We start from the raw sequence: 103,822 nt of genomic DNA on the forward strand, positions 1-103,822 counted from the left end.
AGGGTGTGATTGGTGTTCCTGGTATTCTGGTGTGAAAGACAGGGTGTGATTGGTGTTCCTGGTATTCTGGTGTGAAAGACAGGGTGTGATTGGTGTTCCTGGTATTCTGGTGTGAAAGACAGGATGTGATTGGTGTTCCTGGTATTATGGTGTGAAATACAGGGTGTGATTGGTGTTCCTTGTATTCTGGTGTGAAATACAGGGTGTGATTGGTGTTTCTGGTATTCTGGTGTGAAAGACAGGATGTGATTGGTGTTCCTGGTGTTCTGGTGTGGAATACAGGGTGTGATTGGTGTTCCTGGTGTTCTGGTGTGAAAGACAGAGTGTGATTGGAGTTCCTGGTATTCTAGTGTGAAAGACAGGGTGTGATTGGTGATCCTGGTATTCTGGTGTGAAAGACAGGGTGTGATTGGTGTTCCTGGTATTATGGTGTGAAAGACAGGGTGTGATTGGTGTTCCTGGTATTCTGGTGTGAAAGACAGGGTGTGATTGGTGTTCCTGGTATTCTGGTGTGAAAGACAGGGTGTGATTGGTGTTCCTGGTATTCTGGTGTGAAAGACAGGATGTGATTGGTGTTCCTGGTATTCTGGTGTGAAATACAGGGTGTGATTGGTGTTCCTGGTATTCTGGTGTGAAAGACAGGGTGTGATTGGTGTTCCTGGTATTCTAGTGTGAAAGACAGGGTGTGATTGGTGTTCCTGGTATTCTGGTGTGAAAGACAGGGTGTGATTGGTGTTCCTGGTATTCTGGTGTGAAAGACAGGGTGTGATTGGTGTTCCTGGTATTTTTTATTTTGCTTCCAGGTCAGATTTCCCTCTGCTCATTGCTAATTAACTAAACTCTAATGATCTATTTGTATCATGAATTTTAATAGAACATTTATTTTACATATTACAAACAAATCAGTGTCATAGCAATGAGAGTACACGTTTTTGGAACGTTAATGCACTACTGTATCATAAAAAACATAGACTTCTATTTATTAGGCTACTGTACATATTGTCGATGAGCTTGAATTGAGAAAGTCACTGCATGAGCGGCAGCAGTAAATATAGCAGGTCTCAGAATGTTAAGACAGGCTAATGTGCTCGGCCACTTGGGCATCAACAGGGTTAGAGAGCTGTGACAATGTCTGGGAGCTAGCCTCTCTTCTCCTCCTTAGGCAAACGGAAATGCAAATTAGAATAGTTATGGACACCATTATCAGTAGAGCTGACAGGATAGACAGATCTGTCTGCTCCAGACTCAGGTACCCAGCTGACATCCAGCTTGTTGTCCAGACTGAGGTGGGAGGCAGTGCAGGTGTAGTTGCTTCTCTCTCAGTTCCTCTGTACTGACCTCCAGACTCTTCCTCAGCTGGTACGTGCCGTCTCCATTGGGCACAGCTGCCCCCTATTCAAAGCCTGTTCTGCTATTGGCTGCCCGTCTCTCAGCAGGGTCAGGTTGATGTGGCGGGGATAGAAACCAAATGCCAGACTGCTGGACCCGTCCAGACATGGTTTCTGGATGAGTCTGACTCTGCATTATACATTTCTTCTATTTCTCCAAGAACGTTTTTAAAGTGTCCATGCAAATGTTCAGGTAAGTGGTCTGATAAAGCCCTTTTACATATGTTTGATGCACCTTACTCCATGGCGACAGGAGATTTCCAGAATTCTATGAATAATGTGTCATGTTGGAATATATTGCTAAATCTGCATCAATTCCATTGAAACTGTCCCTAGATATGATAAGTGCCGGTTCTCCATTGTCCGACATCTCACACCCAGCCAGCCTCTGTTGAACATGAATACCTTTGGTGGAATTGAAGCGCTTCAGCTCTGATGATCTCGCTTTCAGGCTCTGTGTGTAGTTAACCACCCCTCTATGCCCATTCATCACCATTTTACCTGTTGTTGTTGTTTTAGCTGATTAGCTGTTGTTGTCTTACCTGTTGTTGTCTTAGCTAGCTCTCCCAATCAACACCTGTGATTACTTTTGTCCGTGTCAAATCGGAGGGCATGTTGTTCGGACCTCTGGCAGTCTCTATGAGGGTACCACAGGGTTCAATTCTCGGGCCGACTCTTTTCTCTGTATATATCAATGATGTTGCTCTTGCTGCGGGCGATTCCCTGATCCACCTCTATGCAGACAACACCATTCTGTATACTTCTGGCCCTTCCTTGGACAATGTGCTAACTAACATCCAAACAAGCTTCAATGCCATACGACACAACTTCTGTGGCCTCCAACTGCTCTTAAACACTAATAAAACCAAATGCATGCTTTTCAACCATTCGCTGCCGGCACCCGCCTCACAACCCTGGACGGTTCCGACCTAGAATATGTGGACCACTATAAATACCTAGGTGTCTGGTTAGACTGTAAAACTCTCCTTCCAGACTCATATTAAGCATCTCCAATCCAAAATCAAATCTAGAATCGTCTTTCTATTTCGCAACAAAGCCTCCTTCACTCACGCCGCCAAACTTACCCTAGTAAAACTGACTATCCTACCGATCCTTGACTTTGGCGATGTCATCTACAAAATAGCTTCCAATACTCTACCAGCAAACTGGATGCAGTCGATCACAGTGCCATCCGTTTTGTTACCAACTCACCTTATACCACCCACCACTGCGACCTGTATGCTCGGCTGGCCCTCGCTACAACTTTAAACATCAGCTATCTGATCGCTGCAGCTGTACCTAGTCCATCTGTAAAGAGAGTCCATCTGTTTATTTACTTTTCTGCTCTTTTGCACACCAGTATCTCTACTTGCACATCATCATCTGCTCATTTATCACTCCAGCGTTAATCTGCTAAATTGTAATTATTCGCTCCTACGGCCTAATTATTGCCTACCTCCTCATGCCTTTTGCAAACGATGTATATAGACTTTGTTTTTTTCTACTGTTTCATTGAATTGTTTATTGTATTATTGGCTTGTTTATTGTTTACTCCATGTGTAACTCTGTGTTGTTGTCTGTGTCACTCTGCTTTGCTTTATCTTGGCCAGGTCGCAGTTGTAAATGAGAACTTGTTCTCAACTAGCCTACCTGGTTAAATAAATATATATATATTTTTTTTAAATTAAAACTGAAGGACATGGCCCCAAATATAAAATCTATGTGATAAGCTTCTTCAACCTCTGTTTCCTCAGAGGCATTATATCCCTTGTGGATATAGCGTTTAATGTTGGAGTCAAAGTAACCAACTTAAAAAAAAAAATGTTTACCTTTATATAACTAGGCAAGTCAGTTAAGAACAAATTCTTATTTTCAGCGGGTTAACTGCCTTGTTTAGGGGCAGAAGGACAGATTTGTACCTTGTCAGCTGGGGGATTTGAAATTGGAACTTTTGGTTAGTAGTCCAATGCTCTAACCACTAGGCTACGCTGCCATCACAATGTGAATGTCATCCAGCATCGACACAACAGTAAAAACCGGGAAAGTGTCTCCTGAGATATATGTTGCATACAGAGATCCTGAACCTGAGAGGGTGAAAACAAGATCAGGGAATATTTTCACAATGGTTATGTCTGTAAATCCCGTAGTATAGCCAATAGTCTACTGTATATAGGCTGTACTACAAGAACGTTGCTGATAGTTGCTGATAGTTTTGGCTGCACTTTTGACTAGTGACATTTGACCCTGTCGTTTCCCTTCCCTGCTGTTATTTATGTTGTGAATATTGATCCTAGCAGACGATTTATAATTACATTTGATATACACCAGGGTATAAAACATCCATTTTACCTGCGTTTACAATGGTGTAAATTGAAATAACTAACAAAAAGACACACAGTTTGCCCATGGTTTTGAAAGTGCTCACTACTTTTTCAGTACCCTCGCTTCAAGGCTCTCAAATAAGAGCTTTCACTTTCTTGGTGAACAGCCTCTGATGACCTTTGACCTATCTGCAATGTAAACAGTTTCTCAAACACAGCAAGGGATTTTAAAGATAGATACATTTTTTATTGAAGATAGAAAGGTTTTCTGTCTGCTGGTTACGCCACGTAGTGTAATCAGGATGCTGTCTCATTTAGCAAAAACTCTCCTGTCTCAGCCAAGATGGTGCCGACAGACACGGTCGCCCTGTGGCTTCTAGCCATCTTTGCATTATTTTATATCAAATCAAATCAAATTGTATTTGTCACATGCACTGAACACAACAGATGTAGCCCTTACAATGAAATGCTTACTTACCATATTAACCAACAATGGAGTTTTAAGAAAATAGATTTTAAGAAAATATTTACAAAATAAACTCGAGTAAAAACAAAGTACACAAGAAAATAACAATAACGAGGCTATACACTGAATAATCCTGAATTTAAAATAGATTCAATTGAGATTTTGTGAAAAGCTGAAATGTTTTGAGTCAATAAGTGTTCAGCCCCTTTGTTATGGCAAACATAAAGAACTTCAGGAGTAAGAATGTGCTTAACAAGTCACATAATATGTAGCATGGACTCACTCTGTGTGCAATAATAGTGTTTAACATGTTTTTTTTAATGACTACTTCATCTCTGTACCCCAATACATATAATTATATGTAAGGTCACTCAGTCGAGCAGTGAATGTCAAACACAGATTCAACCACAAAGACCAGGGAGGTTTTCCAAATCCTCGTAAAGAAGGGCACCTGTTGGTAGATGGGTAAAAAGGCAGACATTAAATATCCCTTTCATCATGGTGAAGTTATTAATTACAGTTTGGATGGTGTATCAATACACCCAGTCACTACAAAGATAAAGGCATCCTTTCTAATTCAGTTGCTGGAGAGAAAGGAAACCGCTCAGGGATTTCACCATGAGGCCAATGATGACTTTTAAACAGTTACAGAGTGTAATAGCTGTGATTTGAGAAAACTGAGGATGGATCAGCTACATTGTAGTTACTTCACAATGCTAGCTTAATTGACAGAGTGAAAAGAAGGAAGCCTGTACAGAATAAACATATTCCAAAACATGCATCTTGTTTGCAACAAGGAACTAAAGTAATACTGCAAAAAATGTGGCAAATAAGTATAATAATAATATAGTATATATAGTATAGTAATAACTTTATGTCCTGAATACTAAGCATTATGTTTGGGGCCAATCCAACACACACATCACTGAGTACCACTCTTCATATTTTCAAGCATGGTGGTGGCTTCGTCATACTATGGGTATGCTTGTCATCGACAATGACTAGGGAGATTTTTTTTAACTAAAATTAAACAGAATGGTTCTATTTATTTTAATTTTATTTAACCTTTATTTAACCAGGATGGGCTCATTGAGATTAAAATATATTTTTCAAGAGCGCCCTGACCAAGATAGGCAGCACCAAGTCATTACAAAAAAGTACAGACAGACAACATGAAAAACTACAAGTAATCTAGTAAAAACCATTGAATTCACAAGAGTATAAAACAGCAAATTAAAAATATTGACAGGTCAGGGAATCAGCCTCAAAATCCTTCATCAGTTATTTAAAAACACCAATCGGGACAAGTTCTTCCAGTTTAAAAGTATTTTGTAAGGTGTTCCAAGAGTTCAGACATTTGGAATAGTTAGCAGGATAAAGTCCAGCGAACGAAGAGAGTACCCACCACATTTCTGAACAATAAAAATGCACAAATAAAAAGGTAGTAAACCCAAAATGGCTTTGTAAATAAAATTATACCAGTGACTGAGCCTCCAAGTGACTAGAGAAGGCCAGCCAACCCTGGTATACAAAGTGCAGTGGTGAGTAAGGGTTTTGCAGTTTAAAATAAATCTCAAAGTGCCATGGTAAAGAGCTAAGCACAGGCAAAATCCTAGAGGAAATCCTGCTGTAGTTTGCTTTCCAACAGACACTTGGGAGAAAAATTCACCTTTCAGCAAGACAATACCTAAATCACAAGGCCAAATATACACTGTGGCCGAGTTACAATTTTGACTTAAATCAACTTGAAAATCTAATGCAAGACATAAAAAAAGCTGTATACAAATGATAAGAAATTATCTTGAAAAAGCTTGAAGATTCTTTAAAAGAATAATGTGCAAAGATTGTACAATCCAGGTGTCCTTGAGTTCTTTAGTACCGGATCGAATCCTCCTTTGCCTCCATAACAGCATGAATTATTCGGGGCATTCTACAAGGTGCCTGAAACGTTCCACGGCATCACGCAGTTGCTGCAGATTGGACGGTGGTATATTCATGCTGTGACCAGCCCGTTCCATGTCATCCCATCGTTGCTCTATTCGGTTGAGGTCGAGGGACTGACCAGGCCACTCAAGTAAACTGAACTCACTGTCATGTTCCAGGCAATGTTTTCCCACTCCTCAGTTGTCCCGTGTTGGTGATGCCCACTGGAGACGTTTATTCTTGTTTTTAGCTGATCGGAGTGGAACCCGGTGTGGTCGTCTGCTGCATCCGTGACAAGGATCGTCAAGATGTGCGTTTGGAGACGCCGTTCTGCACAACAAATCAAATCAAATCAAATGTATTTATATAGCCCTTCGTACATCAGCTGATATCTCAAAGTGCTGTACAGAAACCCAGCCTAAAACCCCAAACAGCAAGCAATGCAGGTGTAGAAGCACGGTGGTTAGGAAAAACTCCCTAGAAAGGCCAAAACCTAGGAAGAAACCTAGAGAGGAACCAGGCTATGTGGGGTGGCCAGTCCTCTTCTGGCTGTGCCGGGTAGAGATTATAACAGAACATGGCCAAGATGTTCAAATGTTCATAAATGACCAGCATGGTCGAATAATAATAAGGCAGAACAGTTGAAATTGGAGCAGCTGCACGGCCAGGTGGACTGTGGACAGCAAGGAGTCATCATGTCAGGTAGTCCTGGGGCATGGTCCTAGGGCTCAGGTCCTCCGAGAGAGAGAAAGAGAGAGAGAAGGAGAGAATTAGAGAACGCACACTTCGATTCACACAGGACACCGAATTGGACAGGAGAAGTACTCCAGATATAACAAACTGACCCCGGCCCCCCAACAAATAAACTACTGCAGCATAAATACTGGAGGCTGAGACAGGAGGGGTCAGGAGACACTGTGGCCCCATCCGAGGACACCCCCGGACAGGGCCAAACAGGAAGGATATAACCCCACCCACTTTGCCAAAGCACAGCCCCCACACCACTAGAGGGATATCTTCAACCACCAACTTACCATCCTGAGACAAATCTGAGTATAGCCCACAAAGATCTCTGTCATGGCACAACCCAAGGGGGGGCGCCAACCCAGACAGGATGACCACAGCAGTGAATCAACCCACTCAGGTGTCGCACCCCTTCCAGGGACGGCATGAGAGAGCCCCAGTAAGCCAGTGACTCAGCCACTGTAATAGGGTTAGAGGCAGAGAATCCCAGTGGAAAGAGGGGAACCGGCCAGGCAGAGACAGCAAGGGCGGTTCGTTGCTCCAGAGCCTTTCCGTTCACCTTCCCACTCCTGGGCCAGACTACACTCAATCATATGACCCACTGAAGAGATGAGTCTTCAGTAAAGACTTAAAGGTTGAGACCGAGTTTGCGTCTCTGACATGGGTAGGCAGACCGTTCCATAAAAATGGAACAACACTGTTGTACTGCACCGTTATTTGTCTGTTTGTGGCCCTCCTGTTAGCTTGCACGGTTCTTGCCATTCTCCTTCGACCTCGCTCATCAACAAGCTGTTTTAGCCCACAGGACTGCCGCTGACAGGATGTTTTTCACTTGTCGCACCATTCGCACCAAACCCTAGGCACCACCTTGCATGAAATACCCAGGAGGGTGGCCATTTCTGACATATTGGATCCGGTGCGTCTGGCACCGACGATCAAACCTGAAAGTCTCTTAGGTCACTCGTTTTTCCCATTGTAACGTTCAATCAAACAGTAACTGAATGCCTTGATTCCCGTCTGCCTGCTTTATATAGCAAGCCATGGCCACGTTACTCACTGTCTGCAGTGTGTGGGGGGGGGGGGGGAGATTATTAAACCGTCAGGGCTGTTTGCATTTCAAATTATGGAAATAATGGAGGTGTTAATTGATTTACCTGCACAAAATCAGAGAACAATTCACACAGACCTGATAGCTGGATTCTGGTTACAGAGTCTTGGAAAATGGAGCATGACTTGGTCTTTAGGTGAGTATTATTTGACCTTGTTTTTTTACCACCTTCCCCTGTCAGATACACAAACAAAGCAAGCAAAAAGAAGCAGGTACTGTAAATGAGTGGGATTTCAGTCTGTGTACGAAAGGCATATGACTGACAGCAAAATAACAGCAACATACTTTTTTATTTGGCACAGAATGTAAATTCTTTCCTCAAGGAACTACGTGCTGGATAATATAGGAACTAAGGGGCTGAGTCCTATAGGAACTAAGAGCTGAAAATTATAGGAATTAAGGCTGAATCCAAAAGTAACTAAAGGCTGAATCCAAAAGTAACTAAAGGCTGAATCCAAAAGTAACTAAAGGCTGAATCCAATGGGAACTAAAGGCTGAATCCAAAAGTAACTAAAGGCTGAATCCAAAAGTAACTAAAGGCTGAATCCAATGGGAACTAAAGGCTGAATCCAAAAGTAACTAAAGGCTGAATCCAATGGGAACTAAAGGCTGAATCCAAAAGTAACTAAAGGCTGAATCCAATGGGAACTAAAGGCTGAATCCAAAAGTAACTAAAGGCTGAATCCAAAAGTAACTAAAGGCTGAATCCAATGGGAACTAAGGTCTGAATGCTATAGGAATCCAATAGGAACTAAGAGCTGAATAACATAGGAACTAAGGGCTGAATAATATAGGAACTAAGGGCTGAATAATATAGGAACTAAGGGCTGGATCCAAAAGGAACTAAGGGCTGAATAATATAGGAACTAAGGGCTGAATAATATAGGAACTAAGGGCTGAATAATATAGGAACTAAGGGCTGGATCCAAAAGGAACTAAGGGCTGAATAATATAGGAACTAAGGGCTGAATAATATAGGAACTAAGGGCTGAATAATATAGGAACTAAGGGCTGAATAATATAGGAACTAAGGGCTGAATAATATAGGAACTAAGGGCTGAATAATATAGGAACTAAGGGCTGAATAATATAGGAACTAAGGGCTGAATAATATAGGAACTAAGGGCTGAATCCAATAGGAACTAAGGGCTGAATCCAATAGGAACTAAGGGCTGAATCCAATAGGAACAAAGGAATGAATCCAATAGGAACTAAGGGCTGAATCCAATAGGAACTAAGGGCTGAATCCAATAGGAACTAAGTATTGAATCCTAATCTGAGAAACATAATTCATACTTTAGCTCATATTTTCTATTGACATCAATGCATGATGTATGTGCTGGTTTGGTTTAAAGTGTATGTGCCTGATGCTTGGATGTGTGTGAAACTCATGAAGACCACATATTTGGTCAGTGCTTGTGTGTGTCCCTTTCCACTGTATTGGCGATCCTTCTAGGAAAGTGTCCATCACTTAAAGTCACAGCTGCAGGTGTGTGTATGCACGTGACTGAGGTGTGGGCACAAACTCTAATAGAGGATTGGGGAGCAGACAGAGAGGGCAGGGGGACTGACTTTGAAACAGACAACTAGAAACATGTAAAGACGTTGTTTTAGTTTAACCTGTGTGGTCCATTATACATATATATATGTAGTCCTAGTCCCAGGCACTGCAGCGATATAGTAGTATTTCTTCCTGTCTAAGGGCTTCTCTGCTTTGGAAGCAGGAGACGTTGAGCCCCTTTCCAAGGAATTAAGTCTCATGTCTGAGGTTGAAACTCCAGGTATGAGTGGTCCGTCTGTTCTAGATGGCAGGAAACGTAGATCTGACAAGAAGAGTCCCCTCTGTGCTTTATCACAGGACACAGACAGAAGACACACACACACACGCACGCACACACGCACACACGCACACACGCACGCACACATTGCATGCTCAAACAGAATATGGCACACAGACTTGCACGTACACACTCACACACACTCTCTTTCACACACACAAACACACACGCACAAAACAAGTACCAACCAGGGCATTGCTCCTGTTGTTCCCTTGTTAATTGAAACCACATGTTTACTGCTAGACACTCCCAGTGAAGTAATTCCCATCACACATGTTACAATGCACTGGAGATGGCCCTCTTGTTATGATATTTAATCAGAACTGTTCCTGACCTCAAACTCAAGAGAACATTTGATTCTTTACTGTGCACCATGGGTGTCCCACAGACGATTCTCCAGAACAATTCCAGATAAGCCTGGTCCTGTTCATTAATCCGCAGGGACTGACAGTTCAATAACCCATGCACAACAATGGTCAGGAAGACTCTGATCAGCTAGACAAAAATGAAGACTCTGATCAGCTAGACAAACAGGAAGACTGATCAGTTAGACAAACAGGAAGACTGATCAGTTAGACAAACAGGAAGACTGATCAGTTAGACAAACAGGAAGACTGATCAGCTAGACAAACAGGAAGACTGATCAGTTAGACAAACAGGAAGACTGATCAGTTAGACAAACAGGAAGACTGATCAGCTAGACAAACAGGAAGACTGATCAGCTAGACAAACAGGAAGACTGATCAGTTAGACAAACAGGAAGACTGATCAGCTAGACAAACAGGAAGACTGATCAGCTAGACAAACAGGAAGACTGATCAGTTAGACAAACAGGAAGACTGATCAGTTAGACAAACAGGAAGACTGATCAGCGAGACAAACAGGAAGACCCTGATCAGCTAGACAAACAGGAAGACTCTGATCAGCTAGACAAACAGGAAGACTGATCAGCTAGACAAACATGAAGACTGATCAGTTAGACAAACAGGAAGACTGATCAGTTAGACAAACAGGAAGACTGATCAGTTAGACAAACAGGAAGACTGATCAGTTAGACAAACAGGAAGACTGATCAGTTAGACAAACAGGAAGACCCTGATCAGCGAGACAAACAGGAAGACCCTGATCAGCGAGACAAACAGGAAGCCGCTGGTCAGCTAGACAAACAGGAAGCCTCAAAAGAGAGGTGCTAGCATTAGCTCCTGTCAGGACAACACTAGTTACTGTATATAGGTCATGGGACAAACATGAAGTGGTTACTTGATAGTAACCGGAAGGTTGCGAGACAAACAGCTGAAAGACTGATCAGTTAGACAAACAGGAAGTTACTGATCAGTTAGAAAATAAGGTTCTTAACTGACTTGAAATAAAGTTAAATAAATACCCTAGTGGTTAGAGCATTGGGCCAATAACCAAAAGGTTGCGAGATCAAATCACCAAGCTGATAAAGTAAAAATCTTGTATTCTGCACCTGAACAAGGCAATTAACCCAGTGTTCATAGGCCATCATTGTAAATAAGAATTTGTTCTTAACTGACTTATCTAGTTAAAAAAGGTTAAAACAATATCCTGTGGCTTAAGGGAGGAGAAGAATAGTTCAACCTTATCTGTGACTAAGATGTTGTTGATTGGGAGGTGGATGAGTTAAATGTGGCTACTGTTGAGGCCTAAATGTAAACGTCTGTGTCGTGAATAACATTGGTGAGAGAAAAAATAGTGGAATCTGCAGTTCACCTTCAAAATTAATGTCCCCCCATTAATGGATAAATATAGTGAAAACATGCCACAATTGGACAAGATAATGCTAAACAAGATTAGAATGGTGTTATATACAGCACCAGTCAAAGGTTTGGACACACCTACTCATTCAATGGTCTTTCTTTATTTTATTATGTTTTACATTGTAGAAACATTGTCAAGACCATGCAAAGCTGTCATCAAGACAAAGGGTGGCTACTTTGAAGAATCTAAGATCTAAAGTATATATATTTTGATTTGTTGAACACTTTTTTGGTTACTACATGGTTCCATATGTGTTATTTCATAGTTTTGATGTCTTCACTATTATTCCGCAATGTATAAAATAGTAAAATAAAGAAAAACGCTTGAATTAGTAGGTGTGTCCAAACGTTTGACTGGTACTGTGAGCCCGCAACATTACAATTTGAACCAAATACTTTCCCTCATTCAATTAACCAGGGATGAAATGGCTAAGGTGGCCGACTTCAAAGAAAGGTAGCTAACTAAGACATTTTTATCTATTTGTAAGGCTAAAATATTACATTTTCAGATCTTGACAGCATAGCAGTTACTTGTCAATTAGCCTATTCAAATATATATTTTTTACGTTGTCAGAAGTACGTTACATTGCCATTGAATGACCAAAAATGTGCTATAACTGGGCAAATAACTAACTAGCAACGAATATCAACAAATGTGCACACTTGCTTTGATCTCACAAACGTATCTAACAACTGCGTGATTGATAGACTGCGTCGTGACTGGCAATGCAAGCCTAGAATAAGTCTACTGTGATGAGCTCTGCAGAGATTGGGAAGACAGATGCATCTTATCCAAAGGACACACTAATGTAATTCTAATTGGAGTAGCCCAATTGTTTGATATTGTGATTTTTGCCTGATTTTGTCTCACTTTTGAATCTATAATCTGCTTGTAGGACAATTTGTTTTACTTGCCCCCGAACAAGTGTTAATGTTGAGTCCTGCTGTATCTGATAACCCAAAGAGGGAAAACACACCAGAGCAACGAACGGACGAGTGTACTTAAAAACAGCGGGTGGCCATCCTATTGCCTTTGACCACAGAACATTGGCCGTCAATTTCAGGTTCATTTCCTGTCGATTCTACATGTTACATTTTCGCCGTTCGTTGACTCCCAGGAGGTAACTGCTGACAAGCCGTGGCAACACACTGCTTTAAGACATTTGTGTTGCTGGTGTGTTTCCTCTCTGCGTCCCCTGTGTTTTGTGTTGTTTATGAGGAGGAGTTGGAGACCCTGACCAAGCCCAACACAGAGAGCGAATCAAAGGAGGAGGATCTCTAGCCACCCATTATGACATCATAATGGCTCAACCCTGTGATGTCATAAGAAATCCACTTTGCACTGTTGGCCGAACACTTATCTTCTGATGGTCAAACATAAACATGGTTCCAATGTGTTATTTCATAGTTTTCACACAGACCATGCAGTAACCTCACACAGACCATATTCCACAGACCATGTAACCTCAAAATACAGTAAAATAAAGTAAAACAGCAGACCATACAGAATAACCTCACACAGACCATACAGGTAAGTAACCTCAACAGACCATACAGTAACCTCACACAGACCATGCAGTAACCTCAGACCATACAGTAAGCTCACACAGACCATACAGTTTGAACCAAATACTTTCCCTCAGATTCAAAAAGCCCTTAGCATCCTGGGATGTATCACCGCCTGGCTAAGGTGCTCCGTCCGTAAGGCTCTCCAGAAGTGAGGTAGCACAACGCATCACCGACAAACTTTCCAGGACACCTACTACCCGATGTTACAGGAAGGCCATAAAGATCATCAAGGACAACAACCACCCGACCATTTTCACCCCGATCATCCAGAAGCGAGGTTACAGATGCATCAAAGCTGGGACCAAACTGAAAAACAGCTTCTTCTCAAGGCCATCAGACTGTTAAACAGCCACCACTAACATTGAGTGGCTGCTGCCAACACACTGACTCAACTCCAGCCACTTTAATAATGGGAATTGATGGGAAATTATGTAAAATATATCACTAGCCACTGTAAACAATGCTACCTAATATAATGTTTACATACCCTACATTATTCATCTCATATGTATACGTATATACTGTACTCTATATCATCTACTGCATCTTTATGTAATACATGTATCACTAGCCACTTTAACTATGCCACTTTGTTTATACTCATCTCATATGTATGTACTGTACTCGATAATCTACTGTATCTTGCCTATGCTGCTCTGTGACTCAATTCAAGCCTTTATGTAATAAGTCTTACACTTGTGTATAAGACAGTAGTTTTGGAAGAGTTAGATTACTTGGGTTATTACTGAATTGTCATCTTAAGCAAAGGATTTTGCTACACTATTAACATCTTTTAACCATGTGTATGTGACAAATACAATTTGATTTGATTTGATTTTATCCTCACACAGACCATGAGTAACCTCACACAGACCATACAGTAACCTCACACAGCAGACCATTTTGTAACCTCAACACAGACCATGCAGTAACCTCACACAGACCATACAGTAACCTCACACAGACCATACAGTAACCTCACACAGACCATACAGCAACCTCAGACAGACCATGCACGTAACCTCACACAGACCATACAGTAACCTCACACAGCAGACCATACAGTAACCTCACACAGACCATGCAGTAACCTCACACAGACCATGCAGTAACCTCACACAGACCATAGAGTAACCTCACACAGACCATAGCCTCACACAGACCAAACAGTAACCTCACACAGACCAAACAGTAACCTGGCACAGACCATACAGTAACCTCACGGTTCCATTTCCTCACACAGACCATATTCAGTAACATGTTAGACCATACAGTAACCTCACACAGACCATACAGTAACCTTCACACAGACCATACAGTAACCTCACACAGACCATACAGTAACTGCTGACCATACAGTAACCTCACACAGACCATACACACTGACCATTTAAGACCATACAGTAACCTCACACAGACCATACAGTAACCTCAAACAGACTGGTGTCACACAGACCATACAGTAACCTCACACAGACCATACAGTAACCCACACAGACCATGCAGTTCACACAGACCATACAGTAACCTCACACAGTTACAGTAACCTGAGGAGACCATACAGTAACCTGACCATACAGTAACCCACACAGAGATGCAATCAACAGACCATACAGTATCCTCTAGCACAGACCATTAACCTGACATCATAATGGCTCACACAGACCATACAGTAACCTGTCCATACAGTAACCTCCACAGACCATGCAGTAACCTGGCACAGACCATAAGTATGACCATTTAGTAACCTCTCACAGACCATACAGGTCAAACAGCAGACCATGCAGTAACCTCACACAGACCATACAGTAACCTCACACAGACCATACAGTAACCTCACACAGCAGACCATGCAGTAACCTCACACAGACCATGCCTCACACAGACCGTACAGCAACCTCACACAGACCATGCAGTAACCTCACACAGACCATACAGTAACCTCACACAGACCATGCAGTAACCTCACACAGACCATGCAGTAACCTCACACAGACCAGCAGTAACCTCACAGACCATACAGTAACCTCACACAGCAGACCATACAGTAACCTCACACAGACCATACAGTAACCTCACACAGCAGACCATACAGTAACCTCACACAGACCATGCAGTAACCTCACACAGCAGACCATACAGTAACCTCACACAGACCATACAGTAACCTCACACAGACCATGCAGTAACCTCACACAGACCATGCAGTAACCTCACACAGACCATACAGTAACCTCACACAGACCATACAGTAACCTCACACAGCAGACCATACTGTAACCTCACACAGACCATACAGTAACCTCACACAGACCATACAGTAACCTCACACAGACCATACAGTCACCAAAAGCCCTCACAAACTTCTAAAGATGCACAATCGAGAGCATCCTGCCGGGCTGTATCACCGCCTGGTAAGGCAACTGCTCCGTCCACAACCGTAAGGCTCTCCAGAGGGTAGTGAGGTCTACACAACGTATCACCGGGGTCAAACTACCTGCCCTCCAGGACACCTACTCCACCCGATGTTACAGGAAGGCCATAAAGATCATCAAGGACAACAACCACCCGAGCCACTGCCTGTTCACCCCGCTATCATCCAGAAGGCGAGGTCAGTACAGATGCATCAAAGCTGGGACCGAGAGACTGAAAAACAGCTTCTATCTCAAGGCCATCAGACTGTTAAACAGCCACCACTAACATTGAGTGGCTGCTGCCAACACACTGACTCAACTCCAGCCACTTTAATAATGGGAATTGATGGGAAATTATGTAAAATATATCACTAGCCACTGTAAACAATGCTACCTAATATAATGTTTACATACCCTACATTATTCATCTCATATGTATACGTATATACTGTACTCTATATCATCCACTGCATCTTTATGTAATACATGTAGCACTAGCCACTTTAACTATGCCACTTTGTTTACGTACTCATCTCATATGTATGTACTGTACTCGATACCATCTACTGTATCTTGCCTATGCTGCTCTGTACCATCACTCATTCATATATCTTTATGTACATATTCTTTATCCCCTTACACTTGTGTATAAGACAGTAGTTTTGGAATTGTTAGTTAGATTACTTGTTGGTTATTACTGAATTGTCGGAACTAGAAGCACAAGCATTTCGCTACACTCGCATTAACATCTGCTAACCATGTGTATGTGACAAATACAATTTGATTTGATTTGATTTTATCCTCAGCACCTCAGACCATGCAGTAACCTCACACAGACCATACAGTAACCTCACACAGACCATACAGTAACCTCACACAGACCATACAGTAACCTCAACCTCAACACAGAACATACAGCAACCTCACACAGACCATACAGTAACCTCACACAGACCATACAGTAACCTCACACAGACCATGCACGACCATACAGTAACCTCACACAGACCATGCAGTAACCTCACACAGACCATACAGTAACCTCACACAGACCATACAGTAACCTCACACAGACCATACAGTAACCTCACACAGAACATACAGCAACCTCACACAGACCATACAGTAACCTCACGCAGACCATACAGTAACCTCACGCAGACCATACAGCGACCTCGTTAGGCCCATGTGATTAACTCTGGTCACAGGGGTCCATGTTACATTCAGAAAACCGTATTCGATGACATGATGGTAGAACACATAAGGTTGTGGTTTACATTACACACAGGGACCAACTGCCTTCCCTACTGGTTACAGAAACCCACAGCGATAGAAATTACAAGTGTTCAACACTCTCTTTACTCTCCTATACATACTTATTGTCCCATAGAATTGACACTTCTGCCATGTATTCACAGATAGCTTCTTGTGGAGTGGATATGAAGTGGTTATCAGTAATATCATTTTATAAATCAAATCAAACTTTGTCACAACTTTACCGAGAAATGCTGACTTGCAAGCCTTTATTAACCAACAGTACAGTTCAAGAAGAGTTTAAATAATATTTACCAAATAAACTAAAGTAACACAATAAGAATAATGAGGCTATGACTTGGGTGACTGGGGTCTCTGGTGTGTTTTACTGCACATCTTTAAGGCAATGAACACCGGGTTAATAGCATGTATTTTGTTATGATACAATGCATCATTATTCAGTTCATAATTGCTCAGTTTCTCACACAAAATAGTCTATAGTTTACCAAAAGGACACATTTTGTTTTAGTTGCTGACTGTATTTTTCCGTTCTGTTGGTCTGTATTTTTCAATCTGTATTGTTCAATCTGTATTGTTCAATTTGAACCAACAGGGGGAGGTGTAACATGATACATTTTGTATTTCTGCGCCTAAAGAACGTTTGACAAATAATACAAAGTACTGAGAAACAGTTTGTATTAAAACTCAGAGAAAAGTGTTGTCAGGAAACAAAACTTTACTTGTCATAAATATACAGTACAACAGAGACTGTCTCTCATACCACAACAGAGTATATACAGTACAACAGAGACTGTCTCTCATACCACAACAGAGTATATACAGTACAGTCTGTCTCTCATACCACAACAGAGTATATACAGTACAGTCTGTCTCTCATACCACAACAGAGTATATACAGTACAGTACAGTCTGTCTCTCATACCACAACAGAGTATATACAGTCTGTCTCTCATACCACAACAGTCTGTCTCTCATACCACAACAGAGTATATACAGTACAGTCTGTCTCTCATACCACAACAGAGTATATACAGTACAGTACAGTCTGTCTCTCATACCACAACAGAGTATATACAGTACAGCACAGTCTGTCTCTCATGCACAACAGAGTATGAATAGGAACAATATGTAACAACAGGAAAATGACAAAACACAAATGAAGTTGAAAGTTCATTGCAGAAACAGACTGTTATATAGCCACAAGTTAAAAACAGACATCCAAAACAAAACGTTTGACTCATCCTTACACTTCTATCTACAATCAGGTTCAGACTGTGAAAGTGAACATGAAATGTACTCGACCGAACACGTAAAATGTAAAACAACTGTTGATTGTAATTCTTTATATCAAAAGAGCAAGACGGATATAGAGAAGGATTAGACAGAGATTGATGACATCACTATCCAATCCTTCTTTATTTCATTCTGGAACCAGGAAGCACAGAGCTAATAACACCTAGACCATTTAACCGTCCATAAACGTCCTGAAAACAAAAACCGCCGTTCAAGAGGCGAGACAAAGGTTATACTCATGCCCTTCTCCCATTGGAAATCAACCCCTATCCCTAGGAACTTCTTAATTAATGCCTACAGATCCGAAACCAGTGGCTAAGTACAAGGAGCATGGTGTACAGCCCATCTAGACTACAACGGGGCTAGGTAGAGCCATACCTTACTGCCTTACACCTATCTGATCCATTGCAATCTACAAAGGGCCATCAAGAAGCATACATGGGATAAAGGCAAAAGAGATTGGTTTGAGATTAAGTAACACACCCCTTAGTAACCATATCATTGCTTATAGACTATTGACACCCCCTCTAGTAACCGTATCCCTGGTGATAGCCGTCCTGGTAACCGTCGTAGCCGTGGTGATGGTACCCGTAGCCTCCGTACTCGTCTTCCGGGCAGCGCATGCCCAGTGACTGCTGGATGGCCATCTCCTGCCTGCGGAGCTGCATAGAGTCCACCAGGTCGTAGATAATGGCCATGGACCACATGGGGCTCGGGTACCACGACTTGACGTTGCCGTCCTTTCCCACCAGCAGCATGGAGAAGTACTCTGGGCTGATCTGGAAGTAGTTGCGGATGTCTTTGACCAGGGTGGCCGAGAGGCCCTCACGATCCACCGTGGCACTGCCTGGAAGGAGGAGAGAGAGATGGATAGGAGTCAGTCAATATCCTTTGGTACGATTGATGTCTTTGACTGAAGAGGCAGAGAGGCATATTCGCTCCACGGCCAAGCTGCCCGTCTCAAGAGAAAGAAGTAATTAGGCCAAGCGGCCCCAGCCCCAGCTCTCTGCCCCTCTCAGCTCCACCTCTCTGCCCCAGCTCTGCCCCAGCCTGCCCCAGCCCCAGCTCTCTGCCCCAGCTCTCTGCCCCACCTCTCTGCCCCAGCTCTGCCCCAGCCCCACCTCTCTGTCCCAGCTCTGCCCCAGCCCCACCTCTCTGTCCCAGCTCTCTGCCCCACCTCTCTGCCCCAGCTCTGCCCCAGCCCCACCTCTCTGCCCCAGCTCTTTGCCCCACCTCTCTGCCCCACCTCTCTGCCCCAGCCCCAGCTCTCTGCCCCACATCTCAGCCCCAGCCCCAGCTCTCTGCCCCACCTCTCTGCCCCAGCCCCAGCTCTCTGCCCCACCTCTCTGCCCCAGCCCCAGCTCTCTGCCCCAGCCTCACCTCTCTGCCCCAGCCCCACCTCTCTGCCCCAGCTCTCTGCCCCAGCCCCACCTCTCTGCCCGAGCCCCCCAGCTCTCTGCCCCAGGTCTCTGCCCCAGCCCCACCTCCAGCCCCAGCCCCACATCTCTGCCCACCCCAGCTCTCTGCCCCAGCTCTCTGCCCCAGCTCTCTGCCCCAGCCCCACCTCTCTGCCCCAGCCCCAGCTCTCTGCCCTAGCTCTCTGCCCCAGCTCTCTGCCCCAGCCCCACCTCTCTGCCACACCTCTCTGCCCCAGCCCCACCTCTCTGTACCAGCTCTCTGCCCCAGATCTCTACCCCAGCTCCCTGCCCAAGCCCCAGCTCTCTGCCCCAGCTCTCTGCCCCAGCCCCAACTCTCTGCCCCAGCCCCACCTCTCTGCCCCAGCTCTCTGCCCCAGCTCTCTGCCCCAGCTCCCTACCCCAGCCCCAGCTCTCTGCCCCACCCCAGCTCTCTGCCCCCCCAGCTCTGCCCCAGCCCCAGCTCTCTGTCCCAGCTCTGCCCCAGCCCCACCTCTCTGTCCCAGCCCCAGCCCCACCTCTCTGCCCCAGCTCTGCCCCAGCCCCACCTCTCTGCCCCAGCTCCCCACCTCTCTGCCCCTGCCCCACCTCTCTGCCCCAGCCCCAGCTCTCTGCCCCACATCTCAGCCCCAGCCCCAGCTCTCTGCCCCAGCCTCAGCTCTCTGCCCCACCTCTCTGTCCCAGCCCCAGCTCTCTGCCCCAGCCCCACCTCTCTGCCCCAGCTCTCTGCCCCAGCCCCACCTCTCTGCCCCAGCCCCAGCTCTCTGCACCAGGTCTCTGCCCCAGCCCCACCTCTCACCTCTCTGCCCCAGCCCCACCTTTGCACCAGCTCTCTGCCCCACCTCTCTGCCCCAGCTCTGCCCCAGCCCCACCTCTCTGCCCCAGCTCTTGCCCCAGCCCCAATCTCTTCCCCACAAAGCTACCACTTCCCCAGCCCCCAAAGCTCATATGAATGCTATTTGGATGGGCAGAGAAATTAAAGGGAGGGTTTACATCTCAGCCCCAGCCCCAGCTGTCTGCCCCATGCCTGTGAGCTGTCTGCCCCACCTCTCTGTCCCAGCCCCATGCTGTCTGCCCCAGCCCCACCAACATGCCCCAGCTTCTGCCCCAGCCCCACCTCAAAAAAGTGTATCCCCAGCCCCAGCTCTAAATAAACAAGGCTGGGCTATAGCCCCACCCGAGCCCCACAGCAGGAGTTAGGGCTGAGGCTGCCCTATCACTTGGACCAGACAGCTCTGAGGTGCCCTAGGGACTCTGCCCCAGACAGCTTGCCCCAGCCCCACCTCTAGGGACTGCCCCAGCCCCAGCTTAGGGCTGAGGTTGCCCCATAGGGACTCTCTGCCCCAGCAGGAGTTAGGGCTGAGGTTGCCCTATAGGGACTTGGACCAGGGGAGACAGCAGGAGTTAGGGCTGAGGCTGGGCTATAGGGACTCTGGACCCAGCAGGAGTTCTGCCCCAGCCCCACCTTGGACCGGGGGAGACAGCCCCAGTTAGGGCTGAGGCAGGGCTATAGGGACTTGGACCGGGGAGACAGCTTAGGGCTGAGGCTGCCCCAGGGACTCTGGACCCAGCCCCAGGAGTCTGAGGTGCCCCAGCTCTCTGCCCCAGCCCCAGGAGTTAGGGCTGAGGTTGGGCTACTGTGACTTGGACCAGACCCACCTTAGGGCTGAGGCTGCCCCAGCCCAAGGACTGGGGGAGACAGCCCCAGGGCTCTGGGCTATAGGGACCCCGGGGGAGACCCCAGGAGTTAGCCCCAGGCTCTCAAGGACCCCAGCCCCAGCTCTCTGCCCCACCTGGACTGGGGGAGCCTTAGGGCTGAGGCTGGGCTATAGGGACCCCCAGACAGCAGGAGTTAGGGCCCCAGGCTGGGCTCTGCCCCAGCCCCAGCTCTGAGGTTGGGCCACCTCTCCGGGGAAGCCCCAGGAGTTCAGGGCCCAGCCCCAGCTCTGTGACTTGGACCCAGCAGGAGTTAGGGCTGAGGTTGGGCTATAGGGACCTGGACCGGGGAGCTTAGGGCTGAGGTTGCCCCAGGGACTTGGACCAGCCAGCAGGAGTTAGGGCCCCAGGCTCTCTGGACCTGGACCGGGGGAGCTCCAGGAGTTAGGGCTGAGGTTGCCCCATAGGGACAAGGACCGGGGAAGCAGCAGGAGTTCTGGCTGAGGTTGGGCTATAGGGCCTGGACCGGGGGAAGCAGCAGGAGTTAGGGCTGAGGTTGGGCCCAGGGACTTGGACCAGCCCCAGGAGTTAGGGCTGAGCTCTCTGCCCCGGGGGAGACAGCAGGAGTTAGGGCTGAGGTTGGGCTATAGGGACAACTCTCCCCAGCCCCAGTTAGGGCTGAGCTGGGCTAGGAACCAGCCCCTGAGGCTGGGCTATAGGGACTCCGGGGGAAGCAGCAGGAGTTAGGCTACCCCAGGGGGAGACAGCAGGAGTTAGGGCTGAGGCTGGGCTATAGGGACCTGGACCGGGGGAGACAGCCCCAGTTAGCTGAGGTTGGGCTATAGGGACCCCAGACCCAGGAGTCTCTGCCCCATAGGGACAAGGACTGGGGGAGCCCCAGGAGTTAGGGCTGAGGTTGGGCTATAGGGACTGCCCAGCTTAGGGCTGAGGCCCATAGGGACTCCCTGGACCAGACCCAGGAGTTAGGGCTGCGGCTGGGCTATAGGGACTGGACCAGTCCCAGGAGTTAGCCCCAGGCTGGGCTGGGACCCAAGGACTCTGCCCCAGCCCCAGCTCTCTGGCCCACATCTGGGGGAGACAGCCCCAGCTCTGAGGCTGGGCTATAGGGACAAGGACTGGGGGAGACCCAGGAGTTAGGGCTGGGGCTGCCCCACCTCTTGGACCCAGCCTCAGCTCTCTGGGCCCAGGGACAAGGACTGGGGGAGACAGCCCAGCTAGGCCTGGGGCCCAGCTATAGTGACCTGCCCCAGACAGCCCACCTTAGGGCTGAGCCCCAGGGACTTGGACCCAGCAGCTCTGCCCCAGCCCCAGCCTCTCTGCCCCAGACAGCAGGAGTTAGCCCCAGCTGGGCTATAGGGACCACCTCTTGCCCCAGCCCCAGCTGAGGCCCCATAGGGACTTGGACCGGGGGAGACAGCAGGAGTTAGGGCCCCAGCCCCAGTCAGCCCCAGCCCCAGGCTGGGCTATAGGGACAAGGACTGGGGGAAGCCCAGGAGTTAGGGCTGCCCCACCTGGGCTATAGCCCCAGCCTGGGGGAGACCAGGAGTTAGGGCTGAGGCTGGACTGCCCCACACTCAGGGCTGGGGCTGGGCTATAGGGACAAGGACTGGGGGAAGCAGCAGGAGTTAGGGCTGAGGCTGGGCTCTGTCCCAGCCCCAGCTCTCTGGACTGGGGAGACAGCAGGAGTTAGGGCTGAGGCTGGACCCACCTCTCTGGGAGACAGCAGGAGTTCTGCCCCAGGCTGGACTCTGCCCCAGCCTCAGCTCCCTGCCCCACCTGGACTCTGTCCCAGCCCCAGCTATAGGGACAAGGACTGGGGGAGACAGCAGGAGTTCTGCCCCAGGCTGGACTATAGGGCCCCAGGACTCTTAGGGCTGAGGCATAGGGACTGGGGGAGACAGCAGGCCCCAGCCTGAGCTCTCTGCCCCACCTCTCTGTCCCAGCCCCTGCTCCGGGGCCCCAGCCCCAGGAGTTAGGGCTGAGGCTGGGCCCAGGGACCTGACCGGTGGAGCCCCACAGCAGGAGTTAGGGCTGAGGTTGGGCTCTGGGACCTGGACCAACCCCAGCCCCAGTTAGGGCTGAGGTGCCCCACAGCTCAGCCCCAGCCCCAGGGCTCTTGCCCCAGGGACCTGGACCGGGGGAGACCCAGCCCCAGCTTGGACCCAGCATCTGAGGCTGGGCTATAGGGACCCCAGCAGGAGTTAGGGCTGAGGCTGGGCTGCCCCAGACCTTAGGGCTCTGGCTTGGCTATAGGGACAGGACCCAGCTCTCTGCCCCACATCTCAGGGACCCAGCCTCAGGAGTTAGGGCTGAGGCTGGGCTATAGGGACAAGGACCAGGATCAGGAGTCTGGCCCAGGGCTGAGGCTCTCTGCCCCAGCACCTCTGCCAAGGACTGGGGGAGAAGCAGCAGGAGTTACAAGCCCCAGCTGGGCTATAGGGACAGGAGCTAGGGCTGAGGCTGGGCTATAGGGACAAGGACTGGGGGAGACAGCAGGAGTTAGGGCTGAGGCTGCCCCACATCTGGGGGGCCCCAGCCAGCACCTTAGGGCTGAGGCTGGGCCCACCTCTTAGGGCTGGGGCTGGGCTATAGGGACAAGGACTGGGGGAAGCCCCACCTCTCTGCCCCAGCCCCAGCTGGGCAGGGACAAGGACTCTGGGGCTGGGCTATAGGGACAAGGACTGGGGGAGACCCAGGAGTCAGGGCTGAGGCTGGACTATAGGGACAAGGACTGGGGGAGACTCAGGAGCAGGGCTGAGGCTGGGCTATAGCCCCAAGGACCAGCTCTCTGCCCCACCTCTTGGACCATCCCCACCTCTCTGCCCCATAGGGACAAGGACTGGGGGAGACAGCAGGAGTTAGGGCTCTGGGCTATCTCTTGGACCAGCCCCAGTTAGGGCTCTTGCCCCAGGGACTTGGACCAGCCCCACAGCTCTGGGCCAAGCTGGGCTCTAGGGACAGGACCAGACCCAGGAGTTAGGCTGGGGCTCTATAGGGACCCAGCCCCAGCTCTTAGCCCTGAGGTTGGGCTATAGGGACTGGACCAGACAGCAGGAGTTCTGCCCCAGGCTGGGCTATAGGGACTTGGACCAGACCCAGGAGTTAGGGCTGAGGCTGGGCCATAGGGACCTGGACCTGGGGAGACAGCAGGAGTTAGGGCTGCCCCTGGGCCATCTTGCCCCAGGGGAGTCAGCCCCAGCTCTCTGCCCCAGGGGAGTCAGCAGGAGTTAGGGCTGAGCTGGGCTCTGCCCCAGGGGAGTCAGCAGGAGTCCCTGGGCTATAGGGACAAGGACTGGGGAGACAGCAGCCCCAGGGACTTGGACCCAGGGAGCCCTCAGGAGTTAGGGCTGAGGCTGGGCTATGGGACCCAGGGGAGTCAGCAGGAGTTAGCCTAAGCTGGGCTATAGGGACAAGGACTGGGGGAGACAGCAGGAGTTAGGGCTGGGGCTGGGCTATGCCCCAGCCCCAGGAGTTAGGGCTGAGGCTGGGCTATAGGGACTTGGACCAGCCCCACAGCTTAGGGCTGAGGTTGGGCATAGGGACCTGGACCTGCCCCAGCAGGAGTTAGGGCCCCAGCTGGGCTATAGGGACAAGGACTGGGGGAGACAGCAGGAGTTAGGGCTCTGCCCCAGCCCCACCTGGACTGCCCCAGACAGCAGGAGTTAGGGCTGAGGTTGGGCTAGCCCCAGCAGCTCTCTGCCCCACATCTTGGACCAGCCCCAGGAGTCTAGCCCTGAGGCTGGGCTATAGGGACCTGCCCGAAGCAGCAGCCCCAGGGCTGAGCTGGGCCAGCTTGGACCCAGCAGGAGTTCTGGGCTGAGGCCTCTCTATAGGGACCTGGACTGCCCAGCAGGAGTTAGGGCTGAGGCTGGGCTGGGACCTGGACCGGGGGAGCAGCAGGAGTTAGGGCTGAGGTTGGGCTCTAGGGACCCAGACAGCAGGAGTTAGGGCTGAGGCTGGGCTATAGGGACAAGGACTGGGGGAGACAGCAGGAGTTCTGAGGTTGGGCTATAGGGACTTGGACCCAGCAGGAGTTAGGGCTGAGGCTGGGCATAGGGACTTGGACCCAGACCCAGGAGTTAGGGCTGCGGCTGCTATAGGGACCCAGTCAGCAGGAGTTAGGGCTGAGGCTGGGCTATAGGGACAAGGACCAGACAGCAGGAGTTAGGGCTATGACTATAGGGACCAGGGCTGAGGCTGGGCTATGGCTGGGGAGACCCAGGAGTTAGGGCTGGGGCTGGGCTATAGGGACTTGGACCAGGGAGTCAGCAGGAAGCTAAAGCTGGGCTATAGGGACAAGGAGGGGAGACCCCAGGAGTTAGGCCTGGGGCTGGGCTATAGCTGACCTGCACCGGGGGAGACAGCAGGAGTTAGGGCTGAGGTTGGGCTAAACTTGGACCGGGGGAAGCAGCAGGAGTTATGGCTGAGGTTGGGCTATAGGGACCCCTAGACAGCAGGAGTTAGGGCTGAGGCTGGGCTATAGGGACCTGGACCGGGGGAGCAGCAGGAGTTAGGGCTGAGGCTGGGCTATAGGGACTTGGACCGGGGGAGACAGCAGGAGTTAGGGCTGAGGCTGGGCTATAGGGACAGGGGAGTCAGCAGGAGTTAGGGCTGAGGGGGCTATAGGGACAAGGACTGGGGGAGACAGCAGGAGTTAGGGCTGAGGCTGGGCTATAGGGACCTGGACTGGGGGAGACAGCAGGAGTTAGGGCTGAGGCTGGACTATAGGGACAAGGACTGGGGGAGACAGCAGGAGCTAGGGCTGGGGCTGGGCTATAGGGACAAGGACTGGGGGAGACAGCAGGAGTTAGGGCTGAGGCTGGGCTATAGGGACGTGGACTGGGGGAGACAGCAGGAGTTAGGGCTGAGGCTGGGCTACTGGGGACAAGGACTGGGGGAGACAGGACTGGGGAGGCAGGAGCTAGGGCTGAGGCTGGGCTATAGGGACTTGGACCGGGGGAGACAGCAGGGGTTAGGGCTGAGGCTGGGCTATAGGGACAAGGACTGGGGGAGACAGCAGGAGTTAGGGCTGAGGTTGGGCTATAGGGACAAGGACTGGGGGAGACAGCAGGAGTTAGGGCTGAGGCTGGGCTATAGGGACAAGGACTGGGGGAGACAGCAGGAGTTAGGGCTGAGGCTGGGCTATAGGGACCTGGACCGGGGAGACAGCAGGAGTTAGGGCTGAGGTTGGGCTATAGGGACCGGGACCGGGGGAGACAGCAGGAGTTAGGGCTGAGGTGGGCCTGACCCGGTGGAGACAGCAGGAGTTAGGGCTATAGGGACAAGGACTGGGGGAGACAGCAGGAGTTAGGGCTGAGGCTGGGCTATAGGGACCTGGACAGGGGGAGACAGCAGGAGTTAGGGCTGAGGTTGGGCTATAGGGACCTGGACCGGGGGAGACAGCAGGAGTTAGGGCTGAGGTTGGGCTATAGGGACTTGGACCGGGGGAGACAGCAGGAGTTAGGGCTGAGGCTGGGCTATAGGGACAAGGACTGGGGGAGACAGCAGGAGTTAGGGCTGAGGCTGGGCTATAGGGACTTGGACCGGGGAGACAGCAGGAGTTAGGGCTGAGGTTGGGCTATAGGGACAAGGACTGGGGGAGACAGCAGGAGTTAGGGCTGAGGCTGGGCTATAGGGACAAGGACTGGGGGAGACAGCAGGAGTTAGGGCTGAGGCTGGGCTATAGGGACAAGGACTGGGGGAGACAGCAGGAGTTAGGGCTGAGGCTGGGCTATAGGGACCTGGACCGGGGGAGACAGCAGGAGTTAGGGCTGAGGCTTGGGACAAGGACTGGGGGAGCAGCAGGAGTTAGGGCTGAGGCTGGGCTATAGGGACAAGGACTGGGGGAGACAGCAGGAGTTAGGGCTGAGGCTGGGCTATAGGGACAAGGACTGGGGGAGACAGCAGGAGGGCTGAGGCTGGGCTATAGGGACAAGGACTGAGGCAGGAGTTAGGGCTATAGGGACTTGGACCGGGGGAGACAGCAGGAGTTAGGGCTGAGGCTGGGCTATAGGGACAAGGACTGGGGGAGACAGCAGGAGTTAGGGCTGAGGCTGGGCTATAGGGACAAGGGACTGGGGGAGACAGCAGGAGTTAGGGCTGAGGCTGGGCTATAGGGACAAGGACTGGGGGAGACAGCAGGAGTTAGGGCTGAGGCTGGACTATAGGGACAAGGACTGGGGAGACAGCAGGAGTTAGGGCTGAGGCTGGGCTATAGGGACAAGGACTGGGGGAAGCAGCAGGAGTTAGGGCTGAGGCTGGGCTATAGGGACAAGGACTGGGGGAGACAGCAGGAGTTAGGGCTGAGGTTGGGCTATAGGGACAAGGACTGGGGGAGACAGCAGGAGTTAGGGCTGAGGCTGGACTATAGGGACAAGGACTGGGGGAGACAGCAGGAGTTAGGGCTGAGGCTGGGCTATAGGGACAAGGACTGGGGGAGACAGCAGGGCTGGGGCTGGGCTATAGGGACTTGGACCAGGGGAGTCAGCTGGAGTTAGGGCTAAAGCTGGGCTATAGGGACAAGGACTGGGGGAGACAGCAGGAGTTAGGGCTGAGGCTGGGCTATAGGGACTTGGACCGGGGGACAGCAGGAGTTAGGGCTGAGGCTGGGCTATAGGGACTTGGACCAGTGGGGAGTTAGGGCTAAAGCTGGGCTAGACAGGACAGGAGTTAGGGCTGAGGGCTGGGCTATAGGGACTTGGACCGGGGGAGACAGCAGGAGTTAGGGCTGAGGTTGGGCTATAGGGACTTGGACCGGGGGAGACAGCAGGAGCTAGGGCTGAGGTTGGGCTATAGGGACTTGGACCGGGGGAGACAGCAGGAGTTAGGGCTGAGGTTGGGCTATAGGGATCTGGACCGGGGGAGACAGCAGGAGTTAGGGCTGAGGCTGGGCTATAGGGACTTGGACCGGGGGAGACAGCAGGAGTTAGGGCTGAGGCTGGGCTATAGGGACAAGGACTGGGGGAGACAGCAGGAGTTAGGGCTGAGGCTGGGCTATAGGGACAAGGACTGGGGGAGACAGCAGGAGTTAGGGCTGAGGTTGGGCTATAGGGACTTGGACCGGGGGAGACAGCAGGAGTTAGGGCTGAGGCTGGGCTATAGGGACTTGGACCAGGGGAGACAGCAGGAGTTAGGGCTGAGCTGGGCTATAGGGACAAGGACTGGGGGAGACAGCAGGAGTTAGGGCTGGGGCTGGGCTATAGGGACTTGGACCAGGGGAGACAGCAGGAGTTAGGGCTGAGGCTGGGCTATAGGGACCTGGACCAGGGGACAGCAGGAGTTAGGGCTGAGGTTGGGCTATAGGGACCTGGACCGGGGGAGACAGCAGGAGTTAGGGGGACTGGGGCTGGGCTATAGTGGGCTTGGGACCTGGACTGGGGGAGACAGCAGGAGTAGGGCTGAGGTTGGGCTATAGGGACAAGGACTGGGGGAGACAGCAGGAGTTAGGGCTGAGGTTGGGCTATAGGGACTTGGACCGGGGGAGACAGCAGGAGTTAGGGCTGAGGCTGGGCTATAGGGACTTGGACTGGGGAGACAGCAGGAGTTAGGGCTGAGGCTGGGCTATAGGGACCTGGACTTGGACCGGGGGAGACAGCAGGAGTTAGGGCTGAGGTTGGGCTATAGGGACTTGGACCGGGGGAGACAGCAGGAGTTAGGGCTGAGGTTGGGCTATAGGGACCTGGACCGGGGGAGACAGCAGGAGTTAGGGCTGAGGTGGGCTATAGGGACAAGGACTGGGGAGACAGCAGGAGTTAGGGCTGAGGTTGGGCTATAGGGACTTGGACCGGGGGAGACAGCAGGAGCTGGGCTAGGGCTGAGGCTGGGCTATAGGGACCTGGACTGGGGGAGACAGCAGGAGTTAGGGCTGAGGTTGGGCTATAGGGACCTGGACCGGGGGAGACAGCAGGAGTTAGGGCTGAGGTTGGACCGGCTATAGGACTTGGACTGGGGGAGACAGCAGGAGTTAGGGCTGAGGCTGGGCTATAGGGACTTGGACCGGGGGAGACAGCAGGAGTTAGGGCTGAGGACAAGGACTGGGGAAGGCAGGAGTTGGGCTATAGGGACAAGGACTGGGGGAGACAGCAGGAGTTAGGGCTGAGGCTGGGCTATAGGGACCTGGACCGGGGGAGACAGCAGGAGTTAGGGCTGAGGCTGGGCTATAGGGACAAGGACTGGACAGGGAGACAGGGCAGGAGTTAGGGACTGGAGGAGGGCTGGGGCTATAGGGACTTGGACCAGGGAGACAGCAGGAGTTAGGGCTGAGGCTGGGCTATAGGGACAAGGACTGGACCAGGGGGAGACAGCAGGAGTTAGGGCTGAGGGCTTGGGCTATAGGGACCTGGACCGGGGGAGACAGCAGGAGTTAGGGCTGAGGTTGGGCTATAGGGACCTGGACCGGGGGAGACAGCAGGAGTTAGGGCTGAGGTTGGGCTATGGGCTAGGGACTTGGACCGGGGAGACAGCAGGAGTTAGGGCTGAGGCTGGGCTATAGGGACAAGGACTGGGGGAGACAGCAGGAGTTAGGGCTGAGGCTGGGCTATAGGGACAAGGACTGGGGGAGACAGCAGGAGTTAGGGCTGAGGTTGGGCTATAGGGACCTGGACTATAGGGGGGGAGACAGCAGGAGTTAGGGCTGAGGCTGGGCTATAGGGACAAGGACTGGGGGAGACTAGGAGTTAGGGCTGGGGCTGGGCTACTTGGACCGGGGAGACAGCAGGAGTTAGGGCTGAGGCTGGGCTATAGGGACTTGGACCGGGGGGAGACAGCAGGAGTTAGGGCTGAGGTTGGGCTATAGGGACAAGGACTGGGGGAGACAGCAGGAGTTAGGGCTGAGGTTGGGCTATAGGGACTTGGACCGGGGAGACAGCAGGAGTTAGGGCTGAGGCTGGGCTATAGGGACAAGGACTGGGGGAGACAGCAGGAGTTAGGGCTGAGGCTGGGCTATAGGGACTTGGACCGGGGGAGACAGCAGGAGTTAGGGCTGAGGCTGGGCTATAGGGACCTGGACCGGGGGAGACAGCAGGAGTTAGGGCTGAGGCTGGGCTATAGGGACCTGGACCGGGGGAGACAGCAGGGAGTTAGGGCTGAGGTTGGGCTATAGGGACCTGGACCGGGGGAGACAGCAGGAGTTAGGGCTGAGGTTGGGCTATAGGGACTTGGGGACTGGGGGAGACAGCAGGAGTTAGGGCTGAGGTTGGGCTATAGGGACCTGGACAGGTTGGGCTATAGGGACAGGACAGACAGCAGGAGTTAGGGCTGAGGTTGGGCTATAGGGACCTGGACTGGGGGAGACAGCAGGAGTTAGGGCTGAGGTTGGGCTATAGGGACCTGGACTGGGGGAGACAGCAGGAGTTAGGGCTGAGGTTGGGCTATAGGGACAAGGACTGGGGGAGACAGCAGGAGTTAGGGCTGAGGTTGGGCTATAGGGACTTGGACCGGGGGAGACAGCAGGAGTTAGGGCTGAGGCTGGGCTATAGGGACCTGGACCGGGGGAGACAGCAGGAGTTAGGGCTGAGGTTGGGCTATAGGGACCTGGACCGGGGGAAGCAGCAGGAGTTAGGGCTGAGGTTGGGCTATAGGGACTTGGATCCGGGGGAGACAGCAGGAGTTAGGGCTGAGGTTGGGCTATAGGACCTGGACCGGGGGAGCAGCAGGAGTTAGGGCTGAGGTTGGGCTATAGGGACTTGGACCGGGGGAGACAGCAGGAGTTAGGGCTGAGGCTGGGCTATAGGGACCTGGACCGGGGGAGAGCAGCAGGAGTTAGGGCTGAGGCTGGGCTATAGGGACCTGGACTGGGGGACAAGGACAGACAGCAGGAGTTAGGGCTGAGGCTGGGCTATAGGGACTTGGACCGGGGAGACAGCAGGAGTTAGGGCTGAGGTTGGGCTATAGGGACAAGGACCGGGGGAGACAGCAGGAGTTAGGGCTGAGGCTGGGCTATAGGGACTTGGACCGGGGGAGACAGCAGGAGTTAGGGCTGAGGCTGGGCTATAGGGACTTGGACTGGGGGAGACAGCAGGAGTTAGGGCTGAGGTTGGGCTATAGGGACTTGGACAGGGGGAGACAGCAGGAGTTAGGGCTGAGGTTGGGCTATAGGGACCTGGACAGGGGGAGACAGCAGGAGTTAGGGCTGAGGTTGGGCTATAGGGACCTGGACAGGGGGAGACAGCAGGAGTTAGGGCTGAGGCTGGGCTATAGGGACCTGGACCGGGGGAGACAGCAGGGAGTTAGGGCTGAGGTTGGGCTATAGGGACAAGGACTGGGGGAGACAGCAGGAGTTAGGGCTGAGGCTGGGCTATAGGGACTTGGACCGGGGGAGACAGCAGGAGTTAGGGCTGAGGGTGGGCTATAGGGACAAGGACTGGGGGAGACAGCAGGAGTTAGGGCTGAGGTTGGGCTATAGGGACCGGGGAGTCAGCAGGAGTAGGACTGGGGGAGACAGCAGGAGTTAGGGCTGAGGTTGGGCTATAGGGACAAGGACTGGGGGAGACAGCAGGAGTTAGGGCTGAGGCTGGGCTATAGGGACTTGGACCGGGGGAGACAGCAGGAGTTAGGGCTGAGGTTGGGCTATAGGGACCTGGACCGGGGGAGACAGCAGGAGTTAGGGCTGAGGTTGGGCTATAGGGACAAGGACCGAGGGAGACAGCAGGAGTTAGGGCTGAGGCTGGGCTATAGGGACCTGGACCGAGGGAGACAGCAGGAGTTAGGGCTGAGGTTGGGCTATAGGGACCTGGACTGGGGGAGACAGCAGGAGTTAGGGCTGAGGTTGGGCTATAGGGACTTGGACTGGGGGAGACAGCAGGAGCTAGGGCTGAGGCTGGGCTATAGGGACAAGGACTGGGGGAGACAGCAGGAGTTAGGGCTGAGGCTGGGCTATAGGGACAAGGACTGGGGGAGACAGCAGGAGTTAGGGCTGAGGCTGGGCTATAGGGACAAGGACTGGGGGAGACAGCAGGAGTTAGGGCTGAGGTTGGGCTATAGGGACTTGGACCGGGGAGACAGCAGGAGTTAGGGCTGAGGTTGGGCTATAGGGACCTGGACCGGGGGAGACAGCAGGAGTTAGGGCTGAGGTTGGGCTATAGGGACAAGGACTGGGGGAGACAGCAGGAGTTAGGGCTGAGGTTGGGCTATAGGGACTTGGACCGGGGGAGGCAGCAGGAGTTAGGGCTGAGGTTGGGCTATAGGGACCTGAACCGGGGGAAGCAGCAGGAGTTAGGGCTGAGGTTGGGCTATAGGGACTTGGACCGGGGGAGACAGCAGGAGTTAGGGCTGAGGCTGGGCTATAGGGACTTGGACCGGGGGAGACAGCAGGAGTTAGGGCTGAGGTTGGGCTATAGGGACTTGGACAGGGGGAGACAGCAGGAGTTAGGGCTGAGGTTGGGCTATAGGGACCTGGACAGGGGGAGACAGCAGGAGTTAGGGCTGAGGTTGGGCTATAGGGACCTGGACAGGGGGAGACAGCAGGAGTTAGGGCTGAGGCTGGGCTATAGGGACCTGGACCGGGGGGAGACAGCAGGAGTTAGGGCTGAGGTTGGGCTATAGGGACAAGGACTGGGGGAGACAGCAGGAGTTAGGGCTGAGGCTGGGCTATAGGGACTTGGACCGGGGGAGACAGCAGGAGTTAGGGCTGAGGCTGGGCTATAGGGACAAGGACTGGGGGAGACAGCAGGAGTTAGGGCTGAGGTTGGGCTATAGGGACAAGGACTGGGGGAGACAGCAGGAGTTAGGGCTGAGGTTGGGCTATAGGGACTTGGACCGGGGGAGACAGCAGGAGTTAGGGCTGAGGTTGGGCTATAGGGACCTGGACCGGGGAAGCAGCAGGAGTTAGGGCTGAGGTTGGGCTATAGGGACTTGGACCGGGGGAGACAGCAGGAGTTAGGGCTGAGGCTGGGCTATAGGGACTTGGACCGGGGAGACAGCAGGAGTTAGGGCTGAGGTTGGGCTATAGGGACTTGGACAGGGGGAGACAGCAGGAGTTAGGGCTGAGGTTGGGCTATAGGGACCTGGACAGGGGAGACAGCAGGAGTTAGGGCTGAGGTTGGGCTATAGGGACCTGGACAGGGGGAGACAGCAGGAGTTAGGGCTGAGGCTGGGCTATAGGGACCTGGACCGGGGAGACAGCAGGGGTTAGGGCTGAGGTTGGGCTATAGGGACTTGGACCGGGGGAGACAGCAGGAGTTAGGGCTGAGGTTGGGCTATAGGGACAAGGACTTGGGGAGACAGCAGGAGTTAGGGCTGAGGTTGGGCTATAGGGACAAGGACTGGGGGAGACAGCAGGAGTTAGGGCTGAGGCTGGGCTATAGGGACCTGGACCGGGGGAGACAGCAGGAGTTAGGGCTGAGGTTGGGCTATAGGGACTTGGACCGGGGGAGACAGCAGGAGTTAGGGCTGAGGCTGGGCTATAGGGACAAGGACCGGGGGAGACAGCAGGAGTTAGGGCTGAGGCTGGGCTATAGGGACCTGGACCGAGGGAGACAGCAGGAGTTAGGGCTGAGGTTGGGCTATAGGGACCTGGACCGGGGGAGACAGCAGGAGTTAGGGCTGAGGTTGGGCTATAGGGACTTGGACTGGGGAGACAGCAGGAGTTAGGGCTGAGGCTGGGCTATAGGGACTTGGACCGGGGGAGACAGCAGGAGCTAGGGCTGAGGTTGGGCTATAGGGACTTGGACCGGGGAGACAGCAGGAGTTAGGGCTGAGGTTGGGCTATAGGGACTTGGACCGGGGGAGACAGCAGGAGTTAGGGCTGAGGTTGGGCTATAGGGACTTGGACCGGGGGAGACAGCAGGAGCTAGGGCTGAGGCTGGGCTATAGGGACAAGGACTGGGGAGACAGCAGGAGTTAGGGCTGAGGCTGGGCTTTAGGGACCTGGACCGGGGGAGACAGCAGGAGTTAGGGCTGAGGTTGGGCTATAGGGACCTGGACTGGGGGGAGACAGCAGGAGTTAGGGCTGAGGTTGGGCTATAGGGACTTGGACTGGGGGAGACAGCAGGAGTTAGGGCTGAGGCTGGGCTATAGGGACAAGGACTGGGGGAGACAGCAGGAGTTAGGGCTGAGGCTGGGCTATAGGGACAAGGACTGGGGGAGACAGCAGGAGTTAGGGCTGAGGCTGGGCTATAGGGACAAGGACTGGGGAGACAGCAGGAGTTAGGGCTGAGGTTGGGCTATAGGGACTTGGACCGGGGGAGACAGCAGGAGTTAGGGCTGAGGTTGGGCTATAGGGACCTGGACCGGGGGAGACAGCAGGAGTTAGGGCTGAGGCTGGGCTATAGGGACAAGGACTGGGGGAGACAGCAGGAGTTAGGGCTGAGGTTGGGCTATAGGGACCTGGACCGGGGGAGACAGCAGGAGCTAGGGCTGAGGTTGGGCTATAGGGACAAGGACTGGGGGAGACAGCAGGAGTTAGGGCTGAGGTTGGGCTATAGGGACTTGGACCGGGGGAGACAGCAGGAGTTAGGGCTGAGGTTGGGCTATAGGGACCTGAACCGGGGAGACAGCAGGAGTTAGGGCTGAGGTTGGGCTATAGGGACTTGGACTGGGGGAGACAGCAGGAGTTAGGGCTGAGGCTGGGCTATAGGGACTTGGACCGGGGAGACAGCAGGAGTTAGGGCTGAGGTTGGGCTATAGGGACTTGGACAGGGGGAGACAGCAGGAGTTAGGGCTGAGGTTGGGCTATAGGGACCTGGACAGGGGGAGACAGCAGGAGTTAGGGCTGAGGTTGGGCTATAGGGACCTGGACTGGGGAGACAGCAGGAGTTAGGGCTGAGGCTGGGCTATAGGGACCTGGACCGGGGGAGACAGCAGGGGTTAGGGCTGAGGTTGGGCTATAGGGACAAGGACTGGGGGAGACAGCAGGAGTTAGGGCTGAGGCTGGGCTATAGGGACTTGGACCGGGGGAGACAGCAGGAGTTAGGGCTGAGGCTGGGCTATAGGGACAAGGACTGGGGGAGACAGCAGGAGTTAGGGCTGAGGTTGGGCTATAGGGACAAGGACTGGGGGAGACAGCAGGAGTTAGGGCTGAGGTTGGGCTATAGGGACAAGGACTGGGGGAGACAGCAGGAGTTAGGGCTGAGGCTGGGCTATAGGGACCTGGACCGGGGGAGACAGCAGGAGTTAGGGCTGAGGTTGGGCTATAGGGACTTGGACCGGGGGAGACAGCAGGAGTTAGGGCTGAGGCTGGACTATAGGGACAAGGACCGGGGGAGACAGCAGGGGTTAGGGCTGAGGCTGGGCTATAGGGACCTGGACCGGGGGAGACAGCAGGGGTTAGGGCTGAGGCTGGGCTATAGGGACTTGGACCGGGGGAGACAGCAGGAGTTAGGGCTGAGGCTGGGCTATAGGGACTTGGACCGGGGGAGACAGCAGGAGTTAGGGCTGAGGCTGGGCTATAGGGACCTGGACCGGGGGAGACAGCAGGAGTTAGGGCTGAGGTTGGGCTATAGGGACCTGGACTGGGGGAGACAGCAGGAGTTAGGGCTGAGGCTGGGCTATAGGGACTTGAACCGGGGGAGACAGCAGGAGTTAGGGCTGAGGTTGGACTATAGGGACTTGGACCGGGGGAGACAGCAGGAGTTAGGGCTGAGGTTGGGCTATAGGGACAAGGACTGGGGGAGACAGCAGGAGTTAGGGCTGAGGTTGGGCTATAGGGACAAGGACTGGGGGAGACAGCAGGAGTTAGGGCTGAGGTTGGGCTATAGGGACAAGGACTGGGGGAGACAGCAGGAGTTAGGGCTGAGGTTGTGCTATAGGGACTTGGACCGGGGGAGACAGCAGGAGCTAGGGCTGAGGTTGGGCTATAGGGACTTGGACCGGGGGAGACAGCAGGAGTTAGGGCTGAGGTTGGGCTATAGGGATCTGGACCGGGGGAGACAGCAGGAGTTAGGGCTGAGGCTGGGCTATAGGGACTTGGACCGGGGAGACAGCAGGAGCTAGGGCTGAGGCTGGGCTATAGGGACTTGGACCGGGGGAGACAGCAGGAGTTAGGGCTGAGGTTGGACTATAGGGACTTGGACCGGGGGAGACAGCAGGAGTTAGGGCTGAGGCTGGGCTATAGGGACTTGGACCGGGGGAGACAGCAGGAGCTAGGGCTGAGGCTGGGCTATAGGGACTTGGACCGGGGGAGACAGCAGGAGCTAGGGCTGAGGCTGGGCTATAGGGACTTGGACCGGGGGAGACAGCAGGAGTTAGGGCTGAGGTTGGGCTATAGGGACTTGGACCGGGGGAGACAGCAGGAGCTAGGGCTGAGGCTGGGCTATAGGGACTTGGACCGGGGGAGACAGCAGGAGTTAGGGCTGAGGTTGGACTATAGGGACAAGGACTGGGGGAGACAGCAGGAGTTAGGGCTGAGGCTTGGCTATAGGGACTTGGACCGGGGGAGACAGCAGGAGTTAGGGCTGAGGTTGGACTATAGGGACAAGGACTGGGGGAGACAGCAGGAGTTAGGGCTGAGGCTGGGCTATAGGGACCTGGACTGGGGGAGACAGCAGGAGTTAGGGCTGAGGTTGGGCTATAGGGACTTGGACCGGGGAAGACAGCAGGAGCTAGGGCTGAGGTTGGACTATAGGGACAAGGACTGGGGGAGACAGCAGGAGGTAGGGCTGAGGCTTGGCTATTGGGACTTGGACCGGGGGAGGCAGCAGGAGTTAGGGCTGGGGCTGGGCTATAGGGACTTGGACCGGGGGAGACAGCAGGAGTTAGGACTGGGGCTGGGCTATAGGGACTTGGACCGGGGGAGACAGCAGGAGTTAGGGCTGAGGTTGGGCTATAGCGACTTGGACCGGGGGAGACAGCAGGAGTTAGGGCTGGGGCTGGGCTATAGGGACTTGGACCGGGGGAGACAGCAGGAGTTAGGGCTGAGGTTGGGCTATAGGGACTTGGACCGGTGGAGACAGCAGGAGTTAGGGCTGGGGCTGGGCTATAGGGACTTGGACCGGGGGAGACAGCAGGAATTTGTGCTAAATTTGAGCTACCTGCCTGCTGTGACAATTAAACAACATCAGACATTCAACAGCATGGGTGTATTAACTGAAGAACAAAACTCAACACAGCCCATTTACCCTCCATGTGTTTCCTGTTTTGTTTCATCTTCACAGCCATTTCCTGTATGAAGTATGATACGCTGTGGAGACAACAGGGTTCTCACCGTTGATTGGATAGAGCTCTAGTACTCCTCCCTGATCCACTGCCTCCATGCCGACCAGCTTCAGGATGGAGATGTGTCTCAGGCCTGGGTCACCATGGAAACCACCACCATACAGACAAACCCACAACAGAGAGGCCGTAGAAGCACATTAGAACAACAAAAACAACAACTTACAACATAAAGTCAAACGTCTCCTACTGAGCATCTAAGTCAGGGTTCTCCAACCTGTAAACAATAAGGAAGGGAGGCGTTGATTGGTTAGGGAAATCTTTGTAGATTGAAGGTGTTCCTTAGTAAGAGTGAAACCTGTAGCGCCACTGAGTGTGCAGGGTTTTGATCCAACCCCCTGCAATAACACACACCTGATTCAGCTAAGTAACGGCCCAGAGAGAAGACCTTGATCTCCAGGATCAGAGTCGGAGCCTCCCCCAAAAACGGATATAATTCAACCACTTGTTTCATATTCATCTCTCAGCGTATTTATTCAATATGTGGACGCGACTGTTCCTGATTAGAACCATCTGTGAGTTAGTCGTGATTATAGCGAGGGAATGTGAAGGACTTGTGTCCTGCTGAGCCAGACAGATGGTTGTTCTGAAGACAGAAAAACCACAGTAACCACATGAAAACACTGCTCTCTAAGGTGAGAGCCAAGAGCTGAATACCGCGGTACGAACCCAAAGCAGAGTCAGCAGCTAGGAGAAGCCTTGTTTATCAGAGAAGCCAGGTTTGAACACACACCCACACACACCTAGCCAAGAGAAACAGAGGAGGGGATCACAGTCTTTGATCTGAGACTACAGAACTGGTAGATGAGTAGGGAGTTACACTTCCATGAACCTTTTCTGAGGGGTATATGTTGTGTGTGTGTGTGTGTGTGTGTGTGTGTGTGTGTGTGTGTGTGTGTGTGTGTGTGTGTGTGTGTGTGTGTGTGTGTGTGTGTGTGTGTGTGTGTGTGTGTGTGTGTGTGTGTGTGTGTGTGTGTGTGTGTGGTTTCGTGTGGTTGTGTGTGTGTGTGTGTGGTTGTGTGTGTGTGTGTGTGTGTGTGGTTGTGTGTGTGCCTGTGTGTGTGTGTGTGTGTGTGTGTGACTGGTTGTGTGTGTGTGACTGGTTGTGTGTGTGTGTGGTTGTGTGTGTGTCTGTGTGTGTGTGCGTGTGTGGTTGTGTGTGTGTGTGGTTGTGTGTGTGTCTGTGTGTGTGTGTGGTTGTGTGTGTGTCTGTGTGTGTGTGCGTGTGTGGTTGTGTGTGTGTGGTTGTGTGTGTGTGCGTGTGTGGTTGTGTGTGTGTGTGTGTGTGTATGTGTGTGTGAGTGAGTGAGTGAGTGAGAAGCAGTTATCATGGTCCTCCTCAGTTTCAGCAACACATGCACCATGACTACCTCAGCGTGTTTACCTACCAAGCTAAAATGTAACAGATGAATTGAGAGCCCGAGTGTTGTTGCCGTGTTGCTCCAGATGAAGTCAGGTTTGAGTGGAGGCTGTTGTAAATCTAATATGATTTACACCTGCTGTGAACCACAGGGTTCTGTGTGTGTGTGTGTGTGTGTGTGTGTGTGTGTGTGTGTGTGTGTGTGTGTGTGTGTGTGTGTGTGTGTGTGTGTGTGTGTGTGTGTGTGTGTCCTCGCTACAAGTTTTCCAGAGGCCATGGTGAGACCACGGGATGATCCACACAGAGCCCAGATGATACTGCTGGCAGCACGCTGCTAGTGGATGGCTCTGATTTGACAACTGCCCAGTTTGTGTGTGTGCCTGTGTCCCTGTGTCCCTGTGTGTGTGTGAGCAGTTTATGGCCTGCTTCAGAAACAACGTGTCTTCCTGTTGATCTGAAAGTGTAGGATAAATATGGTAATAACTCAATGATTCCCTCTAATAGTCACCCAGGTTGCAGGCTTGGCTGGTCAGGGCGTGAAGCTGCTGCTGATAGGCCCATTCCTCATCGTTGGGGGCGGAGATTACAAACAGGCGACGCCTCCAACGGAACCTGAGAACCCAAAGACGGAACGACGATGAGATGCAGTAGGATTAAACTATACGGTGATGTCATCAATCTCACGTATTTAAAGATCCTACAAGGCACTTCCTCAAGACTTGAACCAAGTCACTTCCTGTTTAAACACTGTGAGGCACTGTCATTAGAACCAACAACCAACCCACTGGGTACTGACATCATTTCAACGTCTAGTTTAGATTTACAACAGGTTGAGTTGTCAACTAACGTGAATTCAACGTGAAATCAACAAAACCAGTTCACCATGTCATTGGATTTCGGTAACAAGTTATGTGAGAAAATTACATTTCTTTACGTTGATGTCTCTACAATCAGTTTTCCACGTTGATTCAACGTCATCACATATAACTTTTTTTTATTTTGAAATGATGTGGAACACAGTTGACTCAACCAGTTTTCGCCCAGTGGGAAGTCATTTCCTGTCTGAACAATGTGGGTCACGGTCATTAGACTGGAATTTAGTCTCCATGGCAACAAACCACAGTCAATCTGGTTAAAACATTTCAGTTAAATACAATATGCAGCACCAGTCAAAAGTTTGGACTCACCTACTCATTCAAGGGATTTTCTTCATTTTTACTATTTTCTACATTGTAGAATAATAGTGATGACATCAAAACTATGAAATAACACATATGGAATCAAATAGTAAATAAAAAAAGTGTTAATTAAACAAATCAAAATATATTTGACATTTGAAATTCTTCAAAGTAGCCACCCTTTGCCTTGATAACAGCTTTGTATACCCTTGGCATTCTCTCAACCAGCTTCATGAGGTAGCCACCTGGAAGACATTTCAATGAACAGGTGTGCCTTGTTAACGTTAATTTGTGGAATTTCTTTCCTTCTTAACAGTGTGTGAGCCAATCAGTTGTGTTGGGACAATGTAGGGTGTTATAGGTGTGTCCAAACGTTTGACTGGTACTGTACATTATTAAAAGTGTGTGGACCACTTTGAAATTAGTGGATTCGGCTACTCCAGCCACACCTGTTTGTGACAGGTGTATAAAATCGATCACACATCTATGCAATCTACATAGACAAACATTGGCAGTAGAATGACCTTACTAGAGAGCTCAGTGACTTTCAACCTGGCACGGTCATAGGGTGCCACTTTTACAACAAGTCAGTTTGTCAAATTCCTGCCCTGCTAGGGCTGCCCCGGTCTACTGTATGTTCCGTTATTTTAAAGTGGAAATGTCTAGGAGCTACAAAGAGTCAGCCCGCAAAGTGGTATGCCACACAGGTTGACAGAACGGCACCGAGTGCTGAAGTCCGTAGCGCTGTCCTAAGGTTAAAACACTCAATACCGAGTTCCAAACGGCCTCTGGAAGCAACGTCAGCACAAGAACTGTTCGTCGGGAGCTTCATGAAATAGGTTTCCATGGCCGAGCAGCCCACAAGCCTTAGATCACACCATACGCAATGCCAAGTGCCGGCTGGAGTTGTGTAAAGCTCGCCGCCACTGGCCTCTGCAATGGAAACACCTTATCCAGAGTGATGAATCACGCTTCACCATCTGGCAGTCTGACGCACCAATCTGGGTTTGGTGGACGCCTGGAGAACGCTACCTGCCTGAAAGTGCCAACTGTAAAGTTTGGTTTATGAGGAATAATGGCTTGGGGCTGCTGGAAATCTTAACGCTACAGCATACAAGAACATGCTAGACGATTCTGTGCTTCCAACTTTGTGGTAACAGTTTGGGGAAGGCCCTTTTCGGTTTCAGCATTACAATGCCCCCGTGTAATAATTGAGGTCCATACAGAAATGTTTTTTTTTCTTTTCAAGATCGGTGTGGAAGAACTTGACTGGCCTGCACAGAGCCCTGACCTCAACCCCATTGAACATCTTTGGGAAAAATTGGAATGCCGACTGCGAGCCAGGCCTAATCGCCCAAAATCAGTGCCCGACCTCACTAATGCTCTTGTAGCTGAATGGAAGCAAGTCCCTGGAGCAATGTTCCAACATCTAGTGGAAATCCTTCCCAGAAGAGTGGAGGTTGTTAAAGCAGCAAAGGGGAGACCAACTTCATATTAAAATTTCAGATTCCAGCCATTCCCAACCACAACCATAGGCGTGACCTCTGGTACACACACACACACACAACAGATGTAAATCAGCACACACACACACACACACACACACACACACACACACACACACACACACACACACACACACACACACACACACACACACACACACACACACACACACACACACACACACACACACACACACACACACACACACACTACCTGGAGAGGAAGTTCTCAAGTGATCTTGGTTTGTCCTCCTTCTTGCAGGCCACACCATCTCTCTTCTGCTGTTCCATCTCTCTGATACGAGAGGTGAAGGTGTCAATGTAATCGAACACAGCCTTCATGGCAATGGGAACCTCATAGGATTGCTGTTGGAGGAACACACGTCATTAAGTCAGTGGACCAAAAAGGTAACCAACCAATGAAGGATTTGAGTGTACATATTATTCTAGTGGTCAGGACAGAAATGTAAGAAATGCTATAATGATTCCAGTATTCATAGAAAAACCTTGAAAACCCTGTATCCTGTATTCCAAGAGACTGAGCAATGTGTTCCAGTTTGCTGTGACTTCACAGGCATTCTCTGCATGTTTCTGAGAAGCACAACCAGAGCAGCGGGCCATGGGGTTCAACAGAGCGGGCCATGGGGTTCAACACAGCGGGCCATGGGGTTCAACACATCGGGCCATGGGGTTTAACACAGCGGGCCATGGGGTTCAACACAGCGGGCCATGGGGATCAACACAGCGGGCCATGAGGTTCAACACATCGGGCCATGGGGTTCAACACAGCGGGCCATGGGGTTCAACACAGCGGGCCATGGGGTTCAACACAGCGGGCCATGGGGTTCAACACAGCGGGCCATGGGGTTCAACACAGCGGGCCATGGGGTTCAACACAGCGGGCCATGGGGTTCAACACAGCGGGCCATGGGGTTCAACACAGCGGGCCATGGGGTTCAACACAGCGGGCCATGTGGTTCAACACAGCGGGCCATGGGGTTCAACACAGCGGGCCATGGGGTTCAACACAGCGGGCCATGGGGATCAACACAGCGGGCCATGAGGTTCAACACATCGGGCCATGGGGTTCAACACAGCGGGCCATGGGGTTCAACACAGCGGGCCATGTGGTTCAACACAGCGGGCCATGGGGTTCAACACAGCGGGCCATGGGGTTCAACACAGCGGGCCATGGGGTTCAACACAGCGGGCCATGGGGTTCAACACAGCGGGCCATGGGGTTCAACACAGCGGGCCATGGGGTTCAACACAGCGGGCCATGGGGTTCAACACAGCGGGCCATGGGGTTCAACACAGCGGGCCATGGGGTTCAACACAGCGGGCCACAGGGTTCAACACAGCGGGCCACAGGGTTCAACACAACAGTTCAGAACGTGATAAATTCCACCATGCAGCTTATTTTTTAGGAACAGCAGGGATCCCAGCATAAAATATGATATTTTATAGGGCACACGCCCCCATCTCTCTCATACCCACACCCTGTAATAGACTGCCCTGTCTGTAATAGACTGCCCTGTCTGTAATAGACTGCCCTGTCTGTAATAGACTGCCCTGTCTGTAATAGACTGCCCTGTCTGTAATAGACTGCCCTGTCTGTACTGACAGCAGTAGAGGGTTGGTTAAACACTGGAGTCTTTGTTTAATATGTCTAAAAACAGCCTGCCGATTTACACACTGCTGTTATGAGAAGGTCACGTTGTGTGAATTGAACCCGTGTTTGATCACTGCAGGATGTTTACAGTATGGTGAAGGCTGGTCAACCAACATGAGTATTGGTCTGATGGGCTCAACAGAGAAGTTAGGTGTGTGTGCTCTATTCAGTTCACTTGGCAAGATGGTTGGGTTGAGTACAGGCTTTAGGTCTAAATGGAATGGTCACAAAAGTATCGATAATCAGGTGGACCAGATGAGCTAAATTAAGCATATCTATTAGGAAAGAGAGAGATACAGAGAAAGAGAGAGATACACAGAGAGAGAGATATAGAGAAAGAGAGAGATACAGAGAGAGAGGGAGATACAGAGAGAGAGAGAGATACAGAGAGAGAGAAATAGAGAAAGAGAGTGATATGAAGAGAGAGAGAAACAGAGAAACAGAGAGATATAGAGAGAGAGAAACGGAGAAAGAGAGAGATAGAGAAACGGAGAAAGAGAGAGATACAGAAAGAGAGAGATACAGAGAGAGATAAATAGAGAAAGAGAGAGATATAGAGAAAGAGAGATAAACAGAGAGAGAGAGGGAGAGAGAGAGAGAGAGGGGGGGATACAGGGAATGAGAAAGAGGTACAGATGATATACAGAGAGAGAGAGAGAGATACAGAGAAAGAGGGCGATACGGAGATACAGAGAGAGAGGGAGAGATACAGGGAGGGAGAGAGACTGATAGAGAATGAGAGAGAGATACAGAGAGAGAGATACAGAGAGAGAGAGATACAGAGAGAGAGAAATAGAGAAAGAGAAATATAGAGAGAGAGAGAAACAGAAAGAGAAATAGAGAAAGAGAGAGATATAGAGAGAGAAACAGAAAGAGAAAGAGAAAGAGAGAGATACAGAGAGAGAGAGAGAAACAGAGAAAGAGAGAGAGAGAAACGGAGAAAGAGAGAGATAGAGAAAGAGAGAGATACAGAGAGAGATAAATAGAGAAAGAGAGAGATATAGAGAAAGAGAGATAAACAGAGAGAGAGAGGGAGAGAGAGAGAGAGAGGGGGGGATACAGGGAATGAGAAAGAGGTACAGATGATATACAGAGAGAGAGAGAGATACAGAGAAAGAGGGCGATACGGAGATACAGAGAGAGAGGGAGAGATACAGGGAGGGAGAGAGACTGATAGAGAATGAGAGAGAGATACAGAGAGAGAGATACAGAGAGAGAGAGATACAGAGAGAGAGAGAGAGATACAGACAGAAAGAGATACAGATAGAAAGAGAGAGAGTGAGATACAGAGAGAAATACAGAGAGAGAGATAGAGACAGAAAGAGAGAGATACCAAGAGAGAATGAAAGAGATACTGATAGACAGAGAGTTAACCCCATAGAAATCCTATGAAATGATTGTTCTAATTCATAATTGAATTGGTAACCCCACCTTGAATCCCATGTCAGTGTCAGTGACGACCATGTAGAAGTGGTTGAAAGTCATACTGAACTCCTTCCTCAGCTCTGTAATCACATCCTGGTTCACCAGGTCCTCCTGACGAAGACCCTTCATAGGCTTATCATTCTCTGAGAGAGAGAGAGAGAGAGAGAGAGAGACAGAGAGAGAGAGAGAGAGAGAGAGAGAGAGAGAGAACGAGAGAAAATGAAGAAAGAGTCAACATTTATTAAATTGTGCATAAAAGTGCATTTTCAGGTAAGGAAGCTGAAACAACAACAAAAACAAAGCATAGTACAACTACAGCCATTTGGGAAACACGGATTGGACATCCCCCTTCTAATCTGGCGACCGGATTGGTTGACATATGACCGACCAGAAGGCGTGTGCAGCCTCAATAGTAAACATAGGTCCATATCAGTCCTCAGCATGTTCAGGATATATCATTAGTGCTCCACCTATGCCTGTCTCTTCAGCTCTGCAAACATCAGAGTGGTAAGGCGGAGACGAGTGGAAGGGACTAAGAGTTGTTTTTTGATGAGCGTCTCTGAGGTAAAATAATTTCGAGGGCAGAGATTTACCACCCAAAAGGAGGGCAATCGTGTGTTTACTCTAGGTTTACTGCTTCCTCTACGGAGAAGAGACACACACGCACACACACCTCAGTCACTCACTCACACTGACACCCTCTCTATTACAAAACCCTGGCACTTCCCTCTCTCAAAAAGAGTTAAAGGAAGATGGCTGAAGCGGGAGAAGTCCACAGAGATTGATTCTTATTTTTATTTCCTTCTAATCTGAGGAATTTCTCACTCTGTTTTAACATGGATATTCCTTCTCAAACAAATGTATTCACAATTGTTTTCCTCCTCATTCTTGAAAACCATGTACCAGGTCTTCCTCTGTTTTCCTCCTCACTCTTGAAAAACAATGTACCAGGTCTTCCTCTGTTTTCCTTTGTTTTCGACTTGAATCCAGAACACCCAGAAGACCACAGCTGTCTTTAATATGAGGTGATGATAGAAGACCACAGCTGTCTTCATTATGAGGTGATGATAGAAGACCACAGCTGTCTTCAATATGAGGTGATGGTAGAAGACCACAGCTGTCTTTAATATGAGGTGATGATAGAAGACCACAGCTGTCTTCATTATGAGGTGATGATAGAAGACCACAGCTGTCTTCAATATGAGGTGATGGTAGAAGACCACAGCTGTCTTTAATATGAGGTGATGATAGAAGACCACAGCTGTCTTCATTATGAGGTGATGATAGAAGACCACAGCTGTCTTCAATATGAGGTGATGGTAGAAGACCACAGCTGTCTTTAATATGAGGTGATGATAGAAGACCACAGCTGTCTTCATTATGAGGTGATGATAGAAGACCACAGCTGTCTTCAATATGAGGTGATGGTAGAAGACCACAGCTGTCTTTAATATGAGGTGATGATAGAAGACCACAGCTGTCTTCAATATGAGGTGATGACAGAAGACCACAGCTGTCTTTAATATGAGGTGATGATAGAAGACCACAGCTGTCTTCATTATGAGGTGATGATAGAAGACCACAGCTGTCTTCAATATGAGGTGATGGTAGAAGACCACAGCTGTCTTTATTATGAGGTGGTGACAAAAATCCACAGCTCTCTTTAATATCAGGTGATGACAGAAGATCACAGCTCTCTTTAATATCAGGTGATGATAGAAGACCACAGCTGTCTTTAATATCAGGTGATGACAGAAGACCACAGCTCTCTTTAATATCAGGTGATGACAGAAGACCACAGCTCTCTTTAATATGAGGTGATGATCGAAGACCAGGGCTGTCTTCAGTAGTGACTATATGTTAAGTTACTGTATGTTTTGACTGTAAACCGATCATTCTCCACACCTAGGATGATGTTGACACAATATGTTAATTAGGGACCAAAACGTCTGAAATGCATCATGTTAGTGCCGTATCAACAAAGGTTTCACACCGATATAACTAATATGAAGATGAAGATTTTTTCAACCCAAAATCAAACCCTTTCTACAGAAAACATTTTCATCTTCACTTGGATTACATACAGTATACTGTATCTGTAGGTATATGGTTTCTAAGGAAAAGCAGTGTTTGAGTCCTATCTGGTTTGGGTAGGTTTTAATATTCACAGTGGGAACAACATCCCTTATACACTTTCTAATGAACTCAGTCACCGTGTTCGTGTATACATCAATGTTATTCTCCGAGGCTACCCAGAACATATCTCAGTTCACGTGATCAAAACAATATTTAAGCATGGATTCTGATTGGTCAGACCAGCGCTGAATAAACCTTAGCATGAGTACTTCCTGTTTGAGTTTCTGCCTGCATGAAGGGAGGAACAAAATGGAATCGTGATCTGATTTGCCGAATCGAGGGCGGGGGAGGGCCTTGTCGGCTTCCTGCAAGAGAGAATATCAGTGGTTGAGTGTTTTCCCAGCGCGAGTACTACAGTCAATATATTGATAGAACTTTGTTAGCGTTTTCCTCAAATTTGTTTTAATAAAATCCCCAGTGACAATAAATGTGGCCTCAGGATATGTGGTGTCCAATTTGCATAAAGTCCGGTGTAGATCCTTGAGGACCGTTGTGGTATCGGCTTGAGGGGGAATATACACGGCTGTGACTGTAACCCGAAGATAATTCTCTCGGGAGGTAATACGGTCAGCATGCGTTTTTTGGACACATATTTTGATATGAATATATGAATGAGATGCATGCATAAAACAGATATCTCTAGCTTAAACTGACAGATTTTGATGGGGATTTTTTACTTATGTCTCTTAGATTGACCAATGGGTGCTTCAATAGACTCTGAAGGATTACCTCAGAAAGCTTAGTTAAGATACGTTCTCACTGCTTCAGCCTGTCTTTCCTCTCAGTACCCTATCACTTTCACTTGCTCTGTCCTATCACCAGGCTTACTTAAAGATGAATCCAGATCTGCTTCTTTCCACTTTAATGTTCAGCCCAATGAGACATGGGTTCCAACCTGAATGTGTGTTTTGCTCATTTCCTGTCAATGATCCCACAGTTAGTTTCCTGTAACTGCCTATTATAGTCTACGGTGACATACAGAGGCCAATCAACTAAGCACACATCTGGTATGAGAGAGTAAACGCCATTACGTCTCATCTCTGGGAGCCAGAGGTATTTGCCGCTGTCACATTGTCATCATAACCAGTATGTTCAGTGTCATCGTTTGAGCCTCTGTGCTGCAGACACTGTAAAAACACCTGGAATCCTTCAGTTTAAGACAGAAGGGGTGAAATAAGGATACAACAGTCACAAGGTCCTTATTCAGTTTCCATCTGGAACTCGGTATGTAAGTTAGGGGACATGAAGGACTAGAGGAAATGTGTACAAGTGGAGAGGATATTTAAGACATGAATTACAGTAGGATTGAATATTTTACAAATACATTTACTTGAAGAACAGTGCAGATGAAGAGTTTGGTAACATAATGAGAGTTTGTGCTGTTTGTGTTGTCATTCAGTTATCAAACATTGCATCTGCACTGTTCTTCAAGTAAATTCATTTTTTTGTCAAATATTCAGTGGACATTTTAAAAGTAGTCCCTGTGCGGTTTGTTTAACTTTGCAATCATTGGTTTATGTTTGGCACATATTTTAAAGTAAAACAATCTGAGTCTCAGCATCAGTCTGTTAAAGTGGAAATGCTCAGTATCACCTGGAAGACACTAAACACTAAGAATGATCTAACCAGTACAACCAGAACGTTTATCTTCTCCTCCTGACACAGACCCCGTCTTCTCCTTCAGACCCGGACCCCGTCTTCTCCTCCTGACCCGGACCCCGTCTTCACCTCCTGACCCGGACCCCGTCTTCTCCTCCCTCCTGACCCGACCCCGTCTTCTCCTCCTGACCTGGATCCCGTCTTCTCCTCCTGACCCGGACCCACCCGGACCCCGTCTTCTTCCCGGACCCCGTCCTCCTGTCTTCTCCTCTCCTCCAGTCTTCTCCTCCTGACCCGGACCCCGTTCTTCTTCCCTCCTGACCCGGACCCCGTCTCTCTCCTCCTGACCCGGACCCCGTCTTCCTCCTGACCCGGACCCAGTGACCCGGACCCCGTCTTCTCCTCCTGACCCGGACCCCGTCTTCTCCTCCTGACCCGGACCCCGTCTTCTCCTCCTGACCCGGACCCCGTCTTCTCCTCCTGTCTTCTCCTCCTGACACCCCGGACCCGGACCCCCTTCTCCTCCTGACCCGACCCAGTCGGACCCCGTCTTCTCCTCCTGACCCGGACCCCGTCTTCCTCCTCCTGACCCGGACCCCCTCCTGTCTCCTCCTCCTGACCCGGACCCAGTGACCCGGACCCCGTCTTCTCCTCCCCGGACCCCGTGACCCGGACCCGGACCCGGACCCAGTCTTCTCCTCCTGACCCGGACCCCGTCTTCTCTCCTGGCCCACCCGGACCCCGTCTTCTCCTCCTGTCTTCTCCTCCAGTCTTCCCTCCTGACCCGGACCCCGTCTTCTCCTCCTGACCCGACCCTTCTCCTCCTGACCCGGACCCAGTCTTCTCCTCCTGACCCGGATCCAGTCTTCTCATCCTGACCCAGATCTTCTCCTCCTGACCCGCCCAGTCTTCTCCTCCTGACCCCCCGTCTTCTCCTCCTGACACGGACCCCGTCTTCTTCTCCTCCTGGACCCCGTCTTCTCCTCCTGACCTGGACCCTCTTCTCCTCCTGACCTGGACCCCGTCTTCTCCTCCTGACCTGACCCCGGGCCCAGACCCTGTCTTCTCCTCCTGGCCCAGACCCTGTCTTCTCCTCCTGGCCCAGACCCTGTCTTCTCCTCCTGGCCCAGACCCTGTCTTCTCCTGGCCCGGACCCTGAACTGGACCCTGTCTTCTCCTCCTCCTGAACTGGACCCTGTCTTCTCCCTCCTGACCCGGACCCTGTCTTCTCCTCCTGAACTGGACCCTGTCTTCTTCCTCCTGACCCTGTCCTGTTCTCCTCCTGACCCGGACCCTTCTCATCCTGAACTCTTCTCCTCCTGACCCGGACCATGTCTTCTCATCCTGAACTGGACCCTGTCTTCTCCTCCTGAACTGGACCCTGTCTTCTCCTCCTGACCCTGTCTTCTCCTCCTGACCCGGACCATGTCTTCTCATCCTGAACTGGACCATGTCTTCTCCTCCTGACCCGGACCATGTCTTCTCCTCCTGACCCGGACCCTGTCTTCTCCTCCTGACCCGGACCCTGTCTTTGTGAAACCCTTCCATATCTTACATCCTCTCTGTATACTGTTTACCATTCAATGTTTATAGTTCCCCATTCACCTCCATTCACCGAACCATTTGACACCACATTAAGATGGTGGTGTCGACCCTGTCTGTAGTGGTATGATGGTTTAAGGTATTTACCCAGCTGGTAGTGGTCTATCTTCATGGTGGAGTTGGTGAGTGAGCCAAAGATAGTGATGATGGAGACTTTCCTGATGGCCATCTCACACACCGTCTCCAGGTACTCATCCCTCTGTTGCAGGTACATAGTGCTCTCCTCACTGGGGGCTGTTATGATCTGGAGACACACACAGAGAAAGAAAGACTGGGTTAGACCGGGTTACACACACACACACACCGCTGTTGAGATTATGTTAACATTAGACAGTGGGGAGGGAGAGGATGAGGACTGTATTTCCCACCCTGCCCTTGGCTGCACACCTATGATCAAATTCTTGAAAGGCTATACTCCAATCTATAACAACACAACTATACATTCTGCTAGTAATCTAAAGCTGTTAAGTCAGTGAGAGGCAGTTTACTACAGCACTTATGTCAGTGCTATGACGTTTCTGGCAGTGTGCTACTGCTGCTATTGTATTGTGGCTTTGATATGTTCTTGGGATGTGGAACAAATTGTATTTAAATCAAATGTATTTTTGTTATTAGTTACAATATCCCATATATTGCTTCATTAGTTCTCTAAAGTCTTCTATTAGTTTCAGTGGTGCGTTTGTAGTCGTGACGGTTTCTCTGGGGATCCTGGCGCCACACCCAGAAACAAGGGGAAACACTTTTCTTACCACGAGTCATCGCTTGTTCTCAAAGCAGTCCAGGAAGGAAGCCACTTACCACGAGTCGTCTCCTGTTCTCAAAGTAGTCCAGGAAGGAAGCCAGGGATCCCCTAGAAGGCGGAGGCTTCTTGGTGGGCTTGTAGTACTCCTCTTTCTCAGGATTCTTCGACACCTTCTTACCGTTCTTCTTTCCGTTGTTTTTGCTCTCCTTCCCTGCCTTCGCTCCTCTCCTCTCGGCCTTGTCCCTCTTGGCGGCCTTGTCTGGTTTGCCCTTCTTCTTTTTCTTCTTCTTCTCAGTATTGTCGTGTTTTCCATTGCCCCTCTTGGCTGGGCTGACCTTTGTGTTGACCTCTGTCTGTGTCTCTGGGTTGCTGACGGTGGGCCGGCCAGATTCATACTTCTCCTCATACTCATTATTTAACACCTGGATGAGAGGAGAGGAGGATATTTAATTGATCACCAAAATCAAGGCTGATGCAACATTCTCAACAGCAATGTAATAAGTGAAATGTAATAAGTCCCCTGCATACCATCTCATTCTTCCTCTTGGTAGGTTTGCCCTTGGCGGGTTTGTGCTGGGTGGGCACCACTTCTGGCTGCTGACGGCCATTGTGGTCCTTCCCCTCCTTGTCTGTTCGGTTGTCCCCAGACGGGGTTGTCGTGGCTGCGTACCTGTCCCTCTCCCTGTCTCTGCCGTTATTGTAATTTGGCTCAGCCGTGGTCCTGGGGACAGCCAGCCAGTCAGGGGTGGTCTGGGCTTTTGTGGGTCTCTGGGTTGTGGTGGTAGTAGCAGTGGTGGTCTGTCGTGTGGTTGTAGTCTGTTTAGTTGTGGTCGTTGTAGTCTGTTTAGTTGTGGTTGTTGTGGGTTTTGGTGTGGTTGTCGTGGTGGCTTTTGTCGTGGTGGCTTTTGTCGTCTTTTGTCGGGTGGCTTTTGTCGTGGTGGCTTTTGTCGTGGTCCTTGTGGGTCGCATAGTTGTGGTAGTTGTCGCTGTGGTAGTTGTCGTTGGCCTCGTTGTCATTGTGGCAACAGTGGTGGTTGTCGTGGGTCTCCTCATTGGCTTCCTCACAGGCTTCCTCTCTGGGGCGGGTCTACCTGTCCACCTGTTTCCACTACCGTCCCTGAGTCTCCGCCCCCTCCTCCACCTGACCTTCTACTCCCGCCCCTTTACACTTCTGGACGAATCCTTTCTGTCGGATCTTCTCAAACTTCCTCACTGGTGCCTTGTCGATGACCTCGTACATGGCCTCCAGCCTGACTGGATAGGGATACCTCTCCTCCACCTGGAGGGTTTTCCTCAGGAGTACCATTCCAAACTTACCTGGACAGGGTGACAGATAAGAGAATACATTTACTTCATAAAATAGTCTGGATTTCATGGCTTTGGCCACAATCAACATGCAGAAAGGAGACAAGAAAGCATCCCAAACTTACCTGGAAAGACTCAGGTTGATGTTTTTTCCCTCACAATTTAATTTTAATGTTCACTGCTTTTCAGCATATCATATGCAGCAAAACATGCAAATTGCCAACACCACACACCCCTGTAACCCCCACATCAAACAGCTGACACGTTTGAATGGACTAGGACAGGTGTGACCAGTATGGTGATGGTTCATTGCTGGGTTGTTGGCGTTGTGTCACTAAGTTGGTTTGTTTTGTTAAAAACTGCTGAGGTATTGATGCTGGGTGCTGGGTTATTGGTGCTGGGTTATTGGTGCTGGGTTATTGGTGCTGGGTTATTGGTGCTGGGTTATTGAGATCACAGGAGGCTGCTGAGGGGAGGACGGATCACAATAATGGCTGGAACGGAGTAAATGGAATCAAGCACATGGAAACTAAAGGTTGACCGATTATGATTTTTCAACACCGATACCGATACTGATTATTGAAGGACCAAAAAAGTCGATACCGATTAATCGGATGATTTTTATTCTTATTTATTTGTAATAGTGACAATTACAACTATACTGAATGAACACTTATTTTAACTTAAAATAATACATCAATAATATCAATTTAGCCTCAAATAAATAATGAAACATGTTAATTTGGTTTAAATAATGCAAAAACAAAGTGTTGGAGAAGAAATTAAAAGTGCAATATGTGTCATGTAAAAGCTAACATGTTAAGTTCCTTGCTCAGAACATGAGAACATATGAAAGCTGGTGGTTCCTTTTAAAATGAGTCTTCAATATTCCCAGGTAAGAAGTTTTAGGTTGTAGTTATTATAGGAATTATAGGACTATTTCTCTCAATACGATTTCTCTCTATACGATTTGTATTTCATATACTTTTGACTATTGGATGTTCTTATAGGCACTTTAGTATTGCCAGTGTAACAGTATAGCTTCCGTCCCTCTCCTCGCTCCTACCTCCTACCTCGAAGCATCGTTACCCATCGCTCCACAAAATATGCAGCCCTTGCAGAGCAAGGGGAACAACTACTCCAAGTCTCAGAGCGAGTGACATTTGAAACGGTATTAGCGTGCACCCCGCTAACTCGCTAGCCATTTCACATCGGTTACTCCAGCCTAATCTCGGGAGTTGATAGGCTTGAAGTCATAAACAGCGCACGAAAGTGCTGTTTGAATGAATGCTTACGAGCCTGCTGCTGCCTACCATCACTCAGTCAGACTGCTCTATCAAATATCAAATCATAGACTTAATTATCGAACAACAAATCCAAGATGGCGTAGCAGTCAGACGTCTTTGTCTTTGTCTTGTCTCGTCCCATGTGTATATATATTTTTCCTTGCGTTCTTTTTAATATTCTTCCTAAACCTCAACTTCAAAATACTCTCCTGCAACCCGCCTCACCCAATGTGGTGTGGATGTTTTTTTTTTCCTGAAGTATTTCTATTTACCTCCGAACTGGAATACCTCAACTGAAGCCAGCTAGCTACCAGCTATCAGTCAGCTAACCACTGCTAGTGGTCATCAGCTAATCTTTAGCTCGGAAAGCTCTCGCCAGTTCGTACAACACATTTCAAACCAGAGCATACCGGACCTATTTTTCTCTACATATCCACAAATTCCTACCACAAACTCTGAACCTTTTCATCTGGATCATCACAGCTAGCTAACCGAAACCGGGGTTGACTACTCCTGGCTAACGTTTCTGTCCCGCAGCTAGCACCAACTAGCCTGTGGCTAGCCCATGCTAGACCCATCTCCTGGCTTACTCCTGGGCAACAATACCCGGACCCCTTCTACTGCCGGTACGGGCACGGAACCCCACCTATTCTCTACGACTGGAATACCAACATAATCTGCCCAAGGATTCCAACATGCCCCTCATTACATTTTTTACATTTAAGTCATTTAGCAGAGGCTCTTATCCAGAGCGACTTACAAATTGGTGAATTCACCTTCTGACATCCAGTGGAACAGCCACTTTACAATAGTGCATCTAAATCATTTAAGGGGGGAGAAGGATTACTTTATCCTATCCTAGGTATTCCTTGAAGAGGTGGGGTTTCAGGTGTCTCCGGAAAGTGGTGATTGACTCCGCTGTCCTGGCGTCGTGAGGGAGTTTGTTCCACCATTGGGGGGCCAGACCAGCAAACAGTTTTGACTGGGCTGAGCGGGAACTGTACTTCCTCAGTGGTAGGGAGGCGAGCAGGCCAGAGGTGGATGAACGCAGTGCCCTTGTTTGGGTGTAGGGCCTGATCAGAGCCTGGAGGTACTGCGGTGCCGTTCCCCTCACAGCTCCGTAGGCAAGCACCATGGTCTTGTAGCGGATGCGAGCTTCAACTGGAAGCCAGTGGAGAGAGCGGAGGAGCGGGGTGACGTGAGAGAACTTGGGAAGGTTGAACACCAGACGGGCTGCGGCGTTCTGGATGAGTTGAGTTAGCAGAACGGGGCAGCCGCGACGTCCGCTGCTCGGCCTGCTAGCTACCTAGAGCTACTTGGATTCCAACTAATTCCACAACTGGTGTATTGACGTCACCACACGAAGAGGCAAAAACAGACTTACCCCCATCGCAACGTCCACCACAGGTTAACTTGCTAAACCCAGTCTGTTAACTGCTAGTTTGCCTTCCCCATTCTGCTAACTGTTAGCTTGCCTGCCCCGTTCTGCTAACTGCTAGCTTGCCTGCCCCATTCTGCTAACTGCTAGCTCGCCTGCCCCGTTCTGCTAACTGCTAGCTTGCCTGCCCCGTTCTGCTAACTGCTAGCTTGCCTGCCCCGTTCTGCTAACTGCTAGCTTGCCTGCCCCGTTCTGCTAACTGCTAGCTTGCCTACCCCGTTCTGCTAACTGCTAGCTTGCCTGCCCCGTTCTGCTAACTGCTAGCTTGTCTTCTAACTGTTAGCGTGTTAGCGTTGGCCTGCTAACTGTCTGAATCGCCGTGTCCCCCAGTCAGCCCAACCACTCACTGGACCCATATGTTCACTAGGCTACGCATGCCTCTCTAATATCAATATGCCTTTTCCATTACTGTCCTGGTTAGTGACTACTGTCTTATTTCACTGTAGAGCCTCTAGCCCTGCTCAATATGCCTTAACCAACCATGTTGTCCCACCTCCTACATATGCGATGACATCACCTGCTTTAAACGTCTCTAGAGACTATATCTCTCTCATCATTACTGAATGCCTAGGTTTACCTCCAATGTACTCACATCCTACCTTACCTTTGTCTGTACACTATGCCTTGAAACTATGCTATCGTGCCCAGAAACCTGCTCCTTTTACTCTCTGTTCTGAACGCGCTAGACGGCCAGTTCGTATAGTCTTTAGCCGTGCCCTTATCCTACTTATCCTCTGTTCTTCTGGTGATGTAGAGGTTAATCCAGGTCCTGCAGAGCCTAGCTCCACTCCCACTCCCCGGGAGCTCTCATTTGTTGACTTCTGTAACCGTAAAAGCCTTGGTTTCATGCATGTTAACATTGGAGGCCTACTCCCTAAGTGTGTTTTACTCACTGCTTTAGCACGCTCTGCCAACCCGGATGTCTTAGCCATGTCTGAATCCTGGCTTAGGAAAACCACCAAAAACCCTGAAAACTCCATTGCTAACTGTAACATTTTCCTCCAAGATAGAACTGCCAAATGGGGCGGTGTTGCAATCTACTGCAGAGATAGCCTACAGAGTTCTGTATTACTATCCAAGTCTGTACCCAAACAATTTGAGCTTCTACTTTTAAAAATCCAACTTTCCAGAAACAAGTCTCTCACTGTTGCCGCTTGCTACAGACCTCCCTCTGCCCCCAGCTGTGCACTGGATACCATATGTGAATTGATTGCCCCCATCTATCTTCTGAGCTTGTGCTACTAGGTGACCTAAACTGGGACATGCTTAACACCCCGGCCATTCTACAATCCAAGCTTGATGCCCTCAATCTCACACAAATTATCAATGAACCTACCAGGTACAACTCCAAATCCGTAAGCATGGGCACCCTCATAGATGTCATCCTAACTAACTCGCCCTCCAAATACACCTCTGCTGTTTTCAATCAAATCTCAGCGATCACTGCCTCATTGCCTGCATCCGTAATGGGTCTGCGACGAAACAACCACCCCTCATCACTGTCAAACACTCCCTAAAACACTTCTGCGAGTAGGCCTTTCTAATCTACCTGGCCGGGATATCCTGCAATGACATTGACCTCATCTCGTCAGTAGATGATGCCTGGCTATTCTTTAACCTCTTGAACCTCTGTGGGCAGTATTTCATTTTTGGATGAAAAACGTTCCCGTTTTAAACAAGATATTTTGTCACGAAAAAGATGCTTGACTATGCATATAATTGACAGCTTTGGAAAGAAAACACTCTGACGTTTCCAAAACTGCAAAGATATTATCTGTGAGTGCCACAGAACTGATGCTACAGGCGAAACCAAGATGAAATTTCAAACAGACAATGCCCCAAGATTTTGAATTTGCTGTGTTCCAATGTCTCTTTATATGGCTGTGAATGCGCAAGGAATGAGCCTACACTTTCTGTCGTTTCCCCAAGGTGTCTGCAGCATTGTGACGTATTTGTAGGCATAACATTGGAAGATTGACCATAAGAGACTACATTTACCAGGTGTCCGCCTGGTGTCCTCCGTCGAAATTATTGCGTAATCTCCAGCTGCATGCACGTTTCTATTTGGTTCAGAAGAGAAAGGCAACTGCCACGAATGATTTACCTTCGAATAGATATGTGAAAAACACCTTGAGGATTGATTCTAAACAACGTTTTCCATGTTTCTGTCGATATTATGGAGTTAATTTGGAAAAAAGTTTGGCGTTGTAATGACTGAATTTTCTGGTTTTTTTTTAGCCAAACGTGATGAACAAAACGGAGCGATTTCTCCTACACAAATAATCTTTTTGGAAAAACTGAACATTTGCTATCTAACTGAGAGTCTCCTCATTGAAAACATCCAAAGTTCTTCAAAGGTAAATTATTTTATTTGAATGCTTTTCTTGTTTTTGAGAAAATGTTGCCTGCTGAATGCTAGGCTTAATACTATGCTAGGCTATCAATACTCAAATGCTTGTGTAGCTTTGGTTGAAAAGCATATTTTGAAAATCTGAGATGACAGTGTTGTTAACAAAAGGCTAAGCATGTGAGCTAATATATTTATTTCATTTCATTTACGATTTTCAAAAGTAGTTAACGTTGCATTATGCTAATGAGCTTGAGGCTATAAATAGGATCCCGGATACGGGATTGCTCGTCGCATGAAGTTAACAAACAGATTACCAATCATTTCGAATCCCACCGTATCTTCTCCGCTATGCAATCTGGTTTCAGAGCTGGTCATGGGTGCACCTCAGCCACGCTCAAGGTTCTAAACAACATCATAACCGCCATCGATAAGAGACATTAATGTGCAGCCGTATTCATCGACCTGGCCAAGGCTTTTGAATCTGTCAATCACCACATTCTTATTGGCAGACTCGGCTGCCTTGGTTTCTCAAATGACTGCCTCGCCTGGTTTACCAACTACTTCTCAGACAGAGTTCAGTGTGTCAAATCGGAGGGCCTGTTGTCCAGACCTCTGAGGATTAAACCACAGGGCTGACTCTCTTCTCTGTATACATCAATGATGTTGCTCTTGCTGTTGGTGATTCGCTGATACACCTCTATGCAGACGACACCATTCTGAATGCCTCTGGCCCCTCTTTGGACACTGTGTTAACTAACCTCCAGATGAGCTTCAATGCCATACAACTCTCCTTCAGTGGCCTCCAACTGCTCTTAAACACAAGTAAAACTAAATGCATGCTATTCAATCGATCACTGCCCGCACCTGCTCGCCCGTCCAGCATCACTACTCTGGACGGCTCTGACTTAGAATATGTGGACAACTACAAATTCCAGTCTGGTTACAATGTAAACTCTCCTTCCAGACTCACATTTAGCATCTCCAATCAAAATTAAATCGGCTTTCTATATTGCAACAACGCATTCTTCACTTATGCTGCCAAACATACCCTCGTAAAACGAACCATCCTACCAATCCTTGACTTCGGTGATGTCATCTATAAAATAGCCTCCAACACTCTACTCAACAAACTGGATTCAGTCTATCACATTGCCATCCGTTTTGTCACCAAAGCCCCATACACGACCCACCATTGCGACCTGTATGCTCTTGTTGGTTGGCCCTAAAACTTCATACTCGTCGCCAAACCCACTGGCTACAGGTTATCTACAAGTCCCTATGCTTTATCTTGGCCAGGTCACAGTTGCAAATGAAAACTTGTTCTCAACTTGCCTACCTGGTTAAATAAAGGTGAAATAAGAAAATACAAATGAATGTATAACATAATAACACACAGAAATACGAGCCTTTGGTCATTAATATGGTGATTTCGAAGAAAAAAAAGGTCTATTCTTTCAGTGAAATATGGAACCGTTCAGTATTTTATCTTACGGGTGGCATCCCTATGTCTAAATATTGCTGTTACATTGCACAACCTTCAATGTTATGTCATAATTATGTACAATTCTGCAAAATTAGTTACAGTCTTAGTTAGGAATAGGAGTTCGCAATGAGCCAGGCGGCTCAAACTGCTAAATATACCCTGACTCTGCTTGCACAGAACGCAAGAGAAGTGACACAATTTCCCTTGTTAATTTTAAAAGATATTCATGCTAACAGGCAATATTAACTAAATATGCAGGTTTAAAAACATATACTTGTGTGTTGATTTTAAAGGAAGGCATTGATGTTTATGGTTAGGTACATTGGTGCACCGGCTTTTTTCGCAAATGCGCTTGTTAAATCCTCACCCGTTTGTCGAAGTAGGCTGTGATTCGATGAGAAATTAACTGGCACCGCATCGATTTAATGCACGCTAGGACACGCTAGATAAACTAGTAATATCGTCAACCACGTATAGTTAACTAGTGATTCTGTTAAGATTGATTGTTTATTATAAGATATGTTTAATGTTAGCTAGCAGCTTACCTTGGTTTCTTGCTGCCCTCTCATAACAGGTAGTCAGCCTGCTCAACGCAGGCTCCTCGTGGAGTGCAATGTTATGCAGGTGGTTAGAGCGATGTGCCAGTAACAGGAAGTTTGCAAAACGAATCCCGAGCTGACAAAGTAAAACATCTGTCATTCTGCCCCTGAACTGTCATGTCTTGTTATGTCTGTTCCTGTCCTTTCTCTTCACTCTGTCTCTCTCTGCTGGTCTTTTTAGGTTACCTTCTCTGTCTCTCATTCTTCAGCTGTTCTACATCTCCCCTAACTAGCTCATTCAATCTTTCCCACCTGTTCTCTCTTCCCCCTCTGATTAGGTCTCTATTTCTCTCTCTGTTCCTGCTACTTTCAGTGTCTGATTCTTGTTTGTGTTTTTGATGCCAGAAGCAAGCTGTCGTCTCGTTTGCTTCCACCTTGTCCTATCCTGTCGGAGTCTGCCTGGCAGGTGCATCCTGCATTATACTACGTTCTTTTGTTCCATTGACTACGTTGGAAGAGGATTTATGCCATTCCTGTTTTTCATTAAAGAACTCTGTTTTCTGTTAAAACCGCTTTTGGGTCTTCACTCAAGTACATAACAGAAGAATCAGACCAAGAATGGACCCAGCGGCTCCGGACCCTTTTCACTCCGCCGTCGAGATCCAGGGAGCGATGCTAGGCAGACACGAGGAGGAATTGTCTGCTGCTCGACATGCCGTTGAGACCCTGGCTGTCCAAGTCTCCGACCTCACAAGACAGGTTCACCAACTCCACCTCGATTCACCGCCCACTTCCAGGGTTTCCGAGTCTCCGGAGCCCAGGATCAACAACCCGCCGTGTTACTCTGGGAGCCCACTGAGTGCCGCTCATTCCTCACTCAGTGTGATGTGGTGTTCTCTCTCCAGCCCAACACTTACTCCAGGAGCGCAGCCCGCATCGCCTACGTCATTTCTCTCCTTACCGGACGGGCGCGTGAGTGGGGCACGGCAATCTGGGAGGCGAGGGCTGAGTGTATTAACCAGTATCAGGACTTTAAGGAGGAGATGATACGGGTTTTTGACCGTTCTGTTTTTGGCGAGGAGGCTTCCAGGGCCCTGTCTTCCCTATGTCAGGGGAATCGATCCATAACGGATTATTCTATTGAGTTTCGCACTCTCGCTGCCTCTAGTGACTGGAACGAGCCGGCTTTGCTCGCTCGTTTTCTGGAGGGTCTCCTCGTCGGGGTTAAGGATGAGATCCTCTCCCGGGAGGTTCCTTCCAGTCTGGACTCCTTAATAGCTCTCGCTATTCGCATAGAGCGACGGTTTGATCTTCGTCGCCGAGCTCGTGGAAAGGAGCTCGCGTTCTCCGTGCTCCCCTCTCCACATCACTGCCACCTGCCGCATCACTGCCACCCTCCTCCGCCGGCTCGGATGCTGAGCCTATGCAGCTGGGGGGTATCCGCATATCGGCCAAGGAGAAGGAACGGAGAATCACCAATCGCCTCTGTCTCTACTGCGGCTCCGCTGGTCATTTTGTCACCTCATGTCCAGTAAAAGCCAGAGCTCATCAGTAAGAGGAGGGCTACTGGTGAGCGCAACTACTCAGGCCTCTCCTTCTGGATCACGCACTACCTTTCCGGTCCATCTCCGCTGGCCCGGTTCATCTGCTTCCTGCAGTGCCTTGATAGACTCTGGGGCGGAGGGCTGTTTTATGGACGAGACCTGGGCTCAGGAACATGACATTCCTCTCAGACAGTTAGGGGAGCCCACAGCCTTGTTCGCTTTAGATGGTAGTTCTCTCCCCAAGATTCAGCGTGAGACGCTGCCTTTAACCCTCACTGTCTCTGGTAATCATAGCGAAACCATTTCTTTTTTAATTTTTTCGTTCACCTTTTACACCTGTTGTTTTGGGTCATCCCTGGTTAGTGCGCCATAACCCTTCTATTAATTGGTCTAGTAATACTATCCTATCCTGGAATGTTTCTTGTCATGTGACCTGTTTAATGTCTGCTATCCCTCCTGTTTCCTCTGTCTCTTCTTCACAGGAGGAGCCTGGCGATTTGACAGGGGTGCCGGAGGAGTATCACGATCTGCGCACGGTGTTCAGTCGTTCCAAGGCCACTTCTCTCCCTCCACACCGGTCGTATGACTGTAGTATTGATCTCCTTCCGGGAACTACTCCCCCCGGGTAGATTATACTCTCTGTCGGCTCCCGAACGTAAGGCTCTCGAGGATTATTTGTCGGTTTCGCTCGACGCCGGTACCATAGTCTCCTCCTCCTCTCCCGCCGGGAGCGGGGTTTTTTTTTCAGAAGAAGGACGGGTCCCTGCGCCCATGCGTGGATTATCGAGGCTGAATGACATAACAGTTAAGAATTGTTATCCGCTTCCTCTTATGTCTTCAGCCTTCGAGATCCTGCAGGGAGCCAGGTTTTTCACCAAATTGGACCTTCGTAACGCCTACCATCTCGTGCGCATCAGGGAGGGGGACGAGTGGAAGACGGCGTTTAACACTCCGTTAGGGCACTTTGAATACCGGGTTCTTCCTTTCGGCCTCGTTAACGCTCCAGCTGTCTTTCAGGCACTAGTTAACGACGTCCTGAGAGACATGCTGAACATTTTTGTTTTCGTTTACATGGACGATATCCTGATTTTTTCACCGTCTCTCTCGATTCATGTTCAGCACGTGCGACGCGTCCTCCAGCGCCTTTTGGAGAACTGTCTTTATGTGAAGGCTGAGAAGTGCATTTTTCATGCCGCCTCTGTCCCTTTTCTCGGTTCCGTTATTTCCGCTGAGGGCATTAAGATGGATCCCGCTAAGGTCCAGGCTGTCATTGATTGGCCCGTTCCTAAGTCACGCGTCGAGCTGCAGCGCTTTCTGGGCTTCGCTAATTTCTATCGTCGTTTCATCCGTAATTTCGGTCAGGTGGCAGCTCCCCTCACAGCCCTTACTTCTGTTAAGACGTGCTTTAAGTGGTCCGTTTCCGCCCAGGAGCTTTTGATCTTCTTAAGAATCGTTTTACATCCGCTCCTATTCTTGTTACACCTGACATCTCTAGACAGTTTGTTGTTGAGGTTGACGCGTCAGAGGTGGGCGTGGGAGCCATTCTTTCTCAGCGCTCTCTCTCTGACGGCAAGGTCCATCCTTGCGCGTTTTTCTCTCATCGCTTATCGCCGTCAGAACTTAACTATGATGTTGGTAATCGCGAACTGCTCGCCATCCGCTTAGCCCTAGGCGAATGGCGACAGTGGTTGGAGGGCGACCGTTCCTTTTGTCGTTTGGACTGACCATAGGAACCTTGAGTACATCCGTTCAGCCAAACGACTTAATGCGCGTCAGGCTCGTTGGGCTCTGTTTTTCGCTCGTTTCGAGTTTGTTATTTCTTATCGTCCGGGCTCAAAAACACCAAGCCTGATGCTTTATCTCGTCTCTTCAGTTCTTCTGAGGTCTCCTCCGACCCCGAGGGGATTCTCCCTGAGGGCGTGTTGTCGGGTTGACTGTTTGGGGAATTGAGAGGCAGGTAAAGCAAGCACTCGCTCACACTCCGTCGCCGCGAGCTTGTCCTAGGAACCTTCTGTTCGTTCCCGTTCCTACTCGTCCGGCCGTTCTTCAGTGGGCCCACTCTGCCAAGTTAGCCGGCCACCCCCGCGTTCGGGGTACGCTTTCCATTCGCCAGCGTTTCTGGTGGCCCACTCGGGAACGTGACGCGCGTCGATTTGTCGCCGCTTGTTCGGTCTGCGCGCAGACTAAATCTGGGAACTCTCCTCCTGCCGGCCGTCTCAGACCGCTTCCCATTCCCTCTCGACCGTGGTCTCACATCGCTTTAGATTTTATCACCGGACTGCCTTCATCAGCGGGAAGACAGTTATTCTTACGGTTGTCGATAGATTCTCTAAGGCGGCTCATTTCATTCCTCTCGCTAAGCTCCCTTCTGCTAAGGAGACGGCTCAGATCATTATCGAGAATGTTTTTCGAATTCATGGCCTTCCGTCTGACGTCGTTTCCGACAGAGGCCCGCAGTTCACGTCTCAATTTTGGAGGGAGTTTTGCCGTTTGATTGGGGCTTCCGTCAGTCTCTCGTCCGGCTTTCATCCCCAGTCTAACGGTCCAAGCCGAACGGGCCAATCAGACTGTTGGTCGCATTTTACGCAGTCTTTCTTTTCGTAACCCTGCGTCTTGGTCAGAACAGCTCCCCTGGGCAGAGTACGCCCACAACTCGCTTCCTTCGTCTGCTACCGGTCTATCTCCTTTTCAGAGTAGCCTCGGGTACCAGCCTCCGCTGTTCTCATCTCAGCTCGCCGAGTCCTGCGTCCCCTCCGCTCAGGCTTTTGTCCAGCGTTGCGGCGCACCTGGAAGGGGGTCAGGTCGGCACTTTGCCGTAATAGGGCGCAGACTGTGAGGGCCGCTAATAAGCGTAGGACCAAGAGTCCTAGATATTGTTGCGGTCAGAGAGTATGGCTCTCCACTCAGAACCTTCCCCTTAAGACAGCTTCTCGCAAGTTGGCCCCGCGGTTCATTGGTCCGTTCCGTATTTCTCAGGTCATTAATCCTGTCGCAGTGCGACTTCTTCTCCTGCGCTATCTTCGTCGCGTTCACCCGGTCTTCCATGTCTCCTGTGTTAAGCCCGTTCTTCGCGCCCCCGCTCGTCCCTCCCCCCATCCTTGTCGAGGGCGCGCCCATCTACAGGGTTCGTAGGATTTTGGACATGCGCCCTCGGGGCCGTGGTCATCAGTACCTAGTGGATTGGGAGGGGTACGGTCCTGAAGAGAGGAGTTGGGTTCCCTCTCGGGACGTGCTGGACCGTTCGCTGATCGATGATTTCCTCCGTTGCCGCCAGGTTTCATCCTCGAGTGCGCCAGGAGGCGCTCGGTGAGTGGGGGGTACTGTCATGTCTTGTTATGTCTGTTCCTGTCCTTTCTCTTCACTCTGTCTCTCTCTGCTGGTCTTTTTAGGTTACCTTCTCTGTCTCTCATTCTTCAGCTGTTCTACATCTCCCCTAACTAGCTCATTCAATCTTTCCCACCTGTTCTCTCTTCCCCCTCTGATTAGGTCTCTATTTCTCTCTCTGTTCCTGCTACTTTCAGTGTCTGATTCTTGTTTGTGTTTTTGATGCCAGAAGCAAGCTGTCGTCTCGTTTGCTTCCACCTTGTCCTATCCTGTCGGAGTCTGCCTGGCAGGTGCATCCTGCATTATACTACGTTCTTTTGTTCCATTGACTACGTTGGAAGAGGATTTATGCCATTCCTGTTTTTCATTAAAGAACTCTGTTTTCTGTTAAAACCGCTTTTGGGTCTTCACTCAAGTACATAACATGAACAAGGCAGTTAACCCACTGTTCTTAGGCCGTCATTGAAAATATGAATGTGTTCTTAATAACTGACTTGCCTAGTATAATAAAGGTTAAATAAAAGTGTAAAAAACAAAATACAGATTACCGATTGTTATGAAAACTTGAAATCGGCCATTCCGATTAATCGGTCGACCTCTAATGGAAACCAACTGTTTGATGTATTTGATACCATTCAACCTATTCCCGCTCCATCCATTACTATGAGCCCGCCCTCCCCAATTAAGGTGCCACCAACCTCCTGTGATTGAGATATGACCAAGTGGCTCAGATCAGAAGAGATGTTGCTTAGTAGGGGCTTGGCTTTGATATAGTTCATTTTGGGCACCTGTGACAGTAAATGCCATTCCGGTTCATCTGTTCTGTTGTATTGTTATCACATATTAATACTGAACACTTTTGTAGTTTTAAAGAAGCTTGAAAGTATCAGTGTTCCTCAAGATCCTATGCATACCCCAATGCTGGTATATGCAAACAATAATGTTATTGGAATATGTAATGTGCAAAAGGAAGGACATTTTTCATATACAAACTTATCGTGATGAACAGGAGTGACAGATCTGCCAACACTAAAGGAGTAGGGGATAGTTATCAGATAGGACCATGTCTTTACCTTTCTCCAGTTTGAGGAAGGTCATGAGGCGGGGGATGAGCGCTGTGTCCAAAGGTTCCTCCATCACCTTCCCCTCTCTGGTGATCCGCCTCACCTTCCCACCCATCTCCCCCTCCTGGTGGAATATCACGATCTGCTGCACATGCCGCTCCGCCAGCTCACAGTACACGTCTGGCTTCAGCAGAGTCATCATTAGCCGGTAGTAACCGTCTGAATCGTGGGGGGCAGAAATCACCAGAATTCGGTTTTTCCCTGCAAAGCTCGCCAGGAGGTTAGGTGAGCCTGCACTGCTTGGTATGCGGGTCTGTCTGGTCCTCACCCCGAGAGCGCCTTCATCCTGAAGCATGACAGGCTGGAGAGGAACACGCTGCCCGGCTGCCCTTCTCCCTACTGCCCCTGCCAGCGCTCCACCTCGTCTGCCTTGTCCAGCCCCTGTCCTGGCCCGAGGAACAGAGGCCTGGTCTGCCTGCATGTCCTCCCCGCGCCTAGCGCTGATACCGGTGGGCACCGAGGCTGAGCTGAGTCCAGGGCGGGAGGTCCCTCTCCCTCCGACAATGCGCTTTCTTTCGGCTGTGCCCGGCTGCAGACGCCCGTTGTTGAGTATGCGCATCTGTTTGAGATGGGTCTGTTTGTCTGCGTGTCCTGCCCACGCTAACAGACAGAGCAGGAACAGACCCAGAACAAACGCTCCCCGCATTATGGGAAGCTGTCAATTACAATGAACAATCTGACAGAGTGAAAAATATCCAATAGTACACATGGGACCTGTATCCCTATTTAGAACATTTATTTTCAGCAAATAAAAAATACAGTACAGCGCAGTAAAAAATAGAGTGCAAGAGAGAGGCAAACACTTTAGTGTTGTGTTTCAAAGCATGCCTTTAGTTTTCGCAGTTAACCCAACACACTACTTCACCAGCCTGCTATCAACATGACAGCTGCACAACAACGCAGACAGGAAAACTCAACAAATTAGCCACTCATTGACGGAGTCAGCAATTCCCAAAAATAATTCCGGGTATTAGAAACCGTTATTCCAAACCTCCAAGTTCAGCTCTCCAAATCACCACACTATTTAGGAAAATACACTGACTTTGCGCTACCGGAATTTCTTTGCATATCAGTTATACACTCCAAGTGTACACAGCATTTTAACATCCACAAGTTAACAAGTTAACTGATAGAGCACTCTCGAAAATGAATGCGTTTTACTTCATTCTCTGACCGTTATTTGAAAAGACTGTCCAACTTTCCAAATAAGCCATCTAAAAAGCTGGAAGTTTTAGGCATGGAAGGCTTTTCCGGATTCAAGATGAAAATCTGTAGAGAGTGGCTCTTCTGTATGGGAAACGCATCTCTATCTCCAGTCTCCTGATTTCCCAACCTAAAACTCTGGCGCTATCCGAGTAATGTCCACACAAACCATCTGCCCTGCCAAGACTCTTCTCGCTGGCGCGGCAGCGCTACACAGCACCAGCCCCTGCACAGCGGGTTGCCAGTTGAAAACTAAATCTCTTTATCTGGAAATGTTGTAGTCTATCAGTCTTTTAGGAAACCCTTCTGAATAAAACTACTATTGTAAAACACCAAATGATTCACAAAATACAATATCTAATGTATTGATTTATTTTACTTTTACTGCTCATTTTAATTCAATTTAAATTTTATTCACAACTGGCAACCTAGCTGGAGGGAACACTCTGGGAAGAGAACTGACCATAGCTAATCTCAATGTCAAGTTCCTCCCATAAACTGTAATGAGGAACGGCTTCTATTGCCCACATCCATTCCCTTTGAAATGTTCCAAAATAGCCGGGGCTTTCCCCATGCAAGACTTGTTCAATGGCAACAATAATAAATACGCGGCGCATTAAAGATCAATGGACTTTTGGGTCATTTAAGAACTGAAAGCTGTGTTAAATTTAGACTGAGACTTTGGCAGTGCATCTATTCTCCTCTAAACTGTAGGCTACATATTATTACTGTAAGCCTCCACAGAGTCAAGTTGTGTAACTATGATATGTATCCCTCTGTATACTTCATAAAATATAATTACAATGCATTATAACCTCTTTATACGATTCTCATTTAGCCCACAGGAGTTTTTTCAACCGCTCAGCTCAGCTCATTGCCAACATGGGTTGAACAGCCTGGTTTGTAGCCAAGTTTACTGCCTCATCTCTCATGGGTTCTCTGCCATGCTTATATTTCCAGAAGTGTTTCAAGATGAAAGTTGCAAAGGTGCGTGCATGTGTGCGTGCGTGCGTGCGTGCGAGTGAGAGAGCGAGTGAGAGAGTGAGTGAGCTAGTGAGCGAGTGAGTGAGCTAGTGAGCGAGTGAGCGAGTGAGCGAGCGAGCGAGTGAGTGCACCGCTGCAATAGTTCTTCATCAGACAGGGACACCTGATGAGATATAATCTATCAGTTCTGTATGGAACTATACAAAGTAGCAGGAAAAGTGCAAACTATCAGTCCATGTGCAACTGTAACACTTCAATTACAGTGTATATATATATATGTACACACACATACACGCAGTACCAGTCAAAAGTTTGGACAAACCTGCTCATTCCAGAGTTTTTCTTTATTTTTACTATTTCTACATTGTCGAATAGTGAAAACATCAAAACTATGAAATAACACATATAGAATCATGTAGTAACCAATAAAAAAGTGTTAAACAAATCCACATCTATTTTATATATGAGATTCTTCAAAGTACAGTGGCTTGCAAAAGTATTCACCCCCTTTGTCATTTTTCCTATTTTCTTGCCTTACAACCTGGAATTGAAATGGATTTTTTGGGGGTTGTATAATTTTATTACCCAACACGACTACCACTTTGAAGATGCAAAATATGTTTTATTGTGAAACAAACAAGAAATAACACACAAAAACGGAAAACTTGAACGTGCATAACTCTTCACCCCCCAAAGTCAATACTTTGTAGAGGCACCTTTTGCAGCAATTACAGCTGCAAGTCTCTTGGGGTATGTCTCTATAAGCTTGGCATGTCCAGCCACTGGGATTTCACCCCATACTTCAATGCAAAACTGCTCCAGCTCCTTCAAGTTGGATGGGTTCCTCTGATGTACAGCAATTTTAAGTCATTGCACAGATTCTCAATTGGATTGAGGTCTGGGCTATGACCAGGCCATTCCAAGACATTTAAATGTTTCCCCTTAAACCACTCGAGTGTTTCTTTAGCAGTATGCTTGGGGCCATTGTCCTGCTGAACAGTGAACATGCGTCCCAGTCTCAAATCTCTGGAAAACTAAAACAGGTTTCCCTAAAGAATTCCCTGTATTTAGCGCCATCCATCAATTTCTGTTAGAGATCGTGCTACTTTTTTCAAAATTCTGTTAAATATCGCTCAACATTTCAACGTCCTGCTACTCATGCCAGGAATATAGTATATGCATATGATTAGCATGTGTGCATAGAAAACACTCTGAAGTTTCTAGAACTGGTTCAATGGTGTCTGTGACTATAACAGAACGAGTTCCGTTGTCAAAATCGCAAGAAAACCTCATCACAAAATCTACAAAGAATAAATCCATCCGCCAGTGTTTGTATTGTCTAAGGCTTGTCATAAATGATGGAACTGTGTTTGCAATTCCTACAGATTCCACACGATGTCTCCAGTGTTGTGATTACCAGGGCCCTTTTTCCTTGGTTCGATTGGTCAATAGCACATCCCGTCTTCAGGTGCGCAACTGAAAAAAATGTCAGTGAGGAACTGGACTTCGTTTTGTAAACGTCTAGTTATTGAATACAGATCGCTCCGTGATCAATTTGATCGCTTAGTAACGTTTACTAATACCTAAACTTGGATTACAGAAGTAGGTTGAAGTGTTTTGTCAAAGTTTATAGGCAACTTTATGAATTTAAAAAAATTACGTTGTGTTGGGAAAGGTGCCTTTTTACATGGATTTCACGGTGTTCATAAATGGACATTTTGGGTATATATGGACCGATTTAATCGAAAAAAGACCCAATTGTGATGTTTATGGGACATATAGGAGTGCCAACAAAGAATCTCGTCAAAGGTAATGAATGTTTTATATTTTATTTCTGCGTTTTGGGTAGCGCCGGCTACGCTCATTTCTTTGTTTACGTCCCCTTTGTGTGTTTCTGGGGGCTGCATGCTATCAGATAATAGCTTCTCATGCTTTTTTTTTACAAATCTGACATGTTGGCTATATTCACAACGAGTGTGGCTTGAATTGAGTACCCTGCATGTGAATTTTTATGAAAGTTTGAGTTTTAACAAGTACAATTAGTTAACCACTCTTCCGTAAAGCCCATCTCTGTGGAGTATACGGCTTAATAATAATAAGAGGCTTGCTTGGGCCAGGAAACACGAGCAGTGGACATTAAACTGGTGTAAATATGTCCTTTGTTCTGGAGTCCAAATTGAAGATTTTTGTTTCCAACTGCCTTGTCTCGGTGAGACGCGATGTGGGTGAACAGATGATCTCCGCATGTGTATTTCCCACCGTTAAGCATGGAGGAGGTGGTATGGTGTGGGGTTGCTTTGCTTTGCTTTGCTGGTGACGCTCTGTGATTTATTTAGAATTCAAGGCACACCTAACCAGCATGTCTACCACAGCATTTTGCAGCAATACGCCATCCCATCTGGTTTGTGCTTAGTGGGACTATCAGTTTGTTTTTCAACAGGACAATGACCCAACACACCTCCAGGCTGTGTAAGGGCTATTTGACCAAGAAGGAGAGTGATGGAATGCTGCATCGGATGACATGGCCTCCACAATCACCGACCCCAACCAAACTGAGATGGTTTGGGATGAGTCAGACCGCAGAGTGAAGGAACAGCTGACAACAAGTGCTTAGCATATGTGGGAACTCTTTCAAGACTGTTTGAAAAGCATTACATTTGAAGCTGGTTGAGAGAATGCTAAGAGTGTGCAAAGCTGTCATCAAGGAAAAGGGTGGCGACTTTGAAGAATCTCAAATATAAAATATATTATGATTTGTTTAACACTCTTTTGGTTACTACATGATTCCATATATATTATTTCATAGGTTTGATGTCTTTACTATTATTTTACAATGAATAATGTAGTACAAAAAAATAAAAACCCTGGAATGAGTAGGTCTTCTAAAACATTTGACTGGTAGTGTATAAATATCTAAAAATATGAATACCATTTTAGTTCCAGTAGTATGATTACCCTGTAGCTGCAAGATCGTTGGTTCTAGCCCTGTTTCAGATATCCTCCGAATATTCACTACATAGTGTGTGTGTGTGTGTGTGTGTGTGTGTGTGTGTGTGTGTGTGTGTGTGTGTGTGTGTGTGTGTGTGTGTGTGTGTGTGTGTGTGCCTTGGCGATGTGCATGTGTGTATGTGTGTTAGACAGTATCACAGAGCAATACAGCTTTTACAGCCATGCAAGAATACAATCATTGACCTCTGTACAAAGACATAGAAAGCCATTCTCTATCTTTATTCACCCTGGTAAGAGAACTTTATCTCAAAGCCCTGATGCTGACTGTTGTGAAGAAGGGGAGAGCAGCTGGGAATGATGAACATTCCTCTACTGTGTCTTTGAGCAAGGCAGTTAACCCCCAACCCTTTCCCTTTTTCTTTCCACTGATGCTGAACCAATTAAAACTCCCAGGGCCAGCTATGGGCCAGCCCTGTGTACCCCAATATGATCACTCCGAACTTCAATAGACACACACACACACGCACACACAGCTGGCCAGCGTAAATGTTTTATAGAGGATAGGAAAGGAAACTATCAGTATCTTGACTCAGAGTATTCTGAGGAAGAACTGGGGATGTTAGTGCAGAAACTCACCAAACAAAACACAAGATAAAACTAAACGTGACATTCTGTGCTATTTACAGGCAGCTACACAAAACCAGATCCCACAGTACACAAAGGGAATATGGCTGCCTAAATATAACGATAAACAGCTGCCTCTGATTGCGAACCATACCAGGCCAATATACCCCCCCCGCAAAACCTGACTGATTAGGGGAGGGTCCGGGTGGACATATACTGCCGGGGGCGACTCCGGTGCGTGGGAAAGTACCCACTCCGCTAGCAGATACGTCACCATCTTCAATGAAGGCTCTGGTGCGGGGATCATCGCTGGATGTTCCGGACCGTGGATCATCGCCTGGAGGCTCCAGACCATGGATTGTCGCCGGAGGAACCGGACCGTGGGTCGTCGTGTCGCCGGGAACTCCGGACCGTGGTTCGTCGCCGGGGACTTCGGACCGTAGATCGTCGCCGGAGGCTCTGGACTGCAGCTTCTCAGGAGGCTCTGGACCGTGGGAACCGTCTCAGAAGGTTCCGAGGCAGTCCACGGACCGTGGAGACTGGGGACTCTGGACCGTGGCTCTGGGACACCGCAGACCTTCTCAGGAGGTTCCGGACTGGGACCCCTCGTGGTCTCCGGACCGGTGTCTCAGGAGGCCCCGGACAGTCCGCCTCACGAGGTTCCGGACTGTGGACCGTCTCAGGGGACTCTGGACCGTGGTTCGTCGCTGTGGACACCGGACAGTAGATCGTCGCCGGAGGCTCTGGACTGGGACCCCTCGTGGAGGCTCCGGACCGCCGACTGTCTCTGGAAGTTCCGGACTGTGGACCGTCTCAGGAAGTTCAGGACTGTGGACCATCGTTGGAGGTTCCGGACTGTGAAGCGCCGTTGGAGGATGCCAACCCTCGCACGGCAAGTGGGGGAGCTAGCACAGGATGCACTGATACAGCACAACCCATCCTGGACAGATACCCATTTTAGCTCGACAAGTGTGAGGACCTGACACAGGACGTACTGGGCTGTGAAGGCGCACTGGAGACCTGGTGCGTATAGCAGGCATCAAGCATCAGCATTTGTCCATTAACTTCTCGGCAGTCTCTGACTCACCCCTCAACTTCGCCGACCAAATGTGGGCTGTCTTTTGGGCTTGTGTCGTGGCCGCGAACCCTGGCGTCATCGCTGTTGTTTCCTCGCTGCCTCCGCCTGCTTCCATGGCAGGCTTCTGTCTCCTGCCATAATCTCTTTCCACGCCCAGGATGTCCTCCACTCCTGGCTTTCCTCCTGGGCACGCTGCTTGGTACATTGTTGGTGGGATCTTCTGTCACGCTCGTCGAAATGATTGGACCAAGGTGCATATTGTGTCGAATTCCACATGTTTAATAATTAATAAACTCACCAAACAAAACAGAAGAAAAACTAAACGTGACGTTCTGGGCTGTTCACAGGCAGCTATACAAAAACAAGATCCCACAAAACACAAAGGGGAAATGGCTGCCTAAATATGATCCCCAATCAGAGACAACGATAAACAGCTGCCTCTGATTGGGAACCAAACCAGGCCAACATAGAAATATAAATCACCTAGATGAACCACCCTAGTCACACCCCGACATAACTAGCATAGAGAATGAAAATCTTTCTATGGTCAGGGCGTAACACACACACAGATCGTTGAGTAGAACATGAGATGTCCGGATGACTGTATGTATGTGTCAGTAGTAGAGTAGTCTGATTCTAACATAGGATTCATAGTAGAGAGAAGCCAACCAGAATACTGTCTTCGTCTGCCTCCATTATCTCAACCAATCATGATTTTTTATCATACAAATCACATTAAAGCGTCCGTGGTATTTTACCGGCTCGCCATGCCGGCATTACATTTCATATAATACTTTCTATTACAGCATAATCTCACTTTTATTTAGTTCCATCTCTTTTACATCTAATTCATTGTTTTTAAACTTTAGATCCAATTTTTGCTTCGCTGTGCCACTCCTCTCTGGCAAGTAATGTATATTATTTTGATAAAAAGGGCTAGTTGCCGTCACATCTTAGATTGCATTCCATCTTTGTTGTTTACTCAGTGAAGCCTGTACTCGAGTGAACTGTGTGTGTGGGCGTGTAACATCTGTATTAAAAACCGGATGGGAATTAAAGTACATGGTTCAGTCGGGGTTCATATAGGCTGATTCAAAGTGTGTAGTCTCTGTAGTGGGCTGAAACCCAGTGATTCTCCACTGAATGTTGGTTGTAATTACAGAGTAAGGCATGGAGAGTTCTCATATGTTTCATTCTACAGAAGAGGAAGGAAACGTTTTTGTTTTTCAACAGCACCATGAAAGCTTTAATATGGGTGGTATCTAACAGACGGCCCTCTGGCGTGTGTCTCATAGTTGACTTACTATCCACAATATAGAGAAGCAGCCAATGACATGTTGCACCTGTTAGTGTACAATCACCTTGAGTCAAGCAACAGTGAGCCCCACTAACACATCTACAGCAGTAAGGTTTTGTCACCCAGTATGTCCTGTCTACTCTCCCATGCCATAGAGATAATGTTGTATCTCCATTTTAAAGTAGTCAATTTTCTTCTTTTGATGTTTGAAAAGTGTAAAGCTAATATTGGTGACTTACGAACCAAATATTTTGTTGTTCATGTATGGTGGACAGTAGATATAGACTACATATACAAAAGAACGTGGACAGCGCTTCAAATTAGTGGAGTTAGCTATTTCAGTCACACCCGTCGCTGACAGGTGTATAAAAATCGAGCACACCGCCATGCAATCTCCATAGACAAACATTGGCCTTACTGAAGAACTCAGTGGCTTAATGAATTGTGTGGTAACATCATAAAGCCATTTACAAACTAATAAAGGTAATACTCAGATTTGCTGATTGCTCCCAACCCATTGGAATCCTCACCCAGTTGACTACTTTAAAATGCTGGAAGCCCTCAATAGCAATGTGCATGCGAAAAAACAAGTTATTTCCAAGTAATGACCTCCATGTCCCATTTGTAGACATTATTGACCCCTGGCAGGTCAGTGAGAGAGGACTACCAGCACGTGCACACACAGATGGGTATTTACCCTGTTTAATTATTGAAAATTATCAGTTTAAAAATCACCCGTTTATAGTGTCAGTTGAAGTGGATTTTTCCAGTCGTAGGTGGTAAATATCACCTTCCCACTTTGTTATGAACTCAGCATCAGTCCCGGAGATAATGTCTGAACTGCTGGAGGATTGTTCAAGTCGGTTGCTCATCTGTTGGTTGAATTGTTTGTTTGGCAGCCACTCGTCGTCTTCCGTTGTAGTCAAGTGTCTGTGGCACCCAGCCAGTCCGGTATGCTATAGAGAGGAAAACACGCATGAGCAAGGAGCCATTCTGAACAGAAGTATTCCACCACACATGTATGGTCCACCTGGCAAGGACATCGGCGGCTGGTTGTTGTTGTTGTAGCAGCATCAGTTTAGCGGTAGTCTTCCTCCTCTAGCAGACAACCCCAGAAAGAAATGGAAATTCCATTTTAAGAGGTTCAGATTGCTCGTTAGTCAATGAGGCCCAAGTGTGGCAGACCTCAATTCTCTTCTCCAAGGTGAACAGCCAAGGGGGTGGAGTCTACAATAAATACATTCAGACAACAAGGAAGAGAACACAGCAAACCAAGTTAAATTATGCCAAGTAAAAAGATACACAATTTCTAAATGAAAAATGCACTGCAAAACTCTGAATACATAATAAATACACAAAAAAAGGACTGGTCTCCAATTTGGGGAAGAACAAGGAAGGGCAATATGTGACATGTGCTTGTGTGTGTGTGTGTGTGTGTGTGTGTGTGTGTGTGTGTGTGTGTGTGTGTGTGTGTGTGTGTGTGTGTGTGTGTGTGTGTGTGTGTGTGTGTGTGTGTGTGTGTGTGTGTGTGTGTATTACACAGTCCCATTATAGTAAAGTCCATTTCAGCTGAATGCATTCAGTTGTACAGCTGACTAGGTCTCCCCCTTTCTCTTCCCAGACTGAGGGAACCAGCCAGGTCACCCAGTGATACAAGTCAGTTTGACGTCCATCCATGTCTGAGGACGTCGTCGGGAGATGATGTAGGGGCCACTAGGGGCAACAGTGAGCGTTGTTACCTTCTAGAAGGTTTGGGTTTGCTAGGGCGTTGTGGCCGGGCATGCCAGATGGGAGTAAGCATCTGCCTCTTGTGCCAAAGGTCACATGTTCAAAGAGATCAAAAGTTATTTTTGAGATTTTGTTTTTCAGCCTATCCCAAACCTTAATCCTTCTGAGTTAATTCCTAACCTCCTGATTTCAGAGTTAATACCTAACCTTCAGATTTCAGAGTTAATGCATACATTTAACTTTGAAGTTTGACATAACCTCCTGATTTCAAAATGTCCTAACCTCCTGATTTCAGAGTTAATACCTAACCTTCAGATTTCAGAGTTAATGCATACATTTAACTTTGAAGTTTGACAAGCATGGACAAATGTCTCTCTCTCTCTCTCTCTCTGTTATTGGTTATTCTCTCTCTCTCTTGGTTCTTCTCTCTCACTCCTCTTGGTTCTTTTCTCACTCTGACTCTCTTGGTTCTTTTCTCACTCTCTGACCCTCTCTCTATTTCTCTACCACTCTCCCTACTCCCTTCTCTCTGTTTTGTGGTTCTAAGCTGTAAAAAGAGTTTGGGTTAAAATGTCCGTTCCTGATTTTAGGTCTGTGCTCTCAGTCCTGGAAGAAGCAAAGGTTCTCTGAGAAAGATATCATTAGACTAACAGATTCACACATCAGCGGTGTTATAGTACTGACTATCTTGCAAGACACAGCTAATAATGATAGGATTTATGAACAGTCCCAAACATGACAGTATTTAAAACTTGCATAAGTGTTGTGTGTGTGAGTTTGTATGGGTACATATTACAGTGGTTGAACAGGGCTTTCAGGTAAAACAAAAAAATAAGTAAAAAGATTTCTTAATTGAAAATGGCTGAAGTAAAAGTAAAATTCACCCAGTAAAATACTACTTGAGTAAAAGTCTAAAAGTATTTGGTTTTAAATATACGTAAGTATCAAAAGTAAAGTATTAATCATTTCAAATTCTTCATGTTAAGCAAACCAGACGGCATCAGTTTCTTTTTTTCCATTTACAGATAGCCAGGGGCACACTCCAACACTTAGACATCATTTACAGATAGCCAGGGGCACACTCCAACACTCAGACATCATTTACAGATAGCCAGGGGCACACTCCAACACTTAGACATAATTTACAGATAGCCAGGGGCACACTCCAACACTTAGACATAATTTACAGATAGCCAGGGACACACTCCAACACTCAGACATCATTTACAGATAGCCAGGGGCACACTCCAAAACTCAGACATCATTTACAGATAGCCAGGGGCACACTCCAACACTCAGACATCATTTTGCAAATGAAGCATGTGTGCTTAGTGAGTCCGTCAGATCAGAGGCAGTAGGGATGACCAGAAATGTTCTCTTGATAAGTGTGTGAATTGGACCATTTTCCTGTCCTGCTATGCATTCAAAATGTTATGAGTATTTTGGGGGTCAGGGAAAATGTATGGAGTAAAAAGTACAGCATTTTCTTAAGGAATGTAGTAAAGTAAAAGTAAAAGTTGTCAAAAAAATATATATAGTAAAGTACATGACTTAATGACTTAATGACTTAAGCAGTACTTTCAAGTATTTTTACTTAATTACTTTACACCACTGGCCCCAATGTCCACCAACCAACCTACAGTAACAACCTACAGGCCAATTGTCACACACACACGCACACACACACACACACACACACACACAAGTATTTGCAGTGAGAGGTTGTCTATGTTCTATAGGAATGGGCACGGTTATTCGAATATCCAAACGGACGTTACTATTTAAATACTTGCGAGAGTATTTGTTGTTTTAGGAAACAAATCATAGGCTTAATTTAACAATGAAAAGGTTTTGTCTCAAATAAATAAAATGATCTATGTGACATTCCTACACACAAGGATATATACCATGAATTGAATAAAACAACAAACTTTTGAACATAGTTTTTTATAACGTGCACCCCATAAAAAAGAGATACCGGTAGCCTACACAGGTTTCACGCATGTAGCTCGTTGTTGTTGGCACCAGTCAGATGCTCCATGTGCAGCAAGGTGAAGAGGGAGATCTCTAATCACTAGAATTGAAAATTATGGAATTAAGTTAGCTAAATGAGAAGGGTTAGGCTACAACGAGCGTGTAGGCTGCTGTTTATTCTGAATGGAGTTGTTGTAGACAAACAGAATTTGGCTACGTGTTGAAATGCTCATATGTTTCATTGTAGCTTCATGTGTTTTCTTATCACCATGACCACAACTTTCTAAAACAATGTCAAATATATAGAAGAGATATAGACCATCCACTGAGCACACAATGGTTGAATCAACGTTGTTTCCACGTCATTTTAAATGAAACTGCGTTGAACTTGCGTTGCCTGTGCCCAGTGGGTAATGATATCAGGAGGCCCAAAGAAGATGGTGAGAAGGACCACTTAAACTATTTTAGAAGAAGGGGACTGCTGTTGAGTGAGAAACCCTCTCTTCCTGTCTGGTGTGAACTGAGGACACATTGGACAGTGACAGGTTTACTTTGAAGAGGATCAAATATAGACACACACACGCACATGCGCACACACACACACACACACACACTCTTCCAAGAGCCTTGCCAGTGCCTGCGGAGGATGACAGGTTGACTTTGAGTGGGATTAAGGATGTTTGCCCAGGCCAGCTCAGAGCCCCAGCCTTGCAGTGTCTCCCCAGTGTCTCCCCAGTGTCTCCTAGTGCCAAGTCCCCCTCCGGCTGGCTGCTTTGTCTAACCTCCGGCAGGCACAGAGACAGTACTGATCTCTGACTGGGACATGGTGAATATACCACTCCACTCGAGCAGACTAATGTCTGGGGCTTGGTGAATGGGGCCCTAATACCAGCTCAATGAAGGGAGAGAACAAGGAGAAAACACACACATATGCACATCGCCAAGGCACGCACACACACCCACACACACGCACACACACACACAGGAGGTGTAGAAACTTGATGTTCAGCCAAGTGCTACAGAGGGAAAAGTGCTCTTTCCATCCCCTTAGGTCTTGTCAGGACATGTCCTGAGCTCTCACATTACACTATCTACTGCATAGATGTAAGAGACAAGCATGTGTTTTTGCCTGGGCAACATATTTAGTATTATGAATGCTCTGTATTCAGTGGCTTTTAGAGACTGTGGGTTTGTAAATGACAAACAGACTACAGTCACCAATACAGCTTTACATGTTCTGTACAGTTCAAACATCACACAGCCTGGATCATTCATGCATTGATACTCAACAATATACTATTATTCTCCTAGCTAGCACACCACATAGGTTCAGTCCGTTCACCCCTCCAGTGCCTGCCCTCAGTGCAGGTGTCTGGGGTTTTCTTCTGTGTTCAGATCTGTGCCCCGTGTAGCACAGTTGGATTGCTTCTCCAGGGTTGTTGGGTTTGATTCCCACAGTGGATCAGTATGAAAAAAGTATGAAAATGTATGTACTCATTACTGTCAGTCGGTCTGGATAAGAGCATCTGTTAAATGACTTAAATGTAATTGTAGAGAAAATGAAAACATCAGCAGCAGCTCCTGAGGCAGTCTAAGGCCTGGATAGGGGTTTGATCAATCAACATCTTTGATAAAATCAGAGCCTTTTTTAAGTTGATCAACCTGTCCCAACTTACCTGTCCCCAACCCTAAATACATGATCCATACTGTATGTCAACTAGATTCAGCTGTGTGCCGATTTCTTTCTTGAGCAGATGGTCAACGGTACAGAACATAATTACAAATAATTTGTAGACTACAAATTGATAGCAAGAAGCCCAAAGCTTCAGCACATTTCCCCTCCCTCTATACAGTTGCTACTGTATATGAAAGATGATGTTAAAATAAAGACATGTTCCATGGAGAAAGAGATTAACTCGCCGAACATTAAGTCGTACTTCCAAGTACACAAAGAAAAGCATTTGAAAAGTGTTAATAAGATAACGCTATTTGGGAACGTTTGGGCTAACATAACATTCAACCTGCCCCTTGAATCACAACTTCGCACCAAAGGCATTTTAAACAAGGAAACTCCAACGCACATGCAACTGGTTCTCTTGTTTAATCACAAACATTCTATAACCCCTCACATCAAGCCTAGTCTCATATACCAGATGTTTGGTATGAGGACAGCAAACAACATTGGTTGGGGTGGAGGGGTCGATGTACAATGCAAATGTCTAGCAACCCAAATCTCATCACGGACAACTTAAATATTTTTAGCTAATTAGCAATTTACAACTATTTAATAGTTTTTAGATACCATACAACTAAACTCAGCAAAAAAAGAAACGTCCCTTTTTAAGGGCCCTGTCTTTCAAAGATAGTTCGTAACAATCCAAATAACTTCACAGATCTTCATTGTAAAGGGTTTAAACACTGTTTCCCATGCTGGTTCAATGAACCATAAACAATTAATGAACATGCATCAGTGAAACGGCCATTAAGACACTAATAGCTTACAGACGGTAGGCAATTAAGGTCACAGTTATGAAAACTTAGGACACTAAAGAGGCCTTTCTACTGACTCTGAAAATCACCAAAAGAAAGATGCCCAGGGTCCCTACTCATCTGCGTGAACATGCCTTAGGCATGCTGCAAGGAGGCATGAGGACTGCAGAGGTTGCCAGGGAAATAAACTGCAATGTCCGTACTGTGAGACGCCTAAGACAGCACTACAGGGAGACAGAACGGACAGCTGATCGTCCTCACAGTGGCAGACCACATGTACAACACCTGCACAGGATCAGTACATCTGAACATCACACCTGCGGGACAGGTACAGGAAGGCAACAACAACTGCCCGAGTTACACCAGGAATGCACAATCCCTCCATCAGTGTTCAGACTGTCTGCAGTAGGCTGAGAGAGGCTGGAATCAGGGCTTGTAGGCCTGTTGTAAGGAAGGTCCTTACCAGACCTCACCGGCAACAACGTTGCCTATAGGTGTCTCACCAGGGGTGATGGTCGGATTCACGTTTATCGCCGAAGGAATGAGCGTTACACCGAGGCCTGTACTCTGGAGCGGGATCAATTTGGAGGTGGGTCCGTCATGGTCTGGAGCGGTGTGTCACAGCATCATCAGACTGAGCTTGTTGTCATTGCAGGCAATCTCAATGCTATGCGTTACAGGGAAGACATCCTTCTCCCTCATGTGGTACACATCCTGCTTCATGACCCTCCAGCATGAAAATGCCACCAGCCATACTGCTCGTTCTGTGCATGATTTCCTGCAAGACAGGAATGTCAGTGTCTTACCATGGCCAGCAAAGAGCCCAGATCTCAATCCCATTGAGCACACCTGGCACCTGTTTTATCGGAGGGTGAGGGCTAGGGCCATTCCCCCCAGAAATGTCTGGGAACTTGCAGGTGCCTTGGTGGAAGAGTGGGGTAACATCTCAATGCAAGAACTGACAAATCTGGTGTCAGTCAATGAGGAGGAGATGCACTGCAGTACTTAATGCAGCTGGTGGCCACACCAGAATACGGACTGTTGATTTTGACCCCCCCCCCCTTTGTTCAAGGACACATTTTTCTATTTCTGTTAGTCACATGTCTGTGGAACTTGTTCAGTTTATGTCTCAGTTGTTGAATCTTGTTAGAAATACAAATATTTACACATGTTAAGTTTGCTGAAAATAAATGCAGTTGACAGTGAGAGGATGTTTCTTTTTTTGCCGAGTTAACTTAGCATGTTAGCTAAACCTTCCTCTAACCCTAACCCTAACCTTAGTTAGGGTTAGAGTAGTGATGTTGGACAGGCGGGCAGGTGCGGGTAGCGATCGGTTGAAGAGCATGCATTTAGTTTTACTTGTATTTAAGAGCAATTGGAGGCCACTGAAGGAGAGTTGTATGGCATTGAAGCTTGAACATGACTTCAAAATTCTAAATCCAATAACAAAATGGCGCCACATGCAGAAGTATATCTTGTGCTCAATTCATTTTTTTCTATTTGATAAATGAATGGCCTTAGGTTTGCGCATGACTCTCATTCACACAATGATTGGATGAAAGGCAAACATACGGCACATTGCTTTATGAGCGTCTACAAATCACTTATCTCACATGTCTTCATATCTTCTGGCCTGCAGTCTTTCATGACTGAATGTTCAGTGACATCAGCTGTGTAAAGAAGGCAAGCACATGAGGTCAAGGGCACCACTCTGCCCTAATTTCACCACTCCGTCTCTCATTTCATCTGTCCGACTATCAAATCAAAGCTATGAGGTTACCATCTGGTCATTGAGACTCTGCTTTACACCCTACACCCAAACAAGGGCACTGCGTTCATCCACCTCTGGCCTGCTCGCCTCCCTACCACTGAGGAAGTACAGTTCCCGCTCAGCCCAGTCAAAACTGTTCGCTGCTCTGGCCCCCCAATGGTGGAACAAACTCCCTCATGACGCCAGGACAGCGGAGTCAATCACCACCTTCCGGAGACACCTGAAACCCCACCTCTTTAAGGAATACCTAGGATAGGATAAAGTAATCCTTCTCACCCCCCCCTTAAATGATTTAGATGCACTATTGTAAGTGGCTGTTCCACTGGATGTCATAAGGTGAATTCACCAATTTGTAAGTCGCTCTGGATAAGAGCGTCTGCCAAATGACTTAAATGTAAATGTAAATGTAAATGTCTTTAGTTTAAAACACAGTTATATGGGAGGAGTTGTTCAGGGAGATGGGTGGTACTTCACACTCCCATTAGTCACTGCCAACAGAACATGCTTTGGCCTAGAGTCAGGCATTTACATGATATTGAGACTTAGATTTGGCCTCTTACAGTTTATACAGATAATTTCCATTGCCATACTCAGTCAGAAAATGAAGAGAAGTGCATTTCAGAAGTTGTCAATGAGGAAATAGTCGCTAAAGCTTTATAAGTGATTTAAATCCAGTTGAACAACTCCCAACACTCCAGTCCCTAACTTTACTGTAGCGGTCTTGATCGGAACGCCAAGATTCCTGAGGGAGCAGTGAGTGGGTTATTCCTTTACTGAGTCATTTTCTTGACTCTTATCCCTAGTTCCCAGGCAGCTAGCAGGCTCCAGCTCTACAGTCTGCAGCCGGTGGATGTGAAAGACCAAAGTTCTCGAAAAGGATCATTTCACTTTTCAGAGAGGAGAAAGGAAATCTGTTTCTCAATCTATTTAACATAGTCAGTACCTGTCAGGGTTCTTCTCATCTAGTCAGGGTTCTTCTCATCTAGTCAGGGTTCTTCTCATCTAGTCAGGGTTCTTCTCATCTAATCAGGGTTCTTCTCATCTAGTCAGGGTTCTTCTCATCTAGTCAGGGTTCTTCTCATCTAGCCAGGGTTCTTCTCATCTAATCAGGGTTCTTCTCATCTAGTCAGGGTTCTTCTCATCTAGTCACTGTTCTTCTCAAGGGTTCTTCTCATCTAGTCAGGGTCTTCTCATCTAGTCAGGGTTCTTCTCATCTAGTCTAAATCACCCTACTGTGAGGGTTAGTCTAAATCACACTACTGTGAAGGACTAAATCACCCTACTGTGAAGTGCCATAGTCTATCTAGTGAAGAGTTATAGACACCCTACTGTGAAGTGCCATAGTCTAAATCACCCTAAAGTCTACTGTGAAGTGCCATAGTCTAAATCACCCTACTGTGAAGTGCTATAGACTAAATCACCCTACTGTGAAGTGCCATAGTCTAAATCACCCTACTGTGAAGTGCCATAGACTAAATCACCCTACTGTGAAGGTAGACTAAATCACCCTACTGTGAAGTGCCAAAGTCTAAATCACCCTACAGTGAAGTGCTATAGACTAAATCACCCTACTGTGAAGTGCCATAGACTAAATCACCCTACTGTGAAGTGCCATAGACTAAATCACCCTACTGTGAAGTGCTATAATATAAATCACCCTACTGTGAAGTGCCATAGACTAAATCACCCTACTGTGAAGTGCCATAGACTAAATCACCCTACTGTGAAGTGCTATAGTCTAAATCACCCTACTGTGAAGTGCTATAGACTAAATCACCCTACACTGTGAAGTGCCATACACTAAATCACACTACTGTGAAGTGCCATAGACTAAATCACCCTACTGTGAAGTGCTAAAATCACCCTACTGTGAAGTGCCATAGTCTAAATCACCCTACTGTGAAGTGCCATAGACTAAATCACTGTGAAGTGCCATATAAGTCTAAATCACCCTACTGTGAAGTGCCATAGACTAAATCACCCTACTGTGAAGTGCCATAGTCTAAATCACACCCTACTGTGAAGTGCCATAGACTAAATCACCCTACTGTGAAGTGCCATAGTCTAAATCACCCTACTGTGCCATAGACTAAATCACCCTACTGTGAAGTGCCATATAAATCTAAATCACCACTACTGTGAAGTGCCATAGACTAAATCACCCTACTGTGAAGTGCCATGAAGTGCCATAGACTAAATCACCCTACTGTGAAGTGCCATAGTCACCCTAAATCACACCTACTGTGAAGTGCCATAGAATCACCCTATGTGAAGTGCCATAGACTAAATCACCCTACTGTGAATTTGAAATCACCCTACTGTGAAGTGCCATAGACTAAATCACCCTACTGTGAAGTGCTATAGTCTAAATCACCCTACTATGAAGTGCTATAGAATAAATCACCCTAATGTGAAGTGCCATAGTCTAAATCACCCTACTGTGAAGTGCTATAGTCCTCAATTTGAGTTTTGGAATATACCTGCACTGCTGAACTCTGATGACCGCACTTTAACTGGGAGAACACTTGAAACCCCTCAAACTAACATGCAGTGGTGTAAAGTACTTATGCAAAATACTTTAAAGTACTGCTTAAGTCATTTTTTGGGGTATCTGTACTTAACTATTTATATTTTGTACAAATTTTACTTTTATTACACTAAATTCCTAAAGAAAATATTGTACTTCTTACTCCACACATTTTCCCTAACACCCAAAAGTGATTGAGTCACTTTTGAGCTGCCAATGTCCATGAGTCCAGAGATTTCTGCTGCTGCCCGCTACCACGCTGCTTGGTCCTTGGTTAGTGGGTGATTCTGTGACGCTCGTCGTTGGAATAAAGCGAGGACCAAAGCGCAGCGTGGTAAGTGTTCATTATTATATTTATTAAACAGAGAACACTAAACAAAATAAAAAAGGAGAACGAAACAAAACAGTTCTGTAAGGTGACAGACACATAACAGAAAACAATCACCCACACCACACAGGTGAGAAAAGGCTACCTAAGTATGATTCTCAATCAGAGACAACGAACGACACCTGCCTCTGATTGAGAACCATACCAGGCCAAACACAAAACCACAACATAGAAAAAGGAACATAGACTACCCACCTAACTCACGCCCTGACCATACTAAAACAAAGACATAACAAAAGAACTAAGGTCAGAACGTGACAATGTTGAATGTTTTGTTCTACGACTCACACAAGATTCAGGGGAGTCTTTCAGGGGAATCGTCTGAAGATAACCCATTACGTGACTGTAAAAATTACACAACGTGCATAGGGGGTAAAATGTGCCACGAATAATGTGACCGAACATGGGTCTACATTATTATGTTTTTTCCTGAGTTTTCTTGTATCTCTCAGATGTAGGACCGACAATTTAAAATCCTTGTTCCTTATGATTTATTCTTTGATTGTCTATTTTGCCATTTATGAATGTGTTATTCAATGCATTTCTATGGGCTATAGCAGTAAAGGCCAAATTCAATATTTCATCAAATACATTTTGTATATATATTTTTTTTACCAACAGGTGTCCTATAATTGACAATCAAATGTCTAAATGATCAATTTGATGACCGTCTTTAAACAATTCCATATTTTAACTTAGTAGATTGGGCTTAGACCTACAGGGGTTAAGAAGAATAAGAAATTAGAAATCTGCAGAAACAGAGGCTGTAGGAGAGGACCTGTGTGTTGTTGGTTTCTATCCAATAGCATCTCAGTCAGGGTCGGGCATCCGTCCAATCACATCTCTCTGGTCTGTGACCCAAGACACAGTGTAACTGGAAAGCCAGTTTAGCAAAAACCTTACAACAGCAATGCCACAGAGCACGCCTGACCTGGACAGACAGATTGAAGAGTGGCGGAGGAGAGGAGAGGAAGAAGGAGAATGTCTCTGGCAGAGTCAAACACTTTCTACGCCATGTTTCTCCCACTGTCACCAGTCACAAACCCAGATGGATGGTTGTGTTAATTACCTGAGACACAGAGGCAGACGGGTGATTCACTGGTTTGTTTTTCAAAATGAATATCACTGAGCCACTAGCTGATTATACATCCATTCTTTTGAAGGCCATGCTTTTTGAAATGTTAGTTGGCAACACTTTTAGTATTTCACTCTAAAATTAGCCCTGTATTCACAAAGTGCCTCAGCGAAGGAGTGCTAATCCCTGTCCATGTAATCACATGCATTATAACATAAAAGGAAAAACTGATTTTTGATTTAGTTGTCAACAAAATGTTCCTTCAGTACATTTTCCTTTGATCAGCAGTTTCCTGCTTTTGCCTCTATTTGAGTGTGGACCAAGCCAACACCCAGGTCTTCAAAAACTATTGAGCTTAATAGGATTGTGGACTGGGCCAAAGTCAACATAGCCTCTGATATATGGGTAAGACAGACACACACACACACAAACACTAATAGCTGTCACAGTGTCAATTAAACATTCGATGTTCATCCATGTTTCTCAAATTTTGAAGTTGTTCCAATAATCACATTTTGAAGTTGTTCCAATAATCACATTTAGAAGTTGTTCCAATAATCAAATTTAGAAGTTGTTCCAATAATCACATTTTGAAGTTGTTCCAATAATCACATTTAGAAGTTGTTCCAATAATCACATTTAGAAGTTGTTCCAATAATCACATTTTGAAGTTGTTCCAATAATCACATTTTGAAGTGTTTAAGGTTAAGTTTAGGCATTAACTCCACATTTTCAAGGTTAGGGTTGAGTTCCAAATTGTTGAGTCACTGGCTTACTAGGGCTCTTTCATACCGTCCCTAGGAGGGGTGCATCACTTGAGTGGGTTGAGTCACTGATGTGATCTTCCTGTCTGTGTTGGCTCCCCCCTTGGGTTGTGCCGTGGGGGGAGATCTTTGTGGGCTATACTCGGCCTTGTCTCAGGATGGTAAGTTGGGGGTTGAAGATATCTCTCTAGTGGTGTGGGGACTCTGCTTTGGCAAAGTGGGTGGGGTTATATCCTTCCTGTTTGGCCCTGTCCGGGGGTGTCCTCGGATGGGGCCACAGTGTCTCCTGACCCCTCCTGTCTCAGCCTCCAGTATTTATGCTGCAGTAGTTTATGTGTCGGGGGCTAGGGTCAGTTTGTTATATCTGGAGTACTTCTCCTGTCCTATCCGGTGTCCTGTGTGAATTTAAGTATGTTCTCTCTAATTCTCCCTTTCTCTCTTTCTTTCTCTCTCTCTCTCGGAGGACCTGAGCCCTAGGACCATGCCTCAGGACTACTTGACATGATGACTCCTTGCTGTCCCCAGTCCACCTGGCCGTGCTGCTGCTCCAGTTTCAACTGTTCTGTCTGTGATTATTATTATTTGACCATGCTGGTCATTTATGAACATTTGAACATCTTGGCCATGTTCTGTTATAATCTCCACCCGGCACAGCCAGAAGAGGACTGGCCACCCCACATAGCCTGGTTCCTCTCTCGGTTTCTTCCTAGGTTTTGGCCTTTCTAGGGAGTTTTCCTAGCCACCGTGCTTCTACACCTGCATTGCTTGCTATTTGGGGTTTTAGGCTGGGTTTCTGTACAGCACTTTGAGATATCAGCTGATGTACAAAGGGCTATATAAATAAATTTGATTTGATTTGATTTAAGGTTAGGGTTAAGTTCCGAATTGTTAAGGTTAGGGTTAAGGTCAGGCATTAACTCTAAATTCTTAATTAAGGTTAGGCATTTTCTCAGAATGGTTAAGGTAAGGATTAAGGTTTGGGATAGGCTTAAAACAAAAATTACTTTCTATCACTGGATTCAAACTTGCAATCTTTGGAATCAGATGCTTATGCCTGTCCGCCATCCCTAACCACAAAAAAACCAAAACGCCCTGGCACAACTAAAACCTACTTGGAGGTGACACAGCTCACTGTCGCCCCCAGTGGACAGTTTCCACCTCATCTCCCGACGTCCTCAGACATGAATGGACATCGAATTCTAACTTGTATCACAGGTGACCTGGCTGCACAAACATGCATGCAGGAGCACACACACACCATGTGTAAAACAAACACACAGCTAAACATGGGAGAGACATGTTCCTCTCTATTGTGAGTTTAGACAGGCCGGTGTCCAAGAAGCACTCAGTCCTTCTTTGTGTGGAGGGGGCTGTGGAATTTGGGTGTTGTGTTTATACTTCATAGAGGGAGGCCCTACTAAGGTGGCATTGGGTGCTACAGTGTCAGACATGAGGGGTGGTTCAACTAGGCTTTCTATGGAATGTTTAAACTTCACTGTAATCATGTATAGTTTTATTGTCTTGAAACTATCCAACGTTAGTCAAAGTCATAATGCCTACATGCTTTAGTTAAATCTGTCTGTGTTTCGTTTCTCCCTCTCTTTGTAAATAATTTAATTCTCCCCCCAAAATAATGCATTTTCTGATAGTATTGCTTCTTAGTATAGTAGGATAAAGTCATGCTGCGTAGGTAGCCTCTAAAGCTCTCACCAGCCACCATTCAGCCTGGGAGGTTAGTAGAGTCATGACATCATCAGAAATGGCCAGGGCTAACATGAGTAACAGACTCCATCAGTGGTCTCTAAGGTCTCACCAGCCATATAAAGCCAGAGGGAGACAAATGACACAGAGCTGATTCAGTCAGTACACTCATTCTGGACATTCTTTCCAGTGACATCATCATTCCCAGACAGAGAGAGAGAGAGTATCAGCTAACATCTGTCTGGAGACACAAACTCTTAGGACCTAAATACATTCAGCAGTAGGCATGTTATTGGGCGTGGGTGGAGCACAGTCAGTGGCCTGTTATACTCCTCTTATACTCAAGATAAGGGGGAGAGAAATGTTGCACAGTGTTCATAGGCTTATTGTCTAGAGTTCCGACTCAATATTTTCTACCAGAAATTAACTCCATTTTGAATCAAGTTTCAATCAGGGTTGTTTAATTATGGCTGGTTCCAATATGCAATTTCCTTATCTGCTACTGCGTGTGTGTGTGTGTGCGTGTGTGTGTGTGTGTGGGTGTGTGTGCGCGGCATCATTACAGTAAGAATGGCAAACACCTAAAAAGATATAATCTAAAACACCTGTTGAACTTATTTTTACTTTAAATATTTGTCAAATGCCAGAATAAACTTCAACCTAAATAAATCGAGTTGAATGGAAGGTTAGACTTTTAGCACCAGGTAAAAGTTTTGCCCCATCTGGGACAAATGTAACTTCTGGAGAAGGTTGTTTTCTTTTTAGAGTCACCATTATCCCAGGAATTCATTGCTTGTGAAAAAATAAACCAGTGAAGAGCCATAGAGTCAAACAAACCTGGACAGAACACACACACACACACACACACAGAAGTATCAGAAAATATTCTACCTATGGTAATTACCTTGGCTCTTCCATGTGACCTGAGTCAGTGAGATATATACAGACCCTCGACAGTGGATTATGTGTACAGCATTGCCAACTCTTGGTCACTTAATTACATTGGAGGCTGCTGAGGGGAGGACGACTCATAATAATGGCCGGAACGGAGCAAATGGAATGGTATCAAACAGCTAGAAACCATGGAAACTATGTGTTTAATGTATTTCCTACCATTCCACTGATTCCGCTCCAGTCGTAACCTGTTCTCCCCCATTAAGGTCCCACCAGCCTTTTGTGCTTAATTCACATTCCTTTTAAGGCCCAATTCTTATTTTCCTTCTTTATTTTATTTCACCTTTATTTAACCAGGTAGGCAGGTTGAGAACAATTTACAACTGCGATCTGACCAAGATAAAGCAAAGCAGTGCAACACAAACAACACAGAGTTACATATGGAATAAACAAACATGCAGTCAATAATACAATAGAAAAGGTCTATATACAGTGTGTGTAAATGAGGTAAGATAAGGGAGGTAAGGCAATAAATATGCCATAGTGGTGAAATAATTACAATATAGCAATTAAACACTGGAGTGGTAGATGTGCAGAAGATGAGTGTGCAAGTGGATACAGGGGTGCAAAGGAGCAAAAATAAATACAATAAATAACAGTATGTGGGGATGAGGTAGTTGGATGGGCTATTTACAGATGGGTTATGTACAGATGTAGTGATCTGTGAGCTGCTCTGACTGCTGTTGCTTAAAGTTAGTTAGGGAGATATGAGTCTCCAGCTTCAGTGATTTTTGCAGTTCGATCCAGTCATTGGCAGCAAAGAACTGGAAGGAAAGGCGGCCAAAGGAGGAATTGGCTTTGGGGGTGACCAGTGACATATACCTGCTGGATGGCGTGCTATGGGTGGGTGCTGCTATGGTGACCAGTGAGTTGAGATAAGGCAGGGCTTTACCTAGCAAAGACTTATAGATGACTTGGAGCCAGTGGGTTTGGCGACGAATATGAAGCGAGGGCCAGCCAACGAGAGCATACAGGTCGCAGTGGTGGGTAGTATATGGGGCTTTGGTGACAAAATGGATGGCACTGTGATGGACTTCCAAAACTGTAAAAATATTGTCTGTGAGTATAACAGAACTGATATTGCATGCGAAAGCCTGAGAAAAATCCAATCCGGATGTGACTCATCTTTGAAAGCTCTGCGTTCCAATGCGCCCCTATTGAGCAGTGAATGGGCTATCAACCAGATTACCTTTTCTACGTATTCCCAAGGTGTCTACAGCATTGTGACATAGTTTTACGCATTTATGTTGAAGAATACCTGGCTACAATTGCGCAAGTGGTCACCTGATGGCTCTCAGAGTGATTCTCGCGTAAAATACAGAGGTAGCCATTATTCCAATCGGTCCTACTGAAAAACCAATTGTCCCGGTGGATATATTATCGAATAGATATTTGAAAAACACCTTGAAGATTGATTATAAACAACGTTTTCCATGTTTCTGTTGATATTTTGGAATTTGGAATATTTTTTCGGAGTTTCCGTTCGATTTCTCAGCCAAACGTGAAGAACAAATGGAGCTATTTCTCCTACAAAAATAATATTTTTTGAAAAAAGGAACATTGGCTATCTAACTGGGAGTCTCGTGAGTGAAAACATCCGAAGCTCTTCAAAGGTAAACTATTTCATTTGATTGCTTTTCTGATTTCCGTGACCAAGTTACCTGCTGCTAGCTGGACAAAATGCTATGCTAGGCTATCAATAAACTTACACAAATGCTTGTCTAGCTTTGGCTGTAAAGCATATTTTGAAAATATGAGAAGACAGGGTGATTAACAAAAGGCTAAGCTGTGTCTCAATATATTTCACTTGTGATTTTCATGAATAGGAATATTTTCTAGGAATTTTCATGTCCGTTGCGTTATGCTAATTAGTGTCAGTCGATGATTACGCTCCCGGACCTGGGATGCGGAGTCACTAGAGGTTGCTTGTCTGGAGGTTTGTTAACACAGTGTCCAAAGAAGGGCCAGAAGTATACAAAATGGTGTCATCTCTACAGTGAAATAAGGCAATAATAACTAACCAAAACAGCAGGGGACAAGGCATATTGACATTAGGGAGAGGCATGCATAGCCGAGTGATCATTGGGTCCAGTGAGCTGGAGACACGTCGATTCAGACAGCTAGCGGGCCGGGGCTAGCAGAAGGGCCTTAAAGGGAGGTCGCGACGGAAGAAGTCAGTTATAGCCCCTTCGTGCGGTTACGTCGGCAGATCAGTCTCGATGGATCAGCAGGGCTCCGTGTAGTAAAAGGGTCTAGGCCAATTGGCAAAATAGGTATAGAAGCCCAAAACAATTGGCTGATGGACCTCTTCAGCTAACAGTCCGGTATGCTCTAGACAGCTAGCGGGCCACGGCTAGAACGCTAGCAGATGGGCAATCAGGGGACGTTGCGGCGGAGCCAGTTGAATAACCCCCTTGGGCGAATAACCCCCTTAGTCCAGTTGTGAGGGATCGGCGGGGCTCCGAATTGGCAATAAAAGGGGTCCAGGCCAATTGGCAAAATAGGTATTGTAGCCCAAGGAGTGGCTGATGGACCTCTTCAGCTAGCCGGGAGATGGGCCTAGCATAGGGTAGCTCCAGGCTAGCTTGCTTCGGTGCTTACTTCGGGACTGAGTTGTTAGCCAGGAGAAGCCAATTGGATAACAGCTAACTAGCAGCGATGAACCAGGTGAGGAGATTCGGAGCTTGCGGTAGGAATCCGGGGATATGGAGAGTAAGAAGTCCGATACGCTCTGGGTTGAATCGCTTTGTGCAGACTGGCAGGAGTTGTCCGGGCTAAAGGTTAGCTGATGACTACTAGCAGTGTGTCAGGATTTGGCCAGGGTTGTTCCGGGTTTTGGTCACTAGATGCCCCCATTGTGCTTTTTGACCTCATGTTTTTCCCTTGTTCCCATTATTATTTGCACCTGTGCCTCGTTTCCCTGATTGTATTTAAACCCTTAGTTTCCCTCAGTTCTGTGCTCTGTGTTTGTATGTTAGCACCCAGCCCTAGTGTTCTGTGTATTCTTGTCGTTTCCGGTGGATGCTCTTGTGGAATTCTGTTTTTGTTTTGAGTATCTCTTGAGGCTTTTTGTGCTATACCTACCACCTTTTGGATTTGCCATTTTGTATTGAAGGACTTCTCCTTTTTTTTTTACTTTAAATACACCGTCTTAAGTACTGCTGTGTCTGCCTCATCTTCTGGGTTCTGCTGACTATTCGTGGCTCAGTTGGTTAAGTGACTGTTTCTCACTCCGGAGACCCAGGTTCGTAACCGGGTCCTGACAGAAACACAGAGCCAACAATGAACCCAGAGGCAGCCAGTTCCCAGGACCTTTTTGCCATGCTGTCCCACCACCAGGAGACTGTCCAACGCCACGAAGCCGCCCTGGTTCAGCAAGAGGCCTTAATGGCTAGACATTCTCATCTTCTGTCGGAGATGCTGACTTCCATTAAGCAAATATCTGATCGTCTTACCCCGGCAACAGTTCCCGTCCCAGTACCTCAGATTCACGTACCCATGGCAGTTAACCCCCTGGCTGAACCTCGTCTTCCACCTCCCCAACGGTTCTCAGGTGATCCAAGTGCTTGTAAAGGGTTTCTCACCCAATGTTCTCTCTCCTTTGAGCTACAACCCTCGTCATTTCCCACCGACCGGTCTAAGATCGCTTATATCATCACCCTGCTGTCGGAAAAAGCCCTGGCCTGGGCTACTGCTGTGTGGGATGCCCATAGTTCCTGCTGTGCCAGCTACTCTGCCTTTGCTGAGGAATTCAAACGAGTGTTTCAAGGCCCAAGCAGTGGTTCTGACTCAGCCAAACAGCTCCTGACTCTCCACCAAGGTTGGCGCAGCGTGACGGACTATGCCATCCAGTTCCGCACGGTGGCAGCAGCAAGTGGCTGGAACAACGAGGCGCTCACGGTGTGCTTTCTGAAAGGCCTTTCCGACACTATCCAAGATGAACTGGCCACTCGGGAACCACCGGACAATCTCGAGTCCCTGATCAAGTTGGCCTCACGCATTGACCAGCGTCTGAGAGAGAGAGAACTCAACCGTAGACCTCTAGCCCCTATCAGTCCCAGCTCCGAGTCCCCACCTTTATCCTCGCTGGCTCCATCGGAACCCATGCAGATTGGACGCATCTCCCAGGCTGAGAGAGACCGCCGGATGAGGGAGCGACGCTGTCTATATTGCGGCAAACCGGGCCATTTCCGTTCCACGTGTCCCGGGCTCCAGGGAAACGCTCTGTCCCGTACAGACCGGGGGAACTGTAACGGGAAACATAACCTCCTCCCATCCGTCCAACTCCCGTCTGCTCATTCCAGTCACCCTCTCCTGGGACAACCACAAGCTTCACCTTCAAGCCTTGGTAGACTCTGGAGCCGCAGGTAACTTTATGGATGGTGTCTGGGCGAAGGAGAATGGCGTTCCCTCTGAACCTCTAAGTGAACCCATGAGGGTCACTACATTGGATGGAAGCCCTTTGGGATCTGGACTTGTCACTCATGTCACTACCTCCTTGCGACTTTCAGTTTCACAACACCAGGAATTGATGAACTTTCATTTGATCTCCTGTTCCGAGTTCCCTCTCGTCCTTGGATACCCCTGGCTTCACAGCCATAACCCTCACATCGACTGGTCTGTGGGCACTATCAAGCAGTGGGGTCCTACGTGCCAAGCTACTTGTATTTTCCAGAATTCCCCGAGTTCTACTCCTGAGTCTTTAGAATCCATCGACCTGACCCGAGTTCCCGAGTGTTACCATGACCTCAAACTGGTGTTTAGCAAACAGAGGGCCACCATGCTACCACCCCATAGACCTTACGATTGCCCCATCGACCTGTTTCCGGGGGACTTGCCCCCCCCGGTGGTCGGATCTTTCCCTATCTCCACCCGAACGAGCTGCTATGGATACCTACATCAAGGACGCTCTGGAAGCAGGCCTCATGCGTCCATCCACCTCCCGGCGGGAGCAGGGTTTTTTTCTTTGTGGCCAAGAAAGACGGTGGATTACGTCCTTGCATCGACTACCGGGGACTCAATGCCATAACCGTCCGTAACCGTTACCCGCTACCCCTTATGGCCACAGCCTTCGAGCTGCTCCAGGAAGCAGTTGTTTTCACTAAGCTTGACTTGCGGAACGCATACCATCTTGTGCGGATCAGACCTGGTGACGAGTGGAAGACCGCTTTCAACACGCCTACTGGTCACTATGAATACTTGGTGATGCCCTTCGGCCTGACCAACGCCCCAGCGGTGTTCCAAGCGCTCATAAACGATGTGCTTAGGGATATGCTTAACATATTTGTGTTCGTTTACTTGGATGACATCCTCATCTTTTGAGCTCCCTTCAAGAACACACTAAGCATGTCAGACAAGTACTCAAACGCCTCCTGGACAGCCATCTGTACGTTAAGCCGGAAAAATGTGAATTCCATTCATCCCGAGTACAATTCCTGGGATTTGTAGTGGAACCCGGTCGAGTCCAAATGGACCCCAGGAAGGTAGGGGCAGTAGCGGATTGGCCACCCCCAAATCCGTTAAGGAAGTTCAGCGTTTCCTGGGCTTCACAAACTTTTACCGCAAGTTCATCAAGAACTTCAGCTTGGTGGCAGCCCCTCTCTCAGCTTTAACCAAGGGTGGCAATGCAAGGTTTTTGTGGGGAAGAGAAGCTGAGACGGCCTTCCAAGGACTCAAGCAGCGCGTTCTCTCTGCTCCCATCCTGATACTACCGACTACGGATGAACCATTTGTGGTGGAGGTAGACGCATCAGAGGTTGGTGTTGGAGCTGTCCTGTCTCAGAGGGGTGAAGACAAGAAGCTTCATCCGTGCGCTTTCTTCTCACACCGGCTTACCCCGACTGAGAGGAACTACGATGTGGGGATCGTGAACTCCTAGCGGTTAAGATGGCATTGAAGGAATGGAGACACTGGCTCGAGGGGGCTTCTCACCCGTTTCAAGTGCTTACGGACCACAAAAATCTGGAGTATATCCAGCAGGCGAAGCGGTTGAACTCTAGACAAGCTAGATGGTCTCTTTTCGTCAATCGATTCCAGTTTATCCTCACCTATCGGCCCGGGTCGAAGAATCTCAAACCGGATGCCCTGTCCCGAGTCTACGCTCCTGCCATTCGAGATGACACGGACATGCCTGTCCTTCCTGCTACTAAGATTGTGGCTCCAATCTCGTGGCAAGTTGAGGATACCGTGAGACGTGCTCAAGCTAGCGAACCGGACCCGAAAGGAGGTCCTGCCAATCGGTTGTTTGTCCCCAAGGCAGTGAGGACTCAGGTCCTTCTGTGGGGGCACTCCTCTCGCCTCACCTGTCATCCGGGCGTAGGTCGCACCTTGGAGTTCATCCAGCGTAAGTTCTGGTGGCCTACCATAAGAGAAGACGTTGCCACTTTCGTCAATGCCTGTCCCGTGTGCTGCCAGGGAAAATCTTCTCACCTCCGCCCTCAAGGACTCCTTCACCCTTTACCTGTTCCCCACAGACCCTGGACCCATATCTCATTGGACTTTATTACTGGACTTCCTCCATCCCATGGCAATACTACTATCATAGTCATAATCGACAGGTTTTCAAAGGCGGCCAGGTTCGTCCCTCTGACTTAGTTACGTTCTGACAAGGAAAGTGCTGAGTTGTTATTTATTCATGTGTTCCGAGTCTTCGGCATTCCTCAAGATATGGTTTCTGACAGAGGTCCCAGTTCGCCTCAAGGTTTTGGAAGGCCTTCTGCCAACTCATGGGGTCTTCTGCCAGTCTATCTTCAGGGTACCATCCGGAGTCCAACGGCCAAACAGAGAGGATGAATCAAGAGCTGGAAACCACCCTCCGATGTATGACTCGTGACAACCCGTCCACATGGTCATCCTTTATTGTTTGGGCCGAATACGCGCACAACACCTTGCGCTCCTCCTCCACTGGTATGTCCCCGCATGAGTGTCAGTTTGGCTATGCTCCTCCATTGTTCCCGGACCAGGAGGCAGAAGTCAGAGTGCCTTCAGCCTTGAAGTTCGTCAGACGCTGTCGCTGAAGACCCGTCTTAATCTTATGCGTTCCTCACAGAGGTACCAACAACAAGCCAACAGACGTCGCCGTCCGGGCCTACTCTGCGCCCCGGCCAGAGTCTGGCTCTCCACAAGAGACTTACCTCTACGGGTGGAGTCTCGCAAGCTGTCCCAAAAATACATCGGTCCCTTCAAGGTTGCCAGGAGAGTTAACCCAGTTTCTTATCGCCTACACTTACCCAGATCCCTTAAGATTAATCCCACATTTCACATTTCATTGTTAAAACCTGTTGTTTTTTCTCCCCTTGTCCCGGCAGACAGACCTCCGCCTCGTGTCATTGGAGGCCAGCCGGCTTATACCGTCCATCGGATACTGGATTCCCGCCGGGTGCAGCGGTCCTGGCAGTATCTGGTGGACTGGGAAGGCTACGGTCCCGAGGAGCGCTCCTGGGTTCCTGCCAAAGACATCCTGGATCCTGACCTCATTCGTCAGTTCAGGGCCCTCCACCCTGAGAGCTGGTAGGAACGTCAGGAGCCGTTCCTAGGGGGGGATTCTGTCAGGATTTGGCCAGGGTTGTTCCGGGTTTTGGTCACTAGATGCCCCCATTGTGCTTTTTGACCTTATGTTTTTTCCCTTGTTCCCCATTATTATTTGCACCTGTGCCTCGTTTGCCCTGATTGTATTTAAACCCTTAGTTTCCCTCAGTTCTGTGCTCTGTGTTTGTATGTTAGCACCCAGCCCTAGTGTTCTGTGTATTCTTGTCGTTTCCGGTGGATGCTCTTGTGGAATTCTGTTTTTGTTTTGAGTATCTCTTGAGGCTTTTTGTGCTATACCTACCACCTTTTGGATTTGCCATTTTGTATTGAAGGACTTCTCCTTTTTTTTTACTTTATTAAATACACCGTCTTAAGTACTGCTGTGTCTGCCTCATCTTCTGGGTTCTTCTGACTATTCGTGGCTCAGTTGGTTAAGTGACTGTTTCTCACTCCGGAGACCCAGGTTCGTAACCGGGCTAGTAGCAAGTTAGCTGGCTAGCTTCTGTTGGGGGTTCCGGTTCTGAAGTAAAGAAAATAGCAGATCCATACCAGATTGGGTGAGGCGGGTTGCAGGAGAGTATGTTGTAGTTGGGATTAAGAAAAATATAAAAAATACATGCAAAGAAAAAATATATAAACAGGTACATACACGGGACACGACAAGAAGAAGACAAAAGACACCTGACTGCTACATCATCTTGGAAAGAAGACGGAGCCTCTTTAGCCACTTCCTCTGACTCCTACCCCCTCAGATCACTAAGGGAGACAGGGAAAGGCAGTTTGGTCATCATGACTCCACTTACAAGTACTAGAGCTATTTGAGCCAGGTCTGATTGAGATGAACTTAGAAAGAGCACAGATAAGGTACTTTAGATTAGTCTTCCATCTAGTGGCTCAAAAATGCCAGTGGTCTGAATCCTGTCACTGCAATGTTTTTTCCCTGTGGACCAGACAAAGGTGCCGCTTCTGAATTCCTTAAGGGTAGGCATTTTACGTTCCAGACTACAGAGCAGTCAGCAGAGGTTACATTATTGTTTTTGTTTTTTTAAATACAAATACAAGCAAACACATATGAAAAACATCTTTGTCTCCTCTGACCAGACCCACATGATCACACCTCCATCTCCTCTAGAGGAAGACATTAACTGAAATCAACCCTTAGCCCTTAGCGCCCAGGAACTCTTATCTCAGAGCATCAGATAGGGTTTAAGAGAAACAGTAATTGCTTCATCTTGACTTCTAATAAACTGGGTGGAATGTTCACCATTACTTACACTTCTCCTATGGTTTCAGATCTACAGGAGTGGCTAGGGGCCTGTCTCTATGGGGTCGATCTGGGATTCAGCATGAATGTTTTGGTTCTGATCAAAAGTTGCTGTGATCAAAAATGAAGGAGAGCTTGTAAGGGATGTAATTCCAAGATGGACCTGCTGGGGGCGATGCTGTTCACCAAATGGCTTTATATGCCCCCCTGTGAACACCCCACACACAGCATTACAAAATGCAGATATATCTCAGTCACTTACCTTAATGTTTAAATTCATATGATAAGTAAGTAAGATTATACTGTTGGATAATTGATATTTCTCTGTCAGTGGAGGCTGCTGATGGGAGGACGACTCATAGTGATGTCCAGAACGGAGCAAATGGAATGGTATCAAACAGCTAGAAACCATGGAAACCATGTGTTTGATGTATTTCATACCATTCCACTGATTCCGCTCCAGTCGTAACCTGTTCTCCCCCATTAAGGTCCCACCAGCCTTTTGTGCTTAATTCACGTTCCTTTTAAGGTCCGATTCCTGTGCTTTCTGTATGAAATAGACATAAATATCCCAACAATCTCTCACAGTCTCACTGCAGAATTATACGTTCATACACGTTCTCCAAACGTCACATTTCGAAGTGTTTTTGTTACTCCTGCTGCTCTGTATCGCTCCGTTTCTCCAAACTTGAAATGCTGATGTTAATTATTGGTGAAGTTTAGGCACTCATTCTGAATGGTTAAGGTAAAGGTAAAGGTTAAGGTTTGGGATGGGTTTAAAACGTTACGTTTATTCACTCATTCTAAAGGGTTAACGTAAGTGTTAAGGTTGGGATAGGGCTAAAACATTAAGTTTGGGCATTCCAGTAGCCATGACTGGGATTGAACACAGAACCTTCTGATCCTGTCCACAACACCCTAGCAAAACAAAAGCCTACTTTACTATAATAGTGGTCACTGTTGCCCCTAGTGGCTGGTTTTGAAGGCAGTTCTTGACGTCCTGGCTGCATATGGGAGATATGAGTTATCCCCTTACAAGGACTTTGAGAAGTGAAAAAAATCTAGAAACAATGAATCACCATCATCATCAGCATTATTACCATCATTATTATTATTATCAGCAGCAGCAGCAGCATTATTACCATTATCATTGTCGTTATCATCATCATCATCATTATTATCATCATCAGCAGCAGCAGCAGCAGCAACATTATTACCATCATCACTATCATCATCATCATCATCAATATCACTATTACCATCATCAGCAGCAGCAGCAGCAGCATTATTACCATCATCATTACCATCATCATCATCATCACCATTATTACATCTTCACCATCAGCAGCAGCAGCATGATTACCATCATCATCATTATCATCATCATCATCGTCATAATCATCATCATTATTTCCACCATCATCATCAGCAATACTATCAGCAGCAGCAGCAGCATTATTATCATCATCATTATCATCATAATCATCATCATTAATATCATTATCATCATCATTATTTCCATCATCATCATAATCATCATTATTACCATAATCATTATCACCATCATAATTTCCATCATCATCATTATTACCATTATCATGACCCACAGCATTATTATCATTATTATCATTGACAGCATTATTACCATTGTCATCATCGGCAGCATTATGGCCAACATCATTATCATCGTTGGCATTATTACTATTATCAGCAGCAGAAGCAGCATCATTACCATAATCATTATCACCATAGTCATCATTATTACCATCATCATTATTACCATAATCATCATCCACATCATTATTACCATCATTATTATCATCGTCATTATTACCATCATCACCATTATCATCATCATCATCCTCTTCAAGGAACCATATGGAGTTGCCATCATAGCCTACCTCTGCTGGACTGACCATGACTAATGTTTGTATTAGGCTTTCTAGTGGAATTTGTTAGGTATTGGGTTTTGTTGTGGCATTGTTAGATATTACCTGTTAGATACTGCTGCACGGTCGGATCTAGAAGCATAAACATTTCGTTACACTCGCAATAACATCTGCTAACCATGTGTATGTGACCAATACAATTTGATTTGAAGCCATGTAAAATTAATGTGGATTTCTCTTATGCCCTCCACCCACATAAAGAAACATGATTTCTCTATTGTTTCCCACATCTTTCTCCAACCACCAATCCACACACACACACTCAACACACACTCAACACACACAGAACACACACACAGAACACTGTCGACACGCCGAGGAGTTCAAACACTCACACACTCGCACACACGGTGGATGGAGAGATAAACAGGACGTGTTGAATCACATCCCGGGTTATCAGTGTTGAACCCAGGGGTGCATTCTTTAATATACCACCCAAAGGTGAACCCCAGGGTTGAGTGGTGCTACAAAACAAATTGCATGCCAGTGATTGACCAGTGATATCGCTCTTCTCATGGTTATAGTGCATTTGTCTAAAAACTGTGAAATATGCCCTACAAAGAAGCTATAGTGTGGAAAGATGCATTACTTACAAAAAGGAAAGAAGCTTCAGTTAGCACACTTATGTTCATGCCAATTTCAGTTTCCCATGCTTTGGATCCCAATAGAACACCAGAGTGTGCGTCTGTCTGCTCTATAAAGGTTATATGTTCAGCTCTGCTCAGATCACTGCTAGTGTAATGAAGGTGTCCCAGTGTACCACTCTTGTGTGATGAGTAACCATGCCTGGGGAAAGGACTGGTGTTACCATTACAAGATAACATACACTTTAACTCAGACCACTAACAACATCTTGCGGTGTGTAGATGACCCGGGAATTAGACTTTGGTCAACGACTCATGTCACAGAGTGGAAAAGCTCTAGGTGATCAGTCAGAGTGATCTGATAGGCTGAGACAAGATGTATCCCAAGGTGTCGACATGGGAACCCACACACACACACGCACACACACACACACACACACACACACACACACACACACACACACACACACACACACACACACACACACACACACACACACACACACACACACACACACACACACACACACACACACACACACACTGACACACACACACACACACACAGGGATTAAACAGGCATTTAACAAGCTCTTTCAGGAGGGTCAGAGTTCAGTCCTAGTCCTTCAGAGGAAAGCGGGAGGCGGTGATTGTGCGGGCAGCGGGGTGACTGGATGGGGGAAGGTGTGTGTGTTGGAGAATCGAATGGTACAGGGGTCATCACAGTAATCAATCTGACACCATTAGATAAGCAAAATTATAAACTGGGTGGTTTGAGCCCTGAATGCTGATTGGCTGACAGCCATGGTATATCAGACTGTATATCACGAGTATGACAAAACATGTATTTTTACTGCTCTAATTACGTTGGTAACCAGTTTATAACAGCAATAAGGCACCTTGGGGGTTTGTGGTATATCGCCAATATACCACGGCTAAGAGCTGTATCCAAGAACAGCCCTTAGCCGTGGTATCCTGGCCATTTGCCACACTCCTTCGTGCCTTATTGTTTAAGTAAAGCATGTACCAATCCAAATCACGTCAGATCCCCATATTGTATTTGTACTGATTTATTTATTTATCTTGCTCCTTTGCACCCCAGTATCTCTACTTGCACATTCATCTTCTGCACATCTACTAGGCAAGTCAGTTAAAACCTGTTAAGGCTCAGGACAATACTGCCCCCTTTGGAGGAATTGCGTGCCCATAGTAATCAGAAAGAAAATCTGTCCAAAATTGCTAATATATGCATATAATAATAATTTTTTAATAGAAAACACTTTAAAGCTTCTAAAACTGTTCGAATTATGTCTGTATGTATAGCAGAACTCACAGGGCAGCCAATCTCCCAAACTATCTCTCTCATCAGGAAAGTTGGGCCAACTTTGACGTCATCGCCCCCACACTTCCCAACCAGCTATGAATCTGGGAACAGTTTCTAGGTCTTCGGCGGGATGTCTTCTTTCAATAGAGCGTTTCATTGTGCAAATCCCGCGAGCTTTGACCCTTTGGCAGGCAAAATACTGAAGTGTCGCGAGAAAATAGATGTGCGTTGTACACAGTCATATCTTTGTTCCAGATCGTCTGAGAGGAGTTGCGTTTCTCCGTTCGAATCGCCAATTGTTTTGTACGTTAATAACATCCTAAAGCTTGATTCTGCACTTAGTTTGACCAGTTTAGTCGACATATAATATGTAATTTTGAAGTTTTGATGCGCAACCCCTCGAGAACAGAGTTAATTTTGGCTGCATTTCAGCCGGAATTTGTGGCGTTTGCTAACAAAGACATGCGACTTGAAACCAAACGCTGTTTTGGGTAAGTATGACTCCTTCCACTACATTCTGATCGAAGACCATCAAAGGTAAGGGAATATTTATGTTGTAATTTTGTGTTTCTGTTGACTCCAACATAGAGGAGAAATATTGCTTACGTCTGAGCGCCGTCTCAGATGATTGAATAGTGAGCAATTTCTGTAATGTGAAAAAGAAATGTGACAAAGCGATTGCATTAAGAAGCAATGTATCTTTCTAACTATATGTAGAACATGTAAATTTAGTCAAAGTTTATGATGTGTATTGCTGTTATCTGGCGTTATCTGGCGGAGTTATCTATAATTTCTCCGGACATTTCTGTAGCATTTTTTGAACATGGCGTCAATGTAATCTGAGATTTATGGATATAAATTGCATATTATTGAAAAAACATAAATGTACTGTGTAACATGTCCTATTACTGTCATCTGATGAAGATTTCCAAAAAGTTAGTGAATTATTTTAATAATTACTTCATCTTTTGTTTGACAAAATGGCTACATATCGTCTGTGTCTTCGTGGTGGTTTGACATACATATGTGCTATGTTTTCGCCGTAAAACATTTTAGAAATCTGACTTGCTGGGTAGATGAACAAGGTGTTTATCTTTCATTTGAGCTATTGGACTTGTTAATGTGTGGAGGTTAAATATTTCAAAGAATATTTTTGCATTCTGTGCACCACTTTTTGAGTTGGGGGGGTGTAGGGGGGTGCCCTTGGGGAACTTGTAGCGTGAACAAGTTAAGAACAAATTCTTATTTTCAATGACGGCCTAGGAACAGTGTGTTAACCTCCTTGTTCAGGGGCAGAACGACAGAGTCATACCTTGTCAGCTTAGGGATTTGAACTTGCAACCTTGCAGTTTCTAGTCCAACACTCTAACCACTAGGCTACGCTGCCACCCCAAGTAAGTTATGTAACATCTTTTCACACATTTTGTTCATCTGAATTTGCTGGTTTAATGCACCAGCCAAGCTTCTGGGAGAGCATGAAGGTCCCTTTTGATGACACTTATCTATTTTACCTTTCCTTCCAGCCTTATCCTCTCCGATCTGATCCAGAAGATGGGTTGGGACTCGGGACTCTGGTTGGTCCTGTATATTGTGGTTCTCATGTCTCCTCCAGGATTCAATGCATTGACGGAAAGGAGATGTGACAACTTCTGCTCAATTTACGACATAATGGATGGCTTGTGGAGCTTCCCTCTGGTCACATACCAAGGAATGCGTGTGTGCGTTCGTGTGTGTCTGAGTGTGTGTGTCTGTGTGTGCATGCGTGTGTGTGTCTGTGTGTGCGTGTGTGTGTCTGTGTGTGTGCTTGCGTGTCCGTGCGTGCGTGCACGTGCGTGTGTCTGCATGCGTGTGTCTGTGTGTGTGTGTCTGTGTGTGCATGCGTGTATGTGTCTGTGTGTGTGCTTGCGTGTCCTTGCGTGTGTCTGCATGCGTGTGTGTGCGTGCGTGTGTGTGTCTGTGTGTGTGTCTGTGTGTCCGTGCGTGCGCCTGCGTGCATGTCCGTGCGTGTGTCTGCATGTGTGTGTGTGTGCGTGCATGTGCTTTCACCACACTTTATTCCTGCCAGGTCTGTGTTATTTAAACTACTGAAACAAGGTTTGGGTTGAATGGGCAGGGCTGAGATAAGACCTGCATCCACTGCTATGGAGGAGGAGTCCAGGGTGGAGTTAGAGGTATGTAGACTCTAACCTGGGGAGGATCCCAACACCACAACTCCAGACCTCTGAGAGTGAATTATTAAGGGTCTAGGGAAGGCACGGATATATCATATTAGGACTCTCCTCAACACAGAGAATGTTTTCTTTGCCTGCTATGTTTTCTTAAAGGGTCGCACCACGCACGCACGCATACACACACACACACAGGTCAAAGGTCAAGCTGCTGTGTTAACCCCCTCTTCCTAATACACACCCTCCCTGACCCTTTAGACGCACAACCCTCCTTCCCTTTCCTCCTTGCTCACTTCAGAGGGACTAGGCAGACGCGTTGTGAGGAACAATGCACTGACAACTCCATTCAAAAGCTGAAGGAAAGAAGTGTGTCTAAAACAAATTCTCTACTCCTCCTCTCCCCCTTCCCCTCAAGTTCCTCTAACAACTCTCCCCCTTCCCCTCAAGTTCCTCTAACAAATCTCCCCCTTCCCCTCAAGTTCCTCTAACAGCTCTCCCCCTTCCCCTCAAGTTCCTCTAACAGCTCTCC

The 103,822-nt window shown here is 47.9% G+C and overlaps 1 protein-coding gene and 1 pseudogene across 1 annotated transcript; both read right to left on the reverse strand.

Moving 5' to 3' along the window:
• Window positions 1–1,069: 1,069 nt before the first annotated feature.
• Window positions 1,070–1,884, reverse strand: LOC135519444 (major histocompatibility complex class I-related gene protein-like; annotated as a pseudogene).
• Window positions 1,885–17,792: 15,908 nt separating this feature from the next.
• Window positions 17,793–66,360, reverse strand: LOC135518976 (coiled-coil domain-containing protein 80-like). Its single transcript, XM_064943970.1, is given in 11 exon segments — window positions 17,793–18,967; window positions 37,351–37,434; window positions 39,227–39,330; window positions 41,616–41,767; window positions 44,505–44,641; window positions 49,923–50,079; window positions 50,634–50,999; window positions 51,106–51,659; window positions 51,662–51,709; window positions 51,712–51,894; window positions 64,920–66,360. Coding segments are annotated over 11 exon segments (2,802 nt in total). The 5' UTR covers window positions 65,617–66,360; the 3' UTR covers window positions 17,793–18,647.
• Window positions 66,361–103,822: the final 37,462 nt, after the last annotated feature.

This window comes from Oncorhynchus masou, chromosome 29, assembly GCF_036934945.1.
Source record: "Oncorhynchus masou masou isolate Uvic2021 chromosome 29, UVic_Omas_1.1, whole genome shotgun sequence".
NCBI classification, from domain to species: Eukaryota; Metazoa; Chordata; class Actinopteri; order Salmoniformes; family Salmonidae; genus Oncorhynchus; species Oncorhynchus masou.